Source organism: Paroedura picta, chromosome 1, assembly GCF_049243985.1.
Source record: "Paroedura picta isolate Pp20150507F chromosome 1, Ppicta_v3.0, whole genome shotgun sequence".
NCBI lineage: Eukaryota > Metazoa > Chordata > Lepidosauria > Squamata > Gekkonidae > Paroedura > Paroedura picta.
In genome coordinates, this window is record NC_135369.1 from 43,661,368 (window position 1) to 43,791,772 (window position 130,405).

A 130,405-nucleotide genomic window follows, 5' to 3' on the forward strand; every position below is an offset into this window, starting at 1 on the left:
TGTGTATCCAACCTTTGCTTGAAGACTGCCAGTTAGGGGGAGCTTACCACCTCCTTAGGCAGCATATTCCACTGCTGAACTACTCTGACTGTGAAAAATATTTTCCTGATATCTAGCCTATATCGTTGTACTTGTAGTTTAAACCCATTACTGCGCATCCTTTCCTCTGCAGCCAGCGGAAACAGCATCCTGCCCTCCTCCAAGTGACAACCTTTCAAATATTTAAAGAGGGCTATCATGTCCCCTCTCAACCTCCTTTTCTCCAAGCTGAACATTCCCAAGTCCCACAACCTATCTTCATAGGGCTTGGTCCCTTGGCCCCAGATCATCTTCGTCGCTCTCCTCTGTACCCTTTCAATTTTATCTATGTCCTTCTTGAAGTGAGGCCTCCAGAACTGCACACAGTACTCCAGGTGTGGTCTGACCAGTGCCATATACAATGACATCTTGTGATTTTGATGTGATGCCCCTGTTGATACAGCCCAAAATGGCATTTGCCTTTTTTTACCGCTGCATCACACTGCCTGCTCATGTTTAGCTTACAATCCACAAGTACCCCAAGGTCTCGTTCACACACAGTGTTACCTAGAAGCATATCCCCCAAAAAGCCCTGTGCTGGTGGGCTAAGGAGAACTGCAAGGGAAATGACAACTGAAATCCCACAGAGCTCCCATGCAGATGTTCTGTTGACAGTGCAAATGTCTCTGCATTTGTAGTAGTGATGATAGAGAAACAAAGAATCCTTCTGGTATGGATGCAACCACTGTAATGACCCAAGAATTGTACCAATGCCCTCAAATTCTGATCAGTGCAGCCACATGTCCACACCAAATCTGGAGGAGTGGAAGGCAGGATCCTTATTTTACTGTTTTGCACCCAGCATAAACTAGGGTTTGATAGAAGATGTCGGAATGACACTCCAGAGGGTAAAGTGAAAACAACAGTCTACTGAACTCCACCAACAACTTGAACTTTTTTATTATACAAATTTGGAACTCCATTTATATAACAGTTATTTAAAAGAAAAATACACTTCAGAGATGGCCAGGTTCCCCCATGCCATACATTGTACCTGTCCAAAACTCTAAGGGGAAAAGAAAAAGATTAAGCTAAAATATATACTGTAGGATTTCCGTGTCAAAGTACAACAAGGAATACAGTCGTTTATAACAGGCATCTCCAAAGTAATCCAACAACAGAGCAAATCCACCTGTAAAATTCTCTTTTAAAGGGCATTTGAGGGTTTTTAAGAAGATTTCCATCTCAGTAGTGAAAAGATCATATGGATCACATAGGTCAGCGTGGCTACAAAGGCAAAGACCTAGAGAAGAAGAAAGGTACATTTAGTATGTTGATTAAGTAAGCCAGTCCACCTGTGCATCCAAACTCCCATTTCCCTCCATGCAATGATCTTCCAGCATACCTTCCTCACTGCCCCTCTTCCTGCCTCTCATGTCTTAACCACTAGGAAGTGGAAACCCTTTTCCCTATGATTCTTCCCTCTCCCTCGCTTTTTGCTTAACTGAAGTACATCTTAGTGCATTCATTTGCATCTTTTCCTCCTCTCTGGGTCATGCATTTTACTCTTAGACCGTTTACGCACTGGAGGTTTCATGCCAGGCTACAGGCTGGAGTTTTAGTCGCGGCAGGTTGCCCCACCTCTTCCTGCACCCACACGGGGGAGCATTTGGCTCGATGCACCTCATCCACCCCCAATTTGTGCTCCTGCATGGGAGCTGAGTTCCCAGTGCGTAAATGGTCCCTGTGTGTTTTCCCCCAATCTAAAAAAAATCTGGGAAATGCTGATTGCCCCACTGACGAAACAGGTCAGTATAAACACAGGTGTTTTCCAGAGGTCATTTTTAGATAAAGAGCATGGCTTCCACTGGCTATTTTAAATCAAGAAAATGGCAGGGGAAGGGTCAGTGCCCCATATTTGGTAACTGAGCTTCCCCCCCCTTTTTTTGTTTTTGTTTTTAAAGCCCTAGCCTAGGAATGCGCATCCTGAAACTCTTAAACCAAACATATACCCAAAAATACCTTTTCAAATAATTTTGTATATTTACAGAACAAAAGAACAGAATTACAATTTTTCCAGAAAATATGGGGGGGGGAATGGGGGGGGACTGCTTCCTCCAGGGCAAAGAAGCCAACACTAACTAAACTAGAACTACTTGCACTAGAAGGAGAAGAAAAAGATCTTTTTTTGTACCTGCTTCTTACTGTCTGAAGGAATCTTAATACAGTTTACAGTCACCTACCCTTCCACTCTCCACAATGTGAGGTACCTGTGAGGTAGGTAGGGCAGAGAGAGCTCTGAGAGAACTGTGACTGGCCACAGATCACCCAGCTGGCTGCATGTGGAAGAGCGGGGAATCAAACCTGGTTCTCCAGATTAAAGACTGCCGCTCTTAACACCCAGCTGAGTGTTAGTTCTCACATGTGACTTAAAATGTGACATTCATCAACAAGTCAGCAACCGCAAGACACAACAGACTCACCACTGCTGCAATATCTATTTGGTAGGTTTTGTGCAACTGAAATTCCTTAGCAAACAGTGTAGCATAGGCTTGCAAAACAGCTGCGCTTAAGTAGAATAGGGCAGCTGTCACCTGGTAGAAAGCATCCTGAAAAAGAAACAGTCAAGGATCTTAAGAACACTGCTAGACAAAGCATTACCTAGGTGTTTAAGGCATATTTCAACTGCAGCAGTTTGACATGAGACTTCGCCACACCTGAAGGATTCAGACTATTGTGGCCTGCCTGGCCCGGGCTAATCTTACCAGATCTCAGAAGCTAAGCGGGGCTGGTCCTGGTTAATACTCGGACAGGAGACGACTGAGGAAGTCCAGAGCTGCTTGCTACTCAGAGGCAAGCAATGGCAAACCACCTCAGGACATCCCCCACCTTGAACACCTCATGGTGTTGCCAGAAGTCAGCTCCAATGTAGCAGCATATAAAGAAGCTTCCAGACAGTGAACCTATTCAGTGCCAAGGCTTTCTAGTTGAAAGGAAAGATGGCCAGTTCATACCTCAGCTATGTTTGTGAGTGTTCCTGATGTAACTAGAGGGCCATGTAGTGATTCATGAGGCAGTTTCCTCTGTGGATAAGACCTTTGGTACAGTGGAGCCTTTTATTTCTCATGCCATATTTCTTAATTTTGGATATTTCTATCCCATCTCTTCAAAAACCTCACCTGAGTCATCTAACAAGGACAACAAAAACCACATACTACACTTAAGTCTGGCTAGTTTTACTAAATTTTTGACTATTTTTTTGAACTTAATTTTTAATAATTTTAATTTTTACTAATGTTTTACTATTGAGAATTATTATTTTACTATTGAGAACATCCAATGTAGTATTAGAGTCTGAAACAAGGATCTGGGAGAACCAGATTCAAATTCTTACTCTGTTGTGGTAGCTTGTAGGGTGACCTCAAGGAAAAAGGAGAAGAAAACAATGGAATAAATACAAAAGTAATAAATTTTGGGATTTTTTAACTGTTTTAAACAGAGGGCATTTATACATGAGCAGTTCTCTGACATACCAGTGCTTGTATCTTGAAAACAGTGAAAATTATTTTCAGTATTTTTATATAAGGCTATTGTTGTAAGGATATGCACATGAATTTGGGGATCTAGTTGGTAGCTTACCATTGAATCACAGAATCATAGAATTGGAAGGGACCTCCAGAGTCATCTAGTCCAACCCCCTGCACCATGCAGGAACTCACTTTGATCTTTTCCTCTTTCCTGTTCACTCACATACCCATATCTTTCAGTAACTGGGCGACTGAACCAGCTGTTTGCTGTACTGTAGTGTAAGTAGCCTCATACATGGGCAAACCATTCCTGTAACTTCTCCATGGAAGGACTACTCATCCTCCCACCCTCCAAAACAGTAGTCATGGCACAAATCTGTCATGCAGCTTGCAAGAGTAGCTACTGTGGGAAAAAGCGCTCCATCTGGGAAGGTTTGCAAAAGAGGTCTGCAGGATCAACTCAGTTTGACAGGGGTTTTAATTGCTTTTCTTTCTTTCTTTCTTTCTTTCTTTCTTTCTTTCTTTCTTTCTTTCTTTCTTTCTTTCTTTCTTTCTTTCAACATCAAGTCCCAGCTAACTTACAGCCACCCTATTGTGGATACGGTTTAGCACAGGGGTAGTCAAACTGCGGCCCTCCAGATGTCCATGGACTACAATTCCCAGGAGCCCCTGCCAGCGAATGCTGGCAGGGGCTCCTGGGAATTGTAGTCCATGGACATCTGGAGGGCCGCAGTTTGACTACCCCTGGTTTAGCAGAACCACAGAGCACCCCCAGAGTTTTCAAGGAAAGAGACATTCAGAGGTGGTTTGCCATTGCCCGTGTCTGCCTAATAAGCCTGCTGTTCCTTGTCCCTTCCCAGTGCAGCTGACTCTACTTAGTTTCCCAGATCTGGCATGATCAGGCTAGCCTGGGCTATCCAGGGCAGGTCGCCAAGAATCTTATGACAGCAGAACTGGAAGTGGGCTCTGCTTGGGAGCGCCCACTGAAACCCAGCATAGGCAATACAACTCCTGAAGAGCCTTGCAGATGACCTTATCATCGATATATTTTTTACAATGTATGATTGATAATGTTCATTGATTTAAGCTTTTCAAAATGGATGTTGCATTTCAAGCTTCATTAGGTAAGCTGCTTCAGCTGTTCTAGAGAGGCATAGTAGACATTTTAACATAAACTAGCTGGGAGCCATTATGGGGGCAAGCAAGGCTGGGACTCCTGTCTTCTTGGGGGCCGCCTGTCTGTCCCGCCTTGGATGACTCCTCTGTGGTGGTGGGAAACTACCCGCTAAGCTTCCTGAAAATGACAGGAAGGCATTTGCTCTGCTTTGTGGTACATGGCGGGATCATTTAGGAGAGCTATCGGGATTGATGGCCATGGTATTATTGGCAGCGGCATCACCCATATGGATCTATTTTGTTAATTATTGTTTGTTCATGTGTCTTAGTGACCAGCCTAAATTTGCAGCCTTTCAGTTGCAAATGATTGCTTTAGTAAAATGTGTGGCTGCATGTCTGGAGGAAAGTCTGCTGAAAAGTGACTAAAATAATGGCTGCATGTTACAGATCTGCCATTTACAGACTACAGTAGTGGGTTACCCCAGCTCCAGAAACACAATTGCATTAGACAGCTATACAAGCCCAACTTTGAGTCCTCTCATTATCCTGTTGCTGGGCTTGTCTCCCAGCTGGAATGAGCTGTGGTTTCCTGGTAGAGCTCAGCCTTTGTGTGTAGCTGCCATGATCCAAGGCTGCGCTCTCATAGAAGACAAGACAATTGAGGTGCTTCTTCATAGAAAAGAGCTCAAAGTTGCTTATTATGTTTAAGAGGGGCACCTGGAAGTATGAGAGAATTCAGTGCTAAGAACAACTGGCTTGACCAGCCTTAGGGTACATATAGACAACCCTCCTTCCCCCATAACCATACCTTCTTCCCACTATAAGCAATTCCCACAGCAGAAGGGCTTTTATCTTCAAAGCACAACTAGAACAAAGCAAAATCTACGTTTCTACACCTAACGGTCCAAAGGCAGCCAGAACTACTAGCTAGAGCCATAACATAAGGGATAGAACTGTGAAGAACACTTTCTACTGCCTGGGGATAGACTACACATTGTTTTTGTGTGTGTGTGTGTGTGTGTGTGCTGAGAGTCCAGAGAGGAAAGGGGGGCGGATGAGAAAACAGGGAGTAAAACCTGATGGCTCCTGGAACTTCAGTCTGCTTTTCAAAAAACATAGCATGTAGTACAGGGCTACATGACAACAGCGTGTCTCAGGTCCAGCCCCTTAAAGACTCTAGGCAGCAGGTGCCACAAAGGTCATTTTTTTTCTGCCAGAGACACTGGAAAGCTGTTACTAGGCAGAACAGAACAGTGGCCTGAAAGCAGTTTCAAGTATTCATGCCCAAAGTCTTTGCTTGGCAGGTGTTTTTATGGTTGCCTCTCTTTCCCTCATCATATCAGTTGGTCAGGATTGTGTCATGCCTAGCACACGTAGGGATGGCCCTGCACTTGGGACAGTGGGTTAACTGAGTGACATTAATTCTCTTCCAAGACTTACCACAGCGACCCAAGCAGATTTGTCTCTGTGAGCTCCACAGAAATAGAGGAACAGAAGTAACGTTGATATTACAAAGCAATAGACGGAGACAAACATCACCCAGCCTTGAACAAGTTGGAATGACACTCTTGTAGATGCCACCAGAATCCAGACAAGGCCACCAAAAACCTACAAGGAAGCATAAGCAGAGTGTGTTGAGAAGGAAACATCATGGAAACCGAACCAGAAGCATCCTGAAACACCACCAGCAGCCAAGATAAATTAAAGGTGGCCATTAATGCAGCTAAAACTGTTATTGGGCAGTACTAATAACCTGATTTTTACATTCAAGGTATTATTGTGCACAGCTTGATGCCCAATACAGCTGAGGCTTAAATTATAAAACCTAAATCTTTCATCCTAGTTGGTGATGCATCCACTTGGCAATGATTTCCCTCTACCGCAGTTATGAATGAAGAGGGATTTAGTGGCAACGGTGGCTACATGACCCCCCCCCCCTCCAAGTCGCCATTTGACCCTGCACCACTGCAGGGTTCTGAAAAATAGTGACTGACATATTAAGTTACAACAATATGCCAAGTACTCTTTCTAAGCTATAACATTATATCAGTTGCCACATGTAAAATTTAATGTATATTTATTTATTTTTTATTATTGGTTTTATAGACTGCCGCTCACTGCAAGCAGTATTAGGGTGGTTCACATCACAGATGCATTTGTACTATTAAAATTACAGTTAAAACAATAATAAAACCTTGCACTGCTCCAATTTTCCCCCTCAAGTTCACCATTCATTTTAGTGGTAGGAATTCCCCGGAGATTAGTGGAGGGGGGCCTGTAGATTTTGTTGACTTTATTGGCATGCTCCAGCCTCAACCATAATCCTGGAGGAAGAGCAACATTTTACAGGCCCTGCAAAACTTAGGGAGTTCTATCATGGCCCAGATCTCAATAGGCAGCTCATTCTACCAGGTTGGGGCCACAGCCAAAATTTAAAATTGACAATTAACATATTACTATAGCCTTAACATATAATGAATGATAGGTTTGCTACTTTCTGGGCGGGGGGGGGGGGCAGCCAGAGGGAGATGGGGCACAGGTTTAATGTGGACAGAACCTGAAAAATTGGGTACCTTCCTGCCCATATCATATGCAATACCACTTTGACAGTCTTTCTCAAGATCATTCCAACCCAAATTTGAAAAAGATCAATGAAAAGCAGGGTAAAACGTGGAACGTAAACCATATTGGGTGGATGCTGCAAAAAGGAATAAAAAGCTTTCCAGTTTAGACACAAAATAGGAGGGGGAAACTTCCATATCAAAGCAACCTGGGAGTCAATCAAATTAACGTCGTATAAACATGTGAAGTTGCCTTATACTGAGTCAGACCATGCCTACTGACTGGCAGCAGCAGTCTTTCACATCACCAACTACCTGGCAATTTTAACTGGATATGCTGGGGATTGAACCTGGGACCTTTTGTTCTTCAACTGGGATTTATTTATTTATTTATTTATTTTATTTATTTATCATACTTTTATACCGCCCTCCCCGGAGGCTCAGGGCGGTTTACATTATAACAGAGAACCATACATAAAACAGTCTGTAGAACATGTACACCAATAACCAACAATTGCAACCAAACACAACACAGTATAACAATAAACAATCATAACACAAACAGGTCCAGGGCTTGTTGATGGGATTCTGAGGGGGGTGGCTTATTGATTGAATTCTGAGGGGGGTGGGGGGGAGCAGGGGCCCTTGGTCGCTGTAGATTACATCTGGTCTCGGCCAAATGCCTGGTGGAGGAGCTCCTTTTTGCAGGCCCTGCGGAACTGTTTAAGCTCCGTCAGGGCCCTGATCTCCTCTGGGAGCTCGTTCCACCAGGTGGGGGCCAGAACAGAGAATGCTCTGGCCCTGGTCGAGACCAGACGGACTTCTTTAGGGCCAGGGATCCTTAGCTGATTGGAGGCAGTAGAGCGCAGAGCTCTTTTGGGGGCATAGGCGGGGAGGCGGTCCCTCAGGTACACTGGGCCCTGACCGCGTATGGCCTTGAAGGTAATTACCAGAACCTTTAGTCTGATCCGGAATTCAACTGGATACAGCCCCTTCCTAATCAATGCAGGTATTAATTGACGGAGTTATTGATGGCCATACAGTAGGGTTTCCAAGTCCCTCTTGGCAACAGGTGGGGGATGGAGAGGATAAAAATAAAGGCCTAGAAGTAGCATCACCAAGTGACATCATCAAGCAAGCCTCTTCTGGGTGACATGCTGGTATTTGGGTAAAATGCTATGGCTTCTATTATAAGTTTTGCCTAAATACTAAAATGCCATCTGGACATCACTGACTTGATGTAATCATTTCCTGTGTACCACCATTGATGGGACATAGGCCTTTTCCTTTCTCCTGACAAGTCCCCCACATACACCAGACAGCTAGGGGTAGAGCCTGGCAGCAGGGGAATCCCCATTTCCACTGGGGGATCTGACTACCCTATCATACGACAGCTGATTTTCTGTTTGCCAAACTTGTTTATAAGCATATTCCAGTCTGAGACATATTGTGCACAGGTGTTTTCCCTCACTTTCTCCTTGCACATCTATGGTATTTTCTTTTTCATTTTGCACTGACCTTTCTCCTTTGAGCACTCCGTTTGCCTACCAGTTGCTTCCTCATATTTTCTGTGAGTGGTTTTTTGTGGGCTTTCCCTTGCTTTGCTTCCAAGCTGAAAGTAATTCAAAAGCATACAGATGGCCTAAAATCCCCCCCCCCACTGTCCTTTTCCTACCCTTCAGAGGCTACTCCACCATCCACATGAAGGTCATTTTATCCACTCTGCAACTTCTGCCATCCTCCCCCTGATGAAGACCAGTACATATGCTCCACTGTTGTTTACTTTTTCCATCAAGTAATTTTTTTACAAGCAAGATGTGTCTAACGATATGAGTTTATCACTAAACTTGGAGCACTGGGAGAAAGTTATTGACAGGAAAAACATTACCCTACATTTCTTTGGCTACATGTGCTTCAGCTCTCCAAATAGTCTTTTCACAAGCTCTGAAAGGATGGAGAGAGGGAGGAGATAAAGACTGGGACTGGGCTATGTGCCATTGATCAAGCCCAGCAGTATCGTGTCAGCAAATCCTCAGCTGCTATGTGTGTGTTTGTTGCATGCCCACATGCAGAAGCACAAGCATTTTTTTAAAAAAATGCACCATCATTCCTCCTCCCCACAGCTCCTCCATTTTTTCCACTGCCTCATCTATCTCCAGGGGCTAAAGGATATGTTTTTTTCTGCTTTGTGGCCTTCAACTCGGCCTTCAGCTTAACTGCATTTCTTTGTGTTCCATTTCATGCAGGGGACTGAATAACAAGGGTTTTAATGGAAGAGTGTAGGGTGGGAGGGAGGGGATCAAGGCCAGCATTGGGTGATGTGCCACCAACGAAGCCCTGCAGTGAGTGCAGCAGCCACCAATTGTCTGTGTATGTGTGCAGTTAAAAATGTTTAAATATGCATTTAATGAAACCATCACCCATGGTGGTGGCTCAACACAACAAACCCATGCCTTCCATAAAAATCCTCACGGTTCACACAAAGAAATGCAGTCAAGTTTTTTAAAAGCTTCATTGTGAAACTGAAGAAACATTTTCGAGTCTGACTGCCATTGGTGATTCTCCACCACCAACCCTCTTCATTGCCACACAAGCACCATTTTCTTGTTCTTTTACATTTGTGGGTTTTTTCTACAAGTGGCTCTATCATCTAGTGATGATCTGGAATTATCGCAGGGGGAGAAGGGACAGAGAAAAAACGTGCTCCTCTGGCAGCTCTCCAAGAAGCTTCTTTGCAAGCTCTGAAAGTGGGAGCGGGAAAGGCAGGAATTGAAATAGGGAGATGGTGGAGGATGGTGACCCATTTCCATTTTTCAAAGTGGCAAATAACAAAACAGAGAATCCACGAGAGCTTGGCAATAAGAAAGGGGAGCTTTGCAACTGCTCTAGTCATAGTTCGGTCAGTTTCAGAATTTTTTAAAACATTGCCTGCCTTTATGTTCCCTTTCATTCATGGAACTGAAGGATGAGGAGTTAAATGGAGGATGCTTACTTGGCACTACTGTGCAGCTGCAGTAAGGCAATTGCCTATTTAATAAAAAAAAAAAACACCTTTGCATGCCATCACACACTCATCACAAGTGATGTTCCCACCCCAGTCAAGAAACACTGCAGTTTGGGCTTGTAGCTGCAGAATAAATACACCAGAGAAAAAAGAAGGATGCGTACGGCAGGCACAGCAATCCAAAGTCAAACTTAAAGGCTTGTCTATTCAGATTCTCTGCGGTAAACTCTGTGTGTGTAATAGGCCTGAGTCAAATGAAGGTGACTTTGAGCTGGAGCCAAAATCTTGCCCAGCCTGAATCATAGCCTCAGGACTTCTTCCTATTTCAAATCAGTTTCTCATCTGCAGTGCTCCTTAAATCCATGCTGGCGATCTGTGTCCAAGCATAACCCTCTTTCTCTTCCCCGCTCTTTCTGAAACTCTGCAGACACAAGTCGGATAAGAATACTATCATTTTGCATACAGCAACCTGACTCAAGAGTAGGTAAAACATGACACTTAACTGGGCAGAAATTAACTCCTGGTGTAGCAGCGGAAGGGAAACATCGTCTCATAACGTTACATGGCAGCAATCACAAAAGAGAGGGGACAAAATGTTCTTGAAATCCTGAACACAAGGTAACAAATCAAAGGAGGAACATCAACGTTCAGTCCGCAGCCTTATTTTCAGTTTCCTTCTGTATGCAACACCAGCCCCTGATTGTAACAAAGCTGGATTTCTTTAATTTAAACCATTAAGTGCCTGGGAAATGTTAAGGGGATTGGTTCTTAAAATAGACAAAGATAATAAAAATGCTGCTCAAACATTCATCCCCTAACCTTTAGCTACGTGCCAGGCTGGGTGGATGTGTAAACTCCACACCAGGTTGTAAAGCACATTGATAGGGGCCAGCGCTTGGATTTCTGTACGTTTTTGTTGCAGTTTGCTTTTATTATTTAAACAGAAACCTGCCATGCCCCACAGCCGCAATTCTGTTCCTCAAAAAAAAAAAGTCACACATGAATACACATTGAATGAGGACTTGGACATGAACACGGATTCAACAGTGAGTCAACAGAGCTTAGACATTTTTATACGGCCTTTCTGATGTTCAAAGCAAGTGATGAATACCAACAAACGTTAAACATGCAATAATGAAATTGCATATTAAAAACACCACAAATTGTCGTGTAAGAAGCTTTGCAGTAGGAGTGCCAGCCTCCAGGGATTCCCTTGGAATTCTAGCGTATTTCCAGACTACAGAAATCAGTTTCCCTGGAGAGAATGGATACATCGGAGGGTGGGCTCCATAGCATTGTACCCGACTGAAGTCCTTGTCCTCCTCAGGCTTCACCCCCAAACTTCCAAGAGTTTCCCAACCTGCATCTGGCAATCCTTGACCACCCCCACCAGTGGCCAGGAGGAAACTTGGAAATCCTCCAGACCAGCTTGGTCAAGTGAGACTTTCAATGAAAAAACAAAAGCAATGAAAAAACAAAAGCAACACTTGGAGAGCCAGTTTGGTGTAGCGGTTAGGAGTGTGGACTTCTAATCTGGCATGCCAGGTTCGATTCTGCACTCCCCCACATGCAACCAGCTGGGTGACCTTGGGCTCACCACGGCACTGATAAAACTGTTCTGACCGGGCAGTGATATCAGCGCTCTCTCAGCCTCACCCACCCCACAGGGTGTCTGTTGTGGGGAGAGGAATGGGAAGGCGACTGTAAGCCGCTTTGAGCCTCCTTTGGGTAGGGAAAAGCGGCATATAAGAACCAACTCTTTTTCTTCTTTATGCCCCCTGCAAAAGCTTAGTAAAAGTTTTCTGATGCCTGTTGCAGGAATCACTTCCAGAGAACAGAAGCCATAATCCAGAAAGAGCTGCATCTGCCCAGCTTTGATTTTACCTGTTGGGTAGAAGGCACCACAAAGACTTCCTGTTGACCAGGAATGTGGGTTCACATGGAGAAAGGCTGTCTTCATGGATGTGGGCCCCAAACAATCAAAGACAACAGTTAACACCAGTACTGTGAACTGAACACACAAGCAAATTGCCAGCCAGTAGGGATGCCGGCTTTCAGCCTCCAGGTGAGAGTTGGGGATTTCATGGAATTACAGCTCATCTTCATAGCACCGAGATCAGATCCCCTGGATAAAATGGACGCTGTGGACGCTAGACTCTGCGTGGCATTGTACCCACAGAGGTCCCTGTCCCTCCCAGGCTCCATCCCCAGATCACCAGGAGTTGCCTAACCTGGAGCCAGCAACTCTATTCTCCACCCCACCCCATTAGTGGCCAGGGGGAACCTCTCAACCCTACTTGATCATAAGACCTGGCCAAAAATGTGAGCCAAACGGTCCCTGTCATTATTAGTATCAATGGACACACCTCTACTGTTCCCAAGATTAGAATCATAGAGTTGTAATGTGCTTCCAGGGTCATCTAGTTCAACCCCCTGCAGAATGCAGGAAATTCACAACTACCTGCCCACCCACAGTGACTCCAATTTCATGCCCAGATTATGCCCCTCCACAAAAAGCCAAAATCCCTGGCCAGTCTGGCTTGGAGGAAATTCACCTCCCCAGTCCCAAAGTGGTAATCAGCATTTCCCTGGGCATGCAAGAAAAGGCCACAAAAGCCAAGCATGGACACATTCCCTTCTGCACAGCATTTCTGTGAGGTGGCTATCTAACCACTGCTTAAATATTTCCAAGAAGAAGAAGAAGAGTTTGTTTTTATGTGCTGCTTTTCTCTACCCAAAGGAATCTCAAAGCTGTTTACATTCGCCTTCACTTTCATTTCCCCACAACAGACACCCTGTGAGGTAGGTGAGGCTGAGAGAGCCCACCACCTCCCGAGGAAGCCTATTTCACTGAGGAAATGCTCTGTCAGGATCTTCTTCTGGATGTTGAGACGGAATTTCTTTTGAATTAATTTAATCCCATTGGATCTGGTCCGTCCCTCTGGAGCAAGAGAGAACAACTCTGCTCCATCCTCTATAAGGCACCCTTTTAAATACTTGAAGATTTAATAAATTTAGGATTTAATAAATCTCAAGAAGACACAACCTTTTGCCTATTGGTTTTGTTTGCTTTTGGGTGTAATTAGAATTATAAGGCCTGATGTTTCACTAGGGCTTGTAGTATGCCTAGACTCTGTGAGCTTTACAGAAAGTTCTTAGGATTGCAACCACAATCAGTTAAGCATAAGAAATAGGCTATAACAATGACTAGTCAATTTATAAGATTTATAAGATTTCATATTCTGTGTAATGATAATACTAAAATTTCTAATCTTTATTTGGAGTTTTCTGAGGAAAGTCTTAGGGTCTCCATAGCCATAGTTATCTTCTCAGAGACAGATTGAACTGTTGTGGTAACCTTCCTACTTCCTCTTTCTGTTTTCTTGGGGAAAAAATTCTGTAGTGCTCTCAAATTATTTTATTATGACTTACTAGGAGAATTAGCGCTTCATTCTAGTGTTCATGCTGCCATGCTTTCTGTTGATCTCAACTGCTTTGTGCTGGGCACAATGTTTCTACATTTTAAAAAGGATGAGCCAAACTTCATGTTTGTTTTTTTCTAAAGTTGAAGTGATTAGTTGCTTTATGGCAGGAAAAATTACAAAGATTATCTGAAATGCAGATATGAAATGAACTGCTACTGTACTGTGTTAGAAGTCATTAGGCCCTGGATTAAAGTCATGGCAGAATACCCTGAGATCACCACCACAGCACTGAAACCCCTGCTGCCATTTCCGACATCCTGTCTGTGTGAAGCAGGGCTTTCTGCAGTGGCAGCAACCCAAACAAAACAACGGAGTAGACTGGACATAAGCAACACACTTTGGGAGTCACTGTCTCCCATCACTCCCAGGTGGGACTGTCTCGTTGCAGAGAAACAAGCTAAGGGCTCCCATTGATTTGTCGTTATCACAAGTTAAAATTTTCATGAAAAAAAATGTTCTTTATATCCGTTTTTGTGGCGTATCTGTATCTTATTTTGAAGGGATGTTTAAACGTTACCATAGCGACCAGAGTCAGAGAGCATTAGGGCAGTGGTCGAGAGGAGAGGAGTAGACTACCCCCCCTCCCAGGCCTCAGTAAAATTGTCAAGCGTTGACTGGTTCCTGGTAACACAAAGGATGGGGACCACTGCTCTATATGGCAGCTTTTGAAATACTTGAAGATGGTTATCAAATCCCCTCTTAGTCGTCTCCTCTCCAGGCTAAACAGACCAAGCTCCCCCAACCTTTCTTTATACATCTTGGTCTCCAAACCCCTCACCATCTCTGTTGCCCTCCTCTGGACACGCTCCAGTTTGTCCACATCCCTCTTCAACAGTGATGCCCCAAACTGAACACAGTACTCCAAGTGAGGCCGAACCAGAGCAGAGTACAGCGGTACCATCACCTCCCGTGATCTGGACACGATACTCCGTTTGATACAGCCCAAAATCCCATTCTCCTTTTTAGCCACCAAGTCACACTGCTGACTCATGTTCAGTGTATGGTCCACTAAGAGCCTGAGATCCTTTTTGCACATGCTACTACCAGAGTTGATGTTCTCACCAAAACAACTCAGATACTATCAGAGCTGGGTTTTTAAACAGAGCTGGGGGGTTGTGTGTTTATTGCATAGTTCAGAGCACAGAATGACTCAAGCACAATGATTTAGCTTTCAGAGTGCAGTTCCTTCATTCCATCCCTGCAGCCAGAACACTGCTGGCTTTGATTCCCCTGTTGCTGTTCTTACAGGACAATCCTTGGCACTTCAGCTGGAACCCAGATACCAAGGGCAAAAGTATTCACTGTGAAGTTCTGTTTGTTGGTGTTTGTTTTAAATACCATGCAACAGCTGATGCTATAGCTTGCATTGAACCAGGAAGGGGGGGAGAGGGAGAAGGGGATTGTAAGCCCTTTCCACTGTTGCCCTTCCCCTCTCAAAAACCATTTTTATTTCTAGATATATCTGCATCTTCTTTCCAATAGGGATAAGGGGGGGGGACCTTTCTCGAATAGAGAGATACAGACAGATAGCAACCTCATTCCCTGAATTATATAATAGTACGTTCCCAGCAAGGATCATGGAACTGTGGGTAATATATATAGCCTCACTTTAAGTGATATTGAGTCATTTGCCCAGTTGGCATCGTGCAATGTGGTACAATGATATGAAAACACTTTTGATCACCAGTATTTTGATCACCCTAACGTCCTGTCTGTACTAGGAACGGCCACAGTCCATGACCACTTTTTAAGCACCTGATACTGAAATATGTTTTTATTTTGAACAAGACAACTTTGAATTTTTTTGGTTGCATTTTAACCTACCATTTGCTCAAGGAGCTCAGGGCAGCATGCTTCCATTTTATCCTGACAACAATCTTGTGTCATAGGATAGGCTGAGAGAGAGTCACTAGCCCTAAATAATTTCATGGTTGTGTGGGCATTCGAATCCAGGCTTCCTTGTTTCCAGCCAATAGTCTAACTCCAGGATCCTAGACTTTTTAAGCCTGTGGGCACCTTTGGAATTAAGACATAATGTGTTGGGCACAGCCACAAAATGACATTCCCAAAATGGAGAGAGAAAGAGAGAGAGAGAGAGAGAGAGACTGGGATGGGAAGCCTAAAGCTTTGGAAATATTTTTTCTAGTTGATACGTTAGTGAACAAAGTTTGGGAGGGATCATTTTGGCACTCTCCAAAAGTCTAACATTAAAATGGCCATTGAGCCACATGAATCATCTACAAACCACCAAACTTAAGAATTGCTTGGGATTGATTCTTTGGAGGACAGAGTGCAATCTGCATAGGACAAGCTTTTAAAATTTAGTGGCAAAGATTAAAACAACTCTCCAGAACTTCTGCAAATTTTGGTGGAATTGCAGAAGAGTTGGTCCTTATATGCCGCTTTTCTCTACCCGAAGGAGGCTCAAAAAGGCTTACATTCACCTTCCCATTCCTCTCCCCACAACAGACACCCTGTGAAGTGGGTGAGGGTGAGAGAACCCTGATATCACTGCTCAGTCAGAACAGTTTTATCAGTGCTGTGGAGAGCCCAAGGTCACCCAGCTGGCTGCATGTGGGGGAGTGGGGAATCAAACCCAGCTTGCCAGATCAGAAGTCTGCACTCCTAACCACTACACCAAACTGGCTCTCTTCTGTATGCTCAACATATTTCTCCAGTTTATGAGATTGTGTGACTCCCATTCTTCACAGTGGCCAATAACACAGCACTGCTCAGCAGTAAGGATAAAAGGGCTTCGGCTGCTAGCCAGTTTCAAAAATGCCTAGTCAGTTTCAACTTGGCTTCTTCCCTTTGCACCTGTTCCCGTTCATTCAATGAACTACTGTCAAAATGCATGCGCAAAACCTGATCCACGAGGATTTAAATGGAAGACACGTGCTGGATGCTAATGTGTAGCTGCAAAAGGGCAACTGTGTAAAAAAAAAGAGAGAAAAGAATGTAACACTTTAGACACCCTAGCTGCAGAATAAAGACTCTGAAGGAAGAAGAATGGGGTGTAAGATGGGCACAGAATCCAAAATCAAGATTAAAGGTTTACTGCTCTGAAAAGCTGCAATAAAATATGCATTAACTATTGACATGTTAATTGGTTTTAATGTATTTTATGGGGTTTTATACTGTTGTAACCCGCCACGAGCCGCAAGGGAGTGGCGGGAAATAAATTCAATAATAATAATAATAATAATTCAATAATGTAGATTAGGATGCATATGCCTCCTATTCAGATACGCTCAGCTGCATTACTAAAATCAAATTCTTTATCTTTTTTGGAAAATGTGTTTTATTATTATTTCATTTAATTTTATAAAAATATGCAAAGTATATGTTTTATATGTTTTATGGGGATTTTTATATTGTAACCTGCCATGGGTCTCTAGAGAATGGTGGGCTAAAAATCTAAATAATAATAATAATAATAATAATAATAATAATAATAATAATAATAATAATAATAATAAATACAAAACAATGCATACTAAAGAGATAATAGTAAAGTAATTAAAATATGTATGCCATATAGCATTCAAGAATTTATTATCTTTAACCCATGGAGCGGATTAAATAATTCGTTAAGGGCCATGGTGGCGGGCCCTGTCCATGATGAGGAAGGGTGCCCTTCCCCTGGACTGACAATTGGAGGGCCCAATCGGCAGGCGCAAGGCGCCTGCCGATTGGGCCCTCCGATTGTTACTCCAGCGGCAAGGGATCAATTGCGAGAGGAATAAATCCATGTCGCCAAGCCCATTTCCACCTGAGCAGAGGGGAACTGGTTCCTACATCATTCCTTCTAATATTATCTTCTTGGGATGCTCACCCTTCATATGCTGCTTCCCACTGGCTTGCAAGCCTAAGGCTGCCTGCTGATGCTGGCACATGGCTGAAGGCTTTCCTCCTCCTCCTCTCCATTCGCCCCTGGACGCAGCGGGACTTGTCAGCAATCAATCCCGTAAATGATTTGAGCTCCTGGAGGTTTTTCTATTCTAGTTCTAAAAGAACGAGCTGTAGCTCAAAATTATTCAGCAGGAGGAGGACAGGAAAGAGACAGAAAGAAAGCGGTACACTGGCATCCTGCGTGCAGTTACCTCTCGGTATACTCAGGCAGCATGATTAAAGACACCTCTGTTATCGAAGGCCCCTCTTCAGGCATTCCTCCAGGGATTCATGGAACACACACTTAGCCCAAAGGGTCCCTGTTGGTCCTGTGTAGGAGCCTGTCTGCTTAGTACACCCACAGTAGATCCCTGGAAATGTTCAGATAAATGCATATATACCAGGGAAAGGCCATCTGTGAGGCACCTGCTGCATTCTGTGTGTTCAGTGGATATGTGGGTGAATGTCTAAAGGGGTCCGTTCTCTTTACTTAGCTCAAATAGACTCTGGCCTGTTACAATTAAGGCTGACAAGTAGACTGGTGGTTTTGAGTTCTCCAGGCTATGTGGCCATGGTCTGTTTTGCCAGGAACTGTGGCTGGTATCTTCAGAGGCAGGGCATGGAAAGATGGGAATTTCTTCATGCCAAAGTCAGAGAGATTCCCAGCCTGCTGTAATTATGGGTGAAACACGAGAGACTGGAACTGCCAGACCATGGCCATGCAGCCTGGAAAACCCACGGCAACCTGTTGACTCTGGCTGTGAAAGCCTTTGACAGTTCATTGACAGGGACACCTCCCCACACACAGAAGCTGCTCTTTACAGCCTGAGGTATACATGCCAAGTCAATTTAACTATTAATTCATCTGACCAAATAGCCTTTAGCTTCACAAAGCTTATTTTAAGGACAGAGGCCCATGGCACAGGCACATGTTGCTGCACATGTTCAGAGCACTAAGCCATTAATCTTGACTTCATATTCTATGCACACCATATTCCTTACACACCATTCTTTGACCTCCAGGTATTTATTTCACAATTTTTTAAAACACACTTCTCTAAACTGGGGTGGTCCGTTACTTGTGACATGTGGTAGTGGAGTCCAAAGTTCCTTTTTAATTTATCCCATTATCTATCGCAGCCGTGCCATTGCACCCAGAAAGCACCTTCCAATTAAATCCTTGTGGTTCAGGTTTTGCATAGACATTTGAGCATTTGAATGAAAGGGAACAAAATGGAATGCAGGCCAAGGGGGGGGGGGGAATCTGATGTGGAAACTGACCAGGCTTTGTTTTTTTTTAAACTGAAAAGCAGCTGATTTCGATATTGAGGAGCACTATGGGATTCTCCGCTGTGTTATTAACCACTGTGAAAAATGGGCAGGAGCCACAGGATCTCATCTCGCAGGGAAACATGTTGAGTGTACAGAATGCACAGTAGAATCCACTGGCAGTGACTGTTGTGTGTATGCGCGTGTGATTGTGCAAAGTCAACTGCAACTCCACCGTGCTTTTCACGGGCTGCAATTTGTACAGGAAGTCCTCTGACAGAATCTCTAGAGAGCTTTTTAGTCTTGTGCCACTAAATTGAAAAAAATGGGGAGGGGTATTTTGCAGATATCCTAGTGCTGCTGCAGAGTAATGCTAATTTCCTGCCATTCTTTGCAAATGTCCTGATAAGGACCCTACACCCAAATCCCCCAGAATTTTCCAACCCAAAGTTGGCAACCATAGGAAGGGAGGGTCCTTATCAGGTTATAAAGGCCTAGAGGCCATCATTCAAAGAAGCCATTTTCCCCAGGAAAATGTTCTCTGTAGCTGTAATTTCAGCCCCATATAGAGGCTGGCAACTCTAACTCCCCAGTAAATTATATCAGAATTGCCATTTCATAGAATCATAGAGTTGGAAGGGGCCATATAGACCATCTAGTCCTCAGTGCAGGATCAGCCTAAAGCATCCACAATAAGTATCTGTCCAGCCACTGCTTGAAGATTGCCACTGAGGGGGAGCTCACCACTGCTGAACTACTCTAACTGGGGAAAAATCCTGATATCTAGCTGATATTGTTTTCCACGTAGTTTAAACCTATCACTGCAGGGCTGATTCTCTGCTGCCAACAGGAACCTTTCCCTTCTCTCCTCTAAGTGACAAACTTTCAACTACTTAAAGAGAGCAATCATGTCCCCTTTCAACCTTCTCTTCTCCAGGCTGAGCATTCCCAAGTCCCGCAGGCTTTCCTCACAGGGCTTGGCCCCCCAAGCCCCAGAACATCCTTGTAGCTCTCCTCTCCCAGCACTTAGGCAATTTTCCATACAATTAACACTGAAGACACCACAGGGAGCAGGGGAGATGAAGGAATTGCTCCCATCACTCTTAGCTGTACCACCAAACAAACTGGAGTGTATTTTTCATTCTTTTGTAGCATAGATTTTTGGCTGTTCAGCACTTATCTGTTATAAATGCAGGCTCATGCAAGCAGAGAATGGGATACTGGATGCAGCATTCAGTCCCTGAAAGTCTTTTAGTTAGGCAGGCAGGGAAGGGAGGGTTTTTTGTTTGTTTGTTTGTTTGTTTTTAAGCCTTTTCTGTATTGGGTGACATTTTATACACTGAGCAAGCTTATCAAAGTCCATTCGGGGGGGGGGGGATGGCATTTCAACCCGACTCCTCCCTGTTCCTCTGAACTGCAAAACAAAGTTATGCAAAAGCCTGTAGAATGCAGCTGCCCTTTGACCTACAAATACGCAAAGAGTCGCATTGGCACCATGCACTACCTGCAGCCCCAAACTTCTTGCGTAACCTCGCTACTGTTGTTGATTCTCAATGTGCTCCAAGATTAGTCACTTTCCCTTGGCCCTATAAAGAGAAGAGTTCCACGGTCCTTCAGTCATTAGAGTGGGGTCTAGATTAATTCAGGACCTTGTACTATGGATTACAGCCAGGTTTATACTTCTACTACAGCAGATTGTGGACTGTTAGCAGGTGGCTGTCATAACATATTTATTCATTTACAGCTCACCTTTCTCATTGAGATACAAAGCAGATTACAGAATGAGAAGACAATTATATAATTAGGGTTCCCAACCTCCAGATAGGCCCTGGAGATCTCTCAGAATTACCTCTGAGCTCCGGATGACAGAGGTCTGTTTCCCTGAAGGAAGAGGCTGCTTTGGAAGCTGGATTCTATGGAATTATACCCCACTGAAGTTCCTCCTATCCTGAAGCCCTGTCCTCCCCAGGCTGGAGCCCCAGATTTCCAACTCAGAGTAGATGACCCAAAATAAAAGACATGCCAGGAATGCAATAAAAGCAATGCAATACCTGCACGGGCTCATGGGAATTGTAGTCCATGGACATCTGGAGGACATCTGGAGGGCCGCAGTTTGACTGCCCCTGCTCTATGGCATTTTACTCTACTGAAGTCCCTCCCCATTCCCCACCTTCCCCAGGTTCCATCCCCCAAACTGCCAGGAAATTCCAAATCCAGAGTTGGCGACATCAGCCATGGACCTAGCATTTTCTTCCCATTGCACCACTGGAGGAAACTGTTCATGGACTACAGCAGTATTGCTCTTTCTTTTCTGTTAGTGTTCATTCGACCTAGTGGTCCCAAACAACCACTGAGGGTTTCTAGTTGAGCAACTAACAGAAAGCAATTGACATAATGGGATCTCCCCAACAGAAGATGATAAGGCTTTAGAATGTTAAAAATATATAATTGTTTCTGAACTATCGCACGGTATCATTATAACGGTCGATTGTAATTATCTACTATTTCCTCAGTATTCTCAGGAGGAAAGTACATCTCTCCTACCAAAAGGGTCAGAGATTGTTTTCAAATGAAAGCTGGTATTTCAGAAGATCATAGAGAGTTACAAAATGAAAGTGATCCAGTAATTACTGGGCTTTTTAAAAAAAAGGCACAATAAAAGCCCATCCATGGGCAGGGGGAGAGACTGTTGCCATGAAGGGTTGAGGCTTGGACATGCTATTGATGTAGGCCAGACTTCCAAAAAATAAATGCAAACCTTCCAACGCATGTAGTGTGCTGATGTGCTTTGATTATGATCTTTTCATAAAGATAATATCAAATCTCATTTGGGAAAGATGGGATCAACTTGCATTCATCCACATTCCATAGCTGGCACAAGGATTAGATTCTGGGTGGGAGTTATGCATTGATTTACATCATTTCTACCTCACTTTCCTGTCTAGTGGGAACCCAGAGTGATTTACGTCATTCTAGTTTAAAATATTTAAAATGTTGCAATCTATTGAATCTAACTTTAGAAGCATGTTGTATGTCATTTGTACACTGGAGTCATGTTGTAAACTACCTGGAGCCACAAGGAGGGGTGGCATAAAAATCTAATAAACAAACAAACAATCATTGTGGGCTCACAGGGGCTGAATAACTACTGACTTTTTCTCCTCATTCAAAAATAACAATGCATATCTGTAGGACAATAGAAGGTGTTACTAATTCTATCAGCCCTGAAATCTTTCCATCCCCTCTTACCTCTAAAACTCAATTAAGTAATTACTAACAGTCTGCTCCACCTAGCCAATATCCTACTCTACAATCCTATTCTATGATCTAGGGGTCCTTAATAGCCCACATATGCTCTTAGTTTCATTCAGGTTATACAATTATGGATTTTGTCTCTTTTCTTGGGAGATTCATTAAGGCTCTACCTATGGCAACCACAGTTGTTGGTTGCCTCTGGGTTTTCACTCAAGGTTTTGTCTCAGCCAGACAAGAACATTACATGCCTTTTAGTTTTTTTATTTTATGTACAAATGTATCTCAAGTACATTGTTTTAGGTGCTAAAACACCCAACCTTCGACTGAGGATACTAATTTCCTATTTAAGTCGAATATCAGCATTCATTTCCATGTGTGTGTTCTTGGATTCAATATACACATCCCTACATATTTGTAGGCTAAACTTTCTTGTGTCAGAAATCCTGATTGTTTTTTCTGTGTATTTCTTCACATCAAGACTGTAGGTATGTTTTCCCCCATAATCCCTCTCTTATGCCTGTTCAGCCCTTCCTTCTTTACTTTAAGTTCTTGTATGTGTGTTTCATTGGTTTAGGTGTGCAAGTTTATTAGCTGCCCTTACATTGTTCTTGGACTGCAAGGCGAACAAACCAGTCAGTCCTAGAGGAGATCAGCCCTGACTGCTCCTTAGAAGGCCAGATCCTGAAGATGAAACTCAAATACTTTGGCCACCTCATGAGAAGGAAGGACTCCCTGGAGAAGAGCCTAATGCTGGGAGCGATTGAGGGCAAAAGAAGAAGGGGACGACAGAGAATGAGGTGGCTGGATGGAATCACTGAAGCAGTCGGTGCAAATTTAAATGGACTCTGGGGAATGGTAGAGGACAGGAAGGCCTGGAGGATCATTGTCCATGGGGTCGCGATGGGTCGGACACGACTTCGCACCTAACAACAACACATTGTTCTTCTTAATAAAACCACTTTCATTTATTCCAGTTTGGTCCATTTAAAGAGTTTCTAAGGAAATAACTGTGGTATGCACTAGTGGAGAGCCCATTGTTACCCCTCTCACTAGCCAAATTCCCCAACTCACTCTGCCAGGAACCTGGGTGTGATCTTGGATGCTTCCCTCTCAATGGAGGCTCAGGTCACAAGAGTAGTGCAGCTGGCTTTCTAACACCTTTGCCAAGCCAAACTACTAGTGCCCTATTTGACTCTGGAACACATACCCACAGTGATCCATGCAACGGTCATCTCTAGGCTAGACTTCTGCAACTTGATCCATGCAGGTGTATCCTTAACTTTGATCTAGAAACTACAGCTGGTCCAGAACACAGCAGCCAGGGCCCTCACAGCCACACCATGGAAGTCCCACACCATGGAAGTCCCATGGAAGTTCATTCTCCAAAAGCTGCATAGGTTACCAGTCAAATTCCGGATCAGGCTTAAGGTTTTGATAATTACCTTCAAGGACATATGCGGTCTGAGCCCAGTGTACAAAAGGGACTGCCTTTCTGCCTACACCCCTCAAAGAGCTCTGTGCTCCACTACCTCCAACCGGCTAGTGATCCCTGGCCCCAAGGAAGTCCGCTTGTACTCAACCAGGGCCAGAGGCTTCTCTGTCCTGGCCCCCACCTGGTGGAATGAGCTCCTAGAGGAGATCAGGGCTCTAAGGAAACTATAACAGTTCTGCAAGGCCTGCAAAAGGGAGCAGGCCTTGCATCCTTTTCTTGGATGCTTTAGGATGCTTTGGGCTGATCCTGCGTTGAGCAGGGGGTTGGACTAGATGGCCTGTATGGCCCCTTCCAACTCTATGATTCTATGATTCTATGATTCTAGCTCCTCTGCCAGGCATTAGGTTGAAGTCAACCAAAGATAAACTGCATCTACTAGGCCCCCAAACCTCCCTCTCTTGAACCCATACAACTGAACTGATCAATCATGGGTCTGCTAGATTATTTTGTTACAATGTTATCTTCTTTGTTTATTGTTATTATTGTTACTGTTGCCTTTCATTCATTATAATCACTGAGTTTGATGTATTGTTCTTGCTTACGTTTCATGTGAACCACCTTAGGGGAGGGTGATATATAAATGTAATAAATGAATAAACTCAGTCTCTAATTTGGGTAACAGCAGTGTAACTCAAAAGATACAAGCCCCCCTCCTGTAAGTTTGCCAAGCCTCTACTGGGAGTGGGGGGTCCCTTGTTCCCAGCTTTTCATTCCCACCCCCAGCTCCTGTTTCCTGCCATGGCTCTGAGTGGCAGTGGACAAAACAAAGAGAAAAAGGCCATCAGGCTGCCATTGTGATGTCATTTGTAAGAGATCTGGAAATGACATCAGTCCTCTCTACAAATCAACAGGAACCCTATGGCTTTCCCTAGAGCAATGCTCCCCAAATCACCATCCCCTGATCTCCCATGGGTTGCCAGGCAACCCATGCCCAGCAACGCTGCACCAAAGTCAGAACTTGAATACAAAAGAAAGCTCCCTATTCACTGGCTAGTACTTTCCAATAAACACCTCAACATCTCACATCTCTCATGGATTAGATGTCACCCAAAACAATAGCCACCGTTTATCACTTTATAGGAGCCACAACATTTCTGGCCAGGATCAGGTTCTACGCAGCAATTACATGATTAGGAATGCCCAGTGCTGTGTTGTATTAACTGTAGTTTATTTCATTACTGATGTTTAGACGTTTGTCCCTCTGGGAACAATGTAGTATGCTGTCGGGCAAATGAGAGGAAGGGAAACAAAGAGAGGGGAAGGAGAAGAGGAGAGGAGAAAGGAGAACAGGGACTGTGTCATGCCGATTGGCCCAGTCCCTGAGCTGCTTTCTCATCTTTCCAGTAAAAGGCAGACAAAACAAGGGCTATTAGAACTGTGGCTTATTGCTGACTTTTCGCAATACCAGAATCTCAGTTTCCCATGTCTGATGACAGGCATGACACTGGAGCTCCCTCTGTCCCTTACTGCTTCCAGCTGTCTCTGGAGTCAGAGAATTGGAAAGGGACATACAGGCCATCTAGTCCAATTCTCTACTCAATCCAGGATCAGCCTCAAGCCCTTTTTGGCCACTTCCATCCTAACCTGAGATAGCAGGAGGTGTGACAGGCTGTGAGCAAGACAGGAGAATCCTGCCTTGTCTCCTTGGCAGTGTTGCCAAAAACCCAGAACATCACCCTCCCCCAACTCAGCCACCACAGCTTTAAGTTACCTCTTTTTAAGCCCCATCCACCATCCCCTCCTCAGTCAAGACAACCCCAATGTGATCCTCTTGAAAGCCTACATGGAAGAGAGGATCTTGGGAATACGTTTCAGAAGAGCACCCAGCCTGCAGAATGTCACTAAAATATTCACATACCCCTCGGCTCCAAGGCATGCATCATACAATCAAGAGGGATTCCATCAATGCTTAAGTATCACTTCATTGGAGCAGCCCAACATGCGATCAGGTCAGGATGACCATCATGTTTTCATGCCCAGCTCATGGCAAACGTTTGGGCAGCAGTGACCTTCAAACTGCCCAGTCAAAGTCAAACTTTGTTTCTTGGACCAGTCCTGGCCGTGGGAAAGTCAGGTCCCATGCCAAGCTATGGAAGCTTTCCCCAGAAAAGGACCAGCCCAGGCTCATGAAGCGTGTGCCAGGCCCCATCAATTGCCTGGATACTGCTGGCTTTGCAGGCTCCTAGGCTTCCTCTCATGGGAGTCTCTCTGCCACTCGCCACTTCTCACGTCCCTGGGCTCTGGTCAAGTCCCCCTTCAGAATCATTTCTCTCCCCCTTCTCAGGCTTATGTGGGCATTTTTGAGGAGGGAGAGGGTGATTTTTATTATGGGTTTTGATTCGTATCATTGTGGTTGTAATTTTAAAGGATTTGCCATTTTGATCTACTTCCAGTTGTGTGTCTGAGTTCCAGCAAATAAATGTTTCATTTAGTTTGAATTGGTTGTTGCTCTTTCTCTTGGGAATATCATGCAGGAACAAAACCTCCATATGCCCAGGCACAAGATCCCTTGTTTATCTGGCCGGAGATCCTGTAACAAGCTAATTTCCCCCTCTCTGGCTCTAGTGCAGGTAACACATTGTGGTCTTTAAACATTTAATCAAAATAAAGAAGAGATTAAAAAAAAACAGAGACAGAAATATACCAAACAACATTTCTCATTTTTTAAAATGGAAAGGGTCATGTCACAAGGTAAATTCCATTTTTAAAAACCCTTAAGTGAGGCAATCTGTACATGGGCTAAAATGCAGATCTTATCAGGCAAGTATAGGAAAACTGGCTATTTCAAAAAATCTGTTTCAGGGTGTGTATCCCAACCCCATGCAAGCAGCATTTGATCTGCTGTCTTTGAAAAAAAAATTGCAGAAACATTTCAATTCTCCCATGAAATGGGCAGGTTTGAAACATTCTTCCCAATGGCCTCGGCCATATAAACCATCAGCCCATTCACACAATCAGTTCATTTATTCATCCGAAACTCAATGGGCTCACACAAATGCAAAACGATAGGGTAGAATGTCAAGTCAGATATAGGCGGGATCAGTCTTGGCCACTGGGCAGCTGCCCCACTCTCCAGGCTGCAGGCGGTCCTGACCATTTAGGGCCCTACCCTTCTCCCAATGGAGGGAGAAAGAAAAGGCAGGCAGGCTCCTGCTACCATCCGCATGCAGCTCCTCTGGTTCTCAGGTAGCCTGCTCTGCAGAAGCCCTGCTCTCTCTGGAGCTCAAGTCACAGCCAGCTAGGGCTCAAGCAGCATTTGGCTTCATGGCCATGTACCCACCCCATCTTGCATGACTCAAGGCATCTCCATAGCTCCTTTTGAGTTCTAGCTGAGCCAGGAGATCTTGTGGCCAAAAGTCTGGACTGGTCCCACTGAAGGATTACAGTCATTGGATCAGGAATGTCTCCTGGGTCTCCTGGTGGTGAGGTCTTGACCGCAGGCTCTTGGCATGCAGATTCAGGAGCTGGAGGTGCCAGGTCTCCCATTGTGAGAGCCAGTGTGATCTAGTGGTTTAGAGTGCCAGAATCTAATCAGGAGAATGGGGTTTGATCCCTCCTCCAAAGGAAGCCTGCTGAGTAACTTTGGTCCAGTCACAGTTCTCTCAGAACTGTCTCAGAGGAGGAAAAGCCAATTATAAGCCACTTTTAGACTCCTCCAAGTAGTAAAAAGCCGGGTACAAAAATCCAGTTCTTCTTCAGTGGAAGAGGTCTCAGCTGCAGGTTCTTGGGGCGTGGTCTTAGGATCTAGGTTCTGGCTCTGAGGGAAAGGCTGTTGTGCTGAAATTTCCCTAGGCCCCTTCTCTGCCTCTGCCTCTCCCTTCAGCTCACCTGGCTCCTTCTCTGATTAACATGAGCTCATGTTTGCCTTGTAGAATTAACACAAGGGTGGCATAAAGGGAGAGGAGAAAAAGGAAACATCTCAGGACAGCATTGCTGGATCTTTTTGGAATGCTCCTGGAGTACTGTTTGTGGAGCTGAAAGGTAGGAGTGATAAAAGATCTCAGAATCAATATCCCACCCACCAGTTCTCCATCATGGTTTCTGCCCTTCAGATGCTATAGAGCCAGCATCAAGATTTCAGACCATATCCTATGTTTGCAGTTCCATGACTCAGGGGCAGCTCAGATTCTAACCAGGAGAAGGACAGAGGTCCTAGGGGGAGGGAGTGCAGTGGGCCCAGGTGGGTTAGGAGCATACTGCAAAATCCCCCTAACCACACCTTCTTGAAAGATAGCAAGCAAGGACTTGATGTGTCATATTCCTCCAGCTTCGTGTAGTGGTTAACAGCAGTGGCTTCTAAACGGGCAAGCCAGGTTTGATTCCCCACTCCTCCACAGGTAGTCAGCTGGGTGACCTTGGGCTTGTCACAGCACTGATAGACATGTTCTAATTGAGCAATAATATCAAAGCTCTCTCAGCCTCACCTACCTCACAGGGTGTCTGTTGTAGAGAGAGGAAAGGGAAGATGATTGTAAGCCACTTTGAGACTCCTTCGGGTAGAGAAAAGCGGCATATAAGAACCAACTCTTCTTCTAAGTGCAGAAGGGTGGTGGAGTCTTCATTCTGCAGCAGGCAGCCTGGCTTAGCAGATTTCTAGCTGCTGCTGCACTATGAAGATCAAATGGGCCATTAATCTTCTTCCTTCTGGTAGCTCTGGAGCCACTGGTTTCTCTAGGGATATCATCCTCCAGGTGGGACCTGGGGATCCCCTGGAATTACAGCTCATCTCCCGACTACAGAGATTAGTTCCCTTGGAGAAAATGGCTACTTTGGAGAGTGGACTGTATGACATTGTACCCCACTGAGATCCCTGTCTTCCTCAGGCTCCATGCCCAAATCTACAAGTTTCTAAAACTGGATCTGGCAACCCTCTACACACACCCCATCCCCGGCCAGTGGCCCAGAGGGGATCTGGCCACCCTATCACTCCCTCTTTTGCCATCACCTTCTGCTTAATCTTTGTTCACTATCAGATTCCGTGCTGTTGTATCAGCTGGGTGGAAAGTTGGTTTTGGTTGTCAGACTCTGCACCCAGTCCCTAATCTTTCCTGGGGTGGGCACCACCTGTGCCAGCTTTAGTTCTTGCTATCTCCATGGCAGGCCTCAATGGTGCTATCTGTTTGCTTAATGGAGAAAAACAGAATGGGCGTACTGGAAACGTTGAGCTGTTCCATCCCTTTTGCTGCTCCCCACGGTTACCAAACTGTGCTCTGGGATGGGCATTATGCACTTTCTTGAATTCCACAGACCCATTTGTTCTTGGAACATTTGAAGCTTATTAGCTGTATTCTTGCAGAACTGTGACCATTGATGGGAAAGTTAAATTAGCTTTTATGGTACCGTGTGGCCCTTCAATTACAACACAACCGGTCATCCCTGGTTTCCATTCATTTTATGTAGAAAGATTCCTCCGTCAGTAACCAAGCCCCCTGCTGTCCCAAGATCTAGAAAAGGCCAGGCAGCAGTTCTCAAAATTAAGAAAGCATGCAGAAGTAATATCTTCATCTGGAAATTAAACTAGGCTCATGTGGTGCTGATCTGAACATTCAGAACAGCTGAGAAACACTGGTTGCTTTCGCACAGCACTCCTCTCGCCTACCCCCTCTGCAATGGATTTAAATTCTGGCTTCCGCAGGATACTATTGAATTTCAGCTAACCTGCCTGGTTTTCCCTGGCTCTGCTGTCATTTCTTTCAAACCTAATTTGTTACTATCTTTTCTGGAAGATGGTACCGAAAGCAAGTTCAAAAAAGTGTGGAGGGGAAGGTGTGGGTTTCCATGGCCCCTTTCACATGATCATTCTAAATTGGATGTTATCGTTTGTTGACCTGGTCTGGGTAAAACAATGCAGGAACAGAGGGTTCATAGAGGGAATCCCCTTCCATCAATGAGCCATCTTTGAAGTACTCTGGTCATTTCAAACAGTGAGGTTTCACACACACACACACTCACACAAACACACACACAGCCCTTTTACATGATGTTATCTTCCTCAAACTTTTTCCCTTTGACATTCAGAGTCAAGCGCTATAGTGCCAGACCAATAGAGTGGTGCCAAAGTAATGGTAGTCCAGGGATATCTGAATAGCCACAGGTTGGCCACCCCTGGCAGAGTCACAAAACAAACAGGGAAAAGGAGACCCAAGCTAAAAATATGTTTTTAGGTGCCTTAGGAATTATTAGGCTGCAGTGAAATAGACTTTCTGTTTTGCATGGTTAATATGGGACAGTAGGTTAAAATTCTTTCTTAATTTATAACAGATATGCATTGACCTATGTTTTGAGTACCCACTGCATTGCAGGGCATGATATTAATTTATGCAGCGAATTTCCAAGTCTGTATTCATAACCCTAATGAAAATACCACATGCTTTGACTAGTGTAACTGATCCCTTGGTAAATCTCAGTCCTACCTTTATTGCTATTGAAAGGCCATCTGGTCTTTCTCAGCTTTCAAGCATCACAGAGAAGGAAGGGGCTGTGATTCTTCATGCTTCTCCCCACTGCAAATGCCAGCATGTGTGTACAGGACATTACTTTGCCAATGGACTGGAGGGGGGAAAAATGGCCTATCATTTTAACAGAGAGGCTCCCTTCACATAACCATTCTAAACTGAGGGCCTTTTCGCACGGGGATCTTTGTTGCAAATTGTTTGCGGAATGAAAAATCGCCATTTAAAATAGTGGAATTCGTCGTTATGCATACCTGCCTTTGTAGTGGAATCAGTTGCGTTTTTTAGCGTTTCCCACAGGCTTCCGGTCTCGGCAGAAATCGCTAGAAAGGAAGCGCTATTGCCAAGCTCGTCCCGCCCCTGGCCGTCAAGCAGCCAATGGGCAGCCGTTAGCATGCTCCCAAACAGCCCCTTTCCCTTTAAGAAAGGTTTTTTTAAAAAAAAACAGACCCATAGCAACGAATCTAGGTAGATTCGTTGCTACGGAGAGACCCATCCAGCTGCCTAATGTGAGCTGTCGTTTGATTGTATGATCGTTGGCACGCTGCCTCGAGTGATAAAAAAAAAATCCCCCCCCCTCTCACGGGCCCGATTTTCGGCTGAATTTATGTGTAAAAAATAAAGGGACTTTATTTCAGCAAACGGGCTTTTATGTGGTTTGTGCTTAGTGACTAAAGGTGAAGGACTGAAGCCAGGGAAGCCTCTAAACAGAAAGAGGCTCACTGGTGCGTTTATCCCCGCTCGCTCGGAGAAAAAAAAATGGCGATCGCTTCGCCGGAAGTTTGGAGGACAGGCTCAGGAGGAGGGACTTTGAAGAACCAGCAACAATGGTAACGCACAGGTCTTTAGCGCTACTGTTGCAGATTGGTTGCACGAGTGTATCGCTATCTGGAGGGTGAATCCACTTTTCTGGATTCCCCTGAAAGCGCTACAACGAAGCGCTTTTTGCGGGTCGGTTTCAGGATTGTTGCAGATTGTCTACGACGTCGTGGGTTATGGCAAATTAGTAGCGTTTCCAATCAGCAACCATTGTGCTATTTTGAAGCCGTGCGAAATGGCCCTGGATGTTACCCATTGCTTGCCCAGTTCTGCATAAGTTGACAGAGGGGTGGAAGCTTCACACAGTGAATTTCATTTAGTTCATGAGTTGTCTCTGAAGTGGTCTGGCCACTTCAGAGATGAATATTGCACAACAATAGTGCAATGTCCAAAGATGTGTGAATCCACACATTGTTCCATATAATCTTTTCCATTCATGGTTTAGAAACTGAATATAGCAGAAGATTTGGAGCAAGAGACCAATGGTCAAGCATCTCTGTCATGCATGCTTCTTTTACTGTTTTACACATGCATACTGATACAACCCCTCCAGCAAGCACATGGCAAATGTACAACTAACCTCTGCCTCCGCTCAGTGCCCTTCAGCAAAGTTCTTGCCTGATAGTTCAACACCTTGACAGTTTCCAAAACTTTGATCTGATTGTCTAAGACAGTGGTAGTCAACCTGTGGTCTTCCAGATGTTCATGGACTATAATTCCCATGAGCCCTTGCCAGCAAATGCTGGCAGGGGATCATGGGAATTGTAGTCCATGGACATCTGGAGGACCACAGGTTGACTACCCCTGGTCTAAGACACCACGAATGTTGAGCTCACACAACTGGGCAACTCTGTTGCAAAGAGGTTTTCCTATCCACTGTCCCACCTGAAAAGTTTTGTCACAGGTAGTAGGGATACCGGTCCCTTGGAACTATAGCTCATCTCCATACTAAAAGGCCCAGTTCCCCTGGAGAAACTGACTGCTTTGGAGGGTGAACTTCACCGCACTATACTCCATGCCCCAAATACTACCCAGTCCCAGCTCCAACCCCAAAGTCTCTAGGTATTTCCCAGCTCAGAGCAGGTTTTCATCTGAGAACCTAAATGTTTACAAGTCATCTTCCCAGCTCCCTTCAGAGTATGTTTTCCTTGTTGTTGTACTGAATTGCCAAATTGCAAAAGGAACCAAGGCTATGCCAGGGGCTGCTAGATTAGAAATTCAGACCCGTCACTGACTTTTATCTCAACCTGAAACCCTGGACCTTAAAAAGAAAAGCTACTTGCTTATGATTGAGCCAAGCTTTAAAAAAAAAATAAACCCCCACCAATTTAGAATCCTAAAGCCCTTGCCAGAAACGGATACCAAAGCAGGATTCTGACAGCAAGCCCCATCCTGGGTATGCTCAGTAGACTGTTAGAAGAGCTTCTCTGCAGATTCAAACTGTGCACACCTAGGCTTGTCAACAAGACTGTAATCACAGCCTGTGGAGCATGAACAAACCACATGGGGATTTATCGCCCTGTCCTATTTCTCATGCACATACAAATACCCCTCGTGTGCCCGTAGATCATCTTATATTTACTAAGGAACTACGATTTGCATTACTGTAATATCCCTGTGCCCTTTCCTGTTAGGATGAAAATACACAAGAACAGAAGTCAAGGCACAAGTGCCTGCCTAATTTGTTCCACATGTAGGATCCAACTCATCACTCTCACTTTGAAAGTGTTGTGTTGTTCTGTTCTGTGCAGTTCCAGATGTTGCAAGAAGAATGGAGAAAATGGCCACTGGGGAGCAGTGCCTCCCCCTTCCTCAGAATCCATGGGTCCATGATGTTAAATTGACCAGCATTAAGTCAATGGGATCTCTTCTATCGTAATGTGCATATTTCATCATTTCCGAGCATGGGACCACGCCCTTCGCTTCCGTTTGATCAAAAACTTTAGGGAACAAAAGCTCTCTGTAGAGTCCCCTTGAACCCCCTCTATTAGTCTGAAAAAGAATTCATAAACAGAGGCACTGGTTTTCATCAAGGGTCTCTTGAAGTACGTAAGCCTCATGGTTTAAAGTTGCTTTGTAACAAGGATCATACTAAATAGAAACTAAAGTTGCTGACTATTCTCATATTTACATCCTACATTCCCTCAAGAGGTACTCAGTATGATAAAAACTATTTTCCACCCCGTAGTGTTACCAACTAGTGATGCCAGCGTCCAGCTGGGACATGGAGATCCCCTGGAATTACACCTCTTCTCCAAACTACAGAGATCCGTTCTTCTGGAACAATGGATGCTTAGGAGGATGGAATCTATGGCCTTGGACCCTACTGAGAGCCCTGTCCTTCCCCGGCTCCACCCCCAAATTTTCAGAAGTTTCCCTACCTGAATCTGGCAACCCTACAACCCTCCCCCCCCCATACACACACAAACACCAGTGGCCATGGGAGCCTGGGAGCCCTATTGCCAACTATGTATTGTAAAAGCAATACACCTAGCAACTTGAGATGGTACCTGGGGAGGGTGGAACTGAGTGGGGATATGATGTCCCAGAGGCTTCCAGGGAAACTGATCTCTGTGGTCAGGACATCAAATGGAATTCCAGTAAAACACCAGGCCCCACAAGGAGGATGGTAACCCTTCCCTGTCCTCTGTGAAGCAGCTTAGGTTGATAGAGGGTGACCGGGGGCATCACAAACCAAAATTCCCCAATACTGAGTTGATAAGGTTCATTTTTAAAATGTTTAGCCTGTACGTAGAATGCATGCACGATAACTGACAGTGTAAACTAATATAGTTATTGAACAAAACACTATAAAGCAATGAAATGAAACGGCTATACAGGTGCAAGAACTAGAGACAATACAGTATAAAAGTCGAGAAAACAAATCATGTATCAAATGCCTGGGAAAATAAACACATCTTAAACTTGGCACCTAGAAGATGCATTAGGGAGCCCTTGAATCTCTCTGGGAGGGGAAATTCCACAGCCATGGCCCCAGTTGCTCCTTTCATCTGAAACGTCTGCAGGCCCAAAGCCAAGCCATCAAAGAACACCTCAAAACATGGACAGATTCATACAAAATAGACTATGCTTCAGTTTAGTCATACATCCATTCTTGGCATGGAAGAAGCATCTGTTTTATATCACACTTTTATTCCCTAATGGAGTCTCAAAGTAGCTTACAACTACCTTCCTTTCCTCTGCACACAACAGACACTCTGTGAGGTAGGTGGGGCTGGGAGAGCTTAAACGGCTCTGTAAGAATAGCCCTGTGACTAGCCCCGCTGGCTGCATCTAGGGGAGCAGGGAATCAAACCCAGCTCTCCAGATTAGAGCCCGCCGTTCTTAACCATTGCACCACACTGGATCTGACATCAAGGCTATGCGGGAACAAGAGGCATCTGTCCCAGTTTTGCATTCATTCCCTCCCAGCACTTTGAGCAGAAGCTAACCTGGCAGTGCGCTGTCTGCACTGGAAACAAAGCTCCAGAAGAAGAACATCCTCTGCCAGGTCACCAAAGAATCCCAGCCGGAGAAGGCACAAGAGCAGAGGCAGCAAGGGGTGCTGGCAATTCCATCTGTCCCTTAACAACTTCCAAGTTTCAGCTGCTTTCCCCCCAAGCTGCACATTCCTCAACCCTCTTTATTTTTTTTATTTTTGGGGGGGGGGGTGCACTGCAGGCTTTATTAGCCATTAAAGTAGCCAAGCACCTGCCAGTTCTTTGAGTCAGAGCGACAAGCAGTGCTTTCACAGTAAGCTGCACACGCAGTGGACCTTGGAGATTCATTTTAGCACAGGCCACCAATTCAGCTTCACAACTAGCTCCCTGAATGCTATCCCCCCCACACACACACACACACACACATGTACCTGCATGGAAAGAAGCTGGCATGACTTAGCAGCGGAAAAACCTTGAGGGGCAATCCACTTACCCTCCTCTGCTCACAAAATAAAAGGCAAAAGCGTCAAAAACAGTCTCCCTAAGCCATCCCTGTGCGGGGGGGGGGGGGGACAACCCACACCTGCTCATTTAGCTTTTGCATTTACTAGTCTTTTCAGTTCTAGAAGGGGGGGGAAACAGGGATTTACTCTCTGCTTATCTTAGCAAAGTATACAAGCTGATAGAAAAGAAGACAGATTCCATCGACAGAACTGTACTATGCTGTTGGTTTGTTTTTCAAAGCCATACTTACAAATTCAGGGAGAACAAGATTATCTGGAAAAGAGGCCAGGACATTGAGGCCGCTGGGTAAAGAGACCGAAGCGGTGGTTGAAGACATCTTGCAGATTTCTTTCCAGACTCACCAAGCAAGTCCTCACACTGCAGACCAACAGCTCTAGGTCCTTCCTTCTGGTCTCAGGGGGGCAGGTGAGTTCTTACCTGTTCAGTTATGTTAATACTCACTGCCCGCCCTTCAGGGCAGGAGCTCAGCCTAGGTGTAACCACCCAATTGGAAATAGCCATTCTTATGTTTCTGTGCCCAGGACTGCTCCGGTTTTCACTTGTCTTGCATTATAGTAGGGGCCTTGTTGTTATGCCTAGAAGGGCAGATGTAGCAAATTAAAATCCAAAATGCTTTTGTTCAGGTGAAGCGGCTATAAATCTAAGATGATTGAGGGACAAACCCTGAAGTGAGTGAAATAGAGCTATGGTCACAACTAGCTCCCTGAATGCTACCCACACACACACACACACAATTTATTGTGATTTTTTTTAATGAACATCTCTGAAATGCCAGAGCTATACTTTCACTATGGGTAAAGATCAATAATGTTATTTTGATTGCTCAAGCACTCTGTCATGGCATAGCTGCACAATATATAGGTATCTCTTGTGCAAGCACCGAGTCGTGTCTGACCCTTGGGGTGACGCCCTCCAGCGTTTTCATGGCAGACTCAATACGGGGTGGCCTTGCCAGTGCCTTCCCCAGTCATTACCGTTTACTCCCCAGCAAGCTGGGTACTCATTTTACCGACCTCGGAAGGATGGAAGGCTGAGTCAACCTTGAGCCGGCTGCTGGGATCAAACTCCCAGCCTCATGGTCAGAGCTTCAGACAGCATGTCGGCTGCCTTGCCACCCTGCGCCACAAGAGGCTCTTTAGCTGAACAATAGTATATGCTAAAGTTTTGATGTTTATGCAAATAGACCTTAACAGCTGCCATTAGTATAAACAGGAAACCAGTCTGTATTGAGTGGCCTGTTATTCTCATAAACCTCAGGCAAAGTAGCTTTGAGCGTGTTTAGAATTCACCCCCCAAAAAGCAACTTAAAAACAAAGGACTTTGACAATGTCCAGAGTGAACTTGTCCTGAGAGGGTCTAAGAACACTGTGGCATCTGGTATCAAGTCCCTCCCTGACACATGCTGTGAATTCAGCCTTTGGACTTTCCAGGAACTGCTACATGTAACTTCCAGGGTCACATGCCCCAAATTTGGATTGTAGCACCTTGAAACAGCCTCAGAGACACACTGTCCTGCTGGCCCTGTTCTTCACCACCCATGCCATGGTCCAAATCCGAATTTGGCTCCTGACAGCTCAAACTTTAAGAATCCCTGAGAACTCAGGGCCATTTCGCACGGCTTCAAAATAGCACAATAGTTGCTAATTGGAAACGCTACTAATTTGCCATAACCCACGACGTCGTAGACAATCTGCAACAATCCTGAAACCGACCCGCAAAAAGCGCTTCGTTGTGGCGCTTTCAGGGGAATCCAGAAAAGTGGATTCACCCTCCGGATAGCGATACACTCCTGCAACCAATCTGCAACAGTAGCGCTAAAGACCTGTGCGTTACCATTGTTGCTGGTTCTTCAAAGTCCCTCCCCCTGGCTCTCTCCTCCAAACTTCCGGCAAAGCGATCGCCATTTTTTTTTCTCCGAGCGAGCGGGGATAAACGCACCGGCGAGCCTCTTTCTGTTTAGAGGCTTCCCTGGCTTCAGTCCTTCACCTTTAGTCACTAAGCACAAACCACTTAAAAGCCCGTTTGCTGAAATAAAGTCCCTTTATTTTTTACACATAAATTCAGCCGAAAATCGGGCCCGTGAGAAGGGGGGGGGGGGATTTTTTTTTATCACTCGAGGCAGCGTGCAAACGATCATACAATCAAACGACAGCTCACATTAGGCAGCTGGATGGGTCTCTCCGTAGCAACGAATCTACATAGATTCGTTGCTATGGGTCTGTTTTTTTTTTTTTTAAACCTTTCTTAAAGGGAAAGGGGCTGTTTGGGAGCATGCTAACGGCTGCCCATTGGCTGCTTGACGGCCAGGGGCGGGACGAGCTTGGCAATAGCGCTTCCTTTCTAGCGATTTCTGCCGAGACCGGAAGCCTGTGGGAAACGCTAAAAACCGCAACTGATTCCACTACAAAGGCAGGTATGCATAACGACGAATTCCACTATTTTAAATGGCGATTTTTCATTCCGCAAACAATTTGCAACAAAGATCCCCGTGCGAAAAGGCCCTCAGAATGAGATCTAGTAAGCCCCTCACGTCCCATCTAGAGCCTCAGGAGCTCCAAGGACCTGTGGGCATTGACCAGTAGGGCTGTCAGCTCCAGGCTGGGAAATACCTGGAAATTAGGGAGGGTAGAGTTTGTGGAGAGAAGGGAGTTCACTGTGGTATAGATTCCACCTTCCAAAGCAACCATTTCCTCCAGATGGACTGATATCAGTTACCTGGCGATCAGTTGTAATCCCAGGAGGTCTCCAGTCACCACTTGGAGGGAGGCAACCCCAGATGACAAGGATTTCTGCTTGGCTAGCTGCTACTCAACACAGGTTGAAAGTACCCTATGTTTTGGGGAGCTGTTACAGTTTCTGTTTTTAATGAAAAGGCTGACTTAGATTTAGAGGAGCAACACCATGTGCCTGAATGTCACCCTCAGTCCCTCCATTGGCCCGCCATCCCTGTTAGGCACCTGGTCCCTTTGTATTAGCTCCATTCATTCCTCTGATCTGACACCGTTTGTTGGTTATCTCCTGATAGTGCTGTGAAGCCCAATCAGTTTGTGTTTGGCTAAAGCAACCCTTTCAGATAAACATGTGTTCGTAGGGTGGCTTCACACCTGGACTTTTGATCTTTCCAATTTGCACAGTGCTCAGAACCACCCCACACTTTCCCATGAAGCTTTTGGCCAACTTTTTCATCTTCCTGTCTAGCCAAAGTGAAGCTGGAGTGTGTGCATGTATTTCTGGGCAAAATCCCAAGGTGTTACCCTTGCCCTTTTCCTTCCAAACAATCTGGCCCAGGCTATGGTTGGAAGACAAACAATACAGAAACCTGACTGAAGGTAAGCAGGTCTCGGTCTGGTTGGTGCCTGGATGGCAAGAGGACCAGTTCACAGGTGAAACAACCCAAGGTATTCCTGATGATTCCAACTTGGTAGAGGCCATCAAGGCAGGCATAGATTACGAGTGTAGCTTGTATCTGTTACTACCTTCCCAATTTAATCTGACCAGGAGTAGGAAATGGGAGTAGGAAACTAGAGTGGTATTATTATGGGTGTCCGCTACAGACCGCCAAGCCAGTCAGAGGACTTGAATGAGATACTGCTAGACCAAATTACACAATTTAAAAGGGGGGGGGAACAGTGGTCATAGGTGACTTCAATTACCCAGATAGCTGTTGGAAAACCAACTTTGCTAAAAATGCAAACTCCGTTAAATTCTTAACTTGTCTTGCCGACAGCTTCATTTCCCAGAAAGTAGAGAGGGGAATCAGGGACTCTGCTATTTTAGACTTGATTCTCATCAATAGGGAAGAACTGGTAGATGAGGTGGAAGTAGTGGGCACACTTGGTAGCAGTGACCATGTACTTGTGGAATTTTCAATTGTCGGAAAGAGAAAATCTTTACGTAGTCGTACGTATAGACTGGACTTCAGGAAAGCTGTTTTTCACAGACTTAAAAGTGTGTTGCGTAGAGTCCCATGGTCAGAAAGACATAAAGAGATGGGAGTCTAAGAGGGCTGGGAGTTTCTTAAAAGTGAAATACTGAAGGCTCAATCACAAACAATTCCCTTGAGAAAAAAATATGGAAGGAGCCTAAGGGAGCCAAGTTAGCTCCATAAGCAGTTGTCAAAACTTGGCCTTGGATTGCCACTCTGAGGAGCGAATCAGGAGCCGCAAAGCGGCTCCTGATTTGCTCCTCAGAGTTTTTATCCCGGAAAGGGCCCGCCCTAACTCCTCCCCAACAGCCCTTACTCTTTTATTTAATCCGCTCCGCAGGAGCAGATTAAAGATGTTAATCTGCAAATGACTGTACAAGTCTCTTGGATGAATCCACAGAACGAAAACGTCTAAAGTTAAATAAAAATGACTCTGGTTTGGATACTGACGAAATTGGCAATTTTGACCATCCAATCCCCCGCCCCGCCCGCCGCAGACCCCCTTTATGTCAGTCCTTAGGGTTCCTATCCCCAGGACAGCATTTGTGGAGATCAATGGGCTGAAACGGGAAGGGGAGGGTAGGAAAGGTCAGTTCAGCTGACATCCAGGGTTCACCCTGCCTAGACTCCCATATTCATCTCATTCATCCCTTCTTTGCCCCACTGTCCAAAGTAAATAAGCCCAAGCAATTTCAAAGAGAATTAACTTCAAGATGAGAATTATTACAGGCAAACATTCCTCCACAGGCCAGTCAGGGGCTACAATTCAAATATTTGACAGCAGTTAATTAAATTCTCATTAGCATAGACCTAACTCTGACTTACCAAATACAATTTAATTATATGGTTTTGATCAATAGCTTGCTAAGAAATCACATAGTTTTTTTAAAAACAAAAGATTTGACACTGGCAAATATCCCATAGGTCCATCAGAAGGAGCCAGCTACCTGCAAATTCTTTCCTCTGTCTTCAAATATGACCCACATTGGAGTAATTTCCTTCAGCCTGTGGCCACTGATACAAAGTAGGGCCACCAAGAGGGTCAAAAGTCCAGCCGGTTCAAGTCACCCTGGGGCTTGAATAGATAGAGAAGTCATGTGACTTGTGTTCATGCAATGCTTGAACTGCCAGGGGTATGGCTGCCAGCCTCCAGGTGGCACCTGGGGATCTCCTGCTATTGTCAGATGACCACGATCAGCTTCCCTGGAGAAAATGGCTGCTCTGGAAGGTGAACTCTAAGGCATTATGTCCTGCAGTGTCCCTCTTCACTCCCAACACTGTCTTCCCTCCCCCCCCCAAAAAAAAAAATATTCAGGTATTTCCCAACCTAGAATTGGCAACATGGGATGGAGCAAAGACCATAAAACACCAGTCCTCCTGAATCCAGTAACCTAGCCCAGTATCCTGTTTCACACAGGGTCCAACCAGTTACCCTGGAGGGCCAAACAGAGAGCACAGGGCTTGGCCTCTCCAGATGTTGCCTCTTAACTGAATATGTGACCATTCAGAACATCTGAATGCAGACGATCATGCCATATATTTTGTTCCCTTTCTACCTGCTGACATTTGATGTTTGCATAGGATTGCCAACCTGCCCTAGAGGTATCAAATTAACATTAGCCTGATACACAATGTAACATTTCAAATAATCCAGAAAAACTTCTCCGTCTGATCTCTATCACAACTTTTCCTGCCACCCTTCCTTCTGAGGAGCCCAGGATAGCATCCTCTTCCATTTTATCATCTCAGCAACCATGTGATGTAGACTTTGGGCTGCCAGTCTCCAGGTAGTGGCTGGAAAATTCTGGGAATTACAGTTTATCTCCAGATTACAAAGATCAGTTCCCCAGGAGAAAATGGCTGCTTTGGAAAAGGGACTCTATGACATCATACACCGCTCCCCAACCCTTGCCCTCTCTAGGCTCGCTCCACCCACAAAATAACCTGGCAACACTGTGAGAACATGTGACTAGCCTCAGGCCAACCAACATGCCCATGTTTGAGGGCCTAACTGTATATTATACTTCCCATGCACCCTACCCAAGTCTTGGCAGTCAGAGGTGCCTGAAGGTTCCATGCTCAGAGCTTGATTGCAGGCAGCACAGGGGACAGTCTGGGTCAGGCCTGTGGTGTGCAGAAGAGGAAGCTCCAAGCTCCCCCTCCCCACTGTTTTCCTCACCTGCTTAAATGGTCTCGGCAAGCTGCTTTGTGCCATCTTGAGGAAAGGTACATGCATCCCTGTATGTACGCTTCCTCAGTTAGGACGACAGCACTCCCAGGGGCTTTTTCAGGTTGCAAAGAGGTTTGGGGGAGGGCGTATGCCCCCTCTCTGTGTGCCTCAGTCCAAATAGGCCCTGCATGCCTGAACTGCAAGCATGGAGGTCACAGCTCACATCCAGGACCCACGAAGGACATGAGAAAAACACAATGTGTAATTAGGCCCTCTGTGTAGGCATTTGAACCCGGGTCATCACAGCCTTAGTCCTTGGATTCCTACCTCTCAGACCAGTTTTAGAGAAACCAGAACAGGCAGGCTGTTTGTTTTCTCCTTTGGGCTTCATTTCATCTGGTATTTGCATCCTATTATGTTCATAGCGACACCAGATTTCTCAGTCCATGAGGCCAGATGAAGCCCACTACGCCTAGCCTCCACCCTTCACACAGATTAACCAGGCTGATAGTTGTTAGCCAGGTTGGGCCGGATGAGTGGGTCAGGGAGGTGATACATATCAGGTGTCCAGCCATTCACCAGGGCTTCTGATAGAATTTTGGTCACGTTCCCTCTCCACTTTCATGCTGTTTGTCTTCAGTTCTGCTGTTATGCTGATTTTATATTACTGATTTTACTACCTGCTGCTTTTGTTGTTTTCTTTTTAATGATAATATCTTTAATAACTGCTATTGTTGAGTGACTTTAAAAAATTTAAATTGTGTTATGTTGCTAGCCACTTTGAGTAGATGGAAAGAAGTAGTGTTGGTTTTTATATCCCACTTTTCACTACTAGAAGGAGACTCAAAGTGGCTTACAATCACCTTCCTTTTCTTTCCCCACAGCAGACACCCTGTGAGGTTGAGAGAGCTCTGAGAGAACTGATCCATGAGAACAGCTCTAACAGGACTATGACTGGCCCAAAGTCACCCAGATGGCTGCATGTGGAGGAGTGGGGAATCACACCCGACTCTTCCAGATTAGAGTCTGCCAGTCTTAATCACTACACCAGTGAAGAACATAATTATTTCAAATAAATATAACACAACCTCGGTGAAATTTATTTATTTATTTATTTATTTATTTGATTTGATTTGTATGACCGCCGCTCTCGGAAACCGGCTCGCGGCGGTTCACAATGTTTTAATACAAATACAATATATTAACCATTAAAATTCCCCATTAAAACCCCATTAAAATAATGACTGAGTCGCAATGATGGCGATTAAAAAACTATTCCCGTACAGGCCCACTGGATGAGCAGAAGGGAACGGATGGATAATTGGGCATAGGGTGGAACAATCTGGGGAACCAGGTCAGTCTAGTACTGGCCTCCCCCCTCCGGGGAGAGGGGTCCGATCTTAGCCCCGGGCCATCACCCAGCCTTAGACAAACGCCTGGCGGAAGAGCTCCGTTTTGCAGGCTCTGCGGAACTCAGAGAGCTCCGACAGGGCCCGCAGCTCTTCAGGGAGCTCGTTCCACCAGGTAGGGGCCAGGACCGAAAAGGCCCTGGCCCTTGTCGAGGCCAGGCGTGCCTCCCGGGGTCCTGGGATCATCAGCAAATTCTTACCCGCAGAGCGAAGTACCCTGCGGGGGGCATAAGGAGATAGGCGGTCCCTCAAGTATGCAGGACCCAAGCCGCGTATAGTCTTAAAGGTTAATACCAAAACCTTGAACCTAATCCGGAAACAAACTGGCAACCAGTGCAGCTGCTTCAGCAGAGGCTGAACATGGGACCTCCAAGATGATTTAGTGAGGACCCGTGCAGCTGCATTCTGTACCAGCTGTAACTTCCGGGTTAGAGACAAGGGTAGGCCCGCGTAGAGCGAGTTACAGAAGTCTAATCTAGAAGTAACCGTTGCATGGATCACAGTGGCCAGGTGTTCCGGGGGCAGGTAGGGCACTAGTAGCCGAGCTTGGCGTAGATGGAGAAACGCCGTCCGAGCTACCTTAGTGACCTGGGCCTCCATGGAAAGTGAGGTATCCAGAATCACTCCCAAATTCCTGGCTTGGGGCACAGATGACAATTGTACCCCGTCCAGGCAGGGAAGACGCGCTTCCTGTTCCTGCTCCCTTCGGCCTAGCCAAAGGACCTCCATCTTGGAGGGGTTGAGTTTCAGGCGGCTCCTCCTGATCCATCCAGCCACTGCTTCCAAACAACTGGCGAATTTTTCTGGGGGGAGATCTGGCCGGCCATCCATCAAGAGATAGAGCTGGGTATCATCAGCGTACTGATGACACCCAAGCCCATAACTCCGTACCAGCTGAGCCAGGGGACGCATATAGATGTTAAATAACGTGGGGGAGAGCACCGCTCCCTGTGGCACCCCACATGGGAGTGCAAAGGAGTCGGATAACTCCTCCCCCACAGCGACCCTCTGTGACCTGTTCTCTAGAAAGGAGGATAGCCATTTAAGAGCCACCCTTCCAATCCCAGTATCAGCGAGGCGGTGAACCAAGAGCTCGTGGTCAACCACATCAAATGCGGCCGACAGGTCTAATAGCACGAGAATGGCCGACCCGCCCCGGTCTAGCTGGCGCCGGAGATCATCTGTCAGGGCGACCAGCACGGTCTCCACCCCATGGCCAGGACGGAAGCCAGACTGGTATGGATCAAGGGCCGAAGTTTCCTCCAAAAATGCTAGGAGCTGGTCCGCGGCGGCCCTCTCAACCACCTTGCCCAGGAATGCAAGATGCGATACCGGGCGGTAGCTGGCGGGGTCCCGCGGATTCAGCGATGGTTTTTTCAGAAGAGGGCGAACCACTGCCTCCTTGAGCCGCTGAGGGAATTCTCCCGATGTAAGGGAGAGGTTTATAATCTCCCTCAGGGGAACACCTATCCGTGGGTCGCTGGTCTTAAGCAACCACGACGGACAGGGATCAAGGGGGCAAGTGGTCGCCCTCACTGACCCTAGCAGTTTGTCCACTTCGGATAAAGAGAGCCGCCTGAAGCCATCAAACCTGATCCCCCGTAACGGCCACGGAGCTTCTAGTTCACAAACTGTATCAACTGTGGCAGTAAGGTCACGACGGAGCGACAAGATCTTATCCGCAAAATAGCTCGCAAAAGCCTCGCAGCCAAGTTCCAATTGTCTACTATTTTGGTGCCCTCCTTCGAGGGCAGTAAGGGTCCGAACTACCCTAAATAATTGGGCTGGGCGAGAGCTAGCGGACGCGATTTCCGCAGCAAAGTAGTCACACTTTGCCGCTTTCACCGCCATCTCATACGCCCTCATAAGCGTGCGATGAGATGTTCTTGTAGCTTCGTCGCGGGTCTTCCGCCACACTCGCTCTAGCCGTCTCACCTCCCTCTTCCTCTCCCGAAGCTCCGCGGTAAACCACGGAGCCTGCTTGAGGCAAGGGCGGAGAGGGCGCTCAGGGGCTATCTCGTCAATGGCGGCCAACAGGCGGGACTGCCAGTCCTCTACCAAGGCCTCCAACGAGACACCGGAGGGCATCGGGTCCCGCAGAGCATTCAGGAATCCTTTGGATTCCATGAGTCTCCGTGGGCGGACTAAAATGCGTCCGTCACCCAAACAGGGAGGGGTGGCATCCGTAGGCGAGCCTTCAGGGTATGGTGGTCAGACCACGGAACGATGTTGTTAGCCACCAGATCTATCTCAACACCAGCACCAAAGATCAAATCCAGGGTGTGGCCAGCCTGATGAGTGGGACCAGCAACAAACTGCGAGAACCCCAGTGTCGCCATGGCCGACACCAGGTCTAGGCCAAGTCCTGGAGCCGACGAATCCGCATGGACATTAAAGTCCCCCAAAATTAATAATTTGGGGAACTGCAATGTCCAGGTGGCCGCCGCCTCCAGCAGGCCCAGCAGGGCATCGGGCGGGGCAGTGGGTGAACGGTACACCGCCCAGATGGCCACGTTCTCGACCGATTCCCACGTCAGGCCGACACATTCAACTCCTGGGATCGATGGTGCTGGGAGAGCCCTGAAGGCATAGCTGTCCCGGACTAGGATCGCCACCCCACCCCCCCTACCACTATGATTCTAAGATAAAAATTGTGAAATCGAAGTGTAGGTCAAGGCTTATAGATGAACATTTACACGACATTTTAAGAATGTCGGTCACAAACCTTGACTTGGACATCAATGCCTTGGCTAACAGAAAACAGCCACAAAAATCACAATGACTAGGTAGGCATGTGTAGCTAAATAAAAGGATCCCACAGTAAAATATTGTTCCAGAATGGATTGCATTAAAGTTAGCATTTCTTCATTTACCTTTGAATGTTTACTTTTGATCTAAATAAGTAGGTTAATAATTTTGTTACATTTTGGTTTAAGTTGTGGTCCTCTTTAGGCACTGGGCACACTAATGCAGCGCCCGTGTGCCAAAAGATTGGGGACCCCTGCATTATAGTCTTAGTTACTCCATTGCAGAGTGGTTGCCTCTGGCTGAGGGTAGACTTTCACATGAACCACTGTTCTGTAATCTTGTCTCCATGCAATTTATTTTTTTAATCATCAAATAAAACCTGGAGGGGTAAACTTCAAGGGATACACCAGCATGGAGGAAGAGGGAGGGGTGGCATCTCACCTCACCCCGTTTCCCCTCAAAATCAGCCCCACTATCACTATGTGTTTATTCCTGCTAGGGGAAATGTACCATAACATTCCCCAGCTGGGAATGAAAGCGTAGTGATTTTCAGTGGGAAAATGGGACCAGAGTCATGGAACAACACGTAAATGTTTGGCTCTACTCTGGGAGTTTCTTGTATTAATAGAGGCAGTTAATGGTTAACTGAGGCAAGCCTTGCCCTGGTTACTTTTTGCGTCTGCTTTTCTTTTTTTACTGCTTATCTGATAAAGCTGAGTATACATCCGTATGGAGGGCTTGGCCCCCAAGTGGGAGATTCTTACATATATGGAAGAAAACAATGATGGAAAAGTACTCCCAACACTGCTTGAGATTTCGGCCCCGACACAGACTATGACCCACAGCAGGAATATAGATGTGAACCATTTAGCATCACAAGGCTACTTTTTCGGAGAGGAGAACTTGAGTTTTCGAGCTGCTTTCTTCTATCGCCAGCCGGCTACTGCTGCTTGGGTCCCACCTGCCACCATTAATGGTATCCTTTATCTCTTCCATCAGCATACTTGAGGTACTTTTCATAGGTTCTACTAGATCAACCACATTCCCTAGAATGGGAGGGCCAGGAGACACATTCCACGGGGGCAGCCGTGTTAGACCGCTGCAGCGGAAATAAGGAGGCTTTGAGCCAACAAACTGATGGCAACCTCACTTTCCATGAGACTCACTAAAGTGGCTGCTACATTGTGCTTTTGTCAGTCTTTAGGTTGTGAACTGGCCATTAAAAAAAAAACTCCAAATAACCCCAAACAGACAAGTTTGCTTTTTCCTTGGGCAGAGATCTGATCTGCAGGAACAAGCTGATGAAGCCATTCTTGGCTCCAGCCTAAACTATCACCCCTTCGTTGATGTAGATCAAATTGCTTTTTGGAGAGGCAGCTGAAGGGGCTGGTTCAAAAGCTGGCAAGGCGAGGCACTGTGGAGAAAGGCCAGCGCAGATGGTGGGGACTGCAGATCCTGTTTCTTTTTTTCCTTTTTGTACCTTCAGATCTGTGGGACAATATACAGATTAAGACGCTTAAGGGAGCTTTGGTTGGCCAGAGAGAGGCACAGTTGCTATGAGGATCGGGTGATGCTGTGCTTTACTTCTTTTTAAACGTTTTTTGTGCCAGTCAGCGGTGGCCTCAGGCATGTGGCCACCCCAACTCTGCCCTTGTGCTGTCTCCAGCAAGCTCCCGAGGCTGTGCCCAGGCCAAGTGGTGCGGGAGAAATACAGCGCCTCCCGTTCTAGGGTGCCAAGCTGGCAAATTCTTGGGAATTTGGGAGTGGAGCCCGATGAGGGGAAGGATTTCAGCAGGAAAGTGACACCATCAAGTCGACTCTCCCATTTTCTCCAGGGAAACTGATCTCTGTAATCTGGAGATCAATTGTAATTCCAGGAGAACGCCATCCCCCCACCCCCAAAGGTTGGCACCCCTATCCTGCATGATCCCTGCCCCCATTGGCACCGCAAACAGCCGCTAGGGTGGTGACCGGCCTTAAAACCTACACAGCTAAGTTTGACAGCAGTTTCAGAGCACTTCTGCAAAAATGCTTTCAGCAGTGGCTGCTGCTGTTTTCATTCCGAGGCTGCAGGAGGAGCTGGGCCCAGAGATGAGCTGCGATAAGATCAGTAGGCAATATCCTGCCACTTCACTCAGCAAAGTCAGGAGCCTTCCTTCAATTTAAGTGGCTTTTCTTCTGGCAAAAGAGCCACAGAAGTTGGAGAAAGACTCCTTAGACTGGGCTGGGTTGCCAATCTTTGGGTGGGACCTGGAGATTTCTGAATATGATTACAAACATTAGTTCCCCTGGAGAGAATGGCTGCCTTGGAGGGTAGGCTCCGCAGGGGTGGCCAAACTGTGACTCTCCAGATGTCCATGGACTACAATTCCCATGAGCCCCTGCCAGCAGGTAGGGGTTCATGGAAACTGTAGTCCATGGACATCTGGAGAGTCACAGTTTGGCCACCCCTGCTCTAAGGCATTATTCTGAGCTGAGGTCCCGCCCCTCCCCAAACCTTGCTCTCTGAAGACTGCACCCCCAACCCTATAGTTGGCAAGCTTAAGGCTGGAGGAAACCTTCAGATGTTGTTTAGTAGAGTGGGAGGATAAAGGGGCATTGTTTTATTGCATCTGATGACTGCAGCCATCTACATTTTGTCCTGAATTCATTTCTGGTATAAATAATCTTCTATCAAATAGTATCCGAAACACAACTGTGTACACTTCCCAGCAAAGACGAGTTAGCTTTTATACTCCAATTTTCACTACTTATAATCACCTTCCCTTTCTCTCCGTAGCCTGTGAGGTAGGTGGGGCTGAGAGAGCTCTAAGAGAACTGCTCTGCAAGAACAGCCCTAAGAGAACTGTGGAAAGCCCAAGGTCACCCGGCTTGCTGCACGTGGAAGAGTGGGGAATCAAACCCAGCTCGCCAGATTAGAAGTCCAGGCTGGCTCTCCTTATCAGGTTTGTCTCAGTTCTGCTTGGCTCCAGAGTTCTGCCATCCAAATCCCCCACGTTTATTGGATGCCACAACCTGGTGATTGCATTACATAATCCACCTTGAACTTCAGTGAGAAAGGCAGATTGTAAAGTAACAAAGAAATGTTGACTTCATTTATATCCTGCTTTTCTCCTCTGTGTGGACTTAATGTTGCTTACATTGTTCTTTTTTCCCCCTACAGCTGCCAGCCCTTGGCTCACTCACCATCCCCAGAAGCAATAAGGAGAGAGGAGAGGAGAAATCTTGTTTATGGCCCCCACCACATGGTGTCCCTGGTTCCGTCAAGGAACTGCAAGAGTCCAGAGGCCAGAAGTGGGAAATTGCCCAACGCAGCACCATTTTAGCCTTACAATCAACCCTGTGGGGAGGGTTAGGCTGCGGCTCCAGGACACCCAGCAAGGCTTGCCCGGAAGAGGGAGAGTTCAGACCTCCCCGATCCCAGTAAAGCATTCTAACCACTGTAGCAATGCTAGGTAATTAGGTCAGGGTTCTGTTACTACTCAGGCATGACAATGATAGAGGCTGGTTTCTCCCTCTCTCTGATGGCTTAACCTGCCTTCCAGAGTAGCTGGGGTAGGGGCTGTGGCTCAATGTTAGAGCATCTAGTTTGCATCCTGAAGGTTCCAGGTTCAGTCCTTGCACCTCCAGTGACAAATACCAGGTAATAGGTGATAGGAAATCCCTCTTCCTGAAACCCCTGACAGCCGCTGCCAGGTAGACTTTGGTGGCCCATGGTCTGACTTAGTTCATGGCAGCTTTTTGCATTCATGTGTAGTGATAAGTCGGTTAATTCCCATATACGCCACTGGGCTGCTTGTAGTGGTGTGGTAGAACCCAAATAATAAAAGATGTACCATAAAATAGAAGAGCCTCTTGTGGCGCAGAGTGGTAAGGCAGCCGTCTGAAAGCTTTGCCCATGAGGCTGGGAGTTCAATCCCAGCAGCCGGCTCAAGGTTGACTCAGCCTTCCATCCTTCCGAGGTCGGTAAAATGAGTACCCAGCTTGCTGCTGGGGGGTAAACGGTCATGACTGGGGAAGGCACTGGCAAACCACCCCGTATTGAGTCTGCCATGAAAACGCTAGAGGGCGTCACCCCAAGGGTCAGACATGACCCGGTGCTTGCACAGGGGATACCTTTACCTTTACCTTTACCATAAAATAAAAGTAAGACCTCCAGACCTCTTAAGATTCTTTTACCCACTCTCTCTCAAGCCTGATTCCATTCCAGTATGCAGGTACATAAACGTACACACCTGTCACCCAAACTGAAAGATACAGATAAGGGAAAGGGGACGATCGTTCCTAAATGTGCATTCTAAGTATTTAACAGGACACATGCACAAATGTTTGCACTCATGTGCTTCCCTGCCTAGATGAAAGGCACACGCATTAATATACTTGGAGAGCTATGTCTCAAGTTTCATGTTGTAAAGTGAGCACTGGTCCTCATTCAGAGACCTCAAAACTGAATTAAAGGAACCAATTTCACATATTTAGAGGAAATGGCTCTCGGTTCTCCAAGGAACTAGAGCAATACGGGGTGAAGAGCCCTGCAGACACCCTGTGGCCAGTCTGGTCAATTACACAGCAGTAAAGCAGCACAGGTAGAAAAGGAAAGCAACAGGTACCTCCATTTGCTCTGTGCAGAAGAAAAAGAAGGCATCAGGAAAGGGCTAATGGGAATGACTCAGAAGTTAAGCCTTCTTAAGAGAGAGTTCAGTTTCCTTTCCTTGAATGTTCAGATTTGTTTTCTTCTTTAGTTTTATACTTGGCCTCTCAGGCATAAGCTTCCAGATGAAAGCATAAAATCACAATTCAGCACATAATCAATACAGTTCTAAAGGAGTAAGCATAGCCATTCTGTTTGTAAAACCTTCAAGGCAAAAAGATCAGAGGGCATTCGATTTGTAGCACTCTGTAAAAAAGCAACTTCCTCCGCATTTGCGGGAATCACATTTTAAATGTTATCAACATTGCATTTTACTAAAATTAATAGATTTCACGCGTGTATATGAGACAAGTTTTGTGTTGACTTTGTATTTAACTCTCTATTCTAACATCACAGATTTTGTGGCTACATGTTGTGCCTTTTGTATGTGCTTATTCTCTGGCGGGCAAGCAATAGAAAGGGACACCTTTTCTTGGAGCAACACTTTTAAGCAAATACCATCTAAGGACTACTGTGTCTCCTGTGGAATCATCACTCTGCTCCTTGGATTTGTGGGGAATTACTCTGGGCATGATGATCAGTCACGAAATTAACGTCTCACAGTCTAAAACCTCCTCGGATATGGCACAAATCTGAAAAGAGCCCCCTCTGTGTTCAAGTTGCTGTTTGTGAGCCATAAATTGGCTCGGTTGCACTCGGAAGAAAGGTGCAAAGGCCTGCCTATTAGTTCATGAGTAGATTGCAAAGTAAATGGGAGTCTGACAGCACTGGAGTCTGACAAAATTCATTCTTGACCTTAAAGCTTTAAAAACCAATCGCAGGTAATCGGACCTTGGCCAGCAGAAAAATGAGTACGTATTAGGCCTCCTAAGAAAATTAATAATATTCATCAAGAAAACACACTGTGTTAGTTTTCCGGCCCCAGTTCTGTATGTATTTCAGAGAAACCATGAAGAATGAGCAAAGCATAACAGTTTCTCTACCTCCCAAAATATTAGAACTTGAAGGAATCAATTGAAGCTGATGGGCAGTAGGTTCAGGATAGACAACAGGAAATACTTCTTTACACAGTGAGTTATTAAAATGCAGAATTATCTGCCAGAGGATGTAGCAATGGCCAGCTTTAAATGAATTAGATAGATTCATGGAGGATACATCTATCAGTGGCTATTAGCCATGGTAACTAAACAGAACCTCCACATTCAGAGGCAGTGTACCTTTGACACCCAGAGCCAGAAGACCAAAAGACATATATGCCTTGTTGTTGGCTTTCCAGAGGAACTCACTGGCCACTCTGTGAGGCAGGATGCTGGACTGGATGGACCACTGGTCTGATCCAGCAGGGATAACATTATTAGTAGATGTTGTTCCTGGCAGACCAGAGTAGAGTCCAGTTCCTACAACCATCAGAGGAAGGTTCAGATTATGGTTGTCAGAAGACCTGTAGAAAACAGTCAGACTTAACATATTCAAAGGTGTTGATCAGATTCAAGTTGAGAGGGTCTCACCAGCAGCAGGGAGAGGCCTAGCCCAGCACTGCAGTGACATGGTGACGTCTCTTCCAGCATATACCAGAAATGACATCATCGCATAGCCAGTTGGTATTTGGCCCAAAACTCTATGGTAGAAGCAGTTCTTGCTGTAGAGATTTGCCCAAATACCAGAGCATCCCACAGCACTAGCAATGTGATGACACCATTTCCGCTGTATGCCAGAAGTGATGTTGCCATGTTGCCAGCAATGTCACTGACATGCTGGGCTAGGCCTCCCCCCTGCATCAATTACATCTCTCAGCCAGCCAACTGGTTGGCAGAGGGGAGCAGCTGAGGGCAGCCTATCATTCAACCTGGTTGGTTTATGCCAAACAGTCCTGAGCGTCTGCTGAATTGGTTTGCATCAGATCCTTTTAAAACTCCACATACACAAAGAGACTGGTGATTTAGACCGAATGGTAGCCATTAAAATCATGGGGGTAAATTTGAAACCCATTTAGGAGTGGGCTTCTAATGCTGCCCCACCCCCCTTCCTGTGTTTGGTTTCCCTATTCTGAGGTCCTCGTTTTCCTGCTCATTTCCCACTAAGAGCCAGTGGGGAACATTATTTTTAAATGAAACCACAATGTCTCCTCCAGGAAATGGGAGAAGTGACTTCATATCACTGGCATGAAGTTGATGCAAAACTGTGGGATTTGGATAGAACTCTTGGACAAAACCATAGTTTTTCCCAAGGCCCAGAGCAGCCTTTTTCAACCCTTTGAATGTGGAGGAGCCACTGAAATAATTTCTCAGACTTCAAGGAGTTCTGGAAGTGGTGTCAGTTGGCCACGCCCCTGGAAGTGCCCACACCCTTAGGCCTCCTTTTGATTCTTTTCCCTGCTACTACTACTACTACTACGGCAGTTCTACCTCATGTAGGCCAGAAATAAGAGTAGGAGCCCAGACCCACCCCTCCTCCCAAATACCATGCCACTTCATACCATACCATCCCACGGACCCCCTTCAGAAGTCTCACAGACCCCCAGGAGTCCACGGACCCCTGGTTGGGAATCCTTGGCCTAGAGTGTCACATCACCATAATTTGGTTCACCAGCACTGTGATGTGACATGACATTACTTCCAATATTTGCCAAAATCTTCTAAGCCATGGATGGATGCCACTGTCATTTTAAAGTGATTTAACTATGTCTTTTCAAGTGCTGAAATTGTGCGGGGGGTGTGCATGCATCAATTTCATTACTTCGTAAGGTTTGTGGGTGAAAACGAGAGCACCTCAGGCCCCTGTGCTGTGGGCCTGACCCACAACATTTTTTTCAATCACTTTAAAACAGTGGCATCATCTATAGGTGACAACCGTGGACACAATCATATTCAGTTTCATGTTTGGCCCCCAGGAGGCAGCAGACCAATGAGTAACTCGTAAAGAGACACTGCCCACTTGCTTGGCATCTTATCTGAATGAGCGGGCAGCACAGCTGCTAAACTCTTACAACTGATCTCCAGAGTACAAATATCACATCCACTAGAGCAAATGGTAGCTTCAGAGGGCAAACTCTATGGTATACCATAAATTCTAGGTGAATCACTCCCCAGAGTTCCTTGTCCATGGTCCATCCCTCCAAATCTCTGGAAGTTTCTCCATCCAGAGTTGGTACCCCTAAATACTGTGCCATGGTAACAGTGATAAAGAGGAGGAACACTAGAAGAAGAAGAAGAAGAAGAAGAGTTGGTTCTTATATGCCGCTTTTCCCTACCCGAAGGAGGCTCAAAGCGGCTTACAGTCGCCTTCCCATTCCTCCCCCCACAACAGACACCCTGTGGGGTGGGTGAGGCTGAGAGAGCACTGATATCACTGCCCGGTCAGAACAGTTTTATCAGTGCCGTGGCGAGCCCAAGGTCACCCAGCTGGTTGCATGTGGGGGAGCGCAGAATCGAACCTGGCATACCAGATTACAAGTCCACACTCCTAACCACTACACCAAACTGGCTCTCTAGGGCAGTGTTGAGGAGGAGGTGGGCCCCCAAAGGGAGTAGAGCCCTTTTCCTGAGGACCCACAGATGCTTGGAATAAGTGATTTATAATTGTAAATTGGCTTGTCATAAAGAATTCTGGGAATTGTAGAACAAAGCCTGAGGTGAGAGGCATCTTTAAGACCAATGGAATTTTATTCAAGATATAAGTTTTCATGTGTTAGATATACATCTTCAGTTTGCCGAGTTGCTGAGACACCTGTTAGAGAACTCTGGCCTCCCACCATATTACAATACCCAGGATACTCTGGGGGAAAGAAGTGTATACTAAACCAGTTTCAGTTTGTGACCTAGATGTGCCCAGAGAACACTTAATATTCAGAAATCTGAAGTTCCCATAGTTCCTCCATAACTTTTAAAACAGGTTTACGGTTATGGAGCATATAAATCCCACATTAGGTCTTCTGTGGTGAATCACTGAAACTTCTTTTACCAAATCCAAAGCAAAACAAAAGACACACAAGCCAATAAAAGGGTAAAAGTTAGTCATGTTGTTCTTGCAAAAGATAGTTAACTAAAACAGTACTATAAAATGAAGGAAATCTGAAAATACATATAGGTTTACCAATAAGTTACTTTGTGTTTCCTACTGAAACAAATACATTATGTAATAACAAAGGACAGAAAATCTTTATATACATCACCAATGCTGGAAGTAAATTTAAGACCAATTCATAGTACCTTGCTTTTTGACCTGGAAGCAGCATCATGAGAAGGACCATTCTTTTGTCCTCCTCACATGGAGATAGCTGGCTTTTGCCACATCAGGGAGTTTATTTGTTCTATACTGGTGTTGCAACAACATATATTTATTTGTAAACACAATCCCAAGAAATACTTCCAGCACAAATCTGATGCACCAAAATCCTCTCAGGATTGTGCTGTTATGCCCACTACCCAACATTGCAAAGCTGGTTCTAACAGCCAGCTGGAAAACAGTAAATGCCCCACATTGACTGACGTGACTCTGCACATATCCCAGAATCCTCTGCAGCATTCAGGGGTTCCTCAGCCAATGAGGTATGTGAAAAGTATTCCCTGAACAAAGCATGTTTTTGGTAAATAGGGCAGCTTACATGGGAAAATAGAAAGAAACACAGCATGATTGGGGATAACTGAAAGAACCAGATAATCAAGGATCAGATTATGCTTGTTCTATTGTATTGGCATACATAGTGCTTCAGGATAAAATGAATGGTGTACCATTTTTTTTTACAAAACCCAGTATTTTTTCCACTTAAACTGAGAAGTGGCTAGGTTCTGAGGGATGTTCGTTATAACTGAACTCAGTCCTTAAATCAGTTTTAGCCAGTTTATTTTGGATCACAAATCGTAGCTCTTTGGCGCTGTCCTTGCCATAATGTCCTTTTCTTCTGCAGAGATGTTTAGTGGTAGTAGTTGCTGAAAGCATGTAAAATATACAGCAGTGTGGTGATGAATGCAAACAGCTGAAAAGGAGAAAAATAATAATTGGTAAATAAGGCCTATTATTGACATATTGTTTCAGAAAGATGGGAAATCACAAGAAAGCTTCACAGGGTCAATCTCTTTCTAAGGAGAAAACTCAGCAGACTATAATGCCACAGAGTCCACTCTCCACAGATCTTGGTCTCCTAGATGCCAACTGCAGTAGTGGGAGATAAGGTGTCAACTAGAGTTTGGCAACTCTAGTTCCTCTGGAAAAAACTGCAGCTTTGGAGGATGGGTTTAATGGCATCACATCTCTTCTGACCTCCTTCCCCTCTGCAAGCTCTGCTTTCCCCAGGCACTCCCCCCCCCAAAAAAAAATCTCTATGAATTTCCCAAACTAGAGGCTGCAGTTTTCTTTTTATTGTCCTTGTTGCTGTCAAGACACAGCTGACTTATGGCAAACCTGTAGGATTTTCGAGGCAAGAAATGTTCAGAGGTGGTATGCCATTGCCTGCCTTTGCATCATGCCCTTGGTACTCCTTGGAGGTCTCCTATCCAAATATTAGTCAGGGCCAACCCTGCTTAGCTTCCAAGATCTGATGAGAATAGAGTGGGTTAGTGTGAGCCATCCAGGCCAGGGCTGGCAGCCTTGGAGCTCCTGGCAAACCAGCTCCAAACCAGTTTCTCAGCACATTCACAACTATGTCCCACTGATCAATTATTTAGTTAGGTAGGTAGACGTAACCAAAAGGAGGTTGAAATGTTAGAGTCCAGGTGGGCTTGGGGATCTCCTGAAATGACGGCTCTTCTCCAGACTACAGGGATCAGTTCCCCTGGAGAAAATGGGAGCTTTGGAGGGTGGATCCTATGCCATTGTACCCCGTTGCAGTCCCTGTCCTCCTCATCCTCCCCCTCCTTCTCCTGGTGTTTCCAAACTGGCAACCCTTTCTCCCATTCCCCATCAGTGACCATGGGGGCCCGGTAACCCTATTGGGAAGCCATGATTACATGTTCACTGAAGGCAACATGGGTGTGAAAAGCAAATGATGCTGCTGATTTAACTGACAGCATGCCAGTGGCCATGGGGAAAACCTCAGCTATGGTTGGCAGAAGCTAAGAGAGGCCAAGGTATTTGGAACCATTTCTTATCATGAATTTAATAAAGATAACTACTTAAACAGCCTTAACAAAATATTCTCTGGGTGTCTTACCGTTTGATTTCCTCTAACGTAAGGGGGGGAAATCTGACAGGTGACTGTGTGGGGGCTGGGAAGGCCTGCTGTTTATCTACTAAGGGGGGGAGGATAGTTCCCACTGCCAGCTAGCACTCAGCTAGCAAGGGGGGGAGGGGGATAAAAGACTGCAGGGAAAACCCAGAAGTGATCTCACACCACTCTAGGAATGGTTAAAATTTCCATAGTTTTATGCACCTCCCATATCTCCACTCCCCACAAATGCCCGCCAGTCGCCAGTCTCTGTCTAGCAACCTGATGGATGGCTTGACTGATTAATCGTGAATATTCATCTAAGACCGTGAGAACTGCCTCGGCCTGCCACCTTTCATTCAAAAGGAATATGTACCCTCCAAACTAACACACAAAGCCATAGAAATGTTGGGAAGCCTAGCCTATGTAGGCAACTTACTGTGGCAGCAGCATTAAGATGATAGTAGAGAGGTATATTTGGTGCTTCTGTTTCAGAACGGATTGTGGCATTAGCCTGTAGGACTGCCGCACTCATATACAAAATTGCAGTGGCTCCATGGTAAAGGCTATCCTGAAAAATCAGAGCATGAAGTTGATTATTGATTTAGGAAATTTGTATTCTACCTCTCTAGAGACCTACATGACTATCAAATCACCATTTAAAAAGGAACATAAGTGATCAAAATAAAACCCAGTCATGGACATAAAAGCAGCATAAAACAACTAATGAGCAACCTTAAAAGTGTCCATAAAATAGTTTATGCTATAAGCAGATAATTACAATTAGAAGAAGAAGAAGAAGAAGAAGAAGAAGAAGAAGAAGAAGAAGAAGAAGAAGAAGAAGAAGAGTTGGTTCTTATATGCCGTTTTTCCCTACCTGAAGGAGGCTCAAAGCGGCTTACAGTCGCCTTCCCTTTCCTCTCCCCACAACAGACACCCTGTGAGGTGGGTGAGGCTGAGAGAGCCCTGATATCGCTGCTCTGTCAGAACAGTTTTATCAGTGCCATGGCGAGCCCAAGGTCACCCAGCTGGTTGCATGTGGGGGAGCGTAGAATCGAACCTGGCATGCCAGATTAGAAGTCTGCACTCCTAACCACTACACCAAACTGGCTCTCACATTCATAGTTCTGTAAATGAAATATATAGTATCTAGTCTCTTTTCTTGTAATGTCTTTTTATTTTCTGAATAAATAATATCTATACTTTAAAAATGAGCTATGCAGAGTCATGAAATGTAAGGATTACCTTGTTCTTTTAATGTCATTTTTGTTTAATAGCCATAGGAAGGGCAAAGGGCTATGCAGGATAGGAAGGTCTTGGCCACTGTAAAATTATAGTCCAATCCATTCTAGGTTTACAGATATCACCAAGATTTCTAGATATGCTTTGCTGCCCTTCGAAACTTGATTTAAACAAACAAACAAAGCTGAATTCTATATCTAACACTGGATTCTGTATTTCAGTATGGTAAATTCGCTTATGTGCCTGTGTCTCCTCAAGTGTCTGCCAAGGTTGTCATTAGGGTTGCCAACTCCAGTTTGGGAAATGTAGGTCATGGAGCCTGAGAAAGGCAGGGCGTGAGAACAGGAGGGGCTTCAGTGGGATCCAATGCCATAGAGTCCAAAAGGGCCATTTTCTCCAGGTGAACTGGTCTTTGTCACCTGTAGATCAGTTGTAATAGCAGGACCTCTCTAGACATCAGCAAAAGGTTGGCACTGGCAACCCTAGTTGCCGTTATGTATGGGAGCCATTTTAACATCCAAGCATTCCTCTCAAAATGGTAGTTCAGGAATGGTGACAAAACTTTGAGACAAACACTGAGAAAACTGTGAGAGAAACAGGGAACAAAACTGTGAGAGATGCAGGGAGCTTACTTTCCAATTTGATGTGTTAGCAGGTCCCCACTTAACGTCTTGTTTGTAGGCCTAAACCAAATTTATAAGGCCTAGAATCATAGAATAATAGAGTTGGAAGGGAACCCATGGGTCATCTAGTCCAACCCCCTGCACTATGCAGGACACTCACATCCCAATCGCTGATCTACTGTAACCTGCCACCCCTTTGCCTTCACAGAATCAGCCTCTCCGTCAGATGGCTATCTAGCCTCTTAACTAACCCAGCATCATTAAAACACTGTTCCACATAAGGCAGAGTGACAGGAGCAAGTTCAGCCCAAAACCATGTGTGTACATTTTTCCACTTACCAGGATTCTCCAGGATTGAATGTTTCGGTGGAAGCCAAACAGGTAGGACATTAGGAGCAGCAGAGAAATGACAAATGAACTGATGGACACATACATAACCCATCCCTGCAGCAAAGTGAAATACACACAGGTAGCTGCCACGAGGATCCAAACCCAGCAGCCAAAGATCTATAAGGAAGGAGAAAAAAATCAAAGAGTTGGTCATCAGCATCACTGAACATTCATACACCATCACCCAGCATTGCCCGCCTCAGACTAAGAAAAAGTCCAAAGATAAGCAGGCCTATATATCTTTAAGACTTTGTGGTTTGTTTTACCCAGGCATATGCTATATGATGTGCTCAAAATGACACACAGTTTTCAAAAGTCAGTAAAGGAACAAAGGATCCTGCACTTATCACTGAATTTGAGTCAGTATGCCTTTAATTTGAATCCTGTGCCTAGACTTTGCACCTTTTTAATATCTGATTTTCTCTTGAGAATCACAGAGTATATGTTTTGTATACCAGTGATAAAAGCTGATAATATCACAATAATAAATCACAGAAGCATAGAATTGGAAGGGGCCATACAGGCCATCTAGTCCAACCCCTTGCTCAACGCAGGATCAGCCCAAAGCACCCTAAAGCATCCAAGAAAAGTGTGTATCCAGCCTTTGCTTGAAGACTGCCAGTGAGGGGGAGCTCACCACCTCCTTAGGCAGCCTATTGCACTGCTGAACTACTATGACTGTGAATTTTTTTTCCTGATATCTAGCCTATATTGTTGTAGTTTAAACCCATTACTGCACGTCCTTTCCTCTGCAGCCAACGGAAACAGCATCCTGCCCTCCTCCAAGTGACAACCTTTCAAATACTTAGAGGGCTATCATGTCCCCTCTCAACCTCCTTTTCTCCAGGCTGAACATTCCCAAGTTCCTCAACCTATCTTCATAGCGCTTGGTCCCTTTTGGGGTCTTTTTATGTAGCATGATTGGTCTTCTTATTGGTCAGTTTCACACTGGGTGTATTTTTTAAAATTGTAAATAGAGATTATTCAAGCTGCATGTAGCCTTCTTAGCTGAATATTTCCTGGTTCCCCCTTTAGTACTGCTTAGGCATTCAAAGTTTAGGGGGTTTTTAGAAGCACAGATTAAGGCTAGCAATCTATGAATTTGCTAACCTTCCTCCTAAAAATCAATGCAGAGGGTGCCAAGGTTGTTCTCTTACAATTCCTGTTAAAAGACTTCCTCAGGGCGCCAGAAGCAGCTGATCCTGTGAGGAGAGCTTTATTTGTGCTGGCCCAGCTGTCTCAGATGGGGGGAGGGGCACACAGGTGTGTTATTTATTTATTGTTGTATTTATATACCACCTCCCCTGAGGCTCAGGGCAGTTTCTGTTCCTGTTACATGTTTCTGTTCCTGTGGGGAGGTTTTTCTGCCTACCTTTCTGCCACAGCCATGACAATGGTATAGTGACAGTGGCACAGATATTTCTCTCTCTTGTTTCTGCCTCATTGGACATCCTGAGGCAACAGCTATTTTTTTAACTTCTCCTTCTCGCACCCCAACTTGCCTAATTCTCCCCCTCACAGAAAGACCATTCTAATACGCCCTCCCCTGGGATTGCAAAGAATATATATACAGTATTCAGGGGTAGTCAAACTGCGGCCCTCCAGATGTCCATGGACTCCAATTCCCAGGAGCCCCTGCCAGCATTTGCTGGCAGGGCTCCTGGGAATTGGAGTCCATGGACATCTGGAGGGCCGCAGTTTGACTACCCCTGCAGTATATCTTCAATTGAGCTATTAAAAAGAGCATATCCATCACAACTGGCTGCTGGCATTTAGGCACTGGCTTAGGGACACAGTTGGGGTTGTTGCATAATCAAATGTTAAGGGTTTCTGTGAAGGAAGGATACCCAACCACCAACTTCCAGGCTGACACACTGAGCACACCCACAGGAGGGTAGCAATGGGGCAGAATAGCCATTCCATCCCTTTCCAGCCTTAATACCTGATCTCTGCCCTTGGTTACCCTCACAGGGAAGTTGGAGAAGATGCTAACAGGAGCTGGGCTGTGAACTGCACCCACTGTCCTCAGACTATACTGTACCAACACCTGAGGAATATGTAATTAATAAACTTGTGACCTGATTCTAGGGACCACACCCAAAATCTCCAGGAGTTTCCCAACCTGGATCTTACAACCCTATCCCCCATCTCCCACCTGTGGCCAGGAGCGTCCTGGGAACCCTACCTGCTTCTTCCCAGCATGGTCTGTATGTGTCATCCTTACCTCCCCCCACCCAGGCACAGATCTCACCCAGTTTTTTAAGGTCAAATGTCAGCATCATTACATTATAAGTAGCTTTGAAGTATTAGATTTTACCTTTCTCCCCAATAAATAAAACAACCAAATATCATTATTTTAAGAAGCTCTGTGGGTGTGTCAGTGTGTCTTGATGCTTTCAAAGTACATTTAGAATCCCCGCTTGGCCTATCAAGCATGCTTTGAAAAAGAGAGTGAAGCCCACACGTTTGCCTTCCTTGAATCATCTTGATTGCATTTGCAAGAGCTGCTGAGCAGAACAAACAGGGTCAGCCTGACCTTTTGATAAATGGATGGGCAGCAGGAGGTGCAGAGACACCTGGAATACAGGGAGATCTCTGCCAATTGGCTGCTGGGCGCCTCCTCTACAAAGGCAAGCAGCTGCTTTCTCTCCAGCAAGTGGGCCCTGGAATTTCAGCCACCCAGGTAAATCCTTGCTCTTAGAGTTGGCAAGGCTACAGATGTACCTCAGGCCTCTGAAGGCAGTGTGAAAAGAAAAAGTCCTCGCTCGGTCTGCTCACATATATGTGCTGCTTTCCACAACTCAGAGACCACATTTATTCTTGAACAGCTCCAGAGCCCCTCAAGACAGGACACTGTAGCCATACAATTCCCATACTCCTGCCCAGGTTTCACTGACCACTTTCTCCATGCTTGCTGGAGGGTCCAGCGGCTGGGAAGGAAGGCACAAGGAACTGGGGAAGGTCCAGAGCAGGAGAAGCTGCCACAGCCGTATCTCTGGCTCTCGCAAGGTGGTTCTAGAGACATAGATCCTGTCCAGGATTCCAAAACTCTGATGGGCAGTTGTGGCAGTTAGTGTTGCCAACCTCCAGGTAGTGGCGGGAGACCCCCTAGCTACTACAATTGATCTACCTGCCTTCTTTCTTCAAGTGGCATTAAAACCTCTGTGCTACTTACGGATCCCTCAGCAATGTGTTTCTCTCAGGATTAAGGCCTCACATTCCATTTCATGGCGCAACAGGGAGTTTTTGCCTTTCTCCTCCATGCTCGTTCTGCCTCCCTCCCCACTCCAATCTCCCTTGGGACTCCACCCAAAAGTCACTGAACAGGAATCAAAGAGACAGAATTAACCAATTCTGCTTCTTTACAAACAGAAGGTACAAATACCTTGTTTGTTTTTAAGCACCCAAAGTAAACTATTAAAGAAGAAACAAAATGGGATCCCTCAGAAGCCTTTGTTCTTAGTAAGTTTTGCTTTTCAGTAAAGAGTAGTATCATTTTTTCTGTGGTTGAAGACAGAATGGCCATTGCCAAACAAGATCTGGCAGGGCTCTCGTTGCACAGCCAGACTAAACGTACAGATTCTTCTTCAGGTTCAAGTTTCAAGAGAAAGTCTGGCATGCAGGTTTGCAGAAGAGGAAGAATTGGCTTTATACCCTGCTTTTCACTGCCTAAAGGAGTTTCAAAGCTGTTTACAATTGCCTTCCCTCCCTCTCTCCACAACAGGCACCCTATGAGGTAAATGGGGCTCAGAGAGCTCTGACAGATCAGTAAGAACAGCACTATCAGGGCTGTGAATAGCCCAAGGTCACCCAGCTGGCAGCATGTGCTGAAGCGGGGAATCAAATTCTATTTGCAAGATTAGAAGCCACTGCTCTTAACCACTACACCAAGCTGTCTGCATGGGACAGAATGGTTAATACACCCTGATGTCACCAAGAACTTCCACCACCACCAAAGCAATTTTGCACTCTTACTAAAGTAGTGAATGAATGGAGAAACACATGAAAGTTAATGCAGTGCCTTTAAAAAAAAACATTCATTTGTATTCTCAAAGCAAATCTTAAATTATTACAAAGTGGTGCAATGTATATTATTGTAAAAATAAACAATGAGTACAATAAAAATCCATCTGTCTAAAATCTAAATAATAGATAGAAGAGAAAAAGACTACAGGATTAATCTCGAATAACCAGTTATCATAAATCTAAGAAATCAAGTTCTAGATGAATCACCATTTCTGATACTGAGGGGGTCTCTCTCGATAAGGACCCAGGGCTTGTATTAATTGGCCTCAAGCCTAGAATGCTAGGAAGGGACTGTGGGTTAGGGAGACTTCCTGGCATAGTGGTTAGAGTAGCTGACTAGGATCTGGGAGACCCAGGTTCTAATCTGCCATGGGATCTTGGGTGGCCTTGGGACAGTCACACAGTTTCAACCTAACCCGTCCCACAGAGTTGTAGTGAGGATGAAATGGATGAGGGGAGAATAAAGTGAGCCATTATGGGTCCCCACTGGGGAGAGAGTGAGGTCTAAATGAGAATAAGAAATCAGTGTTAAATATGCTGATAGGGGCAAGGATTTTCACTGCACAGTCTAGAAACCCACGAAGATACCAGATGTCCAAGGATGGTTTAGAGAGCTCTTGTTTGTGATGCTGAAGAATACATTTTCTATGTATAAATACATTTTGGGAGAAATATAAACATCAGCAATTTTGATATCAGTGACAACCATATATGAAATATTGGAATAATAACACCAGAACTCATGATGTATAGCAAAAAGTAATACTTTGAATATAAATAAAGACAACAGATTTAAAAAGGCATAATGATGTTTTATCTAGTAGTTGATTTGTTTGGAAAAAAGGCAGACAGCCCCACCTGAAACATGAAGAGAGAATGTATTCCCTGCTATGTCCCACTTTTGATGGCCTGGGATACATTCAAGGCAGCAAAGAGGAAGATGTATTGATATTGGTCACATCACAAGAAGACAAGACTCATTGGAAAAGATGCTAATAGCAGTAAAAATTGAAGGCAGCAGGAAAAGAGGAAGACCCCACATGAGAGGGATGGGCTCAGTCAAAGAAGCCACGGCCCTCAGGCTGCAACACCTGAGCAAGGAGTTTAAGGATAGGATGTTTGGGAAGTCATTCATCCACAGGGTCCCTAAGTAACTGGACTGCACACATATATAGATGGAGATGTTGGTTGGTGTAAACCACTACTGGGAACTTAAAAGAAGAAACTTCCATTTGATATGGAGCAATGGTCCTTAGACAACAACACCAATTCTGAAAGAGACGCAGTTTCAAAATATTCTCCTAAAGGAACTCCTGGTCTTGCCTGGAGCTGCCCAGAGGCACAAATGGAAAGCAGAAACCCACAAAACTGCATTATAAAAGCAAATGATTTATGTTAAATTGAATAACTGTGACTATGTTGTTATTTTAGATGAATTATTGATACTGAGCTAGAGGCATTGGATGAGATTAATGAGTTTTGCAAGTAAACTACCAGATCGAATTGTACAAGATTAACACAGTAAGGTGTCAGTGTGTTCAACCCGTGAATTTCTCTTTAGTCTCTCTACATATGAGATTTGTAAAACATAGTTTGAAATCCTGTTTGAAACAACTCTCTGCTATAAGCTGAGGATGCTCTATTTAAGAACTGGAATACATAAAATATACTAACAATTAATTAAGTGGGTTTAATGTTACAGATAACAAGGACTATTTCCACACACGTGAACACTGTCGCAGTGATGGGAGCCAGCTTGGTGTAGTAGTTAAGAGCTGCGGCTTCTAATCTGGAGACCCAGATTTTATTCCCTGCTCTTCCACATGCAGCCAGCGGAGTGACCTTGGGCTAGTCACAGTCCTGATAGTGCTGTTCTAACAGAGCAGTTCTATCACTCAGCACCACCTACCTCACAGGATGTCTGTTGTGGGGAGAGGAAGGGAAGAGGATTGTAAGGCATTTTGAGATACCTTCTGGTAGTGAAAAGCAAGGTATAAAAACCAACTCTTCTTCGACGTTTGAAAACCTTCTGCTTAATCTTTGGCTGTTCCAGGACTAGCTCTGAATTCCGTGCCCTGTTATCCCATGTTTTCCAGACCCACTTTTCCCATGATATTTTTCCCCTTCAGGTACTAACTTGCAATTTCCAAGTATGGAATTCTTGAATAAAATTTTGTTCCCTGACACCCTTTTGTAGTGTCAGCATCAAGTGAACACACCCCAAATCCTCTGAACAACAGACTAGTGTTTTTAAAGTGTAGTTTCAATTGTGTTATGATGCTGATTTTTTTTCAATTTGATAATATCACTGTGAATATTGCAGGTGCAAAATGAGCAGTGAGGTTTAATGTAGCTTCATGCAATTACCCATCCATGAAGTTCCTTTCCTTTCTTGTGCATAACTCTAAGCCCAGCCTATAACCAAAATCTCTCTCACTCCTATAACTTTCTGGGCATTCTATATCTGGCATTCCAACAATGTTCTCTAGCAAGAGGGAGGGGGGCAGGAATGGTCAAGGAAGAAGACAGAAAAATGATGGATAGTCTATAAAATGTTTTATATTGGGCGATGATTTTCATGGCCTTGAGGCAGCTTCATTTTTCTCTCGGCATAAATCACTGGGAATTGCACCTAAGTGAACTAGATTCAAGTCCAGTAGGACTCCAGAGACCAACAAGATTTGGGGAGTAAAAGCTTTCCAGAGCCAATGCTCATGCAAAGGAGCCTGGAAAGCTTAGACCTCCAATATGTTGTTGTTCTCTGTGGTACTATTGGATTCCAGTCAGGCACTTCTACTGTAGACCAACAAGGCCACCTTCCAAGTCAGCAAACTCCCTGGCGTAAAACCAAAGTATGAGGGCTTAAAGCACCATGCCATAGAAATTGGCACTGTGTAAGAGATCATTCACAATTCACCAATGAGACCAGTAGTTCCAATAAAGCTCTTAGAGCCAGCTTGATATAGTGGTTAAGAGCAGCAACCTCTAATCCAGAGGACCGGGTTTGATTCCCCACTCCTCCACAGGCAGCTAGCTGGGTGACCTTGACAGTTCTCTTAGCTTCACTTACTTCACAGGGGGTCTGTTGTGGGGAGAGGAAGGGAAGATGATCGTTAACCACTTGGAGACTCCAATGGGTAGAAAACAGTAGGGTACAAAAAATGTTCTTTGGAAATGAAAGTGATTGGCAGCAAGTTCAAACTTGCCATACCGAAAGGGTTATCCAGAGTCAATCCATTGTGTGGCTGAGGTCAAGCCCCAGCAGCTGTCTAAAGAAGACCAGAGCCAGACAAAGGGACAGGCAGGTATGAGGCAGGGCTCCAGAGCTGGGGAGATTGGTCTGTTCCCTTTTTTTTTTCTGCTTAACATTTTTATTGAAAGTTTTACACAACCACACAAAAGACACAAAATCTATAAAGCATTACTACCTACACCCCTTAACCCCCAATATCAACTAATAATAAAGACACCTCCCCCACAAACCAAAAACATACAATAACAACAACAACAACAAAAACATTTAGGAAAGACCCCCAACCATCTACAAATCAGGTTCCTTAATTTTCGAATACCACATGCTCAAAAAATATTATTGAAAATCCAAATTTCACAATTAAATCATTCCTTGACCATTCATAATTATAATATATATCCTTAATTAAAAATAATAATATGATGAAATACATATTTACAACTAATAAATGTTTACTTTAGAATACACTTCATCCTTGTCTTAACTAATTTATTCAACATAACCAATAATACTACTCTCATTTACCTTATTACTTTTAAGATAATTAACAAATGGCTCCCAATTTTTTATAAAACTATCTAGCATTTGGTCTCTCATTAATATTGTTAACTTATCTAATTCTGCATACTCCTTAACCTTATCCAACCATTCATTTACACTTGGTATTTTTTCATTTTTCCAGTATTGAGCATAAATTATTCTTGCTGCTGAAATCATGTAAAGTAATAGTATTCTCCTTGCTTTTACTATTTCAGGATCCAAAATATTTAATAAGTATAGTTCTGGTTTAAGTTTCAAGTCAAGCTTTGTTATTTTCCGAGTATATTGATGGATCTGTACCCAAAATTTTTTTGCCTCTGGACATGTCCACCAAAGGTGATAAAAAGTACCATCAACCAATTTACATTTCCAACATTTTGTTAAACCATTTTTGTATATTTTAGACAATAATACCGGAGTCAAATAACATCTATACAGCATTTTGTAGTAATTTTCCCTTATATTAGTTGCTAATGTAAATTTTATATCTCTTTTCCATACCATCTCCCATTGCTGAAGCTTAATAGTGTGCCCTATATTTTGTGCCCAACGAATCATTGATTCTTTTATCACTTCCTTCTCAGTATCTTTTTTAAGTAACATATTGTAGATCTTTGCAATTAATTTCTCTTCTTGTTCATATATACACAGATCAGCCTCATTTTTTAAATTTTCAAACTGATAAACCTGTCTATCAGTTTTGAATTTGTCATATAACTGTCTATATAGAAACCAATTGCAGGTACCACTTGCTACTGTTATATCTTCCTTCTGTTTAAATTTTATTTGCTGGTCTGTTCCCTTTTTTAATGACTTCCACCAGTAGGCATCCCTTCAGTGAACCCTTCTTCCTAACCAATATTTTAGTTGCTGCTTTCATCTCTTGCAGATATTTTAACTCTGCTTTTGATTGTTTCAATCATGTGGGAGGAGTTAATGGTTTTAAAATATGGTTTTATCATGTACGTTTTAAATTTCCAGCCACTCTAGTGGCCCCTGTGAGAGCAGAAATGTGAGATATAATTTTGTAAAATGAATAAATAAATAAATAAAATTGTTTTCCCAATCCATTATATTGCTGAGAGACACCTGACCTGGAAGCATTTTATATCAGTTCAGAAGAAAACCAAAATGGAAGCTGAAGAGACTAGCATTTCATTTCATTAAAACATTTCTGCTGAATCTTAGATCAAATTTAAAAATCCTCCTGATTCCACATTCAGACTCGCTGGCTAGATGCTTCAAAGAAGATCATGGTATGTTGGCTCAAGCCGAATTGACTGAAAATAAATCCAGCTAAGATGGAGGTCCTCTGACTGGGTCAACATGCCCCAAGTAAATTAGTGCTACTCCTGGCTCTTGACAGAGTCCCATTAATAGTTTCGACAACCGCCAAGAGCTTGGGTGTGATCCTGGATGCCTCCTGATCTCTGGAGGCCCAGGTCACAAATGTTGTGCACCAGGCATTTTACCATCTTTACCAGGTGTGTCAACTAGTACATTACCTGTTGACATTCAACCTAGCCACAGTGATCCACACAACAGTCACCTCCAAGCTAGATTACTGTAACTTTTATTTTATTTATTTTTTAGCCCGCCGCTCTACGTGGACTCAAGGCACATTACAAGCCAAATAAACCCATTAAAACCCCTACCCCATAAAACCCCACAGGGTTTGCAAAACTGAGCTGTTCTGCCAGGTCTTTGGAAGATGCCTAAAGGTAATATCAAAATACTGCTGTCCTCCTTGCCTAACTCCACCTAATCAAATTGCTGACTATGCCACCCGTAATCGCCTTTTCCATTTCCTGGTAATAGGAGACTGTTTTAGTAGATGCACACCAGCCCGAGACAGCTGGGCTGAAAGGGGCAGTCTTATAAATGGAATTAACAACAACAACAACAACAACAACAACAACAATAGATTGGGATTATTTATTGTATTTTAATTTTTTATATTATGATAAGTTGTATTTTAATAGATTGAATTTTAATTTTAAATTTGACATTTATAATTGTATTGTATTTCAAAATTATGTAAACTGCCCTGAGCCTACAGGGATTAGCGGCATATAAATACAATAAATAACTAGGGCATGAAGCCATCCTCCTCCTTGTCTCTATCCATTTCCTCCCCATCAGACTCAGTTTTACAAACCTGTTTAATACCAACCAGGAAGGGCAGGATATAAAAATCAAGTTGTTCTTATTATGTTTAATTGTCCAAATATGTCTCCCCTCATAAATTAAAGCACTTGGCTGACTCACAGCATCAGGGCTTGTGGGGCTTGCCCTTGATCTATGCAAACTTTATTTTTTAAGATAAGCCAAGTTTGGAGAGCCTCGTGATCAAATAATCAGCTGTCCCAGCAGCAGAATGATGACGGAGGCTGCTGGAAACACTGACAGTGGCCCATTCTGGAACCTACCAGTATCTGCTGCTGCTGCTGCTGCCTACACCCAAGGCCACCCATCAATAGCTCCTTTGTCGATGGCTGCTTGCATCTTTGCCTAGCCCAGCTCTTGTTCCATCTTTGGCCACGTTTCAAGAGAACAAAAGTCTCAGTATTCTGAAAAGACTGTGCCATGAGGACAAGACCAACAAAGGACATCAAATTGTCACCTGAACATCTACAAGAGCATCTTTTGCAGTGGGGAAACCCAACAGTACTGCTTTAATTATTATCACTACTTGACTCGGTGCCAACAATGTGCATGTCTCTTCACAGGGCAGCAGAGCTCCACCATGACCCCCGACAAGCCTTGGCCTCCAAGCCACTGGCCAGTGAAAGGAGGACAGGAGCAAGAGGGAGTTAATGCCATTGTGGAAGGAAAAAATTATGGTGTAATTAACTGATATCAGAAGGGACTCTTAAGAACCTTATAAAAGCCATTGTTCCCATTCAAGGACACCCTTGTGAAAACAGGGCTCTAGTGTGTACAAGAAACTGCCCAGTCTGTAAGGGCTTTTCTCCCCACTTGCTTTGATGGAGAAGGCAACCCCATTCAAAAAGATGCAAATGCAAAGTTCCCCCCTCAGTTGATATGGCTGAGGAAATCTGCAAACCCAGAAGGTCAGGATGTACATTACAGTGCTTGTAGATGAAATTGGGTGAATGTTTAGATATTTCTGCCTCTAAAATTCTACAATCACATATCCCAGGTAATTTGCACTGAAAAGCCAAGGTGTCATTACGCCAGAAAAATGGGTGGGGGAAACTTGTAGTTGTATTGACGCATATTTTGGCTCATGTGTGTAAATATTTCATTACAGACAAACCATGAATCTTTCTCCCTAATCTTGTCTGATCTCAGAAGCTAAGCAGGGTCGGCCCCAGCTGGTATTTGGATGGGAGGCGTCCCAGGAGCAGCAAGGTCAGGGTGCGGAGGAGGGCAATGGCAAATCATCTCTTAACATCTCCCACCCCGAAAACCCTTATGTTGGCAGTGCCTTTCCACCACCACCATGAATCTTCCCGATCGTTAATTCAGAAGTAGGAACCCAGCCATGTAATTCTCTTTGGAAATCAGTTCCTGCATACCTACTTGAGACCTACTTATAAAAAGCTACATACTTTTCAAAGGTGTTCCCAGACCTACCCAGAACTACCACTGCTATGCCGAGGGGTGGAGGGGGGACAGTGATCTGACATTTAACTTTTCATGCTCAGTGCTTACTCAAACTTCCACTCCCATTTCTAACAAATGAGGAAGGATTACTTTGAAGGGAGAGAGGCAATTAAACAGGTTTGGGGTGGGGTGGAGAGGAAGAAATAAGCAAAGTTGGCCTTTTTTAAGTCAAAGAATGGAACTAAGGTCACGGCCTCATTGCTCTAGTCTTGATAGGGAGGTGTACAATTTCAAAACCAAAAATGTTTTCTACAAGGCAAATTCTTTATTTACCGAATATAGTCCACTATCTTAGCCAGCAGTATTTAAAAAAGGAATTCTGCAAGAATGTAAGGTATGTAGTCAAGCTGGGGTTCTCTTGTCCTGCCCCCACACTGAAATGCATGGGAGCTGCACAAGAGCAATATTTTTAGTTAGACTTTGACATAATTTTCCCTATGTTTCTGCTTTCTCCTGCAGTATGAACTATGCAGCACAGAAAAACAGCTGATCAGCTAACTAGCCTATGGATCCTCTGTGTACTAAAACACAATCACCCCACACATTACAACCTCTCCCAGTAGGTTTACAGCCTAGACCCATCTAAGATTACTCATATGTCTTGCTGAAGGTGAAGAGGAACATAACGTTATGATGTGGAAGGTGCATCCTCCCAACATCCTTTTCAACAAAGATAAAGGTCAAATTTGGGATGGGGGAGAGACTGTTATTCAGATTTGCAGTGGGAGTGAACTGTGGACAGCACTGATTGGCTAGCATCTGTACCCTTCCCTCCATTGCAAACTCTGGAGCAGTTCCTTCCTCTTTTCTTAATAACATGGATCTATTTATGTATCTTTTAATTTTTTTATAAGGTGATCAGCCTGCCTGAAGCAGAACAGAAGGGGCAAGATTGATAGCTGAACCACTATTGGATTCACTGATATGTACAATTAGTTGTTCAAGTTGTGAAGCCAAGAGACAGCTTAGTCCAGGCAGCATACGAACAGGTAGTAACTGGTTCTTTTCTGACTTTGGGAAAGGAGATGGGTGTCTCTTGCTTCTGACAAGCTGGGTAGCACTCCTGAGCTAGATGGTCGGACTTAAAGTCAAAGAATGGAACTAAGGTCACGGCCTCATTGCTCTAGTCTTGATAGGGAGGTGTACAGTTTCAAAACTGAAAATGTTTCCTACAAGGCAAATTCTTTATTTACAGAATACAGTCCACTGTCTCTGCTTTAGGATGCTTTGGGCTGATTCCTGCGTTGAGCAGGGGGTTGGACTAGATGGCCTGTATGGCCCCTTCCAACTCTATGATTCTATGATTCTATGACTTCATGGAAGGCAGGGTCTTACATTTATGCAGGGAATGTTCCCCATTGTTTTCTCCCCTATAATTGACAGTTTTCCCGGTACGCTGACTCTGAAGGTGCACATTCCATACAGCACTCTGCCACTGACAGAGCCGTCCCTCTAATCCCCTTTCAATATAATACCATCTGAGCGGCCGCAATGAATTCCACATGTGAACATACATGAATCAGACCATCAGTGCATGAAGGTCAGTATTGTCCACTCAGATTGGCAGCAGTTCTATCAGATCTCAGGTCAAGACCTTTTACATCAGATATTTGCTGAGCATCAAGCCTGGGGCATTTTGCATGCCAAGCAGATGGTCTGTCACTGAGCCCTGAGCCCTTTCTGTTTGCTACCAACCAACTTTGCTACCACCCAACTTTACAGGGAGATCCTGTGTTCTAATGCTTTGAGGCATGGAAATATCTTTCTATCCATTCCAGACATATTATGTGGGCTTTGTGTTCTTATCGCTGTACAGTTTTAAAGGGCAGAATTGGAAACTGAATGCTTAATCAGAAAAGAGAAATGTTAAGCATCAGTTTCGAGAACAGGCAAGATGATAAGTTAACGTGTACTAGTCATATAAATAGTGATTTTCAGCTCCTCGGTTTATATTAATTTCCTCTTATCAGCACCATGCAACAAGTTTCCCAGTCAGCTAAATTTACGCCCACAACAACTCTCTGTTGAACACCCCTAATAAGTTATGCCTCCAGAGGCAAAGTCTGGCTGAGTTAAAGTCCACATGCCATGAACATGACTCGCCTGCATCAACTATCTAGCCCCACAGTCATTTCAAAACAGGCAAAGTCTCTGTGAAACAATGTTGGAATGCAGCCACCCTCCACTTTCTCCCGTGGAATTCATCATCACAATAGGTGCCTTTTAGTTGTTGTGCTTTAAAAGACAGATTTGTGGATAAAAGTAGGGATGGCCACAAACTAGTTCATGAGCCCAAATTCAGGATGAACTTGGGCTGCTTCAGAACTTGTGAACCAATGTTAAGGGAAGGAGCCTTCCCCAAACTTTTGCCTGGTTCAATTTGGCTGCTTAGGGCCAGCCATTTAAACTTAACAGCCCAGCAGTGTGCTGCCTGCCATTTAACACTTGAACAGTGTGGACCACAAACAAAAGGTTTACATAAATCCCCAACTCCTTTCTCTCAGCCATGGAGAGCCATGCAACTTGATCCCACTCTAGTAATACTTTCAAAATATGCACAACTATTTTCATCAGAATGTGGAAGGGATATGTACATTTGAACACATATCCCACTGAAAAAATGCAAGGCAAATCAATGCCCTTAGCATGTAGAAGTGCATTCTGATGGGTATTGGATTGTGTATAAGGTTTACACCTGTTGTTCCTGATCGAGTTGCAAGATAACACAGAAATAGAGAAGGAAACCTGTTATGTTATGTCTACAGATTTCCTTAGCTGGATCAGATAGTTTATGATTCCCTATGAAACCATAACATGTGCATATGAAAAATGCATGTGGAGGTTTCATGGAGGTTACAGGTGCTGTGATTGGTTGTTTTTCCATCCCCTGAATGTTATATAAGCACCTGGGTGAAGAAACCCTTTGTTAAATAGGATGTCGGTTTTTAGAAGGTTATAAAAAGTTTTAAAAGTTGTAATAAAAGAAACACTCGATGAATTTTGACTTACCAGCTCCGGCAAAATCAAAGCATATGGTATGGTTCTAAAAATGTCTAGTCCAGAAGGTATCTCTGCAGGTGCTGGCATTGAAGTTTTGCTGGCCATTTCTGTAGTTTGAACGGCAGTCGTTCCAGCTCTGTTACACTTGATTATCTCTGCAGAACTGTTGGCATGCAAAGCTTATAATAGTATCCACTGACACACCCATGGGGACGTCAAAGGTGATCCCAGTTCCAGCTTGGCAGGTAACACCATTCATCACTGAAGAATCATCAACTATGTATAAGTTAATAAAACTTCTGAGCACTCGGAAAGCTAGCACCATACCGAAAAAATATGCTTATGTACATAAGAAAGTTATGCAGCAGGCCCTAACTGTGAATTAGAAGAAAAATCTCTGGCATTTATTCTGAAAGACTAGAAGACGGGGGGGAGGGGGGCATTTACAGCCCCAAAACACCCTTGCTTTCCAAATTTCAGTGTCAGCCTTAAGATTTTAATAGCCTGAATTTTGCATATGTTAAATTGGCAAAAAGAAGCTAGTCACTGCAGCTAGGTGAATAGGCTGGCTGGTTAGAGGCTGAATTACTGTAGTTTACAAGGATTCAGAACATCAATAACAGACAAATCCCCTGTAGCTCAATGTTTTGGAAATACAGAAAAATCTGTTAAATTCTGGGCATTTTTTTCCATTAATGGATTTATGAAAGGCATACTCAGAGACCCTTCTGATACAGTTCTCTAAAGCCAAGACAACTACAGTGAGAGGAACACCTCTCTGTTATTTTTTAGGAGTTGAGTTCCAGAATTTGCTGTTTGGGGTAAATATGTAAAGTTAAGTCAGACCGCTGGTCCATGTGGCTCAATATTACCTACTTAACAGGGCCTCTTTCACACAGACCATTATTTTTCATCATCCAAAGTCCAAACGCTGAGAACAGGACCATGTGATCTACCAGTGAGCTATTCCCATCCTGATGCTAAGTGGTCTGGGACCTGCAGATCTGAGGGAAAACATCTCCGAATATGTCCCCTGAAGAGCTCTCTGCTCAGCAAATGCCAACTTACTGGGGGTCCCTGGCCCCCCCAAAAGTGTGGCTGGCCAACTGCCTTCCGTCCCCCACTCCTGACCACCCCCTCCTCCTTCCACTTCCCTCTGAGACTTGGAGACTGCAGATCCCTGCCATGTGAGAGCTGCCCCTGCTGGTGAGTTCTATAACAGCTGCCTGCAGCCTTTCCAGATCCTTGGAGGAGGGAGAGGCCATCTGCATCCACCCCACCCCACTCCCAATCTAGCACCTGTTGTATTCCTGAATGCAACAGGCTTGACCCCTAGTAAATAAATAAAGCTATGGTGCTGTGTTCTCCAAGAGAACAAAGGGCTCCATATCTGTTTTGTGGGACTTGATGAGATTCCACCCAACCCCCCATGGGAATGCCAATACAGCAGTGGTAGTCAACCTGTTGCTGGCAGGGGCTCATGGGTATTGTAGTCCATGGACATCTGGAGGACCACAGGTTGACTACCACTGCAATAGAGGATTCAGTCTGCTAAATGACATGTTAACCAAAATTTAGTAATTTTAAAAAACTGTAGCCTGCAGGTATATCTACAGAAACCAGCACCTATTGTAGGCACCCTGATAAGCCCGGCATGCTGATGTCACTTCTGGGTTACGTTCCAACTTTTGGATAAGCCTGTTAATCTTGTCATTAACAAATTATGGCACTGCATGCTTCCCTTGCTTTCACTGCTGCAAATTGGTCTGTGATACGTTCAAAGTCAGTCTTTTCACTTTTTCCTTTTCTAGATTGATAATCAAAGACAGATCATACATTTGAAGAAAATTCTTTTTTCACTGTCCTTTCACTGCCTTTAATAGAAACCTCTCTGTAGCACCTTCCATCATGTGGCAGCAGGGCATAACTAGCATGCCCTAGATATGCTGCTGTTGTAGCCTACATTTCTTACCTATTATGAGTCCTTAAAGCAAAAGCATATGAATCTAGTGGCACCTTTAAGACCAACAAAGTTTTATTCTGGATTTAAGCTTCCCTGTGCAACTTTGCTGGCCTTAAAGGTGCTGCTGGGCTCAAATTTTGTTCTACTGCTTTAGATCAGCACAGCTACTCCCCTGAATCTAGTTTCAAGAATGTTCAAGTCAGCCCTGCAGAGGGACGACTTTATCTCACGTCTTATTATTCTACAAGCAGTCAAGACTTCTGTTCACTCTTGCAGCCACCCCCCCCCCCACTTCTTCCTCAGTCCTGCACGATGCACCAATCCAAGGCCCGAAGGAGTAAGCAACGGAAGAAGAGCCCTGCTGGATCCAGCACCGTTTCACACAGAGGCTGATCAGTTGTCTTGGAGAGCCAGCAAAGAGGACACAGAGACAGAGGCCTTACCCCTGATGCTGCCCCTCAGCATTGGCATTGAGACATTTGATGCCTCTGCAGATGGGAATGCCTTTTAGTCACCATGGCTGGCGGCAGGGGGGAGGAAGAGGTTTCCCGCCATCAGATTCTCTAGGCCCTTTTCGGTGCAAGGCATCCAAGGAGATTTACTGTTGTAACAGAATATATAGTAAGCCTTTGGGCCGATTTAATCACTATTTGTTTAGCATTTAGATAATTTGCCAGATGCTGATAGAGGCAGCACACAATTAACCAAACCAAGCATTGTAGACCATCTCGATAGAAACAAAGTAAATCAGTACATTTGATAGGTTGGGAAATACCTGGGGAGTTTGGTGCGGAGGCTGAAAGGGGGGGGGGGGGCTTCAGTAGAGTATCATGCCATAGAGTCCAGCTTCCAAAGCAGCAACTCTGTCCAGGTGAACTGATCTGTGCAACCGGAGATCAATTGTAATAGTGGGAGACCTCCAGCCACCACAACATACAGCCTGGTGTGACTCTTGTGTGCTCGCGTACTCTTTCCTCACAATGGAGAAAAGTAACTAGTGAACGAATGCAGGCCACATTTATCTGACCATCTTAGTTTCATTAGCATGTAGTTTTCTCAAATACACTGAGTATATTTGCAGTTTTGCTTGTAGAAAAAAAATCATTTATGACTTTTAAATTCTACAAATATTTTGAATATTGCAATTTTATATACGAAGTAAATTATAAATGATGCATTTTCAGTTGCTAAAGTAGTACAATTACTTCATGTTTGATAGGACAGTGAGCATTACATGTATTTCAGTTTTTCCCAAAACTTCTGACAACTTTCCATCTCTAATCCCAGATCAGTTGTTACGCTCTCCCCAAAAGACACACACACGCTCTGAAAGCTGCAGCCACACTGTGCATTCTCTTCAGAGGTTAACAAGAGAGGAGGAAGAGGCCTTCTGTCACCTTTCTCTCCGCTTAGATCAGAAACCAGACGGACGATCCAGATGAAAAGCACCATGAAGCAGCAGATAATCCTGTGAAGCAGGGCTTTCAAGAAAGTGCTAAAAGCCATACCTTTCGAAATGCCAAACATGTAATTTTTTTTACACTCTCCAGAGGAATGCTAATAAAGTTGTTGTTGTTTTTACGTTGATTTAGCACACAATGGATATCTTTTGCTGGGAAGGGGAGTGTGGGGAGGAGGAGGCTGGCCCAGGTGTCAATGTCATTTCTCAGCACATCAGTGTTGTATCACAGCTGGGACTGGGTTCATGAGTGGGAAGCAGGTTCAAAATCCCCACTCCTCAAGAGGCAATCTCAAGAAGCAGAGTGGCTGCAGAAATAAAGGCAAGGGAAAGACAGAGCTTAAAATGCCCATAGCAAGCAGTGAGCTTATGGATCCTATAAGGCAGAGGGGGAGGGGCACAATGACTTCCCTTTTCTCTTTTACAGTCCAGTGGTTTGTCCCCTCATTCACAGCTGTGTAAATTGGAGGCAACCTGCTGTCTGAAACCAGGAATTACTTCACCTAAACTCACAAGATTTAAAACATGGCTAGTTTTGTTTTAATACTGTTATTATTATTTTGTCACTTCTTTGAATTTCTAGACCGCCCTCTCTGCCAAACTGGACTTTCAAAATATTATTGTTTTAGGAGTAATATAAAAATTGTACATGAAATAAACTAGGTGTATGCTTGGTTTCTTTTTATTTCACCACCCGGTATGGCATATGTCTGTTCTACTGAATGTGTGCCTAGAGGCTACTGTAATTGCCAAAAACAGGAAAAAAACATAGTAAAACAGATATTCACACATAGAAAACACTTTGTCCTCTACACCCATGTTAGAAAAATGTGATGTATGAGACACTCCCAAATACTGTTCATGACTACCCCAGTCTCTACGCTCTCCTGTAATACAGTTATAACAATGGCTTAATGTTCTAACAACTTAAAAATAAAAACTTGTCAGGTTATGGCAGCATATTTTTTCATAATGTTGCAAGGTCATGTGGAAGGTTTCTGTTGTCTTGGTGTTAATTGACTGGAAACACATTCGAACAATGACATTTCTAGTGAGGCTTGCTGAACTAGTTCTTTCTCAGTTTGGGTGCCATGGCTCTATTCTGTTTTGGGCTCATTAAAAGAAGAACTTTAATAATTACATGGCTAATTAACAGCCCTATCTCCACACAATGCTGTATGCTCCAGCCTCTTTCATTTCAATGAGATTTGTACCAGTATAACATCCAGGGAATTTTCTGAGGCAGTCTATATTGCAGAGGCAATGCCTAACACTCACACCTTAGGAGATTTTAGCTTGTATTGCCAGAATGACAATTGTCAGTGGCATTTCAAAAGGAAGAAGAGTTGGTTCTTATATGCCACTTTTCTTCACCCAGTAGAGTCTCAAAGCAGCTTACAGTCGCCTTCCCTTTCCTCTCCCCACAACAGACACCCTGTGGGGTGGGTGAGGCTGAGAGAGCCCTGATATCACTGCTCGGTCAGAACAGCTTTATCAGTGCTGTGGCAAGCCCAAGGTCACCCAGCTGGCTGCATGTGGGGGAGCAGGGAATCAAACTTGGTGCTCCTAATCACGACACCAAGCTGGCTCTCTCACCAAGTGTGCAGTGACAGCATAACTTAAGGCTGGATCCACCAGGGAGCATCTGTGGATGGAAGCATCCTGGGCTTTAACAAGAGAGAGAAGGTGAGAATAGAACACTGGACATACCATGAAGGTCGCGTCTTCTCAATGGCGAGAATACTCTGATGCACTTGGGTTCCTCTTCCCACAATCCCTGGAGGCAGGAAACGAATTGCATGCCCTTGATTTTAGAGTAGACCTGTTTCATGGTCTAAATGATCTTCTCCACTTAGTAGAAGAAACTCTTTTTTCTGTATTGAATCTATCACTGACCCCAAATTCATGATGATTTGGGAGGTGTTATTTGTCTCTTCTGGAGGCTGATTAGGAAGCCGAAACTGGAGGGGCACTGGATAATGGACCGAATGCCCCAGAGTGCCTGCTCTTGTGAAGGTGACCTAATAAGGAGATCATCAAGTAAGGAATGGACAGGGATTCAAGATGCAGGTTTGCAACAAGTGAGATTATCAGTTTTGTGAATATCCAGGGAACTGATGCCAACCACAGTGGCATGGCCTAGAACTAGTAGTGTTTTCCGCAGAAGTTGAATCTCAATGTACTGTCCATCCTGGAGTGTTTTAGGCATATAAAGATATGCCTTCATCAAATTGTTGGACGACTTCCACAATGGTCTTCAAGGTCTCCATTTTGAACTTCCCATACTTCAAATACCTGTTCATGAATTTGAGATTGAGGATAGCCTGCTGGTCCCCATTCTTTTTGTGAACTATGAAAAAATAGATTACATTGCCTAAGTACCTTTGCAACAATGACACAGGTTTGATGGCACTGATCTCCAGCAGATGCCTCATGGCATCCTGTGTGCGTTGTCTCTTGATGGGGTCATGAAGGACTGGTGAAGTCAGGAAGCTGTTGTGAGGTGGGGTGACAATTTCTATTTAATAATTATGCATTATAGTTCATTTTACTCATTTATTGGTGGCTGATGAATTTCAGGTTTGATGAAATTTTTGAAGCTGCCCCCTCCCCACCAGAAATAGCCTAGCATAACTTTTGTTGTTGCTGCTGTTTTCCTCCCTTACTGGAGGGCTGGTGCTTAGGATAAACTGTAGCATTGACTAGTGGCTCTTAAGTTAGGCTTGTGCCAGGATTGGAGCTTTATTGGTTTTTGTCATACTCTTCGCAGATGGTAAATATAATAATCTGAATAAATTGCCAGTACTTTTTAACATTTTTGAAAGTCAGTTGTCAATATATTCTCACATTTACCAGCAAATCTAAAGGACCACCATGATTCTTTGGGTATTGATCAATGTTCAAAGCAAGGCTCTTGAGATTTACCAGGAATCTGTCAGCTCTTGAGATTTACCAGGAATAGTCTGAATGTTCTGACTTTTTCCACTCACCTCCTAAAATATTAAACAGTACTTATTGAGATTCATGTGATGTGTGCTCTAAGAAAGCCTCCAGAAAAGACAAGGAGATGCAATGAAAACTCTCTCAAGAAACTCAATATAAAATTCAGCGGAAGAGCTTTACCAAAGAGTTACCAAATATATCTTTACACACTTCATAAAAAATACCCTCAATAATATGACAAAGAATAACAATATAATTAAACAAATAAAATTTAAAAATCACACTGTAAAAACATACAAAATTCCCCTCCCCACCCCCGTTGGCTAAGTTGGCTGACATATTCAGTCCATTCTTATCAGCATGACAACTGGAGGAATTCCAGGACCTTGCAATCCATTCAAAATCAAGCACTACTCTGCTGTGCCTTCCCTAGGAAATCGTAAGCGATCTCTGCGATATCAAAAGCTCTGTGAAGGCTTTCAGATGAGAGCAATGAGGACAGAGTGCCATCCCTTTCTCGATTCTGCTTCAGGAAATCAGCAATCATTCTCCAGCGAGTGCCTTCGGATTCTTCTTCAGCCCACCTATACTCAGGCAGGAGCAAGGACTGGAGCAGAGGGAAGACGGAATCATGGTATACCAGAGTGAACACAGACTTCAGTAATTCCTGGTCTCTCTAAGAAGAAGAAGAAACAAAACTATTAAAATATGTTGCTGTCCAATTTGATTCATTTAAGCTGTTCCTTTGTAGCCCTTCTATTACGAATACTTGAGGTGACTCATAGCATGTAAAGAAAAATATCTGCAACCACACTATGAAAGTGTGCAAATGAAAAGTAGAAGAAATGAGTGTTTAAAAGCAATCTTAAGAACAGTAAAAACAGCAACAAACAAGAACATTTAAATTAACAGAGTGCCTTGAAAAATAAGATTTATTTTATATTTTAGCTATGTTTCTCCAAAAAAAGTACTCAAAGCAAGTTAAAATATTGTACCATACCACAATTTTTAAGATCACAACCAGTACAGCCACTATAATCACAGAAACTAAGAACCAGATCTCAGCCTCAATACCAAAACCAGTTATGCAAACAGCAGAAATTCAATCATTTCCTCTAGTCGCCCTCTTAAACAATTCAGTCTTGCAAATCCTCCCTTAAGAAGTTCAATATCAGGAGCAATATCAAGAAGTTCAATATCAGGATCTACAATCAAGGTGCCACAGCAAAGAAGATTCCTGTCTCTGGTTCTAGTTAAGTTAGAAGCAGAGGTAGTTTGCCATTTCCTTCTTCTGTAGAGATCTTCTGAAATCTCACAAGATCAGGCTATACCATTCCCTCCAGATGCTTTAGGGCTTCAAATATAAGAATCTGAACTGTCAGCCCCAATGAAGTTCTTTGGGGACTATCAAAATATGTTCCGTATAATCTGGCTTTTAAAAAGTCCACACAATGAGGCCAAACAATGCGCCGACAGAGGTTCGTTCAATGTTAGGGGAACCTCCAGGTTGAAGAAAAAAATCTGAGAACTCAACCAAAGGAGAGATGGATAAAAATAAAACAAAAAAGCGGAAACTGTGATATTTGTGCATGAATAGCCATCAAACTAAAAAGTAACTCATTGTCTGAGTGGCATTTTAGTGGCCCCCATCAGAAATAAGGAGAGCTGGAATGTAGACTACTAAAGGGGAAGGGGGGAGAAGCAATGAAGAGTGGGCTAGTCCATGAGGCTGTGAGGGGGAAAGAGAGGGGCAAATAAGAATGGCAAGGAAGCTGGAGCAGTAAGAGGATGTGGAAGGGACAAAAACACACCACTGGGGCTGCAAGGGAGAGAAAAAGGAAAACAGAGGGAAGCGCAAGAGGAGCAAATGGCGGGTGGAAGAAGACAAAGCAACACAAAACTCAGGCAGGTAAGCAAGCAGGGAAGAAGAGAAAACAGTAAACATATTGGAGGGAGCAGTTGTAGCTAAAGCATTGAGAGGAAGGGGATTTTTAAAAAACCAGAGGCTGAACAAGATGCTGGAGATTTTTCTTTTCCCACAAGTCTTCTCAGCCTCCTGCCCCCCCCCCCCCCAAATATGTAACTGCCACAGAAAAAGTTCTCATGCTTTCTTACCTTTTCAGATCTCTTTAATGTGCTTTCCTTTTCTGCCCAGGCACTCTGAAAATAAAGATCCAAGGTTCTATATCAGTTTAAAAGTTCTCAAAGTAACAAGGCAGAGATGCATGTCAGAAAAACATTCCCCATCATACAAGTACTAAGTTGTGGGTGACCAAAGTAGATCTCCCAATCAAGATTCTGGCATAACCTCTCCTTGAAAGTATACAAAAAAAAAAAGAATGCAAAATCTCCTTAGATAGGCACAGTCCTACTGAACATGTATATGTGGGTTGCCAAATGTACATTTCAAATCTACATTTCTTGTGTGTTAGGCCTACTGGACTTTGTCTTGTCAGAAGACCAGGGGGCACAGTTAATCTTCCTTTAATGGCCTGTAAATATCAGAAACTGCACAAACCCCCTTATTAACTCTTCCCCCTCCCCCACACAAAACATACCCTGATGCTTCACACAGGCTATTGCATTGATTTTTCTCATGGACTGGATCAGTCCAGCAGTGGGGCTAACTAGAGGCTTCTGGGATGCTCACAAGATGGAGACAGCTGCTATCTGTGGCAGCAAAGAGGCCAAACTGTGTTCTGAGAGATAGCTTTTTCTTGCCTTGCTTCAGTTCCTAGCCTAACCACCCTGCATCTTCTTCATCCCCATTTGTGGGTAGCACCACACACAGATTCATTGACTTGAGGGAGTCTCGCACTATACCAGGGGTGGCCAAACTGTGGCTCTCCAGATATCCATGGAGAGTTTGGCCACCCCTGCACTGTAGCATATGCATAGTACTTACATGCCTCTGCTCCCCAGTCTTTTTAGAGCCGTGGAAATGTAAATAGAAATTCCTCCTTCAGTAATGGACATTAGAAAGGCCAACCTTTAGCACACCACACCCTCCAAACTGCATTCCAACCCCTCCTACTTTGGAGAAGCAGTGAACACTTCCATTTCTGTTGTCTTTGCTCCCAGCACATTTGCCTAAGCCTGACATCACCAGAGTTGCGGCTTACATCAGCTCCGCAGGACAGAAATATGCAAAACAATCCACTCCTGCTGGCAAGAAACTGAATTTTGTTGGCGCTGTCCTTTCACATTAGCAATGCCATACGTTTCACCCACCCTAAGTGCATCCATAAGATCAGGCTGCTCCATGAGTTTCGGGAAAGTTGACAAAATCGGATTGCTGATCAAATCTGCAAGGTAGATGGAAAACGTATTGTGTTATTTTTGTTAGCTGTAATGATGTTTTACCTAAGACAGGAATCATTACTTAAATGCAATTCTCAGCCTTCCATGATTCTGAATATCCACCAAGGTCAGTTTAAAATATAACTAAAATGTTGGTGAGTTTATGAAGGGACAGAGACTATGTTGCTGCTACAGCACTAAAGAATCTTTGGGAAGAGCATACTGAGCACAACAGAAACACCAATAAGCAGGTACTAACATTTTAAAATTTAGGACAGTCTCTATAACGACTTTAAAGACTCCCTGCTCCCAGAAGGATCTCTGAGGTGACTGCTTTTTGTACTTCTGTCTGAGATACGGTGAGGTATTTATGACAGGTAGGGCCTCCTCTGGTGTCACGCAGGCTTTGAAACGCCCTTCCCACAGAGACTCACCTGGCTTTTTTCCTTTTTAAGTTTTAGGAGGCGGGTTCGTTCTTTGCTGTTGAGCCATTAAAAAGGAAGGAAAAGAGCTGGTTTCTGGCCTTGCTGTTGGCATTCTCAGAAACATCAGTCCTGAATGGCAGCCCATTCACTTCTAGGCAGCCATACTTTTATAATGAATTCCTTTTTTCTCTTTTTTATCTGGAAGCCACGTGGATTATTTTTTTATGTTAACCACTGGTACTATAATAGCACTATCACATTGGGGCCATGCAAGGACATGTCTCCTTCTCACCATCTTCCACTCGCCTACCTTTTGCAAAGGCTCTGGTTCCCCGCCTCCCGCCTTTGTCAAATTTCCCTTCTCCCAATCTTGTCCATTGTTCTAATGGCCAAAGCCCAGTCTGCCTTCCCAGCAAGCCCATCCCAGCCACCCGTCCAGTTTTCCTTTACCCCCTCACCTATCCACCCTGTTCCTTCCCCTCTTGTCCACCCACCCAGTTTCTCCTCTCTGCCCACAATTAGCAGACTGCCTAACCCTTCCCTTTTTGTGCGGCATTTGGGCTCCTAGTTTACTCAGGATGTTGCCCTTTTTCATGATATCTGCATATTATCCATGTCAGATTTGTTTTTAAAAAGCAGGACAGGACTGGGGTGGGGGGTCACAATTTCTGATTGTTTAAAAAGGGACATGCGCCTCATTTTACACCTGTACAACTTTTGACAAGTAATTTGTATTCAAGCTGGAAACATAAACTAGAAATCACCCATCACATTGCAACTTCTAGTGGTGTTATTTCTAGATGTTATTTAAAAAACATATTTTTTGCGGTTCAGGTCTTATCAAATATGTCAGTGAATATCAAAATGTTAGCTTCTGTTTTTTTAAGTTGTGTATGTTAAAATATAATACCACATTATTTAAATGCATGTGTGAGTTTCTTTCTGAGAATCATACTGTGATGATATAGCAAACTGTATACTAAAAATCTAACAGTGAAGGCTCAGAGCACATGTTAGATGCACTAGGCTACAAAATATCAAGACAGTGCAAAAAAGATATTTTATGTCATTTGATTTCTATTCAAAAATTGCCATCACAGAATATTTAAAGAACTAGAACTAAGTTCGTTCAGTACTAGCTAATTATTGACAGTGGCCTGTGATATTAGGAATCAAATCTCTGCTCATCCATGAATTCAGCTCTTGCTCCAGAAACAATGTTCTTTCAGAGCCTTCTTTCCTCATCAGATACCGCTCCATCACATCCTTTGATTCAAGCTACGCAGTGACTAATAAAAAAATTGGATGAGGCTCTGTGAGGAGCCGAATGCATATTCTATTGAACTGGTGTTTCCACATGGATGTTCTGCTCCACCTGGGCTTCTTCACAGTAGCACGGTTCCGGCAGTATCCACTACCTCTCTCTGTGCAGAAGCTGCCATGGAGACCCACATCCTCTGAGTTCAATACACATCCTCTGAATTCAAGGCACATTACAGCTGATAGTGCAGCAAGGCTGTCATCGGATCCCTCAGTCACACACCAAGATCAATTCTCATTCCAGCACCTAGGTCTTCACTAGCGCACATCGTAACTAGTATTGGCATATAAATAGTACACCTGATAGACCAGGAGAAAGACTATGCCTGATTGTAGTCAGGGGGAATGAACAGGCAATGGAGTAACAAGATCCAATTAACAAGAAGTAAAACCATTCTTAAGGAGCTTTTTTCTCTGTTTCCTTTGTTTCCAACAGCAGCTCTGACAAAGGTTATGGTTGCCGTTGGTGAGAAGGAGACAACTGAGGTAACAGACAAACTTTCAGTCTGGTACCAGATCAGGCTGAATCAACATAATGGAGATCTTAAACTGGAGACTCTGGGACCAAAGCTGTGCAACACAGTTTTAACAAGGAATCGTCTTTACAAATTACACAGCACACAGGACGGGTGTGGGGATTTCAGATCTCTTCTGTGGCATGCATGAGAAAAGGGCATCACCCTCCTTCGGGCTACTTTCCTGACTCAAAATGGTGGTGGGGGAAATTTGTCCTCTTGGCGAAACTCAAAAGTATACTCTGAAGGGGATTTTGCCTCGCTGCACTGGATCTGTTGCTCAGCAATGAGCTCTGCACAGTGCTTCTGGAAGTCAGTCTGAAGCTGATGCATACATAGAATCATATTCTATGGAAGGGATCTCCTGGGTCATCTAGTCCAACCCCCTACACTATGCAGGACACTCACATCCCTATTGCTCATACACCCTGAACCTCTCCCCACAAGTGCTTGTCAGTGGGTGACTGCCTCTCACCTTCTCCCAGCCTAACCTCCTTAGTTGGATTGTTGGGGGAGAGAAAGAAGAACCATGTATTCAGCCTTGAGCTCTTTGGCGAAAAGATGGGATTAAAAATATAATAAACAGTGTGTGTTCCCAAGCCTCTGGACCTCCCTTTCCATAGGCCACTGAGAGAAAACTGTTATTGTTATTTCAATACACTCTAGCTGGTTAAAAAGCATTGTCTATCTAAAACAGCCTTTCTTGACCTTTTTACCGATGAGAAACCCCTGAAACATTCTTCAGGCTTCAAGAAACCCCAGAAGTGGCACGGCCATGCAGAATGTGCTCTGGAAGCATAGCTGTGTGCACACCTATGTACACACGGGGTCCCCTCCCCTTCCCACTCCTTCAGGCTCATCGCAGGCCACTGCAGTGGGTTGACATAACCATAAATGGTTTTATCACCCAATAAATGTTTAATAAATGTAAAAATATTTTAATTAACTCACACCCATTCAGGAAACCCTTCCAAAGCTATCCAGAAACCCCAGAGTTTCATGAAACCCCAGTAGAGAAAGCCTGACCTAAACAAAGAAAGGAGGCAAAAGCATATCAGTGGACCTGACTGGAAAATAACCTCCCGCCTGCTGATTCTTGCAATGGATGCTGGACTAGATGGATCTGTGTCCTATCCCACAAAGCATTTTTTTCAGGAGCACCTTCTCAGAATCACTTAACAGTTCAACTACTGAGAGAATATGCACTTATTTGAAGTAATCAGGCCATGCAAGACAAATACTAGATGAACCCTGCTTTATGAGAGCTGAAAAATACAATCCCACAGAGTTTGCTCTGTATTCTTGTGCACAGCACCTCTTCAATCTGGAAACATCCCCCATGAGAAAAGCCACCATATTTTACCTGTATTCTGCATGTTTAGCCTATCCTTGAGGAGCACGTCACCCAGAATCTGCCGATAAAACAGCAGGAGGTGTATGTAGCACATACTGCCAACTAATACTTCTGGCAGCAGACTAGAAAAGAGAAGAGGAAAAGAATTTTTTAAATGCAATTTATTACAGAAATGATGTGGCATATCTCAACACAAGTACTTGCCAGCTATTTGAATCCAACAGCAATACCACCAACTTGGTTCAGCCCAATGAAGAATTTTTCTTGGCTATTAAGTCATTCTGCCACTAAAGAGCCATGAAAGGAGGCCAAACAAACCATAAATACTGCTTTGGAATAATCTTAATCAAAGGATGTTGTTTAGTTTGTATTCCTAGGCCTTTTAGTGTAGGAATATCAAGAGGCCCAACATTATAGGGGATGTAAGCTCTACTTTTTCTTTTATGTAAACTTAAATGCCATTAGCCCTTCTCCTTGCAGGCCACACTCTGTCAACTGCCACACCTGCTATCTCCATACTTCACTTTCTATAAGAAATTGGTTCTTGTTCCCAAAACCATCAAGTCTGTTAGGAGGTATACCAATTCCTAGCAAGCTGAATAAAACAGAAACTCTCCAATTCGATGAAGATAGAATCAGGTGGGTAGCCGTGTTAGTCTGAAGTAGCAGAACAAAGTTTGAGTCTAGTGGCACCTTTCAGGCTAACAAAAGTTTTAATCAAGGTATAAGCTTTTGTGTACATGCACACTTCTTCGGATACAGTGTGCCTTGAATAAAACTTTTGTTGGTCTTAAAGGTGCCATTGGACTCAAACTTCATTATCCAATTCAATATACAATATCCTGGTTTCCCAACCAACCCATAACATTATTTTCTCTGCTTTATTTCTTGCTCCCCCTCAAATCTGACCTCCAAGCATCCACTCTTATCACCCAAATCCTAGCACACCAAGCCTGGTAAACAAACATGTCTCCGCTGGGAAGGTCACACACAAAATATTGGACAAGATTCAAACTGAATGTTCCAATGACAGAATGGGACTTTCCTGCCTCCCTCCTCCCACTGCAGCCCATGCATCTCTGCAAAATGCTGCTCCAGAAGGGACATGAGGGGGATCTGCAGTAGTTAACAGGAATCACTGGAAGTTGCCAGTTTTGTCTGGATCAAAACCCAGAAGATGCTCACTGGGACCTTTTCTGCACGAGGGGCAAAGGCCAGTCCAGCATTTGTCTGGCAGCGGGGCTAATCCCTGCTTTCAGATGACACTGGCGCAGGTCTGGCTTGAATCAGACCCTCCATTGTCACATTTCTGCATTCCCTGTTTTACCCCGGGCATGAACAGGGCCTGTCTCAGGCCAGTCCTGTGTGAAAGAGGAAGAGTCAGGCCTTCAAGGCCCAGCTCCTCCCCCCACCTATAGTGCCCCAGAACAGACATAAAAATGCCCCAGTTGGCTCTGTGGCACTTCACAGTGGCACAGAGACAACTGGGGCATTTTTAAAATTTTTATGAAGGTAGGATTGTGTTGTAATGCAATCCCACCTTCATGAAAATAACTCCCCCCTCCCCCCGCTGCTGCCGCAAAGCACAGCAGAACCTCTCCTCCCTGGCCGCCTCGTGTGGAGGCAGTAATCCAGGGCAGACCAGGTCCAGTGGGCAAAATCTTCCCCTGCCTAGACCCGGGAAGAGGTGGAGCTAACTGCCCTGTCGCAAAGAACCGGCAGAAGCCTGTAGCAGTGTGGCCAGTGCAGAATGGGTCTGGGTGAATTTTATAAAACAGGTTCCCAAGGCTGCATTAATTCTCTGCAACAGGGACTACCACCCTTTGGATGGGACAATTTCACATGATAGAAGGCCAAGGCACCCTTTGCAGATAGCAGTTCTCTTTTAAAACCATTCAGTCTACTCCACAGCTAGCACCATAAGTTAAGCAGCCAAAGTAGCAGCTCCTTTACTACTAGAAGTAGAAGGATGTGCCTGCTCTGGTCTGAGGTCTTGAGTCTGGTGTCAGCTAAAAGTCCCAATAATTCCTAAGGCACCAAAGTGGGACAATACAATGTAAACACCGCCTGCGGCGCCGACTAAATAATTCAGTAAGGGCTTTAGGGGCGGGATGTGTCCGGAATGAGGAAGGGTCCAGATTGGACCCTTCCCCCGGACAGACAATCGGAGGGACCAATTGGCAGGCATGAAGCGCCTGCCGATTGGTCCCTCCGATTTCCAGCCCCAAGCAACTGCGAGGCGCACACAGCGCGCCTCGCAGTTGCTCCTTTGCCGCCGGCCTGACGCATCGGGAGGCGCTTTCAGGCCGCTGGCCAGGGAGCATCTGGCAGCCGCGCATAGCGCGGCTGGCGGGTGCTCCCTGGCCACCGGCCTGGCGCGTCGGAAGGCCGCCACCTGCCGCTGCCGCAAGCACATCGCCCCCCCCCTGGCACAGCCAGCCACAAGCCGACGCCACCGCAAGCTTCGGAACCACTGCCCCGATGCAGCCAGCCAGAGGCCGCCACCGCCGCCAGCTGTGACCTGCCCCACGGACCAACAGCCACCCAGCTCCTGCAATGAGGTAGGCACCGCCCTCATGGCGCGCCCTGCTAGCGCCCGCTGCATTTTGACTGCAGCGGGCTTATTTACTAGTTTAAAAAATTAAAAAATTATTCTGCAGAATTAACTGGACCATCATTGAAGAGCGGGACAAGGCATAAAGTTGTATACTATAGCATAAAGACAGCCTACAGGAAAACAATTGGTGAGAGCTGCTAAAGGATATAATTGTTTCTATAACTCTACTGCAAAAATCCCGTGACAACCACCCCTGATTCCCCCACCGCCTTCCTGAGAAGAGAATGGTATTTTAAGTTTCACTCCTTCAGAGCACAAATGAGAACATCCTTATCTCTTGATATAAACAAACCTGGTCACAAACCTGTCTCAATATCTCTTATGAAGCTGTGTCTAGAAAACCAGAGCAAAGAGCTCAAACAGTAGGGATGGGTAAGGAAGAGGGTGCTATCTCCCAACCTGGAGTTACCTTAAAACTAAGAAAAATTATAATGTTTGCTAAGTAGTTCTAGCCAGCAATTCTAGGCCTTAGCCCAACTTTTAATGGTGAAGGTTCACTTTCTTTGGCTCCTCACTGCAGGAATTAAACAATATGGTATCTTCACACTGTCTTGCAGTACAGGATCAGAAAAGGAAGAGGAGGGAGATGGTGGTGCAGATGAGGGGGGCAGTCCTAAACCTACAGCCCTCTTCTGTATCTCCACCTCAGATGCATTCCTCCCTTGTTTTATACGCAGTTCAATAGTGGAGTTGAAACAAATCTGCCTCCATGAAGTCCCTTCTGTAATTTTCATGTAAAATAATCAGCAAATATTTGACATTCAATATTTGAAGGCCTTTAACATTCAATGGTATTTAAATATTTGACACTATTTGGCTACTGCTATTTGACTATTGCAGCTTAATATCATTTTTTGGAATCCCTCTCATAAAACCCTCAAGTGGTCGTTAAACAAGTGTATCCCCATGTCACTAAGGCAAACTGATGTAGTCTTAAAGAATAAGCTAGTCGCAGAGGATGACAGGATATTCCATGGCACTTTTTAAAGTTGTTATTTTGTATAGCACATATAGTCGTCATTAGAATAATTGGTCCATGATTTATTGTCACGGCTCAGTTAGTCTCTATTGATTCAGTCTGAAGCACTCTGTTCTTTTCACTTGCTGATATTTTACCTTTGATAGTTGACATGCAACAGCATTTAGCAACTTGGACAGTATTTACAATCATAGAATCATAGAGTTCGAAGGGGCCATGCAGGTCTTCTAGTCCAATCCCCTGCTCAATGCAGGATCAGCCTCAAGCATCCAGGATAAGTATCTGTCCAGCTGATGCTTGAAGACTGCCAGTGAGGGGGAGCTCATCACATCCTTAGGCAGCTGATTCCACTGCTGAACTACTCTGAGTGTGAATTTTTCCCCCTGATATCTAGCTGACATGCAAAATGGGGGGGCGCTTAATCTTGAACCAATAATAACCTCACAGACTACACAGACACAGACACTCTATATGTGAAAGAAAATTAAGTCTCTAGAACTCAACATGCAAACTTAAATGGACTCCGGGGAATGGTAGAGGACAGGAAGGCCTGGAGAATCATTGTCCATGGGGTCGCGATGGGTCGGACACGACTTCGCACCTAACAACAACAACAACAAAGAACTCAACGTCATGATGCAATGTCTGCTGCAAATGTTGCTTACTTACTTCAGAATGTCTTTGGACCTTGTGTTCAGTGACCTCAATTTCACTAAGAGCTGAGGTTGCTTCCTCAGTGCTATCATTTGATGGAAGACACCGATGCTGGCTTCAGTAAAAGAATAAAAACATAGCAGCATGCTGATACCAGAGTCAGAAATAATGCATCTTCCAATAATCCAATAACACTGTCCTTCTTTCCAGTACATTCTCAGCCTACCTAGTTCAGTTATTTTTCAGTTTGTTTTCTTCTCTCTTTGATTCTATCCATATATTGCTTGCCTGTCCTCCCTCCTCCTCTTATATCCCCTCAGAGTCTGAATTTGTTTACCTATATATAGATGCAAGGCTGCTATGCTTTCTTCTAGCAAACCTCTTAAAATGCCTTTCTTCATCCCCACTGTCCTGACAGCACGTCATGTAATCAACCAGAGTTAACCTATACTTTTGAAAATATTTTGTTTGAATAATGTCCCCCCCTTACACTGTAAGCTACTGACAGGGACTTCTGTGTTTTAGAGTGCCATCCTAAGCAGGCCTACTCAGAAGCTACTCAGACCTGCTCAATGGGGTATATACAAAGGGAAGTGTGCGAGGGGATGGTACTGTTAATCTTGCATAATGTTTAGAGTAGGGGTAGTCAAACTGCGGCCCTCCAGATGTCCATGGACTACAATTCCCAGACGCCCCTGCCAGCATTCACTGGCAGGGGCTCCTGGGAATTGTAGTCCATGGACATCTGGAGGGCCACAGTTTGACTACCCCTGGTTTAGAGCAACATCAGTGTGTCAGGAACAAATTTAACCTGAACATTTCTAATACAATGCATGGGGCTACCTTCTACCTCCAGCCACTCTTTTTCATTTTCAGCTAAAACATAAGATAAACTGTACCTTTTCTTGAAATGGATGGGTCTACCTCAACCCCTTTTTCATATGGAGTCCCACCGTTCAAAAGCAACTCATATGTTCTGCAAAATATAAATGACCCCCTCACGTAACAAAATAGAAAGCGCATATATTTTACATAAATGAAAAAGGTTTTATTTAAGGTATCGGACAGTTTTAATTTTTTCGCCTCTTCTGAATTACCATACTGAAAAGTCAAACAGATTTCTAGACCAGAGTTTTCTTGACAGAAAATTCAATAACCATCTATTAAAATTTATAAAAATAAACATATCACTTCTATAAATAATTACATACTTGCACAAATCTTATTCTTCAGCCACGTATTCTCATCAGGCATTCATCTTCCGACAACTGTACAAGCTCAGAGGCAAGTATACATGTCACCCTGTGCACCCAAGTGCCCTGATAAGCACTCATCCTCCCAAATAAAGGCAATAAAATGCTAGGTAATGTAGGAAAACTATTTATAGGGGACTATTTTATGAAAGACAAGCCAAAAATGGACCCATCAATCTGTGTGTGCCCAGATTTTTATTAGATTGATTTCATAAGACAGCATTCAATACAATAGTTCCTCATATATTATCTGGCAGTTTATGATATCTGAGTAGATTTGTGCTAGTACTTGGGGTGTGTTCTTTTGTATTTCTGCTCTACATGCCAAAGCAGCAATGTTCCAGAAAGGAATGTGTGTGTGCATGCACACATACAAACACACACAAGCTTTACTTCCTCTACAGAATACTGTATCTTAAGGACTGTAACAAACCCCCCCCAAGTGTCCAATGGTGTATCAACACCTAATTTTGAAACTCTTATAAATGTCAACAGTTGTGTACTATATGGCACGAGGGTCTGCTGCTTCAGAAACAACAATCTACACCCCTGCTGGATTTTCTGGATGGTCAGCTAAATGCCTGAAAGGCATCTCTTAGTTTAAAGACAAACAAATGTCATTTCAGGTAGGATTAGTTAATGCTAAGTTTACTTCTGTTCTGAATCCCACTCTAACCAGTTCATTTTTTTTATAACAGATTTTTATTTTTCAGAAAGTAAATGAAAGAAATAAAATTGTTATAGTTAGTACATCATATTACTAATAGATATTATAATAACAATATATTAAAAAATCGACTTTAGCTATCTATTTAAATAGTTCAAATAAGGGCCCCATTGTTCTTGAAAGACTTCTAACCAGTTCATTTTTGTGCATTTGCACAATATAGTTCCATGAGGACTTATTCCATACCCCCATTCACACAGACCTTTCACCTAAGCCACACAGAATGGTAAACTCTTTGCCCAGGACCATGACATTATTGAAAAAGAGGTCAAATTGTGACAAAGGGCTGTTGTACCCATGAAATCATTATAGGTGACAGGTGGACAGCAATAAACACTTCCCATTGTAGCAATGATGGTCTGACTTCCTAGTTCTAAAACATCTCAAGAGTTACTACCCAGTGCCAATTCAGAACTACCCTACTGTACATTTCATTTAGAGTCAGTTCAGACTGTACACTTTGGCTGACAAATTATTCCTGTTTATGGGCAAGTAATTGTTGGAATGATGCCACACTGATACTTTTGCACCAATAACTCACACTGAAGATTCGGCTATTGCAAATTCTTCAGATCTACTGAGTCCAGATCATTTTACACACGCTACTTCTTATCATTTGAAAGCTTTCAGCTAAATTTATGAAGAGATGTCACTGATAAGCATTGGAAGTAGGGTAAGCAGAGAGCCAGCTTGGTGCACTGGTTAGGAGCAACAACTTCTAATCTGGTGAGCCGGGTTTGATTCCCCGCTCTTCCCCCATGTGCAACCAGCTGGGTGACCTTGGGCTCGCCCCGGCACTGATAAAGCTGTTCTGACCGAGCAGTAATATCAGGGCTCTCTCAGCCTCACCCACCTCACAGGGTGTCTGTTGTGGGGAGAGGACTGGGAAGGTGATTGTAAGCCGTTTTGAGACTCCTCTGGTAAGAGAAAAGTGGCATATAAGAATCAACTCTTCTTCTAATACAAAACTTCTGTCTGTTATATTCATGATGATAGTTCATTCACACATGCAAGTTACTATTTTTCTGTTGAATACCATCCAATTATGAACATGACTATATGAATCAGCCTCAGTGTAGTGGACAGAGTAGCAGACTAGGAGCCACGCCATCCTGGGTTTGAATCCCCAGTTCTACCATGGAAGCCTGCTGGGTGACAAACTCTGAGCCTGGTCTACCTCACAAGGTTGTTGTTGTGGGAGAATGGAAAAGGGGGGAATGATGGTCTAAAATCTGCTTTGAGTCCGGGGTGGGGTGGGGTGGGGGGCTGGGGTGGGATACAAATATATAAATGCAAATGCATTGGTGGGCCAGATGTGCATCTTCCTAGTACACACAGAGCAATTAACCTGTGTCAGCAAACACAGGAATAAGTCCCATGTCAGCAAAAATGAAGTTTTACTTGGTTCTCCATACAAGGCACATGTCAAATGTCAGGGCTCAGTAGTACATATGGGCACAAACATGCAAACTAAGCCTAGCCCAAAGCCCTGAAACAAACCAGCTAGTTTGGGCCAGTCCATTTAACTCTCCCCCCCCTTTTTTTTTCAAGCAAGGGAAAGCGAAAGGGACTGCTAAAGTGGCTGCCAGCCTTTTCAGGCTGACACCAGATGGGAGCACCATTTTAGCAATCAATTTCACTCCTTCTTGCGTAGAAATGTAGGGAAGTGAAAGACCACTAAAATGGCTGTCAGCCATGTCAGGATGCCAGCAGATGGGTGCACCTGTTAACTGTTAGGTTTAAATGGCAGGCAGCCCTTTAAACTCTCCATTTCGCTTCCCCTCCCTTGGAAGGCATTTTAGTAGACAAATCTGGTTTTGTGCCCCAGTTCATGCTCATCCCTACTCAGAAGAATACCTACATTCACAATGGGTGTATCAAGTAGGGAAGCTGTATCCAAATGCAGCTACATTTCCAAACCTGACTCTTGCTTAACCTCACATTTTCTAGGATCATCTTGGCCTATAACTCAGCATTAATTATGCCCTCTGAACAGAACAAAGGATCCCAAAACATTTTTGTCACTACGTTATCTTATAATTTGTGTTGTCTTGTTGCAGGAACTGCCTGTCAAATAAAACGAAGAAGTGTTAATTGGTTCAGTATGATTTCCTGTATGCCAGTGATTAATGTGTCCCGCATGTTTACAAAATCTTCCATAAAGGTTAATACAGGTTTTAGTGATAAAGGCAAGTGAAATGCTTTGCATTCTATGCACCTGTCCCTGCCAACTGCATTAAAGGAGAGCCGTAGCCTGAAGAAGCACCCACTCCTTTGTGTACCAGACATCACACAGCAGCTGCCGCTGGCATATCAAGTAGGAAGCAGAGAGATAAAAAGCCTTCTGTCAATCTGATATGTGAATCAACTGCTTGCCATGTCTGTGGAGATGGTACTAACTTAAGAGCCAAGCAATACCTGACCAGCTTCCTATGAGTAGAACTAAGTGTGCATATGTGTGTGTTGGGGGGTGGGGTGGTTAGGCCTTCAAAAGAAAAGTGCTCAAGGCAATAAGAACTGGAGATTAGTCATGGGCACCTTACTTTTCCTTCTCCCTCCCTTATACCACTGTCTTTATCAAAAATTCCTCCATGGATTCTGGGTAGTTTTGGTAGCTTGTTAAGTTATCACCAACTCTCCATCTTGGGAGACAGTAGGATTGTGAGAACTCTGGCTCTGACCACATCCGAGGCCCAGTATGATGGCAGGACCAAGCACCCTCTCCACCCCACACCTTCCTGGTTGGACAAGAGGGCAGGATTGCTGTTCGTCAGCACTGGTTACCCAGATCTGTGGGTCATATACCAGTGGAGCATACAAGAAAAACTGAAAGCTCAGCAAATGCTGCTGTCATAGAGGTGAGGTAGTGCAAAGACTTGTGCTGCTCATCACTGATCAGGCCATGGACAGAATCCAATAGAAACCCATGTCACTTAAATACTGTAATATATTAATGATTTGATTCAGTGCTCGGAAAATGGTGGTATCTCTGCCACAGGAATGAGGGAACATGTCCTAGCTATGGAATATTAAAATGGGTAGTGTGCATTTTAAAACAGTGTAGAAAGGTCTCAGGACTGACCTAATTACAATACAGATTTTAAAGAAATTTACCAATTAAAATAACAAACTACAGTTATCTAACTCACTTTAGGATGAAGTCAGCATAAGCTTTTATTTAAGACTGAAGGACTGAAACAAAGCAGCCCTGAGCAGTCTCTCTGAGGAGGCAGCATATAAAATTTTCAAAATAAATACTGAACTACTGATGAAACACAAAGTCCATATGCAAGGCTGTTTCAAAAAAGAAAATCTGGGTTTGGTTTATCCAAGCCACATTTCAAATAGTTCAGGGACTGAGACTTGTTTAGCAAGTCTAACCGCTCTCAGAAACTGTTAAGAGCCTGAATATATATCAAATGACATCAAGTTTCAGTGTTCAGCCCAGGCTCTTTGATGTGTTTAGCAAAAGCATAGAAATGAATAGTTCTTCTGGCATGATTCAAACCCAATTCAAAGATATGTGGTGTGGTGAGAAAGTATATCTGAAAGGCAACTTCCTTGGGCTGAGTCCCTACGACACTGAAACTAAAGGTCTGCCTGTTGAAAGGTCATTATTAAGTTACATTAGTCAGTTTGGGTCCTGCCTTGCCGTTCACAGAAAAGGTTTACTGGAAATAATGCTATTCTAGGTAAACTTGAATAAGGTTGTCTTTAATATGCTTCTAGACAGGAAGAAGAAACAGATGACTCAGCTATATGTTATGTGGAAGATCTGCTATCAATATACCTAATGATCAACATGGCCAAATCTGTGGATACTTAAATTCATGAACAGACAAGACAGATCTTTCTGCAAACCTGAAAATGTCTCCAGGTTTGCAGAAAAATCTGAATTCTATGAAAAAATACATTGAGGATTAAAGAAATATACAAAATAATAGAATCAGCACCTGTCCCTTTAAGAAACAAATACATGTGTACTGGTAATGGGGCGGGGTTGCTAGGCAATCACAAATTGTATTGCCATACTTCCATACTTGGTTTCTGTCAGTAAAAGGCAGGGGAAAGGCCCTTTCGGAGCTGTCAACCACCCCGTGAAAGCCAGTCTAATGTAGGGATTAAAGGTCAGATCTGGGATCTGGGAGAACCATGGAAACACACTGTGTGACTTTGGGGCCAGTTAAACATTCCCAGACTAAGCTACCTCACAGGATTGTTGTGAGAATAAAATGTAGAAGAATGATGAAAGCTGCTTTCACCATTATGAAGAAACATGGAGTACAAATTAAAAACATAATAAATATAGCTGAAGATGGCTTGGGTCTAAAGAACGCTATGCTGAATTCTATAAATCAGAAGGTTTATAGAGTTAGATCGTCCCCCTTCCTCCAGAAGCCTATGGCCATCCCAAAAACGAATGCTGGGGGTGGGAGTGAAAAGCATTTTTGTGTGTAGATGGGGAAGAAGCCAATTCCCCCTGGATGCATCCTCTGCAGCATACTGCACTTGTCTTTAAGGAGGACCCCCTTCACTGCAGCCCTCAAGAGAGGCTATTTGATTAAATTGCTGCAGGGAAGAAGGACTGGAAATTTCCTTTGACAACCAATTCACATTTCACACAACTCTCTACATATAAAATGGGACACATTTTACATTGAAGGTACCTTGTAGTTGATGTAAGGACAATAAAAGACAATGCTTTTTAAATGTTAGTAACAGTAGCAGCTGCAGCAAGAGTATACAAAAAAAATCTGGCTTGTGCTAGCAGGAAAACATGCCTGAAGCTTTTACCACAATATTCCATATTAATCATTGTCTCAAAACCATGCAATTTTAAATAATAAACTGAAAAATGCTCCTGCATACTATTTAATTAACAAGCATAAGCGATAGGGTATCCAAATAGGATCATTCATGAAACTGAAAAAACATAACAAGGTTGGATGTGCCTATAACAACTGCATTTTATGTGCATTTCAACATTTCAATTCATACTATTCTGTTCAAAAATAATAAACAAACACTGGCATCATGATTAAACAAATCTAAATAAATAAATAAATTCCATACTGCAATGATTTCCTATATAATGGATTTAGGAAGACAAAGGACTTTAAGGATCTTTTCACCCATTCAGATATTGATCAATTAACCTATTCTGGTTATAGTGGAATATGCCATTATAGCTCCCCCCCCCAAAAAAAATAATAGCTCTAAACTGGCTATCTATGTGATCATCTGATCACAAGGTTTGCTATATGGTAGCGATCCCCAACCTGTGGGCCGCAGACCACATATGGTCCGTCAACTAATTGGAGGTGGGCCGCAAAGGACGGCTTCTCTCCCCCCCCCCCCCCCGGCCCTTTACTTCATCCCCCCCGGACCCTTTACAACACACTTCAGGTGTCATTGTCTCCCATCACTCCCAGATGGGACTATCTCATTGCAGAGAAACAAGCTCAGGGTTCCCATTGATTTGTCATTGTCATGAGTTAAAATTTCCATGAAAATAAAATGTTCCTTATGTTCATTGTTGTGGCGTGTCTGTATCTTATTTTGAAGGGATGTTTAAACATTACCATAGTGATCAGAGAGTGTTAGGGCAGTGGTTGAGAGTAGAGGAGTAAACTACCCACCCCCACCGGACCTCAGTAAAATTGTCAAGCGTTGAGTGGTCCCCGGTGATAAAAAGGTTGGGGACCACTGCTATGTGGGGTACGTGTAGTCCTTCAGTTAGAACCCAGGTAATGCAACATTGGTCTCACATCAGGACATCTATTATGGGGCACCCTTGGTTTCCTTTCGCAGGGAAAAGACATAAGGATTTTCAGGGGCTTTATGACTGAGATTCTATACATGCAATCATATAATGAAGTTGCCCATAATATTATGCAAGTCCAAACATCCATTCTATCTCCTTAAGTAATGTGGAATGGATGCTCAGGCTTATGTCCTATATACTATACAGTCTCAATTCCAATTAATCTTACTTGCCTCATAAATATGGTATTTGTATTATAAGTTGTAAGGTAGTGCTTTTCTGCATTCTCGTTTCCCTTGCTTGTCTGTTTCTCTTGCTTTGGGGAGGGAGTGGGGAGTTCTGCACATGTTTTGCTCCCTCCTGTGGTTGATTCAATATTACATTGCATTATGTTTTGACACAAAAGCCAATAGCCTAAATTTGCATGCAGATATGCCAAGGTCTTTGCAGGATCCCTAAGAGAATTGCAGTTTGAATGCTACAATCTCACATTTAACAATTCAAATTTGTTTTTTAGGGATGGATTACTGAAATAAGCAGCAGTGCCTTCTTTCATAGGAATACAGGCAAGTGAAGTTTTTCATATGTTTAAGGGTTTAAGAACCACACCTTCTGCAAGAGGAATGCATATGTGGAATAATCTGCTGGGAGGTACGAATGATAAAATGAGAGTAAATAACTACAACAATCACATAATTCTGTACAGGTAATTGAAACTTCTCTTAATAGTAGTGTTTTTAACACACTTTTTGTACTGAATAATTAATTTCTTGGTCATTTTTAATATTTATACTGGCCTTCACCTCTAAATTTATCTGAAGAAAAAAACTTATTCAAAACAGAATGGATACTGGACCCCACTAATAATTATATGTGTGCTATGTAGATTCCTCATGCATGTCCATACAATGTTCCTGAGAGTTAGGTTATGAGGAATTTTTATCACTGTTGGTGTGTGACAGCACACATATCAAATGGTTTTACCTTATTTCAGTTGGTATACCTCTCAGCTGGTATATCTCTCTCTTCCACTTGGTATCACATTCAATACACATGTAGATTCCATGTGTAAAATGTGACTGCCGCATAGATTCGGCTCAGGCCAGATCCCCCAAAACACAGACACACGCACGCACACAACTTACTTAGAGGGGACTGGAATTCCACTGGAGTCAAAAAGTTTTAGAAAAGCCCAGCCACAACTCAGTTCTCCTCTTTCACCTGTTGACTAGAAAATAAGTTGAGTGAAATGGATTATTTCATGAGCAATCCAGATCTTGTGCCCACAAGCCTATCTCCATACCCATGCTAGCCCAAGTAGCTACTGAAAATCAATGGCAGACTCTTTGTTCTTCCAACAAGAAATGCCCACCTGGCACTGAAAGCATGGAGGCTTTAATAACAGAAAGACAAGAGGCTAGAAGGGGAGAGAATTGCTCTGCTAGCTGCTGGTATGATCCAAGCATCCAAGTACGCATTCTCAAGCATTTTCTCAAATAGGTTCTGTGTTTTAGTTGTTTTCTACAGATAATGATTAAACAAAGCACCAGATTCTGAGGCCTGCCATTTAAAGGAAAACAACCTGTAAATCCTACCAAATAATATTAGTTTGTGTATTCATTCTTATTTATAACATTTACGGTTTTAAATGACTGGCAATGCAGCACCGAGCACAATTACACCTTTCCGCTTCATTCAAATCAGAGGGCTTGGACGGATGTTATTCTGTTTAGGATTACTGTATGGGGAACCTTACTTACTTCTGCATATGCACATTTACAAGGAGATGGCCAGATCACTCCCAGTTTCTATGGCAGGATAATGTTCTATTACTTAAAGGCTCAAACAACTGGGAATATGCACATTTGCAATGAGGCTGTCAGATCTCTCCACAGGAGGATGGCAAAGAATGCTTTTTTTAAAAATGCCAGTTTCCATGGGAGGCTGACATTCCTGTAATACTGAAGCCAACTCAGGCTTCCTTCCTGTGGATTATGACGAAGCCAAACACTTTGTAGGAAGAATATCAACATTCAGGCTGTCATCTAACACAGTTTCATACCGTGAATCACCTGCATGAACTTACATTGCGAATATACGTGATTCCAAGCTCAAATAATATACCAATGTCTGGAGAGGGAGAGTTGGATCTAACAAAGCAATCCCCATCAAGCAGACATGGTAAGATGCCAGTGACCTACAATTAAAAAAAAAAACAATATAACACATTTGCTTTCCAAAGTATCTTAAGAGATTGTGAACACACTTATTTTTCTTGATTACTTTCAAATAGAAGAATCAGATAGAAGAATCATCATAATCATGTAGCATCTTTTCATCTATGGTAGCAACTTTTTGTCATGTTGTGATTTGCAAGTGCAAAGCACTCCTAATAATGATGTACTTCTCTAATTATTATTATAGTAATTGTATCATCTTTTTAATGATCAGTATTAATTGTTTATGCCACACTGCCATAATCCAAATGTATTGTGCCATTTTATTTGCTTGTTGGAATTCACTGGTCAATGGACCGTAAATAAATTGATGATCATACAGCATATTTTAACACCACAGAAATGTATTTATTTACTTCCTAATACTAAGCTCTTGACAAGTTACACAATTAGAACCAAGTTATATTTCATTCACCATTAAAATATAACTACCAGATATCAATTATCAACAGTTCCCACTGAATTTCTAGTCCAAATAGTTCTCATCCTGGATTATTCTCTCCTGTACTCAGCTCTAACCACTGATACAAAGGTACACGAAAAGATTGTGGCACAGGCTTTCATGGACTACAGCTTATTTCATCAGATTCATGAAGGCATATCCTCAGCTATTTACCGGGTAGAGGGAAAAATAGCAAGCAAGGTCAAAAAACAAATAAATACAACTCTGTGACATTACTCTGGAAGTCACAGTCAAATTAAGCACAGTGGCCATTCACAACAGCAATAACAGATGGATAACACAATGTTAGAGCCTCTTGTGGTGCAGAGTGGTAAGGCAGCCGTCTGAAAGCTTAGCCCATAAGGCTGGGAGTTCAATCCCAGCAGCCGGCTTAAGGTTGACTCAGCCTTCCATCCTTCCGAGGTCAGTAAAATGAGTACCCAGCTTGCTGCTGGGGGGTAAACGGTAATGACTGGGGAAGGCACTGGCAAACCACCCCGTATTGAGTCTGCCATGAAAACGCTAGAGGGCGTCACCCCAAGGGTCAGACATGACTCGGTGCTTGCACAGGGGATACCTTTACCTTTACTTTACCTTTAACACAATGTTTCTGGGCATGATAGGTAAGCTTAAAATGTGAACTGGGATAGAAATAGTACCATGATATCTAATGAATTCCATTTCAGAAGTTTCACAATGGACTCTCCCCCTTCTCATCTTGCAACTGAGCTTTGCAGGGACCAGTCACAGATTGCACCTCTTTCACTGTATTGTCATCTGACCTCCACTGTTTACCATTTTTCTCCTATTCTGGGCATGTGTGTGAGTGTGTGTGTGTGTACGCACATACCTGCCAACTAAGCAGACACTTCATATATTGAGGAAGTGAACATTAATTCACAAAAGCTAATGCCACAGTAAATCTCTAAGAAACTGCCAAACTCCTCCTCCTTTTTTGTTTTTACTGCAAAAGAACTACCGCCCTGGAATTTGTAACTAATCACAGAAGATTAGAACTTGTTCAGCGCCCTCTAGTATATCAACACACTTCCTCTATTGCACAAATCTTGACCAACAAAGGATAAATCTAGGTGTGACAAACACATATGGCAGCTGCTGAAAATAGAAATCCTGCACTGTTTTCCTCTTCCATAATGGGTAGTGATGAAAATGCACAAAGAGATCCCTCACCACGACACCAGCTGCCAGGGACTGACAGACAGCCAACGTGACATCTCTAGCATCACATCTTGCAGGGAAGAAGAGAGGGAATTCAACAAGAGACTGCCATGGCCACCCTGTGCTCTTCATCTAATTGGGAGACAAGAGCTTGTTGGCCCCTTCCAAGATTTCCTACCTAAGCCTGACTTTACAATCCTTACACTCATCCTAAGTGGAGTTATACTCTACTAAGCCCAATGACTTCAGTGCACTTAGGAAGGTGTAACTCTGTTTAAGATTTATTTATTTGCACATTTTTATGCCACCTCTCCTGATGGTTCAAAGAACCTCCCCATTTCAGCAATTATTGCATGATACAGCCTGTCAGAGCCAGCTGTTAGTCGGTTCACCAGTGAGATTTTAAAATGCAATTATGATGACTCAATACACTGTATGTTTAATTTATTTCAATCATTTATATGCCACTTCTCCAGAGATCTGCTCAAGGCAGCTCACAAATAAAATAAAGAAAACCGCCAACATAAAAAGATCATAACTAAGAACAAGCCATGAGCATAAAAGCAGCATAAAAAAATTGAGCAACGCAAAACACTGACTCCCCCATACTACTAAGAAAGATAAAAACCACTAGGATCCTCAAGGGGGAGGGCATTCCAAAGGCAAGGTGCCGTTGCAGAAAATGCCCTCTCTATAGCTGCCAGTTTGGTGTAGTGGTTAGGAGTGCGGACTTCTAATCTGGCATGCCGGGTTCGATTCTGCACTCCCCCACATGCAGCCAGCTGGGTGACCTTGGGCTCGCCACGGCACTGATAAAGCTGTTCTGACCGGGCAGTGATATCAGGGCTCTCTCAGCCTCGCCTACCCCACAGGGTGTCTGTTGTGGGGAGAGGAATGGGAAGGCGACTGTAAGCCGCTTTGAGCCTCCTTCGGGTAGGGAAAAGCGGCATATAAGAACCAACTCTTCTTCTTCTTCTTCTTGTCTTACCTCCACAGTAGGGGCATGGGGAGCAGGGCTTGGAGATTTCAACTCAACATGCCCCGCATTACCACCCTGCCTTGGAATGCATGTGCAGCTGAGATCACGTTTGCTTCCCTGCTCTCTTTGGCTCCAACCTCTCAAAGGAAGCAAGAAGAGGCGGCTGCCAGGCAGATCAGTAGCTCTTGCTCTGTGTTTCTTGGCTGGATTTGCAGCTTATTCATTCTGCAGTCGCCTTTGGCTTGTTCTGCCCTGACTCTCTCTAATCCTAACCTGGTGTTTTTGTCTGCTTCCTGCTTGTTTGTCCTTCATTTTCCCCTGAGGCAGCTCTGCCACACACATTCTGATTTGCCTCCTTACAGCTGGCTAGCTTCACTTTGGCTGGTCATCCATTTTTTACTGGCCATGTTATGAAAAGCTTTGGGTCTTTCAAAAGGGGCATCTTGTCTTGAGTCAAATAGAATTCACAAACACAGATGGAAGTGGGTTGGAGCAGACTAGAAAATGCACTCTTGGACAAAGATGGAAATATACTGACAGATTTTAAATACGGTAGTGCTTTCTCTGTGCTGAATATGCTTGCGTGAATGTTTTAAAACAAGAAAGAGGATCTACTGTATTATTGCACTGTAAAGAAGTATGGGGCATAGGTCTGCTGATGAGTGTCCTTTAAAAACTGCTGTTTTTCCTCCAAGCTTTCCCCTTCAGGATTTTAAAATTGATTCAGAGGCAAGGTTGCCACCTGCTGAATAATTGATGCAACTTCCTTCCTTTTCTACACAGCGTATTATTATTTAATTAACAAAACAAATTTCAGTCAATGCTATTTGAAATTTGATGTTGCAAAAGATGATGAAGAATATTATGGATGCGTAACTTTCTGGCGAAGTATACCCCATTAAGCAAAATGGGACTTATTTCTGAGTAGACCTGCTAAGGATTGCTCTCCAAAGCACTTACATTTATTCCACCTGCTGTTAAAGACAAGTCACTATAGCTCTTGGAGCCTCAGCTGCCCATTCCCTGTAGTCAGAATCATAGAGTCGGAAGGAACCTCCAGGGTCATCTAGTCCAACCCCCTGCAGAATGCAGGAAATTCACAAGTACCTGCCCATCCTCAGTGACACAATTCCATGCCCAAAAACACAATTCCTGGCCAGTCTGCCCTGGAGGAAATTCACCCCCTGACCCCAAAGTGGTGATTGGCATTTCCCTGGCCATGCAAGAAAGGGCCATAAGAGCCACACATGGACACAATCCCTTCTGCCTGTCCATTTACAATCCACCTAACTAGTATATTTTTTCCTACAGCTTTAGGAAATCTACCAACAGCACTACGCATCATGAAACATTTATGATATCAAATCAGCATATAATCTCCTCTGCATACGCACCCGTGGAGAAAAAGTCCATGTTTTGGGATTTTTAGGCTGCCACGTAGCTCTAACTGTATGAATGTTACTCAGAACCTAAAATGAGAAGCAGTAGTATTGAGGAAGGTTGTTAAAATGTAAATTTGAGTTTAATAATATAGATTAAGAAAGTGAAGAATGTAAATCTGAGTATAACAATGTAGATTAAGACCATGAGGAGGAAGCTAGTCTCTCACTGAAAAATCAACATTTGATGAGATTAGTCTTTTCCTTATGTAGTTCACGAGATTTAGATAATCAACAATGCAAACCCACCCTTTCATAAGAGATCCTTTCAGGTCATTTTGTGGGGGACAGCCAAGCAAATCTTGGTCTTACTAATGATGTGATGTGATATCGCTCTGAGCTGATGAGTCAGGACCTAAACAAGCCTTCTGAATCTATGTGGACTTGCCCTCTAAACTATCGAAAACTCTGAGCTAGCATGAAACATTCAATACAATCTGACTGCATTCTTTCCCAGTGGGAAACAGATTGTGTTAATCCATCTGGTGAAACAATCAGCCCTTAAAGAAGGAATTTGAGCAACTAAAAAGTTCCCAGGCTTCTTTCTGATTTTAGGAAATCACACAGGAAGAGCACCATGCAAGCCACCATGGTACAGACAGACATTGCTTCATGAAAGCGTTAGATGGCACATGTGCCAAAATAACTCTGGAGTGAAAGTCCAGTGTTCTACCGTTGTTCTTCAAGCTTCCGGCATAATTTAATATCACCCATTTATTCAACTGTGCATTCCTCTTGTTATGCAGTCCAAAATCACACACAGTGACAGTAAATCTACCCTAATATACCAAATGACAGGTAGGCAGGCATCTCTTTCTTATTCATAAATCTGGCCAATGTAATGGACTTAACTAATTTGTAACACTTACTCTGTTACCATCAAAAAGACAAAGTCGAACGTGCCTACTGAGGACCTGTATACTCAGCCCAGGAAAGGGAATCGCTTTGCAGTTCCACAGGGTTAAAATCAGTGATATCCGAGTTGGCCTGGACTGAATCTGAAAGGCAGTCAAAACACCAGAACAGGACATTATGACCCTATAATATTCCTAGCTATACTGAACCGTTTCTAGGAATTTTGATAGATTTCTGTCTTGTCTTGTAAGGTTGCATTTTATGGCTAGCCAACATTCCTAATTTATAAGAGCCACATGCCAAAGGCTTTACTGTTAGTGCAATTTAGGATGCCCCAGGCTTTCCTGAAAAAGCACATGAAGGTATGCACGCATAGTGTAAATGGACAGCAACTAAAGTCTCATACTGATGGTTCTGTTAGCACAGATGCTGTCTGGCAAGCAAAATCACTTATGTGTGCATATTCACAGTCATGCACCTTTATCTCCTAAATGTCCATTTGATTTTTTCTGCCAACTGTAGCATGCACTCAACAGGACCCACTAAGCTAGTTCAGGCAGTATCACCTGCACTTGCTTTTAACATGTGCCCATGAAAAGTTGGTTTGCATTAGTTCATATAACCGTATGTCTTCAAAGAATTAACAACAGTGGAATCAAACTGTTTAAAAATCCATGGCCAAATTTACTCTAAGGTTGTAAACAGGACTGGGATTCTGTTGGTACACTGTCCACCAACTACCTAACAGGCCCCCCTGCCTGAACTGACAGAGGTGGTCTTGGCCATGGTGCTGAGGGTCTCTGAGCCGATTGTCCTGGGAGACTTCAGCATTCATGCCAAGGCTGTCTTCTTCAGAGCAGCTCAGGATCTCATGGCCTCCATGACAAGCACAGGTATCTCCCTTGTCTTTGTGGCTGCAAAAGAAAAGACTTACAGAGCCTTTCTCGGAGTTCCATACTAGATCTTGGAAAGCAAGCTTTGAAGGAGTGAGCTCAGGCTGCAAGAAGCGGTGGGCTCGAAACTGAATTCCTAGAAGAATAAAGTGTACTATTTAATGAGTTTTTACCTCATGACTGCACTGGTAGTTCAATTACAAATTGAGATCCACATTCTGAACACACTGCCAGTTTCATCAATTCTAAAACACATCTCCAAGATGCAGTTTCCAGGTTTTTTTTACAAATTATGGAGCAGCAACCTCAGGTTTGTCACAAAGGTATGCACATGATGGGGGAATCAAAGCTAATCTAAGTTTCCTGATAAGAACATAATGGACACATGACACACATGCGCCTTCTTTCTACTGAGTATACTAAGACAACTAGCCTATCAAGGTCAGTACTGTCTAACTGGTGTGAGATATCAGTTGCAAATCCCTGTTGTTCCAACAGGCTTCCACTAAACATGGGTTCAGTTTTAAAATGTGTTCCAGGCCAAAAAGCCATTGGGTTTGCAGAAGCAGAAATGTGCAAAAGCGGAAGATGAATTAAGTTCACAGAGAGGCAGGTAGGTTTTGATCACCATATTCCAGTCTCCTCAATTCTATTAAATTTTATTTCTAACACTGGCCGCAGTTCTCTGGGATCTCAAGCATAGCTCTTTCGTGTTCCTACTCTTTATAAATGGAAATGCCAGAGAATGATGCTGGGATCGCCTCCAAGAAAAGTTGATATTATTACCACTATGCCACAGCCTCCTGTATGACAAGTTCCTAAGTACTGTGCCAAAACATCCCACTGTAGCAGTGTCCACTTACAACTGTATTTCAAAGGAAAAGGTATTTTTAAATACATCAAAAGGTGATTACCAACACAGATTCTGAGAAACAAGAGAATCAATACCCAAGGACATAGCCTCAGTGATTATATTATCCACTCCCTGCCCCAGTCACCCCCTACAATTCCTAAGGGAAACTGGCCTCACATGCTGGAAACTCTGGCTTCCATGAAATAGCTTTATCAGACTCCTACCTTCTTCCAAGAGTTGTGCGAGTGTTGAAGGTCGAAATCCAGCTGGAACTGCTCCCATGGTGGTCAGCGCATCTAAAGTATTATTCTGTTCAGAAAAGAAGTATTTCAGCTGTTATTGTTATATAGTGTATGTTCACATATGTCACCACGCTAATCTGCCAGTTTTAGGGCTAAAAGATCACTGAATGCCAAGTATTCTAAAGCCCAAATGTCTGAGAAATGTTGAGTTAAGCGGATGAAACAGTTTTTGGCTGATAGAAAATCAGATTAATAGCAAAAGGGATCATATCAAAAATCATTAATATCAGCAATTAAGCACAAACTAACCTCTGTTATAGCCTTTTTCACAGCACTCCAATGTGAGTCTGTTCTGGTGTAAAAAAAAAGTTACAAATGAAAACAAATTAATATACTGCAGTAGTACCAGAATGTCAATTATGATATAATGTTTTTGTTGATGGATTGCTGAAATAGTATGTTGGGTGACAGTCCTAGTGGAAAATACCAACTCTTCTGTCCTAGACCAGTGGAAAATGAGATGTATACCTTTAAATAATTATGTCTGCTGGTTAATGCTGCAATCCTATGCATTCAACCTGAAAATAAATCTGTTATTCAGAGAGACTTACTTCCAAATAAGCATGCAAGGAATTGGGGTGAACATTTCCTTTTGTACACTACTCGATCCAGACATTTGCTAACTTCAGAAACTGATCCAGATAGCTGCTAACTTAGCTAGCTTCTGCACATCATTATCTTCTTCCATCTACTTCCAATGTATTGGCTATGCCTTGGGCCTTGGGCATTGTATGCACCACCTTATTTCGTATACTAGCAGAAAAGCCCTCTGTAGAACAAATACAATGGGTGCTAGCCTTTCCCACCAACCCAGGCAGTCCCGCTGAGGCCTGGCAAGGCCACGACAGGGTTGCTCGGGGCGAACGCTGGTGGAGGCTCTCCCCCCCTCCCTGGGCCCACAGTCCCAGGCCCTCTCCCTTCCCACTAGCTCACTGGCTTAACTTTCACAGTCGGTCCAGTATTCCACATGCATGTTAGAGGGGGATGCAGCCAAGGGAAGGACAACCTACCTGATTGGCCATTCATTGGATGGCCAATCAGGTAGGTGATGAGTCCCAACTCCTCCCACCATCCCAGTCGGGTTTTATTTAAGTTACAGATTCTTTTCCATAGGGGTTCTAGCACTTTTGTTTGACTATGTCCTAAGAGAACTGAGAAATCCCATATGGGTTTTCCACTGGTGAAAAGGGGAGGGAAAGGTCTCCTTTGACCACCAAAAAAGCTACTCCTGGGGATCACTGGACCTGCATGGACAAAAGCTACTGGGATGTGGACTATAATAAGAATGGAAATTGAACAAGACTGAATTAAAGAGTTCCACACTCTAACACTACTGTATATAGTGAGTTAATATTTATCCCTTTGTTTCTCCAAAGCTACTGCTTTCCTATTTTACAAGAAGACTCTCAAATCAGAAACAAATGTGTTGTTTTCTTATTTAACATCCAGCCTTCAGTACTACATATAAGCACTGGTCTAATTTTTGTGGTACAGAGGTTACTCGTGTATTTATCTTTGTGCAGCACTAGAAAATTTTCAGCTATTCAAGAAAATCAAGGGCAAAACTAAATTTAATCATGTTTCTTATTTCTCCCTGGATTCCTTCTTGTTCATGACTCATATACACTGTTCTTCAAGAATATCACTCCAAACTATCTGTATTGGAACCAATTTAATCCTGCCACTGGCTTTACCCACCTTCTACATATGATACAGTAAACTGTAAATTAAAAAAAATAATGGAAAAGATGAAGAGAAGGTGGTGAAATCAGCAAATGTTAAAACTGGGAATGGACAACCTATGCAAGACTGATTCTTTACTGAACAAGCCTCCGGACAAAGAGTAAGCTAATAGTTTTAGTGTATGTAAGTGCCGTATAAATCAAATAAATAAATAAATGACTTAGGGAAGTGAGACCAAGAGGGGCCTTGCCATTGCCTTCCTCTGCAAAATCATCCTTGGTGGACTCCCATCCAGATACCAATGCTGCTTTAGCTTCCAATATTTGGTAAGACTGGGCTGTGCCACACCATTCATCATCCCAAAAACCTGTGCACTCCAGGCCTTTTACTCTTTACCTTTTCAGAATTTCAGCTCCCCCAGCTGTTTCATCTGTCACCTCTATATCTTCTTCTGCTTCCTCATCACTTGGTATTCGGCTCACACCATCTTTGTCATATACCTGCAAAATTAAGCCATTGTGATGGTAAATCCCATTGGCTATTTATTTCCTGTGACTGGGAAAGAAGATCTGCCTAATTAGGGCAGTCCAGTGGCCAAGAGACCTGCACAGACCAAGAGAAGAATGATGATAGCCAGTCAGGGGCTGTAGGTCATGTTTCCTCATCATAGCCTGCCCTGGAGCACTCTCAGCCTGCCAGCCAAACCACCTCAAGTTGGACGGGTCACCCCCACCTACCCCCGCCCCCCCGCCCCTCGCCAGGCATCCAAAAGTATTTGCCTGTGGCCTACCTCTTAAGACCTGTCCTTGGCCCATGGTAGATCAGGTCCACCAACCAGCAGCCCTTGTGGTCAGAGTCTAGGGTTCCTCTCTTTTCCCTGGGAGTCTAAGAGACATAGGAGCAATAGCTCCAAGGGGCAGCTGGCCTCTCCTTGGTGGGGCCTCATCGCCAACAGCCATGTGGGCACCTTGGCCTCCCAGGGAACTAGGTGTAAGCAGACACCAGACACTGCTTCTGCCAGCTTCCCTCAGTGTTCCCTCCAGTGAAGGGGCTACCTATAATGCCAGCCCTAGGGACCTAGATGCAGCCTTGCATGGGCACCCCTGAAAAGGCAGGCTGCCCAGGGAGAGCACAGCAATCATATAGCTCTCTGTCAGCATGGGGGGCGGAATTCTACCAACAGAAAAAAGGCAGTCCAGTTTCATCAGTGGTTGCCTGAAAGATCACTCAGACTGCCTTTTTCCTACCCTCCCCCCCACTTATGGTGAAATGCCCCTTGTTTTAAGAAATGTGTTGCTAGGGACACAATATAGGTTTTATTAGAAGGAAAGATTCCTTAATAAGTTTTAATAAGTATTACCTTATGGGCAAATCACAGAGAAATTTAGTCTCTGGGAGTATGCTCTGATTAACACTGGAGGGCAGCCCCATTGTTGTTATAATGTTATTACTGTTATTACTGTTATCACTTGTTACCATATGTTATCTTTATCTTTTCTTGTTCCCTATAAATGGCCCTGAGCCTTTGGGGAGGGTGGTATATAAATATAATTAATTAATTGATTGATTAATTAATTAATTAATTAAATAGAGTAAGTGGGCAGTCTGGAGAACTCCTGGAACTGAGCAAGTTCTATATATGTTGGACTGTGAGGTCAACAAGGAAAACTCAGAAAATGACATCCTGGCATTCCCAATGTCATATGAAGGGGGACAGATGCTAACAATAAAGGCATACAAGTCTAAGTAACCAGAAAAGGCAAAAGCACACTCACTGTCAGATAGGTTTTAGGCACAAGACCATTCTCCCCTTTGGAGTTTTTAGCGAGCCACCAGCCATCAGGCTTTTTGTCAATTATAAGAAGCAGCTCACCTTTCTGCAATATAGGAAATGGAGAAAAGAAAATATTTTAATATTCAAGTGTTTAAAGAGAATGCAGTCACTGTAAGCGCTAGATGTACTGGGATAGAAAGCACAGCAACCTGCTTGGCAGCCACTCCGGATAATACAAATAATTTTGCCAGTCTGGAAGGAACAACAGCTATGCCAGCACCAGTCTAAACAAGTCAGTATGTCACACTTAGGCAGTAGCACCGTAGAACAACATTAATACATTTGGAGCACAAAAAAGAGGCATAAGATTAGGAGTAAAAGCTTAGTCACATATACACTATAAGAGATAGAAGAGTTTAAAAAAACCCTGCAGTGCTTGCCAAACTATGCCCACAGATTCTGTTTTACTTGCTTTAATTGTCAGATCCCCTTCTTGCTGAGCAGTAAAATCACCAAGAGAGGTAAAATGTCTAATAGTTGAATCATCTAATAGTTTGTCTTCATCATCATCATCTTCCGCCGCCTCCTCTTCTTCATCCTCCTCCTCCTCCTCCTCCTCCTCTTCTTCATCTTCTGTACTTTCTTCATCGCATTCTTCTTCATCATCATCTTCAATACCCTCATTTTCCTGTTTCAACTTTGGGCTGGCTTTGCTTTTATCATCTCTATCCAAAAAAGAAACAGAATAAACCATACTTGCTTATTTTAAATTATCTCTGATATAATTGACACATGAGGCCTTCAGTTTCTCTTTCTAGTGATACAAGAGATACAGGTTTTAATTCATTTTTAATTCATTCAAATTTTCTTAGCAGTCTTACTTCCTAAGCTCAAGACAAGTGACTGTTAGCAGTACACAACGTAGTGTCTGATATCTTCTAGATAGGACCCACATGGTGGGTCACCAACCACCACTTCCCTCACCCTCTCCAGCTCCATTCTCCCATCTACACCCTGCAGGAGTGGAAATCACATTATCCTTCTCACCAGCTCACCTCTCACTGCTCTCTTCCTACTGATTCCACTTCTTTTTCTTTTTCTACCACCAGACACAGTCCTTGAGCTCACATAAAACCTTGCAAGACTCTTCAAAGAGTTTATTGGCATCTCACAAACAACAAGAACAAGGTGGGTTGACCAATGCCTGGAAAAAGCACGACCCCTTGGGCAGCTTCCCAGCCACAGGCTTTGGGGTTGTCATCATGGGTAATCCTGGAAACCCATAATGCTCACAAGGTCATCTCACTAAATCTTAGCCAAAAAAGAGGGGGCTGGGCTGTATTTTTTCTCCCACACTTTAAAAAATAGGCCTGGTTGCCCATTAGATACAGACATAATGCAGATACAGTTAAAATAAATAGATCTAATAGTCAACATGACCCCGTCTGAGGGCACCTGGGATTTTTTTCATAAACATGCAGGAACCATGATTTGCAGAAAAATCAGAAAAAAACAGAAAATGATAAAAAGTTAAACACAACCATAGAAGAACATTTGTGCAGGCATGAACAGTGAAAACTTACTAGCAGCATGGAGGAGAGAAGCCAGGCAAACCCATATGCTTTGATGCAAACCAGCTTCCCTTTTTTCTGGAGAAGAAACGGGAGCTCCCACCCTACCCCCTCCAGGAGGCTAACATTTCAGGCAGACGAAGAGAAGCAGGAGCTGGTATTGACCCCAGGCAGGCAGGTAACTGGGTGAGGGGAGCATGAACTGCCACCATCCCCACCACAAATTTGGCCACAGGAGGGAGACCAATAGCTGCTGCTACCTCCCACCCCCAAATAGAGTGAGACAGACAGGAAGTTGGGGAAGGAACAGGAGCTGCCACTACCATGCCCCTCACTGCCCCTATGCAAGCTGTGGAGGAATGCCAATGTGAATGTGGAGGAAAGAGCTGTAAACACTTCCCTTCTACCACTGTAAGCTACTGAATGGGCAAGTGCATGAGGTGGACAGGCAGTGAGGGGAGTGCAGGGGAAGCAGTGAGCAAGCAGAGGAAAGTATGGGATTTCCCCCTCCATGGATTTTGTAAGATCCCTACTTCTATTTATTTCATATCCATCTATAACCCATTATAGGAAAGCATCCATATGGATTGTGGAAAATGCCCACACTTAAACTTAAGCAGAATGTGATCGCCCACATTGACTGTTAATTCCATATCAATTTTACTCAACTTACACCATGGAGCCCTTCATCACATTTTCTCGGCTAAGGATTGAAGCAAGTTTTTCTAATTGCTGAGAAAGCTTCGATAATTGTTTTTCTTCTTCTTCTTTTCTCTGATGATAATTTCCCACAGGCGCAGGCTCATCTGACTGAAAGATCACAATATGGCACATTACTGGAACATTATGATTTTAACTGCATGTGATGCACACTGCATTCCTAGAGAGTATACTTAATTACATTCAACCATTCACATGATCTCTTATGCCCCCCTCCCCCCCCCAAAAAAAAACCCCAGCTCTTTGCCTATGGGATCCAGCTATCAACTGTTGTGTGACACATGCAGCTCCCAAATTCATATTCATGAAGCTTCATACCCCATATATTATCTGTCCCATATTTATAAAAAAATAAATACAAAAGGCTACATACTAGGACCAGGCCAGGGTATTTGCTGTATAATGTTCCCATGAAGCTTACATGATTATTCGTAACTGCAGACCCAATCTATTTTGTGGAAAGCACCTAAAATACTTACTTTTTTTAGGTTCTGAAGAGTAAAAGCATTCTCATCGACTGACTTCTTGAGCTCCAAACATCTACAATAAATATGAATAGGGAAGGCTGTATTTTTACATGCTAGGAACAATAAAGTGCCTAATTCTGCATATGCAATTGTGCTTTAACAGGCCTACCATGTAATTAAAACTCACACGGAGACCACTGACCTATCTAGCTTCGTGCTGCCAGCTCTGACTGAAAGCCACTGTCCATGTCAGGCAGAAAAAGTTTCCCCCAGAAATCGTGTTAGCAAGATGCCAAGGACTGAACCTGGGACGACTTCCACTTTACTTTTCTTTTCTTTTTTTTTCTTTTTTTTTTGGGGGGGTCCTAATAAAAAATTTTGCTTCACCTATTTTCTGCCATTGGGGCAGAAAATTAAAATTAGGTGCTTTTTAAATGTATGTACTAAATACAAATTTAAACATAAATATGCTGAATCAGATTATGCTCTCTTTAGGTCATCAGATAATTTTTCATAAAGTTTACTGGACAGTTTTCAATTTCTAAGTGTTATTTTAAACACATATGAGTGAAAAATACCTCAACAAATCTTTTCCCTGTTAAAAAAAAATCTGTAATTGTTCAGTGCCTCCAAGAGAAACATTATATTGAAATAGATTTGACTTTTAATACTTTGAGAATAAATCTTAATTGACAACTGGATGAAATTTAGCTCTCTCTTTCACTATGCCTCCTGACTGCTTGTACTCTGCATCCACAAACATTCACCATACAACTTTCAAACATACACTTCAAACTTAAAATATTTATTTAGACATACATTTCACTGATGTTAATTAAGCTTACTGTCAAATAATTGTGTTTACAATTGCAGCTTAACAGTGCAACTTTAAGAATATCTTCTTGGACTAAGCCCCATTAGATAGATATGAATAAGACCCTGAATAAGCCTAACAAATGGAAAATTTGTAAAAATTTGTAAAAAAAAAAAAAAAAACTCCTCCATCGAATACATTTACATCTGGAAAAGAATTAATGTTATTTTGATTCTATAGCTGCCCAATTGAATTTTTAAAATACACATTACCTCTGACTAAGGTTTTTCTTTTTATCAAGATCCATGGTCCCTGCTTTCTTGCTCTCTTGAAGCAAAGCACTCACCTAAAATATTGTACAGTGAAACACAAAGATCTACTTGTCAAAGGAAATCAGCTTTATAATCTCACATATTTTCAAATGTACAGAAGTATGTTAATACTCCTCTTGGCATTATCCCAAGCATAGGAATAAGCATCTTTTGTGCATTTCCCATAGCTGGAGTCTGGGGGGCATCATTTAAGGGGATTATTTTTCTACAACTGCAGCCACCAGTGTTCTAGTACAACTAACAGCCGCAACTAATGCAGTGAGTAATACTGAAAAGTACAAAGATCGTATGTGTATGAGAAAAGATTGTCACAGGGAATGCAGACTACCATGGAAAGTATAATGCTCAGAGTCACAATGAAAATTAACTTGATCCTGCTTGGTGTAGTGGGGAGCCAGCTTGGCATATCAGTTAAGAGCAGCAGCCTCTAATATGGAGAACCCGTTTTCATCCCCCACTACATGCAGCTAGCTGGGTGACCTTGGACTAATCACAGTCCTGTTAGAGCTGTTTTCACAGAGCTTTCTGTGAGAGCTCTCTCAGCCCCACCTACCTTACACCTACCCTCTGTGGCAGAGACCCGCAAGTAATTGTTAGCCACTTTGAGACTCCTTCGAGAAGTCAAAAGCAGGGTATAAAACCCAACTCTTCTTCTTCTTGACCAAGGGCTACAAACTCAGATACTCTGCATGCACACGCCATGGCCTTCTGCTACACTGATAATGTTTAACAACAATAAGAACATATTTTGCATGCACATTGTTAGCCTTTAAGGTGCTGCGAGGCTTCTGCCAAAACAGCTTGGGCAGGGGCCTCTTCATGTAGGAATACCCCCGTTAGTTGTGGCTGCGCCAGCACAAATCCTGTAGTGCGCAGGGAGTGGGCGCCAACGCAGCCGGCCCTGAGGCAGGGAGGGCATCATTGCAGCCTCTCGTGCAAAGAGCCGGTCTTAGGCACGCCTGTCTCCCGCTCTTCTTTTGGCCCATCAAGCTCGCTTAACCGGGGCAGCGAAGCCCCAAAGGGCACCTGTTCCCGCAGCTCCCGGCCCCGGCGCAGCGTGCTCTGCAATGGACCCGTCCGAATCCGGCGCCCCGTCATTTTCTCGGGGCGGCTTGAGGTATGTGCACGGAAGAGCACGGCCCCCGCGGTCGCTACGGAGACGAAATGCTACGACGCCGAGTGATGACGTCATTTAATGTGCCGCGAGAAATTACTTCAGGCCGCCCTGTTACTATGACAACGGGACCAGCAGGGCATAACTACATGTCCCAAGATGCAGTGGTTTTGCAAGACTCAGAGTCCCCGAACTGGAAAAACTACAAATCCCGACCACCTCAAGAGGAATGTGAGGGGGAAGCAATGTAGAGTGAATGGATTGTGGAGTGCTAGTGGTACACGCAATCTTTTTTTTATTTCTGAAGGCTTCCACGTGGATCCTGGGAATTGTAGTTCTGTGTGTGAGAGGTTGAATAATGGTATCAATTTCAGCATCCCCAGACAACTAAATTAATATTATCCCAACATTTTATGTGAGAAACCAGTACAACTTAAGGAGTATCCAAGCAACCTAAATTGGTATTTGGCATACTGTTAGAGGAGTATTTTCTATGAGTTACAAATGCACATTGCTATTGCTTGCTGTATTAGCATGGAGTACTCTTAGACCTGGGCCTCCTGTTGGGTACGCAGCTGTGGCTAGGAGTGCCTTTCAGCAGTTTCAGCTAGTGGGCCAGATGCAGTCTGAGCAGGAAAGATCTTGCTACTGTGGGGTATGCCCTGGTAACAACTAGATTAGATTATTGCAATGCGTTTTTCATGGGGCTATCCAAAAGCTTTGTACAGAACAGCGCAGCCAGATGTTGACTGGAATGGCCACATCACTCTAGTCTCGTTCCACCTACACTGGCTTTCAGTTTGCTTCTGAGCTCAATTCAAGGTGCTGGTGTTGAGTTTTAGCCCCTGTACAGCATACCTTAGGGACCACTCTCTCCCATACAATCCTGTACACTTACTCGAGTCATCCTCAGAGGTCCTGCTTCAGTTGCCCCCATCATCTGAGGCTAGATGGAGGTGGCAATTCAAGAAAGGGCTTTCTCAATCATAGCACCAAAACTCTGGAATATCCTCCTCAAGGAAATTCATCTGTCTCCCGCTAGCAGATGTAGATTTTTTCTTCCAGCATACTCCCAAAATTGGTTATTGGCACTTCTTCCATTTGTATTTTTAAATTAATTATCATTTATTGAATTTTACGGTGTTATTTTTTAAAATGTTTGCCATCTTGTAGACCCTGATTGGGTGGAAAGGCAGCATAATAATGTTTTATTTCAGCTTCTTTTACTTCAATTATATGCTTGCCTTTGTCACCCATAGGAAGTCAAAGCATCATTTTTCAGAGCCTGCTTGGTGTAGTGGTTAAGAGCAGCGACTTCTAAAGAACCAGGTTTGATTCTTCACTCTTACACATGCAGCCAGCTAAGTGACCTTGGGCTAGTCAGTCCTGTTAAAAGTCCTGTTCTCATAGAACAGTCCTCTCAGAGTTCTCTCAGCCCCACCTACCTCACTGGGCATCTGTTGTGGGGAGAGGAAAGGAAGGCAATTGTAAGTCACGTTGAGACTGCTGAAAAGTGGGGTATAAAACCCCAACTCTTCTCTCCTCAGTTTTGCTCTCAACAATCTTGTGGGAGTAGGTTAGGCAGTGTGTGTTTCTGGCCCAAGGTCACTACTAAGCTACCATGACACAGTAAGCATTTGAACTGGGATTGTCCAGATCCTAATCTGATGCTTTTATCCTGACACCACATTGACTTTGTGAAAGGTGGTATTCAAATATTTTTCAATAAGGCTTGAATCCAAAGTACATTTACTTGAGTGTAGTGTTTCCAGCCTCTAGACTGGGTCTACAAATGATCTCCAGACAACAGAACAGTTCCCCTGGAAATGGCTTTTTTGGAGGATGAACTGTATGGCACTATACCCTGCTGAGGTCCCTTCCTAAACCTTCCCCTCCCCAACTTCTACCCCCAAATCTATAGGAATTTCCCAACTCAGAGCTGGCATTCCTATGAACACATTGGAACTTTTCATAAACCCACCCCTAGGTCTGTGTCTGCTTATTGCATGTTCATGTTCCTCTTCTCCATGGCACTACCCACAAGATAAAATCCAACCTTACCTTATCTCATTACCGGTGACTTGGAGGACACTAATAAAGTCTCTGAGCAAATACAAAAGGCTGTTTCCCAACTACTTCACCAAGGGATCCAACCTGGTGTAGTGGTTAAGAGCAGCAGCTTCTAATCTGGCAAGCCTGTCTGATTCCCAGCTCCCCCACATGGAGCAAGCTGGCTGACCTTGGACTCACCACAGCACTGATAAAGCTGTTCTGACCAAGCAGTAATATCAGGGCTCTCTCAGCCTCACCTATCTCACAGGGTGTCAGTTGCAGGGAAAGGAAAGGGAATGTGATTGTAAGCCGCTTTGAGACTCCTGGTAGAGAAAAGCGGCACATAAAACCAACTCTTCTTATTCTTTCTCTGTGCATGTGTGTTTAAGCATGAATCACAGTCTGCTCTTTAACTGGAATTTTTTCCTATAGATTAAACTATAGCATATGAAAAAATAATGATCTAGCCTACTGGAGTTTACAGATATAAGGAAAATATCAGAAAATTATAAAAAATGAAAGCTAGGAATTCAGACAATCTCGTACACAGATTATATTGCTATAATTCCATTCAATTTCTAATTTTAAAAATATAGAAGCCCCCTGGGGATAGTGGGAAGAAACAGCTTCTAAGGGCAAATAGCTGTCAAGTGGGTGGGAAAATCCGAGCTTTCACACACGCATGGCAGCCATCCAGGCTATATCATGTAAGTTGGAAACAAACCAGGCCAACAATGCAAGTTGGAGACAGATCAGACCAAAACCAGAGAAACCCCAGGAGGTGCATGAAAGTACCACAATGCTGTGAGAAAGTAGGGGAAAAATTGCTTCCCAACAGTATTGAACCCAGGACAAATAACCTAGTCACTACACTGTATTAAATTAATTATATTATCCTCACAATTATTGAAAGTTCCAAGCACAAGTGAAGAAAACAGACTTAGTGCTGACTAAATTACTGTATCTGTCAGCATGCTGGTTCTTGTAGATAAAAGGGACTGGGTATCTTCAGACTCACAATAAGTAAATAAATTAACACAACAATTCAGTCGGAGTAACTTCTTAAAATCACATTTTATTCAGTCATGTACAGAATCCTGCTCCAGTCATCACAGTTCCTCAAGTGTCACACCAGGAAATAATTCACCTAAACTTAACGCTTGATAAATATATTTCAGCACTTCCCTTCCACAAGTGTTGATCATTTTTGCAGAAATATCAGTCATCTGAATGACAGATTAAAAGTAATTCCATCAGCATTCCCTTTCAGATGAGGTGTGTTTGTGTATAAGTTTTTAAAAGCCAATTCAGAGTTCAAAATGCAACAGGACTTCATCCAAGTGCTTCTCACAACTTCCATTTTTGTCTGAAAGAGAAAACAAATTAAAAATCAGTTTTTCCCCCTCAAAATCTGAAAAGAAGTTTAAGAAAGCAGGAGTGGGGTTTAAAGAAAAAGCATTTTACTTTGGCACATGTAAATAAATAAACAAAATATAACTGAAAATATCAGCAAAGAGCTCCAAGCCAGAGGAGTTCATTCTCCTCTTCATTTCAGAGCAAATTCTACTGCAATGTCAGTTTCTATGGCTGCTGAAGTACGGGTAAGAACAATCAGGGAAAGGGATAGACAACCCTGGGCACATGTGCCAAGCAACAGTATCAACAAGCAACCAAGGCAAATGTCTGATGCGTTAAAACAATTCAATGACTTTTGTATTTTATGATTTATTTTTTAATAGTCATATAAGCCATTTGGGCCTTAGGGAGGGAGCAAAATACTAATGAAACCAATAAATTTAGCCCATAAAATAATTTATATTTACAAATAGTCAGTTTGCTTCCACCACTACCTCTTTTACACAGTTCTGATCAATGAAGGAGAAATTGTATCATTAATTAACCTTATAATATTTATAAATGATCAAGGAAACAGGGAAGAGAAGAGGCTGTAGGTGTCAAGCATTTCCTCGCCTCTGTACAACCCCCACACATCAAACATTTCCTCCCCTCTGCAGAGCAACTCCTTGTGCTGTCATGTGGACATCTCCTTTGAAGCAGCCTCCAATTTCAATGGGCACCTTTGCACGCTGCACAGGGGTACAGGTGAGCCAGAAGTCCTCTTGGACAGTTCTGTGGATCAGGGCTGTATTTTAACCAGACCTTTAAATAGAGCCTCTCTGAACATAAAAGTAATATTTCTCACAAATGAATTAGTGCTCCTATTGTCCAACATTTCACAGAATGTAATCATTATTTATTATTTATTAATTCTAAGTGTAATAAATAAATAAACCCACAGATTTCAGGTTTGGGGAACTACTTATCAGACAGACAAGATCATTCTTGGATCATTCTACTGGTGGCTGAGATCTGTTCTCATGTCCACCCCCGGGATTGCAGTTGGTATTCAGGGTTTTTTTTTTTGTTGTTCTAATGTCACCACATATGTCTTGGATATTGGACTGGACATTGATTATGTCTTTTGGGAATATTTTAATGGGGAATTTGTATCTGATATAACCCGCCCCAAGCCTTCTTGGGAGTGGCAGGCTAAAAATCATAACAATAACAATAACAATAACAATAACAATAACAATAACAATAACAATAACAATAACAATAATAGACAGAATTTTACGAAGACAAGAATCAACTTGGCTTTTGAGAGTGGATACCTTCCACCTGAAAGGGTTAAATTTCAGGATTTTTTTGGCAATCACTCCTATAGTTAAGGATTGGCACATGCCTGGACATCTTAGATTTCAGAAGGGAAAGTAACATTCTACTGAGAATCTGAAAATCAATGGTTTTAGGCTATTTCATTTAACCATCTAAACTTATTGTAATTGGGGAATATGATTATGTATAACTAGGCTATTTTATCTAATTCACTGATATATGCTCTGTACATGCTGTGAATCTTTCCATATATCTGAATATATTTTATATATATTGTAATGTTATACAATTATGTATTGAATATTGTTTTTATGCTGACATTATTGCAGTAAATTCTCCCTGAGATGCAAAATACATTGGGGTTTCACAAATGAAGATTCTTTTCCTATAAGCACCAATTAGTAGCAAGCATTGCAAGTTATGCACTGAACAATAATAGTTTAAAAAAAATAAAAATCACAAAAAACACTGATACTCTCAAACTCCTTATTAAATGAGAAGCCCATTTAGGAGTTCTTGGTTTTAATTCTGTAAAAACTCCATTTATTGATCTCTCACATCTGTAAAAATTCCAGCATTAATGAAGCCCTGAGTTCAATACATCTGTGTCATTATTATAACACATAAAGCATTAGCATCAATTTATTTTCAAATGATATCAATATTAAGATGAAACTCCTTAAAAGCAAATATTTCAGCCTTGACATTAAAACAATAGCCCCACAATGCTAGATGGGGAGCCTAGAAATATATAAACTTTCATTTATATGAAAATAGTATTCTACTTGTTTTAGGGTGGTTTCAGTACACTTAAGTGCTATTTTGGTCTAGTACTATAGCATTCAACAGAACGATTAGAAGAAAAACCCTAAGAAAAACCTTGGGGTGAAAAACAGCAGTGGAGCAGCAGGGGCAGGGGAGAAGCAGCACTACTGGAAGCACTACAGTGCAAAAGGTAAAAGGTAAAGGTATCCCCTGTGCAAGCACCGAGTCATGTCTGACCCTTGGGGTGACGCCCTCTAGCGTTTTCATGGCAGACTCAATATGGGGTGGTTTGCCAGTGCCTTCCCCAGTCATTACCGTTTTACCCCCCAGCAGCAAGCTGGGTACTCATTTTACCGACCTCGGAAGGATGGAAGGCTGAGTCAACCTTGAGCCGGCTGCTGGGATCGAACTCCCAGCCTTATGGGCAAAGCTTTCAGACGGCTGCCTTACCACTCTGCGCCACAAGCAAAGAAGAGGTCAAAACAGAAGAAAGCGGTTTATCTCGAAAACGTTCCTCCCCACTTTGTCAACTAGATGCAAGAGATTTTGTATGATAATTTAGTGGTCATTCCCGGCTCTAGGGAAGCCTGGCCTCAACCAGGGCCAGGTTCTTTTTTGTCCTGGCCCCGGGTGAGCGAAACAGAGTTTTTCCGCCAGCTGCAACCTGTGTTATCTTGACCATCCCAGGGATGGGTGGAGGCGGTTTTTTGCCATGTTGCCTGTTCTTGTATGTTTTGTGTCCATTTTAAGGGGGGTTTTAACTTTTATTGGACATTTGTAACCTGCCACAAGCTGGTCTACGGGAGTAGTGGGGAATAATTAAATGATGATGAAAAAGAAGAAAAGGTCAATGAAACATACTAAGCTGACTGCTAAAATGGCTGTGCCTGAAATTACACAAAAATCCATCCGCAGAGGGCTACTAAAAGAGATGACAAGGGATGCGTGAAAGGGGCTTCTGAGCTGGCCGTCAGCATAAGAAAATTTAGGGAGACCGCGGTGCCTTCCACAAGGGGGTCGGGCTTTTGTCGTTTCCCTGCGGCTGTTGTGGCTGTCAATACAATGCAGAGTGTGGCAGGTTTCCCCGTAGCTTCCTTGTCCCGATCCTCGGGCAGTTTTTCCGCCAGGGCAAACTCATCTACTGCCCCAGGGCCACAAGATAGATCACGAGGCCCCGTCGAGCCGCTCCGCTTTGATTGGAGCAATTCGCCGGGACCCTTCTTCGGCTCCACGCTGACCCCCCCCCCCCGACGAGTCGTCTACCGAAGGGAGGGAAGCCCCGCAAGGCCCGCGGCCGTGCCCTTCCCCAGCAGCCCCATGCCTCCCTCCCTCCCACTCACCTTCCTGTGGGCGGGCTCAGGACAGGTCCAGCTTCTTCTGCGTGGCCGACAGCTGATCCTGCAGGCGCCGCTTCCGCCAGTCCAGGTAGCGCCTCCGCATGCGGTTCGCCTGCCAGCCCACCAGCACCCCCGAGGCGAAGGCCAGCAGCACGGCCAACTGCACCGGCCGCTCCGACAGCGCCTCCGACCCCAGCGCCATGCGCCCCACCACGCTTCCGCCACGGCAGCCGCCCCGTCGCAGAGAGCGGCAGGAAGGGAGGCGGGGATCCGGCCTTGCAGCGCAGCTCCCTCCAGTGGCGGCCATCGCGCAGCGGCCGGACCAGCCAGCGGGAATTCTGCATCCAGCAAAAACCTGGGCGAAAGGGTCGTTCACTTATTTCGGAGTGCCCTACTGTTAGCGCTGCTGCTGCTATTCTGGAATTTCAATACGGACCAACCCGACTGAATTCAACTTTGGTTTAGGCAAGACGGGGATTTACCGTCTCATTCCGAGTGGGTAGCCCTGTTGGTCTGAAGTAGCACAACAAAAATTTAGTCCAACAGCACCTTTAAGCCCAAGCAAGATTTATTCAAGGCCTGAACTTTTGTGTGCAGGCACTTTGCTGAAGAGCTCACACCTTGAATAAATTTCGTTGTTTGTTTATTATATTTGTATACCAGCCTCCCCTGAGGCTTCATTGGTCTTAAAGGTGCTATTGGACTCAATTTTTGCGGAGCCATTTTATTCCGATCCATCATTAGCTTCCTCGGACCTATTCATCCAACATACCGTCAACCTTATGAAATGACAAATCAAAATGGATCAAATTTGGAGAGACATCTGAGGCTTGCCCTCAGGCCTGGAGAAAAAGTGTGCTGGCTTTAGTGTGTGGGGTTGAGCAGTTGACTTTTTTCATGGCATAGAATAATAACATAACCTGATAAATAATATCCCAGAAAGTAACAGGGCATTTTTGATACAGGCATCAAACGTTGGTATTACCTAGAATTGCCAACCTTTTAACCTGGTCCTTTTCACTGTCCCCTTTATAACAGTTTGGCCTGTAGCAAATACCAGGCAATGTTCTTCACCTCCATGCCATAAAATGTTTCACCTGCCCATTTCTATCCAAGAAGTCTCTTTTAAAGGGAAAGGGCATTATTCTCCAAATTGTTGTCAATCCTAGGATTAGTTCCTACACAACCAGCAGGTAGGGTGTAGACTTCTCAATTTCTCGGGGAGCAGGGGTTTCTGAGGAAAGTGCCCTTGGCTGAACCTGATCCAGGCCCAGGCCCAGTAATATAGATTACTACCTATATGAAAATATTGAAATATAAAATCCTGTGTGTTTAAAAATAAATGGCATCAATAATCATGTGGTTTGAAATATATACTGTTTTCACTTATAATAGACTGACAGAGGAGAGGGAAAATTTCATGAAATTTGACACTGAGACTATTTGAGTGAATATTTAATTTGTGTATGAAAGGAAATACTTCCTCCCCCTCTCAGTTTTTCTCATAATTAAGGCCAAAGGCATGTGACTGGCCCAAGGTGCTTTGTGACTTAAGTGGGAATATGAACTCTGGTCTCCCCAATCTTAGACCAACACTCTAACAGCAATTCCGCTCACATATTGGTTACTCAGTACAAACCTCCAAATACATCTCAGATTCCAGAGTATATACTGGCATCTCAGTTACTATGACCTGAAAATATGGGAATATTTGTTTGCTTGAGGTAGGGTCTAGGACAGTAGAATTGCCTCATTTTCTACATATGGTGAACCAGCTTTACCTCCTTCCTTCCCATGTACGGATGCATAGAGACACAGAACAATAGCATTTCCATATTGTCAACTGCTTTTTCTCTAAAGCTGCAAGTCTCAGAGTGTTTAAATCACCCTAACTTCCAGCATTTAAACCACAGGTCTCTTCCCCCCCCCCCACAATACACATGGCTAATGACAAATATTCCTGTTTCTTTAATTTCTTTGTTTTCCTCTAACACTTTCCTTCCCATGTACAAATGCACAGGCACATACATATTTTTTCCCTAGACAGTATTATACAAGGAAGGTCCCCCTTCTCTTTATAAAAACAAACAAACAAAAACAACCTTGTGCCTCCTAGGAATTTGTTCAGTTGCCACAAAGACAAGCAGGACTCACGGGGCCTATTGATCTTCCTCCAGAACTGGCCTCATCTGTAGACCCAGTGGAAGAGCTCCGTCTTGCAGGCCCTGCAGAATGCAGAAAGCTCTCCCAGGGCCTGCAGCTCTTCCGGGAGCTCGTTGCACCAGGTAGGAACCAGGACTGAGATGGCCCTGCTCTGGTTGAGGCCAGGTGAGCTTCTCTGGGGCCAGGAACAACCAACAAGTTGGTACCCAGAGAGCGCAAGCCCCTGCACGGGGCATAGGATGACAAGCAGTCCCTCAGATACTTGGGTCCCAGACCACAAAGGGCCTTGAACAAAACCAAAACCTTGAACCTGGGTCGCAACTGGCAACCAATGCTGCCCTCCAAGGTGTTCCTGTGAGCCGCATTTTGCCTCAGCTGCAATTTTTGGGTCAGAGACAAGGGCAGGCCAGTGTAGCCCTTGTAGAGCAAGTTGTTTACCTGGCAGCTTGGGGGAGGGTCTTTTTTTCCCTTCAGGACATCCCAGAGGGGCTTGAACCCTGATGCCCTCTTTAGTTTACCCCTCTGCCAAGAGAGAATTACAGAACTCCTGTAAGTCTCTAGTACTCTCTCTTCTGAAAGGAGCCAAACCAGCTAGCGATGCCTGAGAACTTCTTGCTGCTGGAAGAGTGTAGCAAGATACATCACATATACACCACATGTAGCTTTTTCCACCAGCAACAATGTGAAGAATATGTTTCATGTTGTAAATACAATTCTTGTGTTTTGTTACCCATAGAGTCCTGTGTTCTAGAGACTACTTTATAGATGAGGCAGAAGGAATACTATAACACTCCCTCTTCCATTTCTGCTCTTGCTATATGTGTGCTTTTGGAGCTTCTCCATTCATCCTGTCCTACTTCCCGCAGCTCACACTTAGGGCTGCTAGCAACCTCTAAAAATATATCCTGTCCCTTTAATAGAAGTGTTGTGTACGTAGCAAGGCTGAGGACCCTAGGAGGACTGAGCACATGGTCCAAGGTAGGATCAATCAGTGACGGTTCGCACACCAAGGATCCCCATGGCAGAATCCAACCAGTTTGAATCAGTAAATAGGATCTGGTCAATGGTGCAAGGCCACAGCCAGTACCTTTGTCCTGTTTGTGTATAGGAATTTCTAGGGGGCTCTATAGTGCAGTTTTGGTATAATTTGTATCATGTTTTGGCACCAATAAAGAGCTGCAACAATTCCAGGGTCTGTGCTTCTTTACCCACAGGATCTAACAAGATTAATATGTAGAAATAGGCAAGTAAGCTTTTCTGGTATGAAGGTAAATAAAATCACCTGGTTAATAGCACCTTATTAACCTGCATTAAAGTAGCAGGACATATTTCCTCCAGGTTGTTAGCAACCCTATGTACCCTGCAAAATAACCCTACTGGAAAAGCCTCCCCCCACCCATCCATCCCACCCAGCATTTCAGGCTGGGTTTCTGTTCTGGACAGTTATTCTGCATGAGAAGGAGACCAGAGAAATAATGGACATGTTATTACAGAAGGAGAGTGTGTGAAGGAGTGGTGCCAAATTAATCATATGTGATGTTACAAAGTCCTCATGTCCCCCAGATGTGTTCTGGAAATTCTGTCCTCAGAATTAAATTCCTAGGCACATGGATTAAACCACAGTGCATGGGGAGAGAAAATTTAAGTCTTAACCTGTGCAGTTTTTCTGACCTAAAATAGCCCTAGGGAACCACTGTTTGCCCAACAGAGGACCAACTTTGTGTGGTGGTTAAGAGTAGCAACCTTTGGAGATCCAAGTTTGATTTTCCATTCCTTCACATGAGGCCTGCTGGGTGACCTTGGGCCAATTGCAGTTCTTTCAGCCCCACCTACCACACGGGGCATCTGTTGTGGGGAAGGAAAGGGTAAGTGATTGGAAGCTGATTTGAGACTCCTCTGGGTAGTTAAAAGCAGGGCACAAAAAAGGTTCTTCTTCATATGCTGTGCCAATCAATACCTGCAAATGTTCTTAACATGGCAAATGGCAGCTCCCTGGGGTTGCAGCCAAAACAGTATATGCAGCAATGAAAAAAGGGGAATTCACATGCTGGAATTATTGGGGAAAAGACTGAAAATAAAATATCTAGTCTGTATTTACCTGGTGCTCAATGGTGCAGCCTGTATGAAAATGGCTGCCACTCTTAACCACTACATTACACTGGCTCTCAACTCCTGGAGGAGTTTACATATTCAGAGGCAGGAAACCTCCAAATTCCAATGTTCTAGTCTAAGGCAACCTCAGGGGGAGACCTTGTCCTCTACACCTTGTTTGTTGGTCTTCCAGATCAGCTGGTTTGCCACTGAGTGTAAAGGGATGCTGGACTTATCCAACAGGCTTGCCTTATGTCCTTCTGTGCACACTTTCATCAGCCAAAGCTCATTTTGTCAGAGGCTCTGTTATTTCAGTGCCCGCACTGGTAGTTCTATCAGAGCACAGTTTTGGAATTAGTTGCTGTTGGAGATTCTTGCCCACAGACTCCAGGCAAAGACTTCCTGCTGAAGAAGTTAGACATGGAGATGATCAAAGGCCTCTGCACTCCCGCCTGTAGGTCTTCTTCCCTGTAAGAGAATTGCTTGTGGGGTATATTCTTGTAATAAAACAGACACGTGGGATAGCTATACAGCCATATTCCAGAGAGCCAGCATAGTGTAGAGGTTAAGAGTAGTGGCCTCTAATCTGGAGAGCTGGATCTCATTCCCTGTTTCTCCACAGGCAGCCAGCTGGGTGATATTGGGCTAGTCACAGTCCTGTTAGAGCTGTTGTCACAGAGCAATTTCTCTCAGAGCTCCTTCAGCCCCACCTACCCCACAGGGTGTCTGTTGAAGAGAGAGGAAGAAAAGGCTCCTGTTTGAGACTCCTCTTTGAGACTCTTTTGGGCAGTGAAAAGCAGGGTATAGAAACCAACTCTTCTTCTCATTTTTTAGTTTGGGCAAGGGTGCTAGAGATGTTTGTGACAATGAGACTGGGAGAATGTTGATGGGTTTAACTTGTCCCTCCACATTACCTGGCAAATGCAAGACTGTTATATTCGCAGTCCTGCCAGACTCAGACCTGCCCTAGGGATCGTCCAATTTCCTTTTATTACTGCTAAAAAGACCAGGAGTGGGCCTACAGAGGTTGAATCTTTTTTTTTTGGGGGGGGGGGTTCCCCCCTTTAAATGCAGCTGAATGGACAGCATTGTACTCCTTCCATGCAGACTCCTTCTGTGTGTGTCCCTGGGAAGATAAATGCTTTCTCAGCATTCCTCGGGCACTGCTTAGAGAAACAATATTAAGCTAACTGGAACGCTGAACTTCCCTTTCCCGCATGCCAAATCCCACCACTGGCAGATGAACTTTTTCAAAGCGGAGAGTTGTGGCCAAGCGCTAACCACAGTCCATGAGGGCTGCCAACTTTTCAGCCTCTATTGCTTGGCCTGAGCAGCAGCTAGTGTGAGAGAAATGTACTCTAACCTCAGGGTCCAACTAGCTTACATAGTGTATGGAGGCCTAACAGGAAATTTATCATGTGTTGGTGGCTTTCTGTTCTCTCCGCCACAATTAGCAGAGGCCAATCTTCATGTCCAACATATGAAAAGCTTCACCTGCTAATTTCTGCAGCTCAAGCCACTACTGAAGATTCAACTAAGGAAGATGGCTGGAACATTGGCAGCTCTACAATCCACACTGGCACGGACCAAGAAACATAAATGCACAGATGTGTTTCCCAGGCTTTTGTGGAGTCATCCACAGCTGGAAACACAGAGTAGTTATTACCCAATTTGAACCTGATTCTCCACGGTCCTAAACTGTTTAGACTGATGTCTAGGGCATATAGCAAAATGTGACTGCTTTTAACAGCTACAAAAAGGGAGCAGGAAGAAGTTCTCAGTAAGCCTGTCATAATGCAAATGATCCAGACCATGTGTCTCTTCTACAGGCTTAAACCTGCTTTACAGAATAAAATGCCAACTGAATTCAGCCCCTAAGAACATAGGAGCCCACTGGATCGGACCAGTGGTCCATCTGGTCCAGCATCCTGTTTCACACAGCAGCATAGAGGCTGAGGCCTTCCCTTCCCGCTGTTTCCCCCCTGGCACTGGTATGCAGAGGTTTGCTGCCTCTATAGTATTTATTTGGCTCTATATTATTTCACACACCTTTAATTTTAACGTCGTGCATTTCTACTGTTTATTTTCCACATTAAAAGAGAACATTTGAGCTGCGACATTCAGGGTCATGTAGGGATGGTTATGTTATTCGTGCACTTTATAGGCCCCCCCGCCCCCTGCCAAAGATTACAGTGCCACTGCATAAGACTGCACTGTTATTATAGAACAGAGTATGAGTCCACTGGCACCTTTAAAACCACCTTTAAGCTTTCCTGTGCATACATATGTCTGCAGATACACTGGAACAAGACTTCCTTAACCAAGGGGGGGGGGGGAGTTAGAGTCAAGATGTATAAGTAACTGATCAATGTAGCTAAGTATAGCTAAAAAGGATGACAGCAGTTGGTAAGTCCTGTGAATAGCAGCAAATTAGCATACAGCCAATAAAAAGAGTTAACGAACAGATTATCTTGAGTGTTGTAAATTCATAACTTTAATTCAGCAGTCTCCTGTTCCAGGCTGTTTCTGACATTCCTTTGGAATAAAACTGCTACTGAGGTCCCTCACTGAGTGAGCTGAGTGGTAGAGATGTTTTCCTACAAGTGTCTCAGTTTTGTGATTCTTGATGTCAGATTTGTGTCCATTTATCCTTTGGTGTAGGGTTTGACCTATGCAGAGAACTGAAGGGCATTATTGTCATTTAATGGCACATACAAAGTTAGAAGATGAGCAAGTGAATGAGCCTGAGACTGATGTTATTAGGACCGGTGATTGTGTTGTCTGAACATATCTCGCAGCAATGTTGGCATCTGGGTGTATTGCAAGCTCTGATACCAGTGTCCATGTTCGAATGAGATGTATTATTGATGGTGAGGAATTGTTTAAGATGGGAGGGGGGCTGTCTGGTGCAAGAAAAGGTTTGCCCACCATCCCCAATCCTTGAAAAGAGAACTATCATTATCCAGTAGGTTGTAAGTCACTGATAATGTACTTTGAATTAAGAGCTGGATATGACCACTAATGGTGAACTGTTATTGTCTCTTTGGGGCCTGTCTTGCAACAGGTTATATCTGGGTACCATTCTGGCTTTGTTTATGTGTTTCTTAACTCCAACAGGTGGATATTTTTAGTTCCAAAAAAGTTCACTGTAGTTCCCTTAGATAAGAATCTCTGCCTGTAGGATTGGAACAGATGTGGCTGATTCTATGGTATTATGATGTTGTTGCTGAGTACAGCCCATTTAATCTTACACACCTCCCCATGAGGGCTGGAAATCAGTTTGTAGTTCAGACATGTCCAGATACCCTATTCTAAATATGCCTGGAAACCCAGAAAAACATCTGCATAGAATCCAAGAACCCTAGAGTTGGAAAGAGTCATATATAGGCCATCTAATTCAACCTCCTGCTTAATGCAAGATTGGCCTAAATTAAACTTATGCTCTTGCCAATATTTTGAGCCCAAATTATCATGCAGTCTTTTATTTCCAAGTCATATTCCAATTAATACATTTTACCTAACAAACGTTTTATATCACCTGTGATTAATTCTTCATAAGCTGTGTTTTTTTTCTCAGATGGCTACCTTCTTTCTTAAGTTGTTTGTTCAGTTTTGACACTGTCTGATAATAAATTAACTTTCTTTCTTAAGAGTTCACCGTTCCTTTATTCCTTGTTTATCCACCATATTATCACAAGTTAAATTGTCTGTTTTCTTTCTTTAACTCCAGGTGGGCTCTTATGAAAGAAGTTATGGACTTAATCTTTCTCTGAATTTAAACCATGTCT

The 130,405-nt window shown here is 43.8% G+C and overlaps 4 protein-coding genes and 1 long non-coding RNA gene across 7 annotated transcripts; 1 reads left to right on the forward strand and 4 right to left on the reverse strand.

The window, feature by feature from the left end:
- Positions 1-962: 962 nt before the first annotated feature.
- On the reverse strand, positions 963-35,333 carry MAL (mal, T cell differentiation protein (MAL blood group)). Its single transcript, XM_077335875.1, has 4 exons — positions 35,084-35,333; positions 6,102-6,269; positions 2,502-2,627; positions 963-1,321 (listed from the first exon to the last, which is right to left on the reverse strand). Exons 1-4 carry the CDS (start codon positions 35,168-35,170, stop codon positions 1,247-1,249), a joined length of 456 nt encoding a protein of 151 aa, XP_077191990.1. The 5' UTR covers positions 35,171-35,333; the 3' UTR covers positions 963-1,246.
- LOC143836517 (uncharacterized) lies at positions 35,119-50,446 on the forward strand. 2 transcript variants are annotated; one of them, XR_013230638.1, is made up of 3 exons: positions 35,119-35,259; positions 47,886-48,051; positions 48,270-50,446. It is a non-coding gene; the product is annotated as an uncharacterized LOC143836517 (long non-coding RNA). The 2 variants fall into 2 exon arrangements; XR_013230639.1 differs by lacking the exon at positions 35,119-35,259 and adding an exon at positions 45,934-46,115.
- Positions 50,447-53,754: 3,308 nt separating this feature from the next.
- On the reverse strand, positions 53,755-72,775 carry MALL (mal, T cell differentiation protein like). The gene is made up of 4 exons (XM_077335902.1): positions 72,613-72,775; positions 58,104-58,271; positions 56,339-56,470; positions 53,755-54,732 (listed from the first exon to the last, which is right to left on the reverse strand). The coding sequence occupies exons 1-4, from the start codon at positions 72,706-72,708 to the stop codon at positions 54,670-54,672; spliced, it is 459 nt and encodes a 152-aa protein (XP_077192017.1). The 5' UTR covers positions 72,709-72,775; the 3' UTR covers positions 53,755-54,669.
- Positions 72,776-79,124: 6,349 nt separating this feature from the next.
- On the reverse strand, positions 79,125-115,606 carry NPHP1 (nephrocystin 1). Of its 2 annotated transcripts, XM_077335917.1 has the most exons (20): positions 115,443-115,606; positions 114,357-114,430; positions 113,283-113,343; positions 112,757-112,893; positions 110,985-111,237; positions 110,514-110,615; positions 109,135-109,238; positions 107,305-107,347; positions 106,978-107,062; positions 105,942-106,036; positions 105,022-105,150; positions 104,108-104,182; positions 99,963-100,073; positions 99,022-99,104; positions 91,032-91,108; positions 90,148-90,247; positions 85,892-86,004; positions 82,200-82,273; positions 81,084-81,128; positions 79,125-79,644 (listed from the first exon to the last, which is right to left on the reverse strand). In XM_077335917.1, the coding sequence occupies exons 1-20, from the start codon at positions 115,512-115,514 to the stop codon at positions 79,372-79,374; spliced, it is 2,106 nt and encodes a 701-aa protein (XP_077192032.1). In that variant the 5' UTR covers positions 115,515-115,606; the 3' UTR covers positions 79,125-79,371. The 2 variants fall into 2 exon arrangements, with proteins under 2 accessions (XP_077192032.1, XP_077192043.1); XM_077335928.1 differs by lacking the exon at positions 104,108-104,182.
- A 6,760-nt stretch (positions 115,607-122,366) lies between these two features.
- Positions 122,367-122,685, reverse strand: MTLN (mitoregulin). The gene has a single exon (XM_077335965.1). It carries the CDS (start codon positions 122,668-122,670, stop codon positions 122,383-122,385), a length of 288 nt encoding a protein of 95 aa, XP_077192080.1. The 5' UTR covers positions 122,671-122,685; the 3' UTR covers positions 122,367-122,382.
- Positions 122,686-130,405: the final 7,720 nt, after the last annotated feature.

Coding starts and splice junctions, on each gene's coding strand:
- NPHP1 (XM_077335917.1), bottom strand. CDS start 115,514: ATGACGGGGCGCCGGATTCGGACGGGTCCATTGCAGAGCACGCTGCGC. Junction 113,344..114,356: donor AAGAAAAACCTTAGTCAGAG/GTAATGTGTATT, acceptor TATTTATTGTAG/ATGTTTGGAGCTCAAGAAGT. Junction 110,616..110,984: donor AAGGGGATCTGACAATTAAA/GCAAGTAAAACA, acceptor CCTATATTGCAG/AAAGGTGAGCTGCTTCTTAT.
- MAL (XM_077335875.1), bottom strand. CDS start 35,170: ATGTCTTCAACCACCGCTTCGGTCTCTTTACCCAGCGGCCTCAATGTC. Junction 6,270..35,083: donor ATCTTGTTCTCCCTGAATTT/GTAAGTATGGCT, acceptor GCTTCCTTGTAG/GTTTTTGGTGGCCTTGTCTG. Junction 2,628..6,101: donor AATCTGCTTGGGTCGCTGTG/GTAAGTCTTGGA, acceptor TTTCTTTTTCAG/GATGCTTTCTACCAGGTGAC.
- MALL (XM_077335902.1), bottom strand. CDS start 72,708: ATGGCCAGCAAAACTTCAATGCCAGCACCTGCAGAGATACCTTCTGGA. Junction 56,471..58,103: donor TTCAATCCTGGAGAATCCTG/GTAAGTGGAAAA, acceptor CTGATTTTTCAG/GATAGCCTTTACCATGGAGC. Junction 54,733..56,338: donor ATCTTAATGCTGCTGCCACA/GTAAGTTGCCTA, acceptor TCTCCTTTTCAG/CTGTTTGCATTCATCACCAC.
- MTLN (XM_077335965.1), bottom strand. CDS start 122,670: ATGGCCGCCACTGGAGGGAGCTGCGCTGCAAGGCCGGATCCCCGCCTC.